This window comes from Phaenicophaeus curvirostris, chromosome 7 (assembly GCF_032191515.1).
Source record: "Phaenicophaeus curvirostris isolate KB17595 chromosome 7, BPBGC_Pcur_1.0, whole genome shotgun sequence".
Lineage (NCBI taxonomy): Eukaryota > Metazoa > Chordata > Aves > Cuculiformes > Cuculidae > Phaenicophaeus > Phaenicophaeus curvirostris.
Genome location: NC_091398.1, coordinates 14,424,012 through 14,556,347, shown reverse-complemented (window position 1 = coordinate 14,556,347; position 132,336 = coordinate 14,424,012). Strand labels below are relative to the sequence as shown.

At 48.6% G+C, this 132,336-nt stretch overlaps 1 protein-coding gene across 6 annotated transcripts; it reads left to right on the top strand.

Moving 5' to 3' along the window:
- Nucleotides 1-14,960: 14,960 nt before the first annotated feature.
- NRP2 (neuropilin 2) lies at nt 14,961-103,953 on the top strand. Of its 6 annotated transcripts, none has more exons than XM_069860953.1 (17): nt 14,961-15,252; nt 26,518-26,695; nt 43,237-43,418; nt 47,639-47,869; nt 48,438-48,593; nt 50,399-50,568; nt 51,609-51,764; nt 60,111-60,255; nt 60,521-60,870; nt 61,995-62,139; nt 65,875-65,991; nt 68,500-68,652; nt 78,333-78,595; nt 80,486-80,582; nt 83,044-83,085; nt 99,789-99,848; nt 100,464-103,953. In XM_069860953.1, exons 1-17 carry the CDS (start codon nt 15,177-15,179, stop codon nt 100,766-100,768), a joined length of 2,826 nt encoding a protein of 941 aa, XP_069717054.1. In that variant the 5' UTR covers nt 14,961-15,176; the 3' UTR covers nt 100,769-103,953. The 6 variants fall into 6 exon arrangements, with proteins under 6 accessions (XP_069717054.1, XP_069717051.1, XP_069717048.1 ...); XM_069860950.1 differs by having other exon boundaries at nt 14,964-15,252; nt 83,044-83,064; nt 100,515-103,953; XM_069860947.1 differs by having other exon boundaries at nt 14,964-15,252; nt 83,044-83,064.
- Nucleotides 103,954-132,336: the final 28,383 nt, after the last annotated feature.

The window sequence follows — 132,336 nt, the reverse complement described above, 5'->3', positions numbered from 1 at the left end:
GCCTCCTGCCGCATCTGAGCTGGTCCTTGCGCAGGGGAGGGCGGCAGGCACGGAGCATCGGGCCAGCGCTGGCTGATGATTAAGCAGGGTGTGGGCTCAGTTTACTTTCACCCCTGCTGCGAGCCTTCTCCAGCTAAGATGTTTTAAGTTGTCCTTATCCTCAGATTAATAAATGCTGCACTGTGGGAGTGTAAACACAGGAAAAGAACTGGACAAAAAAAAAAAAACCCTACCCAAAAAAATTCAGGCTGGTGTTGTACAGTCAGGACATTTCTTTTCCTAACAGGATATGGGATCAGAGTTAAAAAATATGCATTATATAATGTGTGTCCGGGGGGGCAGGAGGGTCAGTAGACAAATGAAGCACATTGTTGGCTGAGCTGGAGAGCCCGTGAAATTTAGCAGCAGGTCCCTTCGGCGATGTGTCCAAACAGCCGGGACTGCGGACGGGTGAGGAGGCGGCTCAGGGCCGAGCTGCTGAGCGTGGCTGGTCTCGGTTCGCCTGCAGGGAAGGGACAAGAAGCAGCAAAGGCGACCGTGCTGGGCAGAGACGCTACCCTGCAGGCACAGGGCCAGCACACCTTGCTGGCAGCTCCACCAAAGTTAGTGAGATGACGACAAGTGAGCAGAACTCCCGGCCACCTTCCTCAGGGGAAACCCAGGTGGGATAGGCTGGCATGTCATGCCCTACAGCCACTGTGACTGGACAAGGAGGGCCTCCAGGCTTCTCAGCCAGCTCCTGTGGAAGCGGGGGAAGCACAACGGTCGTGGTTATCCTCTCCCTCATTTGTATGTCACAGTGACAGGGTATCTTCTCCAAATGGGAACCCCCTCTTGGGACGTGGATGGTTTTCTCCCCTCACAAAGGTCGGGCACAAGAGAGAAGCTCTGGTGTGGGCGCATTTTCCCTCCTGTCAGGCAGGGTCCCCTCTGCACCCGTACGACACACGTGGGACCGATGCCCTGAGCTAGTGCCCCGGCGCAGCCCCCGGCCACACCAGAGGAGAGGTGGGATGCAGACAAAGCCAGGAAGCTGTTGCTGGTCAGGCATTTCAGGGGAGGGCATGATTTCCACAACAATAAACACATCTGATTATTTGATTAGAGGGAAGACAGTGTCCCCAGGAGGAGGGCCTCGTACACAAAAGAGGAATAACTCGTGCCCCCACTGTGACAGGGCAGGAGGATGAGGGCAATGTCCTATTGAGGCTTTGATCAGCCAGGGTCAAGCATGCGGGCTGCTAAGATGGCTGAAAACCAACTAAGAGAAGGAGGTTCCTGCTGCGGGATTGTGCCTGGGCCCCTCTCAGCCCTCCACTCCTCTTTTCCACAGCCCTTCACCCCCATCAAGAGACTGAGATGGGGGCCCCCCGGGCAGGTCCTTCCTCTCCAGCCTCCACTGGCTTCAGCAGGGCCCCATCCGCTCAGAGTCCTGCAGCGTGGGGCGTCGCAGCAAATCCAATCCCTATACTTCTGCCACTTGTTCCTCTGTATCACCTGTGACAAGCTGGGGCAAGAGGCTCCTTATGTCCCCTTGTCACCCTTCTTGCCATGGTGCAGGTGGAGAGATGCTGAAGTGCTGGCAACAGCCGGGAGGCAGGGGAAGGGTGGCAGCGCAGAGGGGATCATTTTTCACTTCCACCTCTCCTGGGCACTTGCACAGTCTGGTCATAGTCATGAGCACTTGGGGGTTTTCCTGTGCCCTGGAGGGTCGAGCTGTCCCCCTTCACCTCTGCAATGAGGGGCCTTGGGGACTTGGCTGCATTTCAAGGGACGGTTCTGTTCAGTGGTGCCAGCAACTGGTGATACTGTGATTAACTAATGGTCCTGGGTGAATGAAGCCTTTAGCTTAGCTGTCTTACAGCTGTTCTGTGCCTTCCCCAGACAGGCTGCCCCAAAGCCTCGGCACCCCAATAGCTTGACCTACATGAATCTGTCCTGCTGAGAGCCCCAGGGCACAAAGACACCATAAAAACAGCTTTGAGATCTGAGTAGCACCCTTACTCTCCCTTGGACTAAACTACAGTATGTGTTAAAGTAACTTGTATTTGGCCCACAGAATCATAATACTTGGAAGCAAGAAGGACATGACTTGGCATTTAGAGGCTGGAGGTCTCCAAGATCTTTACAAACACAATACAATTAACCCTTGCAAGAGGGAGAAACCCTTCTTGTCTCCTGTGTGGAAGGAAGCATTGGCTGCACACAGAAATTACTGTCGCTCTGAAAAACAGGGTAAGGTAAGCAAAAAAAAAAAAGAAAAAAGCAGATGTTATTTCAAATGCAGATCTCAATGCAGAGTTGCATTGCATAGGAGCAGTATACAGACCAATGTGTGGGCAAGCCCAGAGATTTTTGATCCCGTGTTACATCTAAGAGTTTATCTAATATAAAAAAGATAAAAATCTGCTTCTCCCTTTAAAATGTGTGTGCTCTGTGAGGATTTCCATGTGGACAAAGTGTGGAATAGGCTGGGGCAGTGAAAGTTTCTGCTGTGCATGCTTCATAGCCTCTCTCACTCCCCAGGCTCTTTACAACCTATGTGAGCAGCTAAGGCCACAAGGAAAGGTTTGCCACTGTCTGTTTGTCGTCTCACACCCTCAGTAAATCATCCCAGTATCATCTGACTTAGAGATCCTAGGAATGTGGGCAACCTTCACAGAAAGTATGGGTAATGGTCTGGGAAATCCAGTGGAAGAGTTTTGGGGAATATGAGATCGTAAGCCATGACTCTTCCCTGATCTGCCGTGAGACCTTAGGTCTCTGCCTAAGAGTGCAGCTAGAAAGCAGCCCTTTAAATGGACTCTACTTCAGAGATATTGACTTACCAGTGGCCTGAGTACAATTCCCCATGAAACTTCAACCTGGGGTATGCGTGTCGCTAAGAGACAAACTATACCATCTGCAGCCTGCCCCTTCGAGATGTCATCTCTGTTTATAGAAAAGAAGGGGGTGGTGAGCGTCTGTTAAAATGTATTACTTCCCAACATCATCTTGGAGGAGTCATACATTTTGGTGGGACTAGCCAGTCAAAACTGTCTAATGGCACAACGGTCAGTGTTCCTTAGCTGTTTCCTCAAAATGGCTGCTGCAGAGCAACAGGCATGCTAAAAATAACATTTCTTTTCCAAAATATCTTGACTCATTTGAGGGGGTATGTGTAAAGGGAACACTAATACTTCACATGGCTGTTGCCTTGAGACCTGTGCATCCTTGGGGAAGCAGAGCTCTCTGGAGACCTGTGGGGAGAGTAGAGGAGTGAAACCGTGTGCTCAGGGAGCCGGGAGAATTTTGTGGTGGAAAAACAGATGTTTCTATCACCTTCCCATAACTACAGTCTCTGAGGCGATCATCAACAGAATCAATAAGTTCAGCTTAAGCTAATGAAAAAAACTGCAACCTGCACCCACATTCTCATTTACCTTGGGCAAAAAGCAAAATAAAACATGTCTAGATATGAATTCTCCAACAGAAGCAGTATTTTATACCCACTCACAGAGGCTAAGTGACTTCATGTGGTATACAGCACTGGGAATTCAGGCATGTAATGTAATAACAAGAAAAGGATTTTTAGATTTGTCTCAGGAACCCTGCTAGCTCAGACATCATAAAAAAGAATTCCAAACCTTCATGTCCATCTAGGTCTTAAAAGAGTGAAATACATCCCCATTTTGAGCATGGTCCTTTACTTTGAAAAATTGCTGCAGGAAACGTGGGCAAACAGCACCTCACATCTGAAATGCACATTACCATCCTTCAGCTCTTTGCCAGCAGTGCAACTAAATCCCACAAAACAACCACTTAACCAACTCCTTCGCTTAGTAAACTTTTCACTAGTCATTTATATGGGATGTGGCAGCACAGAGTCCAAGCCTGGATCAGGGCTTCCAAGCAAAACTGCAAGGCGAGTAATAAGGAAAAATCTTCTAGTGCTGCCTCTGGGGGTGAAACAGCAGCACGACACAGCAGACCAGGACAGGACATGAAAAATACAGTATGCACTTAGAGCTGACAGCCATAATGTAATGTGACCCCAGTCACACTGGTATTTGATTAGCGAACGCGAAGGGATTGAGAAACAGCCCTGCTCTTAGGAGTAAGAAATCTTTCATAACCCCTATGGTCAAGCCCTCATCTTTGTTTTATCTGGGAGATGGTACCTGCTTTAGTAGAACAGGCTGATCTACCAGAGTGTGCTGGTCCCTGCGTGTCCCTGTGCACAAGACTTTCCCCTGGGGGTACCAGCTCAAGACATGGCTTGTGGCACTCCCAGAGGAGTTTTGCGGCAAACTACAGTGTTTTGTGAGCCTCCTGTGTTCCTGCTGTGCGCAGGGCTGTGATATCACATGGCAGATAGAGAGATCTTGTGAATTTGTGTGTGGTACTTTAAGGTTTGGTTATTGGGAACTGGCCGGAGGGTTAGGGGGCGACCAACATTGGATGCTGCAGCAGGGTCACAGGCTCAAGCCGCTAGGCTTGTGTGCTCTTTTTCTGTGTAGGATCTCACAGAAGAACAACCAACAAGTTGTCTCCTCCTCCACCTCCTCCTCCCATGGCTGCAGGTGGCTGGGTTCATCCTGCACACAAGCCTGGGCAACAGCCAGCCTCTCCAGACAGGAGCCAAGCATAGCCAGCCATCCGCAAAGAACCTTTTTAGGGGGCAAAATGAGATGCTCCAGCTTTCCTCTTCGCCCTCCTCACCTTCCCTCCCTCCCCCCTCAGCAATTCCCTTCCCCATCCCACATCTGTGATATTTTATTTCAGTCGGCTCAGTTTTGCTCCTGAAAACCGCCTCCCTCCCTCTGACCAGACATCTCATTTCCCTTGGAGTGAGGTAAATAAGTAAATAGCAGTAGTCAAAACCCTGTGTGTGTACTGAAGCCTGGAGTGCCAGGAAGCAACTGGTGTGCCTGATTTTCCAGTGAAAGTCCAGGTGCAATCTCAGCAGTGGGCTACTGTCTGCCTTTCAAGCAGATGTCTTCATCTAAAGCTCCCGCCGCCACCCCATCCCTTTGTGTGTCAGCGCAGGGAGGACAGGAGCGGGAGACAATATAAATTAATATCCATTGGAATGACAGCAGCTGGTGCCTTGCATAGCTGTGAACACGTGTCTCAGAAGGAGAGTGATTAGTCATAAAACTGTAGAACTGAATGTTTATGCTTGATCAATTACAGGAAAACAATAGATTTTTTTTTTTTCTGAGTGGGAGGAGTGAGGGGAGGGAGGCTTCAGCCATGAGATTATTTTCTTCTTTTTTTCTGGTAATGATAGCTGCAAAGAACATGGGGCCTCGTTGCTGAAGGGACTGGCACACAGTGGCTTCTGGGAAACCCATTGGTTGCTGGTTTGCAACTGCACTTTTGAAAAACAAGATCTGTGTGGGGTTTAGGCTGCAAACTTCATAACGTTTAGGAGGGACAGACTCAGCTGCCCAAAGCAAGGGGTATGTGGGAATGAATTGGGCAAAGCTTTCTAGTGCATGAACATACGTGCATTCTGCATAGAGGCCTTCAGTTGTAAGAAGTCATTTTGGTTTGTTTCATTACCTAGAGCCTCTCCTATTCCCCTGGTTAAGCAGAAGTGGTCCTGGCAGAGGAGTGTCCTGTTAGTGACTGCAGTGTGGCACAGAAGCATGCCTAGGGCTTCAGTTCCAATTCCTTAGCAGCTCTAATTGCAAACACAGCCTGTGTCCCTCCCCACATCCACCAAAGAAAAAGAGAAATTGAGTTACATTTTGCAATAATTCTAATGGAAATGCTAATGGGATGAACAGCAATACGAAGCCAGTGAATGACCCAGCAATTTCATCTGTGCTGGCAATGGATGACCATGTAAACCATGTTAGGGTAATTCTTCCTCTCATTAGCAGCACAATAACTCATATGCACAAATCCATAGGCATTTGCCATAATTTTTTAACATGGCTGGAAATAGAAGTAAGCACATGCAGTATGCAAGCATTACAGCATGTGTTGGCTATAAATCTGTCTGGAAGTGGCTTGATCCTGTTCTTGGTTAAACCAGTGGGAATTTTGCCATTTACTTCAGTGAAAGCAGGATGGGAATTTTTTGGACTTATTTTAAAGTGGGACTTCATTTCTTTGGAGCAAAACTTTCAGATTCAAGGCTACATTTCAGTATTTGGCTTGAATTCCCATCAATTCACCTTTCATGTGTTTAACATATGGGGCTTCTTTTCTGCTCACCTTCTGTTTGGCGTCAGTGCTGTAACCAGTCTCTCCTGGGTGACGGCCACCCAGAGCTGGCACACGTGGGACCATTGGCTGTGCTGTGGGGCTGAGCCGAAAGGAGGGAGCTCACGTTGCCTTCCTTGGGCACTTTCAGTGCAAATGTGTTAAAGCACTTTGAAGAGAAAGCCGCTGTCTCCATATTTTTTCAGCACAGGCAGGTGAAAGGCCAGAATGTTCCTTATAGCTCAGAGGAGAGAAATGAGTGGTGTGAGGGACATGGGAGTCTCTACTCTGCCTAGAATGGGTCTAGCAACTCTGTTGTGTCGTGTAAAATGGAGATAATTGCAACCACTATGGCTTTCCTAAACAACCTATAGCTCTTTGGGATAGCACCGTGTTGCAAATATTTGTGAGTGTGTGTGTGTGTGTGTGTGTGTATATCCACATACTTACAACTTAAGTTTGTAAGGGAAAGAAGAAGCTTATGTATGGTATATGGCCATATGTTTCTCTGCTGCCACCACAGCAACTTTTGAACCACTGGGCAATTTCACCAGAAATACAAATTTCCTGCAAGGTTTGTGAAAACAGCTAGGGAGATAAGGATGGAGAGACCACGTCAGTGCCATCACAACAGGGAACACCTGAGCTCAACCTTTACTATACACCTATGGATCCAACCACATGCTAAGCACCTCTAGGAAAGCAGAATTCATTTGTCCCTTTGCTCACAAAGCTAATTGTTTCATTGATATTCACTTTTGGCGGCCGCAGTATGATGAACCCAGATTTTTTTTTCCTTTTCAAAGAGTACACTTATGCTGCTCTTTTCTAGCATTGTCCCTGCTCCCATCTGATCTCCTTGGTGAGCACTTTCAGCTCCCCCTTCCCAGTTCTGCCTCTGCCCTACTCCCCCCAGAGAGGTGGGGCTCCTCTGCCAGTTGTCTTCTTACTTTCCAGTAAGACATTTCTTCTCCTTCGCAGTCTGCTAGTAGTGTGTCGTGTAAGCCCCCTCTCTCATAACTCATCCAGGGCACCCCCTGTCAGCTGCTGATGCTTTACAGCTCATCCCTCCACACCCACATCCAAATTTCCACCACAACAAAAAACTCAGGAATGAGGCAATTAATATGTATTATTCCAATAGGAGGCTTAAAAACAAAAAGCTTTTGCAACAACTTCCCAGTCAGAACCACGGAGACTATTGTAAGGCAGAAAACCTAAGAAACAGCAGCTGTAAAATATATTTAAAAGCCTTTATTCTTTCCTATCACAGTGTGGCAAAAGAGACTAAATACAGCTTTCCATTTGTTTAACTATAAGCTGCCATTCCTCAGTCTCTTTGATGATAATGATACCCACAGTTACAATCAAACTCCAGCACACACATGGAAAACTTTGAGCTCTGTACCAACTTTGCAACATGTATTATTAATAGCAGGATTCGTGAACCCAAAAGCTCTGAGGTGCTGACTGCTCAGAGGTGCTCTGAGGTGCTGAGGAAGTCTGACTGTGCTGGACTCGCAGTTGACGCTGATAAATGGAGCACACTGAGAAGGAAAAAGAAAAACCTGCAACTAAGGGTTGTTTGTATTTCCATAGCCACTGGACCCCTGTGCTGTGCATGGGGAAAGACCATTTAGGAGTCCAAAATCAAGCAAAGAAAACAGACAAGGGGTGGGAGAGAAGAGGTATTAGCAGTCCCATTATGCAAACGTAGAAACAAAACATGCATGGCAAAAGGTCCAGTACTGCCCACAGGCTATCACTGGGGGTCACTTGCCTAGCTCAGGAAGACCAAAAAGACCCTACTGATTCTGCTAACCTGTGGCTTCATGGCACACACCCACCTCTCATTTCAGAGTGCCTGATAGTCATTATTCTAGTACATTTCTATGCTTCAGCAAATTCACAGTGCCAAGCCCTGAGCTTGAACTTCTGAGAAGCACAGTCTGGTTTTGCGGAGGGCTGCATGCTCTTAATGTTCTGTGGAGGCAGCTGAACACAAAAGTGAAAACGCTGTGCTGACAACGGGCATCTTCCTGTGGTTACTGGTCCTGGTTCCCTGGAGGACCATCCAGTGTAGTTATTTGAGGCACAGGCCTCAGCGCCATCCTACTGAATGTGAGGCAGCCTTAGCACCACTGATATCCATGAGAAGTTACACTGAAAAATCAAGGGTCTGTGTGCAGGACCCTGAGAAGAGAAGAAAGACACCTCTTGGGAAAAAGAGCTACTCTGCAATGGTAAGGAAGCAGCCCCATCCCCAGAAAGAAAGGGTGATGATTGTCTTGAAACAGTCACAGAAAGGGTAAAGGAAGCAGGATAGAGCTCCTCTGAGATTATGGATTTCTTGTCTAGGAAGCCATAAATGCGAGGTCTGACTTGAGATGTGCACGTATGTCAAAGCGAGGATTATGAAGACAATCTTCAGCCCGATACATCCAGCAGAGTTGTCTCCAGCAAGATCATAGCATCTCTGTGAAATTTTGGGGAAGGTAAGCACGTACATAAGTTCTGTGCCAAACATTGTTTGAAATGTTCTCAGAACACAGGAGTGTTTGGCTGTGATGAAAACACAGCTCAGCCTTGCTTCCAGCTATCAGCTGGGATCCTCTAGATCCGTTCCCTTCCAGTCCTCATCTGTCTTTTATTAGCAGAATATGCAGGGCTTTTTCTGCTATGAGATTCCTTTTTGGGGTCACTGATATATGCTTGGTGATGTCAGGTGAAAAGCAGCGGGTCCTTTAGGAATCACTGACTTTCTAGGACATCCTCACTGAACTGCTTCATACTGAAAACCCATCTCCAAACAATTGGGTATCCATCAGACGAATGTTCCTACCTCTGATATTGCACAGGCATAGTCAAATAGCAATCTCTCCCTCAATGGTTTACAACTTAACTAAATGCGAAAATAATCCACAGGCTTGTCATCCACATTGTATCTGGCTCTTGGTTTTGTCTGTTTTGTCTCTTCAGATTGTAAACTGTTTGAGGCAAGAACTGTCTTTGACTCTGTGTTTGGACAGCAGAGGGGTTCCAGTCCTTGCAGAGCCAGGTACTGTAATACAAATAAGGCACAATAATTTATTTCAAAGTGAACATCAAAGAAAATAAAAGATTAAAAGGGAAAGAAAACCTTTCATAGTTCAAGGCTTCCCCCCATGACAGTGCTCCGGAAGAATGTGCTATCTGCTGGAGGGAGGGTCTAACCCCAGCTGCTGGGAGGGCTGTGCGACGTACCACCACGGGAGCCAACGCTGGAATGCGCCTGGGCACAAGGGGAGAGGAGAGGTCAAAAGCTAAAGCATGATAAGCACAGGAGTAAGCCCCTTAAAAGATACACATGCATTTTTCTTGCCAGGATCTATCAAGCCAAGAGCCAAAGGATGGTAATGGCATTTTGCTTATAAGGAAAACGAAATCACTTCTGGCCTAAGAATTTGTTTGCCAAGCTTCAGGCAAGGGGGAGGTCTAAATGACTTGTCCGTTTAAGAATCTGTGTATTTTTAAGGAGGTGTTTTAATAAGATTGCTGGCGTAGCCCTTTATAATACCGAGCACAAAACCCTGTAAGTGCTTACTACATGACACACTGGTGGAAGCCAGCCCGGCGGAAGTCGATGGCAGCACTTACAGTTAAAGACGTCATGCTGGCTTTGCAGGGCTCAGTCACTTGGGTCGCATCCAGACGTCAGTGAAAGTGATGGATGAACTCTCACTAGCTTCAGCAGACTCTAAATGAAGCCCTTCGTTTGTGACTGTAGTTGGGTAGGGGTCCACAAAAGTGCCCCTTTAATTCAGTCTGTGGAAAATTTACTATTAACCCTACCTGGAGTATGGTCCAACTTGAGATTTTTCACTGTGAAGTTGACCAGATGTTGCTTTGTGGGTGACGACCTGCAGAGACCACAGTCGGTGGGCAATGTAGGATGTTTTCAGCAGATGAACGCACAGAGCTTGGGTCACCTCACATTAGCAAGAGGTTATTTGATTTTTCAACTGCACCCCACTGTTACAGTGGGGTAAGAAACTCAAGCCCAGTTCAAAGCCCTCAGTAGCAAATCCAACAGAATTGCCATGGTCTGGTGGAGGGACAGGCAGCCTCTTCAGCTCTGTGGTCTCCTCTTTGCAGATGAGAAGAAGCTGTGGGGATCAGCGTCTTCCTCACAAGCTGGGGGCCAGCACTAGTGGTTGCGTGGAGAGGAGGATACCAAAGCAAAGAAGGGACCAAGCAGGTACATTTGCAGAAATCGTGTCAGGAGGGATGGCTCCCCACAGGCTTGGGGTTTTTGCTGCAGTGGTTTCTACTGCCGTTAGCTAAGGGCCAGGCCCTTTGGCAAGTTACAGTGGTTCAGGATCTGTCCTCTCCAGCCTGGGTCACTGTGTGACCCCCTCCCCTCCTCCATTTCCCCTCCCAGGTCTATTCACTGTGCCAAACAACAGCATGCAATCATCTTGTGGGGGGTTTCTGCCTAATGTACCCACCCAGTAGGATTTCAGTGAACATTAAAGCGGTAGATGGAGCCTTTAATGAAGTTAACCTGCTGAAACCAGGAGAGCGTTTGGTTGAAGTACACCTGAAAGCCCTGGATTGCACAGCAGCTGCTTCAAAAGAAACCTATTGCCTCCTTTCATACTGCTGCAGTATTGAGAAATAATGCAGCACCTTTATATTCAGCTTAATTTAGTCAGCCTGCTGAAGTCTGAAAGCTTTTTTTTTACTAAGTCTGAAGATGCAGGGGCTTTCCTCCCCTGAGCTGGCACCACTGACCCCCCTGCACAAGCTGCTGCTTGGAGCAGGCCCCCAGCACGCTTGCGCCTCTCCCGCAGCTGAGCATCTCCTGAGCTGCAAGGAATCAAGTCTCCCTCTGCCTGCAAATCCGGTGATGGGTTTTAACTCCATTAGTTTGCTTCATCTGTTTTCTGCCATTTATTCATTTTCCCCCATCCCCTTGTTCTGTGTCTTTGTTTCTTCCACCACATCCCTTCTCCACTCTTCTCTCCCTTTTCCTCCCTTTGCATTTCTCCTTTGAGGCAGCCTCAGCACTCCCCTGCTTTCCCTTGCAGTGATGTCGCTCCCAGCTTTCCCCACAGCTCTCCACCAGCTCCTGACACCACGGCAGAGTGGAACTGGTCTGGGACGCACGTCAACCACCCGAGCTTCGGGCCACACTGCTGGCAGCCAGCTTGAATGCTTGAGTAGCCTCTGCACGCCAGCAACGCTCCTCCTGTATGAAACTGCTGTGAGCAGGAGAGGTGAAGGGGGAAAGCAGCTCCCTGTGGGCCTGCGGTTGGGCTGGCAGCTTGGAAAAGTTAGGGGAACATAATAGGAGGGGGTCAGCAGGAACAGGGTGGGCAGGAGTGGGGTAGGTGGGCAAGCACTGACCTGCTGTAGCACCCACAGAGCCAGAGGGTCAGCTCCTGGGCTCAGCCCGCAGGCGCTGCTTTCAACCACAGGTTAGCAGCCACAGTACTCACCATGAAAAATTAACCAGGCAGCACGCTAATTAAGCCACCTCTACACTGGAAGTATATAGTCTTGAATGCAACATGCTGAACTGTTTTCTCCAGGTTGGGGGATTGGCCTGCTTTTTGAATACGGATGAATTCGCGAGCAAATAGCCTGGCTGACTAGGGCTAATGGGATGCTAAGGTAATTACTGGCTATTTGCGGCTATAAAACGAGATCTTGTAATCATGCACCTGATTGACTAATAAAAACATTTCATATGATGCACTTAGAGCCTTTTAGCTGAGGATCTCAAAGCACTGTCTGGAGGAGGAAAACTGCAGTGACAAGACAGGCTCCCGTGAGGAGTGGGGGAGACAATCCACACCGTCTGCCCCCGTGCTCCCGCTCGTTGGGTATGCTGCCAAAAATGTTTGAGTCCCTGCTCTCCTGCTGACTGACAATACTTACAGTTTTATCTCGGCTGCGTATCATCTTTCCCCACTCTCATTCCTACCCCTGTTCCAGTCCTGCAGTGTTGTTTTCTCTGGAAAGCTGTCAAGTTCTGTGTTGGAAATAGTGTGTTTTGACACAAAACTGAGGGAGAGACCCTGTTTGTCCAGCTACACTGGAGCCCAGAGAAGGTAACAGGAATATGTAGTGCCTTGGGTTTAGTTTTGTTTTCTTTTAAATCAGGATTGAGAAAGGTTCTAAGGAAAAGCTGGGGGGTTTCCTGCTTCACAGACACCTCCTGATGGTCAGTTCATAGGGTGAGAAGGACTCCTTTAGAAAAAGGAAGCCATGATTGGAAATAAAAGACGCTGTATGATCACTGTTGAAAAAGAGCAGCAATTAGAGGGAAGAGAAGAGCAGAGCTGAAGAGTGCCAGGGAAAGCTCTAGGCAGTGGGCCCTCGGGTCGGCAGCAGGGAACTGGGCAGCTTTTGAGGAGGCAAAGGCTTTCTGCTGGAAGGGAGGAGAGAGATGGGGGAAATTTCACTGCATCACAGCTCTTACTAACACTTGGGCTGCAAAATTCCTTAAACCAAATTTAATGCAGATGGTACGTTACATATTACAGTACCACTAAATTACATATTGTCTCGTTTTCAGTGAGGGTTTGTGAATGTTTCTGACATACAGATATGGAAAAATGCTGCTGTTCCCGATGGGGTTTGGCAAGTGCTTACTCATGGGTTTTAAATACCCACAGGAGAACTAAACCAGAAAGCAGAGCTCTGAGCCCTTTGGCAGAAATGGAACTTCCCCAGCACGGAGAGCTGATGAGGTCCAGCCTCGCTTGGGGCATGGAGAAATGCCCAGAGCAGCTGCCCCTGGAAACAGGCAGAGGCAAGTTCAAGATGTATAGCATCACCTTGAGCTCAGTTCCTTCAAACCTGAGAAGGGATCTGAGTTTTCAGCGCTCCCAAAAGATGCATTTTTGACTCTCTTGTACCCGAGCTGGACTAGCAGGTGTCACCAGCTTTATAGTCATCCTGTCCTGGATAGCTGTAGTGGTAGAAATGGCAGTAGCGCTGCCTGCTATTTTAGTTGTGCCTTTCCTTTCCTGATAGTGGCATGTTGTGGAGAGGAGATCCAACACTAAACACAGAGCCTCATTCGTGGAGACCTATTGGAAAGCAGCTGAGAGAAACCTCTGTGGAGCAGCAGGTAACTTCATTTCCCATCACCATTTTCTTTCCTAGGGTTATCTTCTCTCCACTTCACTCAGTAGCAGATCAGAGCTGATATCAGTTCGAGGTCCTGTTTGCACACTTCTATTGAGCTTAACTGGGAGAAACTCTGAATGTAAGGGGAGGAAAATTTCCCCTGTGCTGTATGGTGTGTGAGATGGGGTCGTCTCTGATCAGAGTTTGGTAACCTCTTTCTTTTCCATGCACATCTTAAGAGAGGAGTGATTCATACTGTGGGTTTATATTATGCTCCAATATCTGTGTTATGGTTTGCCAGGGCTATTTATACACCCACAAAAATCACACTTCGCTAGCTTGATAGTAGTCTAACTATAAGCAAGTAGTAAATAATAGTTGCATGATCCCACATCAAAATACAATAAATGAGGCAGTCGCCACTGGCTGTGCATTGACTTCAACAGGTGTTGGAACATATTTGAGCCACAGAAGATATAAAGTCAGGTACCAAAACTCACAGAAGGAAGGGAGATGCTATAGCCCTCAGGGTAATGGCTAAAATATCAGATCTATCCGTCGGGCCAAATCTGTTGCTGACAATGAACTTCCACAGGCCTAGGAGAGACTTGGTGTGTTTGTGTTGTGTGAACGCGCTCAACCAGGTTGGCATCGTGATTTCATTGACGTGAGCTGGTGCTGCTACCCGTAACTGATAGACAGCAGAGTACAAAATAATTAGTCTCATCACCCTAAATGAATACCAGTGAAACGTTTGTACTTTCCCTCTCACCCACACAGTGATGTATCTCACTCCTGCCACATGCCAGTATCTCTTCCCTAATTACCAACTTAAAAACTCTGAGGTAACGGTAGTTTTAATCCCTTTGTCTGCTGTAAATTTAGAAGTTGGAATGTGTAATCTGGGGACAGATCAACAACAGAAACAATTTGTTTTCAAGTAGCTTTTTGGTGCGGGGTTTTAGGGCTGATTTCACTCGCATACTTTGAAATTTCCCCTCCCAAACTGCAGCGAGGTGTGAGGAAGCCTCAGTTTGCCAGGTACCCGTTATGGTCTGTGAGTTTAAGCGATGAGTAAACACAAGGTCCCAGCGGTTCCCCCCCAGGCAGGGACTCCCCACCTTGTCAGGAGCAAACGCGAACAAACCTTCTGAGCGCTGAGAAGTGACTGCGTGATAAAGCCCATCTTGGAATCACAGAATCGCGGGATCGTGGTTTGGGTTGGAAGGCACCTCAAAGCCCATCAGTCCCAGCCCCCGTCACGGGCAGGGACACCTCCCAGCGCTCCAGGCGGCCCGGGGCTCCATCGGGCGCGGCCTCGGACACCTCCAGGGTCGGGGCAGCCGCGGGTTCCCCGGTCGGCGCCGGGGGCAGGCGGCGGGCGGCACGGAGGCGTTCGCTCTCCCCGCACGGCGGCTCCCGCTCCGGCCGAGGCGCGGCGCTCCCGGGTCTCGGCCGGCGGCTGCGGGCGCCCACGATCCAGGGACAATCCTTGTCCTGACGCTCCCCCATCCGACAGCACCCGGGCGCCTCCCTTGGCACGGCCCGGCTCCCTCGCCCCCCTCCCGGCCGGCTCTTCCCCCGGTGCCGGCGGGGCGGTGCGCGGGCGGGCGGGGGGCGGTGCCGCCGCTCGGCGCTGACAGCCACATGCCGCCCTGCCTGAAAAGGCTGCGAGGCGCCGCCGGGGACGGAGAGGAGGCGCAGACGGCGCCCCAGCCCGCAGCGCCCGAGCCGCCCCGGGGGATGCCCTAGGGGAGAGGCGCTCGCCCCGCACCGCAGCCCGGGGGACGCCGCCCGGGGGTGGGGGGGCAGGGAGGCGAACCGGGGCCTCGGCCGCGTCCGCTTCGGGTTTTTCGCGAAGGATGGATACGTTTCTTCTTCTCGCGGGGGGATTCCTAGCGCTGTGCTCGCCCGGCTCCGGAGGCGCGGCGGAGACAGGTAAAGCCCCCGGGGAGCCGCCCCGCAGAGGCTTTTGCGCTGCGGAGGGAACGAGCGAAGGGTCGGCAGCGCGGGGCGAGGAGGGAGCCGCCTCGGAAAGTTGCGGGCTCGTTCTCGGGGGTTCGCGGGGAGGCGGCCGGACGCGCGCGTCTGGGCGCCCGCGGGACTCGAGGCGTTGAAATCGCGTGGAAGGCGGCGGGCAGGCGGCGCCGGGAGCGGGGAGCCCCGGGAAAGCCTCTGCCCGCGGGTACCGGCGCCGCCGGGCGTCCCGGCACCTGGGCTCGGGGCGGGGTCCGTCCCCGCCTCGGGGCCGGCGCGGCGCTGTCCGGAGGCGCTGGGACGGGAGAGCGGGGAGCGCGGGGCGAGGCTGCTGCTGCCCGGGCACCGGCCGCGGGGCTGCGGGCTCCTCGCCCGGAGCTGGAGGGAGCGGGTGTCGGGGCTCCTGCGGCCGCCGAGCCGCGCGTTCCCGTTCTGCGGAGCCGCCGCGGGGTCCCGGGCAGCGCTCGGTGCGCCCGTCCCAGCCTCTCGCCCGCCCGCTCCCCTCGGACAGGGCAGAGAGAGGCTCCGCTGCCCGAGGAGCTCCCTCCCTCTTTTTTCGCAGCACCAGCGAAGCGCAGACGTTCCCGGCAGACACGCGCCGAGCACATTCGGTAGCTGGTTGGCATCGCCTCCTGCCTTATGGTTATAAAGGAAAGGAAGAAAAAAAAAAATCCCCTCTTTTGTTGAAATAGGGAAACAAATGGATAGGCGCTCGACGGAGCGAAGGGAAAGGGCAAAGCCCCGGGAGGCCCCTGCCGAGCGCGACAGCGTTTTCAGATGGTCCCTGTGGCGGAGGCGGCGGCCGCTCTCCGGGAGCGGGTATTGTGCTGCAGGGCTCGCCGAGCCCCAGCGTGCGGTGTGCGGGCGACTCCCGCCGTCCCTGAGCGGACCCGGGATCAGAACTTCTAACGGGCGAGGGACTGAGGAGCAGCCGCGCCTCGGAGGCCGTGCAGCCGCTGCGAGAAATGTTTATTGGAACGCGGGGTTTTCCCGGCTGAGCGGAGCATCCCACGGCGTGGGAGCCAGCGGGGAGGTTGTCCTCCTGCGGCTGACACCGGCCGAGACGCTGTCGTGGCGCTGCGAACCCGGCTAATTGACTTTATTGCCAGCCCAGTCAGCAGAGGTGCGGGCAGCAGGGCACGAAACTCGACGGCGCTGCGCTCAGCTCCGGTGAATTAGGCTGCCTAGTAAAGAAAAACATGCCAGAGGTAGACGGATTTATGTTTCAGTCTGGTGTATCTGAAAGCCTTCCCCCATTATCAAAGTCCCTCTTAAGGTTCCCTAAGGGAGGTTAGTAGAGGGGGAGATGTTTTTAATAGACAATGATATGATAATCCGCATGGAAAAAAAAAACCCTCGTGCAATATTTCTACAGCAAGAGATAAACAGTGCAGCTGCCAATTTGTATGTAGCCACGCAAACCCTGAGATAACCGTGGAGGGGAGTGGGTGGGAGACCCTGGAAGATAAATCTGAAGGCTGAATGGCTGTGTGTTTTCTATCTTCCTGTAATAAGCAATCAAGTAAGAAAGTAACAGATTTGAGTGACCCACGTACGGAGCCGTTCAGACGATGTTTATGCCGCTCTGAGCAAAGCTCACTCTTGAAGCTTTCCAATAGTTTGCTTAAAAGCTGGTATTTTTAGTAATGACTTAGGAGATGTAGCAAGAGGGGGGACGACACCAAAACAAATTGCTGCCAAGCAGGCACACGGCCGCACACATACAAACACACACACACACCCACGCGGGCGCTGACTGTAATGCCTTTTGCCCGTTGTGCTGTTAACTCGGCTCTTACTGGGAACAAAAGCTTTTTTAGCTTAGGAATCAGACAGTTGTCAGGGGCATCACTGAAAACGACTGATACGAGCTCAGTGGGGGGCTCTGACCCAGGTTAGGGTGCTGCATTTTGTTTTCCAAACTTTCCTGCCATGGAAAAATCATGGTGTGTGGTGTCTGGAGTGACAGGCAGGCGTACTGGTCCCAGGGGGACCTACAAAGGCACGTCCCATCTCCTTGCCCTGCTCCTTCTTCCCCCCAGACCCTTTCACAGTATTTACTCTGTTTGGTACCTCATGTGTGGCTTAGAAGGTTAAAACGAGAAAGCAGCGCGCTTGGCTGGGCTGGGGAAGGCAGTGCTCCCCATCGCTCTGGGCAGGATGGTGGGTCGGTTTTCTAGCAGAAACCTTCAGTGCCGCCAGGCTCCAGGACATGGTGGCCTTGTATCAGAGACAGCCTGAGAGGAGAAAGCATCCTTCGTGGGGTTTAGGAAGCTGTCAGGTTCAGATAAGGCTGGGATCCTATCCTGTGGGACCCTCAGTTGTATTAATAAGGAAAAATTAATTTTTAAACACTGGGATTGCTGCCAAATTATATGACCTCTGACAGACCAGCTGTACTAGGAAAATAAATTGTCTGTATCTGAGACCCATGATCCTATCTGAAATTGGAACAGAAGAAGTCGGCATTTAGCTGCGATGGTGGGGGCAGATTGCAGCAGCCTGAGACCAAACTGGAAGCTACTAAACTTGCTCTCCATTGTGTGGTGAAGTCACCGCCACCGTGTCCCCATGGGGTCTCAGGAATACAGTTGTCTAATCTGGGAAGTGTGGAGAGCTGATGTGCCTGCACACACCCAAGCTGGGACTGATGGTGTCGGCATGGAGGTGGGGGCAGAAGCGGGGTGTGAACGTTTCCAGCTCTACCCTCACTCTGAATCAGCCCTTTGACACATATCTAATTATACTACACACACAGACAAAGAGGTAGCTGGGCTATTTTCGAAATCCCTGTCTACACCCTGGTGGAAACCGCAATACTAGCAACAACATAAATCAGGGCTGTTGCTAGCAGTGTTGCACACGGCTTAGCGCTACAGTAGCGTGGTTTTAATCATACTCAGAATCAAAGGGTCAGCCTTCTCCCTGCCTGAGCCAAATCACAATCTCAGAAGGCCAGATCCTGAGCCAGGCTTGATGCCTGCACAGTCAAAAGACACAAGCACAGGGAGAGGTTTGTCAGCACGAGGTTGGCAGGCACAGGGCCAAACACTCGAAATCACAACTCTGATCTGTAAAACATGCAAGTGGTGTCCACGGATCGCAGTAGGAAGGACAGCTAGGGTAACACTGGGGGTCCAGGGTTCCAACTGCAGGCTTGACAAGGCAGCCACTTCCCAAACAGCTTGGGGAAAGGGGTATGAGCAGTGAGTCGGTGTGCAGAATAGCCTGGAGTATTACTTACAGGGATGGATGGCTGCAGAGCCTTTCTCTGAATGCTTCTCCCCCTCTCTTCATACTTGATGAGTCAAATAAAATGGGCTCCAGAGATGAAGTGCTGGGCTCCGGGGTCTTTGAAACTTGCCATGATTTCTTCCATGCATTTGAGACAAAGGCAAGACATCTGCCCCAGCTGTTCTAGTGGGTCACCCCTGGCTGTGAAGTGCATGCTGTGTGGGGCTTGAATGCCTGCCTTTTTCTACGTCCCTCCTAGGAACACGGTGAAGCCAAAAGGACACTGTCATTTCATTCTGCTTAACGTTTTATTGAAAGGCTCCTTTGGACCCTGTTTTTTTTAGGGGATTCTTGTGGGGAGAGGAGGGAGGAAAACCCAGCCCCTAGTGCATGTAGACGCATAACACACACTATCTTCCTGGTTCTTCTCTCTCCACAAGCACACAAATCTCTACTTTTTCTCTTACGCACAGTGCCCCTGTGGTCTTCCCCACCTTGCTGCCTGCCACACACACATTCCTGCAACTTTCCCTTCCCTGCAGTTTCCCCTGTGTGCCCAGAGCCCCTCGGCTTCCTTATGCACACCCCTAGGGTCGCTCCTGCTATCCTCTCTTTCTGTTTGACTGCTTAATATGTGCTCAGCAGGAAGCAATGTGCTTAAGACACTTGCCAGAATATGTAATAATGTGTAATAACTTCGGCACTAGTAGTGAGGCTCAGCAGTAGCTGGATTCGAGCAAGCCATCGTAAAGGCTGAAGCCGCCGCTGCTGCTGCTCGGCAGCGTGTGCGGAGGGATCTGCAGTGGGGCCTCTGCCTGGGTGGCTCCGGAGGGGCTGCTTCCCTTCCCATCCTGTCCCATTGCATCCCATCAACGTGTCTGCCCGCTAGAACTGGCACTGGGTTTTGTTCTGCGGCTCCTATAGGGCCCGTGGGAGGGAGGACTAAACCAGGGGTGATGCGGAATTCAGAGAGGCTCTGCCAGATGCCTTAGGAAGAGGCAAGAATAAACCAGAGTTGCCCAGTGGGGAAAGCCAGGATCTGGTTTTTGTGAAGAACGGGCCATGACAGATGGGCTCAAAAGGTGTGAAGAAGCTGGGAGCAAGCAGGAGGAGATGAGAGATGAGATAGGTTTTTTTTCTTCTTGGAATTGTTGTAATAACAATGCTAATTAGTATTTCAGAGGCATTGAACAGTTTTCATTGAGCCTGAAGCTCTTTAGAGCAGAATCCTCTTTCCATGGTTCTTTTCTTATATGTGTGGAACTAGAAATGTCTCTTGCTTTTCTTCCGTGGCCCTCAAAACAGCCTATTATTGATAGCATTCACAGGTTTCGCTCAACAAATTGTTTCATCCCTATATTATTTCCTAGTGTAGCATATAGGTAGGGTAACAGGAAGCCATGCAGGAAGCTTCTGCTTTATTTCTGCCTCTGCTCTGAGCCCTCAAGCTTCCCTGAGTCTCTGTTTCCCTGCCTGTGCTACCAGTGAGGTTTCCTCAGAAACTGCCCAATCTGCAGCTTGGAGTTCTGAAACTGCCATGTATTTCTGGGAGATGGCAGTGTGTTTCCACGAGACTTCAAACCCTTGGGAGCCCAGCATAAAGGCAGGAAAAACAGGTGTGATTCCTGCAGGTTCAATATGCAGTTATCCCCCTCCCTTGCACGTGCACACACACACTCACGTGCTTTCTCAAGTGGTTACTGGAATAGCCAGGAGTTGTAATTCCGGACCCACCAATTACACTCTTCGGCAAGCCAGAAGAATTGTGTGCACACATATTTTTATAAAGACTAGCACTATTAAGCCAGATGCCCTATTGGAATTGCATTTGCCTGTGATATAAAATGACAAATAACTAAGTTAGTGGAGGATGCACCATGTAAAACCAGGATATGAAATGTCATCGAAGATACAAGGGTTGGGGGGAGGGGGAGGACGACCACCAGCACCCTAAAGTGGCAAACTCTAAAGGGTCAAGGTTGCCACAGACTCAAGTGTTACAAAGCAATGCCAGTCCTTGGAAGACAGCTATCCAGAACTGCAGGTGAGGAAAACTGCTGAATTCCAGTGATTTCAGAGCAAATTACCTGGATTTGCATGCAGGATTTGGTCGTCTCATTTTCCACAGTGAAGCTTGAGTAGGTCTCTATTTCAGGTTTTCACTTAATTGTTCTGTGGATTAGCATGGCAAAGAAAGTGCAGATATGAGAAATCTTCAAATCTCCTTCTGTCTCTTCCTGCCTCTTACACTCCCTTCTTATTTAAAAATAATTTTAAACGATCTCTTTTTGCAAAGGCTCACAGCTAAAATGTTCCATTTGCTGAGCTTTCTGGCATTCCCCTTGCACTGCTGTCCAGCACTATAAAGTGAATATATTGCATCCCTCCCTGGTTGCCTTAGGAAGTGGTCAAACGGCTGCATTCCTCAACTGATGGATTGGCGCGTTCCTTTCTTGCTTAAGCCCAGACAGTGTTTTTATGAGCCTGTCTTGTGACAGGCTTGAGACACTTTGAATCAAACAAAATCCTAGTTCAGATCCCAAAAGCAGTCTTTGAATTCTACTTTGCCGTGCCTCTGTTTTTAAGTGAAATTTTAGTTAAACTGGTAAAAGCCTTTAATAAAATGTTCAGGGTTTTTTCCCTGGTTGTGTGAAATCCTAAGGCTTGGATACTGCTCTGAGGTGAAATGTGCGTGTAAGTGCTTTGTGTTGTTTGGGTGTGTTTGTCCATTAATTTGTTCAGGAAGCCTTTGAAGCTTTATCTCGCAATCCAAAGCAAACACACTCTGCTAAAATGATCTATGCTACTGGGGATAAAATATCTAATCTTATTAGCTTCCCCTGCAATATGTCTCTCTCCTTGGCCGGTGCCTAAGCTGTATCGTTACAATTCGAGAGTTTGCATTTGTGTTCCTGCCTGATGTAAAAGTTGTGCCATATGGTTTGGGGTCAGAGTCCCTGCCATGTTAGCCACAACCAAACTCTCTCCCTGGGCCACAGCCTGGGGAATGAAGCAGGAGGAATGTTAATGGTAATGAATCTTCAGCAGAAGAGATCTTTTTCTTCCCTCCATGCCAGGGTTTGGAAAAATGCTTGGATGCATGTGGACCTTGAAAAACTTTGCTTCTTGAAACGTTGTTTGAGTGTAATGGGACCGAAACATAGGGTTTGCTGCACAAGGGCTTGTGCCAAGTTCAGCAGCTCTGAGAGCAGTAGGTCACTTGTGCCAGGACCCATATTTTGCTGCAGTGTTTAAGAGTTGACAGGGGAAATCTCTTCTGCCCAGCACTGAATCTCAAGACACAGAAATTTTCTTTGGTGGTTGGAACTGGACTGTAAGGGCCTCATGTGAGGAACAGAAGTAAGTGGCCAGGCAGTGCATCCCTCTGCTGTGGGAGTCTGGGATTTCTCCCTTGCTCCTTTTGCTGCCCTTGAAGGCTGCTCCTTACAAGCAGCACAGACACCAATGCTGCTGCTTGCCTCTAACAGAACTCCTTAAATTTTGTGTGCAGCCCTGAATTGCATCCCCAAAGTAAACAACCCAGCAGATCAAAATACGTGATAGTTTACTACTGGATGCTACAAGCTCTGAGAGGCTGTAGTACGTGTTTGTTGTGAAATGAGCCTCTCTGGTGCTGATTATTTTTGTTACAGGCAGAGTTGGCTTTAGTTTCTGTGTTGAAGGTCCAACAATAACAGTGAGTCCTGCTCTCCTGGGGTGAGGGAAATCCAGAGGGGTTTAATAGACAGGAAATTCAAGTAGGAGAATGCTCTGCTTAGAGCCTAAGGTTTCATCCCGCGCTGATGAGCTGCAGAGCTGAAAAACCCCAAGTGTGGGTGGAAGTTCCCAGGGCCTGGCTGTTATTTGGGGGTCCTCTGAGTGATGATTTCTTGTTACAGCCTGGGGGAGGCAGGGGAAGACTTCATCAGCCTGGATGTCTCCAGCAGATCAGGGCAGAGAAAGAGGGGTCTGCCTGTTGCAAAGGATGAGGAGCTAAGCTGCTGATGCCCATGTCTGTGAGAGACTTTGGAGTTACCCGCCATATGCTGCAGCTTTTTCAGGAGTCTGCCCTCATGAGCATCTCCAGGTCTTCTTTTCTTATTCTATGGCTTTGTTGTCATCCTCTCATGTAGTTCCCCTGTTGGGGTGGTCCTGCAAGGAGACATTTGCTGGGATATTGTAAGTCATGTGTTGGGCCTTAACAAAGGAGAGCATCTAAGTATTTCCCATCTTGAACACAGCCTGCTCTGACACTGCCAGGGAGTGCTAACCCCTGAAGCCTCCACTGAGGAACCCCACTGCTCTACCGTGGTCTTGCCATCAGCACAGCTTTCCTCTGACCCCTCCACCACGCAACACAGGCTGGCGGATGCCCCAGCAGTTTGCTTTCAGCGCCTGCATTTTGCTTACAGAGCAATGGGATGTCCCACGCACCTGGCAGACTTGGCTTATACTTCAGAATTTAATTTTAATTTTATTAAGTGAATTCAGGGCAGGCAAAAGCTGCCAGAGCCCATTAGCTGTGGAGCACGTCTTGCTTCCAAAGCATACAGCCTGGGCAGTAGCCATGCCACTCACCTTTTTCCTTTTTTTTTTTTTGCCTTGTATTTTTGGATGGATTCAATGCATCAGTTTGAAACAACACATTCATGTAGAAGCTTAACCCTGTGTTGTGTACAAAACAGTCTAGTGGTTGACATGTCTGCTGAGGTAAACCTTTAGCCCTTCAGTGGGCACAGTGATAGATACTTTTTTTTTGTTGCAGGTGTTTAACCACTAGAGATCAGTGACTCAAAAGAGAAGAAGTCTAACAGAACAATTACAAATGCACTAAAATTATTTTGCCTCTTCAGATAGCCCTAAGAAGCCCTTGTTGCCCTGGTATACTGTTGCCCACCACGTGGCCTGGTGGTGCTGTGTGTGGACAAGGCAGCACTGTTTTCAAGTAGCCCCCCTTAATTTCTCTGGACCTTCTTAGGGAGGGATGAGTGAGAGGACAAAATCTGTTGCTCTGAGAGGCACAGATAAGCTTTCCTTGCTGCAGAAAGATGGTGACCTCTCAGTGGTTTCTCCCGCTTATCCTGTTTTTCTGCAGAGACCACAGTCACAGAGAGCTGAGCTCCTCTCACTCAGGCCGTTGTCACTAGCACCAGCAGTTTAACTTGGGCACAAAGCTGACTTGAAATAAGGGTCAAGCCCGGGGATTAGCTTAGCTTGATCCCACTGACCTGTGATGGACTTGCAGGGCAAGGGAGAGATTTTGATATCAGGATAAGCCTGGATTTCTGCTCTTGAGTTCATTTGTCAGGGAAGAGCCAGAGCAAGCTGGAGCCTGACACCCCTGTTCACATTGCAGTTCCCCTCCAACTGATTGAGTTGCAACGGCTCACAGAGTATTCATAGTATCCAGCGTGAGTAAGGGGCTAGCAACTTCTGAGTGGTGGGTGATGTTGGTGGTATCAGCCTAGCGGGTAGCATGTGTGTGAAAGCTGGAGAGGCAGGGAGGGGATGACGAGGTGTGGAAGGATTGACTGTATTTTCTTTGCTTCGAGACTTTGCCCTTTCCAAGAAAAATAATCTGCAGCTTGAATATTTCTCTTTGCTGGAGGGGGTGGACATGTGTGCAAACGAGGTGTGAATTTTTATGAGAAGGTGTGAAAGTGCGTACATGAGTGAAGTGTGAATTACACGTCTATTTGTACATTGATGTCAACAAGTCCGTGAATTTCTTCCTTCCACGTGAACATATCTCTCTCCCCGCCTCCCCCCAAACCCACGTAGACACGTGTGTGGGCAAATATGCTTTGCTGAGAGAAGAGATTTGTGCAAGAACGTAGGTTTGTAAATGTTTGTGTGTTGAACAAGCTCTCCTGTGGAACAAAACCAGATGTTTTTTGATATTCTCAGCTCTTCCACAGTGGTGCTGTGATATTCCCCTCATACTTTTCAGGATACTTACAGGATTATTTTAAGAAAAAAAGAGAAGGCTGCAGAGATGCCTTTGGGTGTGTGAGAAGAAAGTTATTTTGAAGAATGAATGTGTTAGAGGGCATGAATAATACCAGGGAAACTGAGACAGTGCTTTTCCATGGTGAAGGAAGCCTGGCTTCCCCATGAGGGGCCCGCTTGTTATCCTTGTTTCCACTAAGGGCACATGCATTTTCTGCAGGCAGCAAACAGGCAGTGTGCAGAGAGTGTGCAGGCAGCAGGTTGTTTATTCAGAGTGCTATTTTCTGGGAAGTGTTGCCACCAAGGGGTCCTGCATTGTTCCTGCTTGCTTGCATTGGCTCTGGCAAGAGGGCAGTTGGAAGGCAGAGTGGAATCTCCTCACTGAGAGCAGGCAGACTTGTGACACCTTGGCAGGAGACACCCCTGGGGGCTGCTGGACACCATGGCAGAGGGACAGAGCCAGACCCGTTGCGTGGAGTTGAGCCCACACGAGTCTGCACTGCTTTGCTTCTCCCAGGGGCTCCCACAGCTTTGCAGCAAGTGCTGCTGCCAGAAGAACAGACACAGCCACCAGGGCCAGGGTGGTGGAGAGTGCTGTGGAGATGTTCGGCCCACAGAGCCGGTGAGGTGTGAGATGTGGTTACTCTCCCACACTGAGGGTGATGCTCGTCTCATGCCTCGGCTCCCTTGGGGCATGGGATATGCCTCAGAACCCAACGCGAGGTGTGCACATCTAGGCTCTGGGAAAGCTGACCCACATCCTCCTGTGGAACCACAAAGCCTTCTGGGGCTGTGGGGACTGTCTCATGGTGGGGACTACCCATGAAGGGTCCTGTGTTGTACCCCATTGTTTATCATCAGGGAGGGGAAAGCCCTTCTGCAACATGGGCCCAGGGGTCACCCTCTGTTCCTGCTGGCCTGCCCTATGGAGGGGCTCAGGGGGTTGCTGGATTTTGCCCATTTAGCTGGGTGTGAGGAGGCAATGCTGTCTTCTGGAGGCAGCTAAGGCGGCTTGTGGGGCTGTGGCACTGGGATGGGGCGATGGTGGTGGGGACAGGCAGCAAGAGTCACGCAATAGGGACCCTGTGGAGAAAAGGACTTTGTTGGGATTTATAGTGCTTTATCAATTGACCCTGTGATGCAGATTTTCCTCCCAGCAAGTAATGCAATAATAAATTTGATTTGCAGCATTCATGAGATTAAATGTTTTTTTGAAGATGAAATCACCCTCCAGGGCCTGTTCTAACCCAAAGCTGAGAGTGCTTCTTCCGCTCACCACGCAGCCATTGCCAGCCATTTGTGGGCTACCCCCACAAAACCACCACTGCTGATTATCTGGTCTGCAGTGCCAGTGGCTGGGTTAGCTTGAAAGGTTTTGGGAAGCAGGAGGTCAGTCTGCCGATATGGGGTGGTGGGGGCAGGCAGGTTTGGGGAGGAAGACCACAGCAACTGGAGAAGGGCTGCTTGCTGTGGGTCTACAGGCCAGGAGGGTTGGATGCTGTCTTCAGCTCTGCCACTGGCCTCGTGGGTGGACCAGGACTCATCACCAGCCCCACTGTGCCTCAGTTTCTTTCCTTGGGAACAGCAAAGCTTGCTGCAGTCCTGAAGCTGTATCAAAGGTCATACATGTCCAAATACTGGTGTCTTCTGAGGCAGCTGTGGGAGACTGCCGCGGAGGAGCTTGCAAAAGAGGCAAAAGAAGAGATAAAACAAGGCGGCTCCAGATGATCTGATATCAATCTGTCTCTTACTTTATGGCTCTGTAATTGACTTGGCAAGAGCATTTATTTCACTTTTCTGGTCTGTGTGAAATGTGGTATGTAAATGTGGCAGGAGGTGGAGGGGAAAAGAAGTAGGTTTGTGCTGTAGAATAATTGCCTTTGCCCAGAGATTAATGTGAATATTAGAATATCAAATAGATGTCAACAGTCTGGAGAACATCCTTTATCAGACCACCCCTAGCAGTGGCCTGGAGGGATCAGCTGTGCACAGCCGATGCCCAGGACCCATTTCAATGTCTTGTTCCCTTCTGTGTCTCTGCAGCTCAGCCGTGCGGGGGCCGCCTGAACTCCAAGGATGCTGGGTACATCACCTCCCCCGGGTACCCCAATGACTACCCCTCCCACCAGAACTGTGAGTGGGTCATCTACGCCCCTGAATCCAACCAGAAGATTATCCTCAACTTCAACCCTCACTTTGAAATTGAAAAGCATGACTGCAAGTAAGAGCCTTCCTCTTCCTCTCTAGCACATGGTCACCTCTTTCTGCTTTTGCCTAGTGGTATGGGCCTTATGCTTCCTTGTGTATGAAAACAAGCATCATCCTGAGCCCCTGTAGAGTTCCCTCTTACTGCCTTTCTGGGCAAGTGTGCCTCTGCCAACTGGGTGGTTATGAGATGCTGCTCTGGACACGTAGGATGAGCCTGCTCTGCACTGAATTGGTTGGTGGTTCTTAACTCAGCCTGGTTGCACCTGGAAGCAAGAGCTAACTGGCTTTCAACCTGAGTTTGATTTTGTTTAAAAGGCAGCTTGTTTCTCTCAGTGTTGAAGTGGCCTCACTGTCCTTTTAAATTGTGCTGGAAAAGCAAGAGCAATTTTCTGGCATGTAACTAGGCAGAGGTGTGGCATAGAGAGCTCTGTGGAGACCCAGGCTCAGGCCACGGGGACTTGGGAGTTCTGAGCTGTTTGAGCTGCATCTGACTCTCCACAGTGTTCATTCTGCTGCATTTCTTAAAGCAGGAGTTTGATTTTAGCTGATTTTTTTTCTCTTTTTCTTCTAAGAAGGGACTCGGAAACTAGATGTCCAGGAAAAACAATTAACAGCTAGTAAAGAATAATTAACGGCATCAAAGGGCACCATAAAAGGCTGAGTTAATAACATGGTCTCCACAGACTTATAAACCTATGTGTTTAATCTAAAATCCACAGCCAGTTACAGGGATGCCTGAGCTGTGAAGGAGCTCGGGGTCTCCTAAAACAGGCCTGACACAGCAGTCTTGCCAGACATGCTGGTCCTGTTGATTAAAAGGGAATTATATATGGAGAGGGAAACTCTGTTTGCAAAAAGGACAGAGGGGCAGGGAAAGCATTTATGGGGCTGTAGAATCAGTCCTGTGGAGAACAAAGAATTCGGCGTGGGTTTGATGATGTACTGAAGGTTATGAAGTGTAGAGCTGGATCATCAGCTACCATAAATCAGTGTAGCTTCTCTGACTCTAATGAAGGTGTGCTGATTGATGTCTGATTGATGTCACTGGGGATCTCATCACCCCCTACAGATAAAAGGTGGGCTAATAAGGCTTTGAGCACCATGAACTCTCCCTAGAGTCACTGCATGTGCAAGGCGTTTAGCACTTTGCAGGATCAGTCCTGTGTTTAGAGCAGGGACAAGGTAGGGAAAGGCTTAATGTGGGCATGGATGAACACAAGGCCTCAGCAGCGCGCATAAGAATGATGGTTGCTATCAGATTTTATTATTGCTTGTACAGGCTGAATAGTATAGCCTTCTCACAGCTAATGCAGTTGCCCCAAATGCACAGTAATAAAAGCTTTATAGACCTGTGTCTGCAGTCAGCTCAGTATCCAATAAGTATCTGCATTGGACAGGGCAGCGTTGTGTGCAGGGCAGAGGTCGAGCTGAGCAGGAGACACTCCAGCTTCTGCCTCTCCGAGGTCTTGGGCAAGCAGAGCCGGGTTGGTCGGAGAGCCAAAAACTCGCATGGGCACCTGGATTTTCCTCCACATGTAGGAAGTTGTCAGTTTGAGCACTTTGGACAGCTTTTGCCAAGTTTTGCTCTCTGTGAGAGAGCAGGGTCTGGTTCTGAGCTGCAGGTGGTGTGTGCTGGAGGGTCTGACCAAACGCTGCAGATGATGTTCCTTTGCCTTTCTACTTTACCATGCAAATCTTCTGAGTGGCTGCCATGTGGTCTCACCCTTTCCTTTTCTGTGTGAATGTGCATGCAGAGAGCCTTTGGTTAAAGCAGAAAGGTTTGAGTTGGAGAGGTTTGGTCGCCCACGTGGGATATGAATGGTCATGTGTTTATCAATCTCTGATTCAGTTTAGCTCCTTCAGCAACATTGAACCCTAGACACCAGGTATTAATTTCAAACCTCTACAGAAAGCAAAGTTTGCCTGCACCTCTGTCCTCTCAGATGCCACCTGTGTGCACGTGAAACAGTGTTCATCCACAGTGCACTTGGGTTTCTGCTGGCCACAGATGGGAGCCAACCCGACTTTGGGTGCCTGCTTGCCGGAGCCGGCACTGCAAAGTAGTGGGTTTGAAAAGACTTAATGGACACTGGTTTCTAGGAGTGAAGAAATGAAAACAGAGCATGATAAACACTGCCTGAAAGAAATTGATAGGATGCAGAGTTTTTATTTTAAGTGAGCCACCAGAAGGAGACACGTATTAACACTGTGTAAAGCTTGGGCATTAAGCAGTACTAATAGGTGGCCATTTAGTAATAAATCTCCTCTGAGTGTCAGAGGGTGTTTTATGAAGAAACAAAGGCATCATTGCATCTGCAGGTAGGAACCTGCATAGGAACAGTTCAGCAGCAAAGAAACAGAGTCTCAGGGCAGAGCCCTTCTTTTGACATCTAATCATTAATATAGAGCACGTTCACACAAAGGTGACAGGCTGATGAACCCCATTGTGGCAGACAAGACTCCCCGTACTCTGGAATTGCTACCTGGCAGCCATCAGAGCAGGAGCAGGGCTAGTCAGTGATTCCAGCTGCCAGGAATAAACACTGTAACCCTTTCCTCTGCTGCTTATTCCTTTGACATTTCATTTTACCTTATTAGGCTAAAGCTTCTCCCTCATAAAGCATAACATTTACATTCCTAAAACCCATTCTAAGGCTCACAAAAATATCTGCAAAAGTCTTTTCAGTTTTACTGTGTCCTTTCTGGCCTCCCTTACATCTACTTTAGATTTCCCTTTGGGGTGGGATGCATTTCCTCCTGTATTTTGTACGGTGCCTGGCACCCTGGGGACCTCTGTGGAAAGGTCAGTGATTTCCCCTTGCTGGGCAGCTGGCCGGAAAGGGGCTGCGTACCTGGTGCTGCCCATATGCTCCGGAGCAAGAGCTGGCTGCGAAGAGTGGCTTCAGCAGCCGGCCCTCCCTGTCAGCTGGGGATGGACACCCGGAGGTGGCAGCCAGGGGCAGCCGCTCAGAGCTGATTGTTAGTATTGTTTTTCTGGAAGCACATCTGGGCTTTTATTTTTTGGCTCTGTCCAACTGAATTAAGAAGTAACTGCACACACAAACACCCCTTCATCATGAAAGGAGTAATTTGGTGTAATTGAAGCCCCAGAATGTATTTCTCTCTCTGTGCTTCTTCTGTGCGCCAAGGAAGTGCCTTACTTTGGGAAGGCACTTCAGGTTAAGAAAATTGGCCTCCTCCTGCTGTTGTGGCTCTTGTGGTTGATCTGCCAGCACATCAGGGATCCCTGTGGCAGGAGTGTGGACACACTGTAATAGGGAGGATGGCACCCAGGCTGTTGTTCACACTGTCCTGCAGTCGTGGGGCCACAGCAATAATGGCAGAGCCAAAAGGGAAGTTTGATGTTCCGATGCCAAACTATTTAGAAATAATTGTAATAGCCTTTCTGCTCTCCGTTTCTTCCTCTCTGTGCTGCGAGTGCAGCTGTTGCTCAGGTGCTACAGCCCCACGCCATCGATATCTGCTCTCTAACTTGCATCCAGTGGAAAAGAACATGCTGCTGCTGCTGTGGCGAAATGTTTCCATTTCCTGCATGGCTGTGGCAGTAGCTGGGTATCCTCATGGATGCCAGGGTTCGTTTGTGATCCCAGGAGCAATCTGAACCATGTGCAATAGGGGTGGCTGTCTTCTGGCTTGCACAGTCACGTAGCCAAGCTGTCTGCTCCTTCCTAATTGCCATTTCGTTGTTCTGTCTGCGGTGCTTGCTTGGAACATCCAAGTCAGAAACCTTGGCTTTGTGTGAATCACTGCATTTATAACTACCTTTTCCATTTGTGCCTCCCTCCCACTACTGGGCTTCTCTTTGGACCAGTAAAAGCTCCCTCCTGAGATTGGCTACCGACTCTGCCATCCCCAGCTGCACTCGGCTGACTCTGCCAAAGGGTTCGGCTGGGCAGAGCTGCCGTTGAGTGCCGGGATACTGCCGTACACACGCAGCAGAGGCACACTCCCTCCAGACTGCAGCGGATGGGCTCATGCTTCCTCTGCAAGAAGACCTTTCAGCTGAGTCATAACATCTGCATCAGAGAAACGGTATTTAAAAAAAAAAGAAAAAGCCTGATAATCAGACCACGGCAGCAGGTTTTTGCTATAGCCCTTCACAACCCGTACTGCAGCTGGGTTGTGATCCATGGGATCCCTACCTGGGGAGGATGTGGGGGGCTCTGTCGTGGTTCACAGCCCCCTCTGCTGGCACACGGCAAATCCTGGAAAAGGTTGCTGGAGGCAGGGACCCGAGGCTCCAAAACCAGGCAGGCACTGGGAAATCTAAGGCAGCCTGGAGCTGCACAGTCAGGTTGTTCCTCCTGACTGTGGCTCCGTATGTCAAGCTCTGGGGGATTCCACAAACAGGAACTGGGGCCAGCGTGATGAGGAAATTTATGCAGTTGTCACTGTGGCCTTGTAAGTGCCAGGGTTGGTGCCAAAAGAGTTGAACCAATTTCAACATTCTGGTGTGTGCTGGATACCAGGCAGGCATGTCAAGTGACACCCTTGTTCCCAGCCTGAAGGGCAGAGGGGGCCAAGACTGGCAAAGGAAGGATGCTCCCAGCACCCGTCATCCAGAGCTGGATGCCTGCCGAGGGGACACTGGCAGATATGTGCTCGTGTTCCCAGGCCACAGTACAAAGGGTGAGGTGCATGGGCTCACCTAGCCAGTGAAGACCTCTTACGGTAGCATGGCCATCTCCTGTGCTTCCAGGAAGCTGGGCACTGGAAAAAAGAAAACAACAGTTCTGCATCCTTCCTAGAGAGCAGCCGGGGGAGCTGCAGCCATTCCCAGTGCCCACAGACAGGCAGGCAGCTGGTGACTGCAGTAGTCATAGAATCATCTTAACACTCTTGACCACCTCCTTCAAACAAGAAGCAATTCATTGCAAGAAGCCATCCTTCCATCAGCGAAGGTTAAAAGCAGACTACGCAGCAATTATGGACAGCTGATTACTAAATACTTTAAAAAGTATGCATAATTAGCTTATTAGTAAACATTTTAGAAACGATGGAGTTCATCTTGAGATTGGGAAAATGCTTAGAAATAGAAATACTTTTGGAGAACTACAGAATGCCAGGGCTTGGGGAGTTTCTTTGCTGGAATGCAAGGGGAAGTGACTACATCTGCAACACTGGTGGAGTCAGGCTTTAACTTTGCAGAGAGGGGAAGTCAAAGATGAGATGTTAAGGAAGGCATTTGCTTGCTCATACACTTGTGGCATGGGTAGCCAGAAGCAACATTTCTAACTTACAGGAAATAATTCAGTCTGGGTAACATGACACGGCAGCTCAGCTTGTCTTCAAATGAGCTTCCACTGTTTTTAACTCTGTCCAGCGTCCGCTGTATGGTTCATAATTCCCGTCAAGCCCAGGTCATTTTCTGAAATGACCAATGAATGGATTAGCTGTGACAGCGTTAGACCAGTGCATGAGTTAACTGCTCAAGGTTGTTCACATCTCTCTTCTCTGCTGCCTGTTTGCCGAGCTATGAGAGCTCCTCTTGCTCCATGGCTGTGCTTCCCAGTGCCCCAGAGTCTCTCCCTGAAGGCACAAGCCAAGTTCAGGCTCTGCAGAAGGTGATCGCCCCAAAGGCACTCTCCCGACATCCCACTGGCTCACCAATATCCAGTGCATAGGAGTCAGATCTGGTTTTGCACCTTGTTTCCTGCTGGCATGATGACAAAGTGAGGGCCAGCTGGTGACACTGGGAACAATAGCATTAGAGAGAGAGACCTCTCCCCCTCCTTCCTGCTAGCTAGGAGCAGGAGGTTGTGGCGTAGTCAATTCTTACTCAGTCTTTCTGGCCATTGAAGGAGGGAGCAGGATCTGTGGATCCCCCACAGTGTCTGGGGATGGAGCAAGTACAAGGCTGGCTGCGGTGCCTCCCCCCAAAATGGGTTCAGGATCCAGATAAAAGTGTCAGAAACTTGTGTCTTTTGTGAGCGTGCAGTGCAAGTCCACACTCAGTCTCTAAGTCCCCTGCACCTTTGCTGACCCTGCTTAGTGCAGATCCACAGGATGGTAGTAGAGCAACCTCAGTGAAATGGCCTGATGATAATAACCACATTGTTGAGATGCTTGTGCTTTCAGCAGAGAACCTGGGACCTTTGTCTGTCTCTGCAACAGTGCTCCAGGTCACTGGGTGACACCAGATGACACCATTTGCAGAGGCTCATCCCAAACAGATGGGTCTCTGGAGCCTAAATATCTGTTGGGATATGAGTCTTGGTCACTTTTATTTTGCGACACATGGTGGGGTTGGCAGTGCTCTTTGATATCATGAAATTGCTGCCTGATGTAGGAGTTAAAAGGTTTAGTGAATGTAAGGAGAGTGCCAGAATAATATTTAAAAAATCATCCTTTTTATGTTAAGGACCAGATGCAAAGCCCAGTAAAGGCAGCAGGAGGTTTTACCTTGATTTCCATAGGAACTGGAGTAGGCTTTTAATGAACAACTGTTTGCCTTGGCTACATGCAGCCTTTTTAATGGATAGTATCCCTATTGTCAGGCTGTAACAGGGGAGTGGAAGACTCGCCAGCAGTATCAGGGCTGGGAGTTGTGAGATTTGGGTTCTTCGCTTATTCTGCTATTAATTTACTGTTCTGGCTTTGGCAAATCACTTTAAAATCCCAGCCTTATAAAGAAGAGTAGTCTTGGGCATCTGTAGGCATTAAACCCAATCTAGACGGCAACAGTGCATTGTACATTCCCCTCTAAAGGCTGCCACGTAGCAGTGGCAGAGTAGAGTGCTGCAGATGGGAATTGGTTTATTCCCAGCCTTTTCTGGCCAGGTGTGAATTCTGCAATTAAATATGAATGTAAAATAAAAATAACAGACTGCAAAGAGCAGACTGAAAACAGAATAGATTTCTGGTTGCTTTTGGCCAGCTCAACTCAGAGCTTATTTGAAAGAACTGGGGGGAGGTTAGTTTCCAGTCTGAGACTAGTTCTCAGTTTTCTTTAAATCAAGTGGCTGCACACCACCGATGAATGGTAATGTAATAATACGTTGCAAACCACAGTCTGGTGATCCTGGAATTCCTTATAAGTTAATAGCAGTCATGGTCCACTAATCACAGCTAGGATGTTTTAAGTGACTGTCTTTGATATATCAGTTCAAACACACCATAGAAAGTCCTTCTTACGCTGGCTTAGCAAGTAGATCAGTAGATCATTAGAGTGAATTGCCTGCTTTTATTTTTGTTGGGTATTTTCTCCCTCCCTGAATCCCAAGGAATTCTGGGGATCTACATACAGTGTAGCTGAGCAGTTGCAGTCCAGCAGCACTGGGTCAGACATGGAGATACTAGTGTTTAATATATTGATAGAAGCAGAGCCTGAAGTGGTGAGGTCTGACAGCAGAACTCCTGTGCCAAAACCTTAGTCCTGTTACACATGACGCAGAAGCTGGCAGGGCAGATGCACTGTGTGCCCCAGAAGTGACTTCTTGTAGAGGTACCGAAGATACCTGTGGTCAGTGTGAGGAAGGGTGCACCCCTGATTTTTGATGTGGGGTCTGTCTTTGCTGAGACAAGCAGCGTTTGCCTGCTGGCATTGAGAGAGCTCCTGCACTCAAACCCTTGTCTGCTGAGGCTGTGCCGCGTGCAGGGTGTCTGCATGGGAAGTGCTCAATGTATTAGAAACCTCCAGGGAACCCTCAGAACTGGGGTTGTTGACGGATGCCCAGCAAGGAGTAGGACCCCCCCCCCATCCTGCTGGCAGCATGAGAGTTTGAGGCATGTGCTCAGCTTCCTTCCTCTTTAGCTAATGGTGGTGTGAGGTTTCATTTCCATTGTTATTTTGCAGTGAAAAGGGAAGGTGTAATGCCTGGCTCTCTCTTGTTGTGCCTTTGGTAATGCTGATGTTTGGCTGATAATCATGGGCAGGAACAAGGTCTGGGATCTCCATCAGCAGAGGGGACTGACTCACCATTGATCTGTCTTCGCTACATCTTGTTGGAAGTTTTTTGACCCATTTGATTTCTTAGGTTTTCTTTTGTGAAAACCCTCTGATTTTGCTGCCGTTCAGGAGCACAACATCTCTCTGTGTCTTTAAATATGGCAGATGGGGATTTCTTTAGATGTCCAACAACTCAATTGAAGGAGACCTCGGGAGACCTCTCCCCTTCCCTGTCCCCCCTCTCAGCCTGTCTTTTCATCTGCAATCTGTAGATGTGAGGGCTATAGTAATAGAGTGTCAGAGGAAGTAATTGATTCATCACACGCGGAGAGAGGAGTCTGTTGCCTTCAGTGTCAATGGAGCTGAACCACAGCCTGGAAGGGTGAGGGAGGCTTGTAAACACTCTATGGCTGAGCTGGCAGGACAAAGCAGATGCAGCGCCGTGGCTGAGCAAGAGGGTGACACAAAGGGTTGCTTCAAAGAAAATCTTCCTGAACAAAGCAGTGGCGGGGCCCTTATTTGTGGGAGTAACAGGGATGCAGCCATCCCCCTGTTGCCAGAGTGCATTAAGGAGAAAAAGTAGCAACTAGCTTCATGCAGCAGCCCACTCCCTCATCTTTGTCTACATCTCCCGTCTTGGCATGGCTGCCTCTCCGACCTGCTGTCCCAGGCAAGGCTGAGCTCACCTCAGGGATACCAACCAGGCTAATACCTACCACACCCCCAAACAGAGACTGCTGCCTCCAAGACCCACATAGGAGGCCACTCCTGCTGCAAACACACAGGAAGGCATGGTGTGTGTATGGCACTGATTATGCTGAGACCTTTGATGAGGCTCGGTTCAGATGGTTCTTGAGCTGAAAGTGGGGGGAAAAGGATGTAGGAGATGCTGTGCTACCTATGTAGCAGGCAAGGAGGGAACAAGTAGTTTTAATGTGCTGTTTGCTCCAGAAACCACTTTTACTACAAGCTGGCATGGTCGTGTTGTTGTGGAAGTGCCCAAATGGCAGGGGCTGCAGGGCAGCCTTGGCAGCAAAGCTTTGCATCAGCTAAGGCAGGAGTTGGGCTGTGAACAGTCTGTGGCTGAGAAACTGTGGGGTCAAGAAGCCGTCCTGTGGTGGGCCAGTCCCAGAGTGACCATCCATCATTAGCAAGGGATGTAGGCAGCCAGGAGCACGACGGTGGGCTGGTCAGGGCTGTGTTCTTGCAACCTCCCTTACACAGTTAGTGCTTAATGAGGTGTTTGTTTAGGTTTTGTGCTGAAAAAAAAGCCAGTGCAAATGAGTGATATGGGGAAAGCCAAGCTGCAAAGCTCCCATCTGATCCCAGTTATTACCAGCTCTTTTGTTCAAGGCATGTTGTGAGGAAGGCCATGACGGATACTGTGCCAGCAAGGTGTGATGGGTCATCCCTTGCTACGGCTTCGTGGCGGGTGTTTTTCTCTGGGAACAGGGCTGACACAGTAGAGCAGGTGAGCATCAATTAATCCTCTTAAACACCTGCCACCCAGTCCTCAGACCTTCGGCCACCAGGGCCAGCCTGGCCCAAACTGGTCTCCATCTACTGCCTAGGCTGTTGGGCACTGGATCCCATCAGGGAGCCTGTTTGCCTGTTCCTCCCACTGCAAAGGAAGCAAAGTAAGCATTTGCCCCCGCCTTCTACCTGCTCTGCTGCTTTTCAGCAGCAAATTTTCCTCTTGTGGTTGTTATCTTTTATTATATACATTTTTTTCTTTCTCTTAGTGATCAAGTGCCTGTGAGTGGTGACAGTAAAATGACATAGAAACCAAAGTCTAATTTTTTCCACAGATGGATTGTAGCAGAAGGAGGAAAGTGCAAATGCAGTTTCTCAAGTGTCCTGCATTCTGAGGTATGAAAAGGTTGTGAGTTGCTTCAGTTCCCTTAGAGCAGCAACAGAAGGCAGAATGCCATGGAAAGGGGGGCTATTCTTAACATGCTTTATATATTTTATTCTGGGTTTCACTGTCATCTTTTCCCCCCAAAGAATACCAAAGTCATCTTGCAACAAAAGACCCCTGCAGTTAAAGATAGAAGGGTGAGGCATTTGTAGAGACCATTTCAAAGACGGAAATAAAATTAAACAGCTATGTGTAACTCCTGAACAACAGCCTGTAAAAAACCCCTAAAGTGCACATTAGCACATCTTGTTTTCTTATATAATGAACAGTTTTCCAGACATGCCCCAGATGAGAGCACTTCTCTACTCCAACGCGCCTTTCCCCAGCGATCTGGCAACACAGCTTGAAGGAAGGCAGCCTGAGGATGAAATGCAAAGCCGCGGGGGAGCCTTTGCTCTTCTCTCTCAGGGAGGGCAGCAGCATGCTAGGAGCTGAAATTCCCTCCTGAATCAGAACTTGCCACAGGAGCAGTTTGGAGCTATGTTTTATTCTTCCCTTCACAAGATGAATTTTGGCTACCTTTTTTTTTTTTTCCCCCAGATGAGTTGACAGTAACTGCTGAAAGACTTCCCATCATAGATGCTTCTGTAGGGGTGAAAACAACCCAGGGAGTATAAACAGAGGCTATTTGTAGTTTCCATTTTTTGTCTTCAGGGAATTTTAGAAGTTTTCCAATCTGATAGGGTTATTTTCTCTCCTTCTCTGTCTCTCTCTTTTTTTTCCTTTCTTTTGTCTTTTTTTTTTTTTCCCTTCGACTGGATGACTAGATTTTGCTCATTTCTCAGAAATTCTAGTCAGATTTTTGAGGAGTTAAGAAAATAATCCAAAGCACAGTGGAATGATTGCAAAACCCAATACTGTGATTACACAAGAAGTAATTGGATGCAACAGATTCAAAACAAACTTGCAAGAAATCCTAAGCAATTATGTCCCCATCCCTGGGCCTCAGCCTCCTTGTCTCCCCCTGCTGCCATCAGATTTTTGGTCACTGAAATCCAGTGAAATCCCTTCAGATTCAAAGTAGTGCTAGCCTATTTTTCTCTGCTGTTGCTAGGGTAATTTCTTTCCATCAGGGCAAGGCAAGGGCAAGCTCTGCCTGCTCTGTGAGCATCTTTTGCCCCAGCATGGGCAAAACCAGCCCCACAAGCTGTGAGTTGAGACCAGATTCATCTCTCCTGCGTTGAGCCATCTAAAATCCCAGTCCAGTCAGTAAGAGGGATTAAAACTACCTCTGTCTTCAATGGAGAAGAATGATTAATTACATCCTGAGATGAGTATGTGTTGTCTTCTTCCACTGAGAGCAGAGGAGGTTTAGGTGGCTAAAGCTGGATATGATACAAGCTTTCTAGGTCTGTGCACAAATTTATATCAGGATCTGTGTCTATGAGGACTGATTCTTTTCCCACTCCAGGATAAATTAGGAGTGATTACCCTTAAAATGATGAGTTACACATTTGTAAAACCAGTTCAAGTCAAAGGAGAATCCAATTCATCTGCTGTATTTATAATTAATTACTCTGATTAAGGGCTGGCAGCTAAGATCAAACTTCATTGCTCTTGTTTCATCAGACAGCAGAGGTGCTTGCTTCTGCTGTCATGGCTATAAAAAAATACCATTTAAAAGCCCCAGTAGCTTCTGCAGCAATTTAACCTTTGAAGGGTATGTCCTGCTTTTGCTCAAGATTCTATAAACATCACAGAAAAGTTTTCTTGTCTTTCACAACGTAACCACCCATGAAATAAGGATTTGGTGTGAAAGCAGTGTATGAAAGAGCATGAAGATGGGTGGTGACACAGAAAAATCAGCTAAGCCAGCTAGCATGTAATGGACATGAATTCTAGCCACCTCTTGATTGCAAAACAAGCACAGAGCTGCTGGTTCACCATTTCTTAACTATCTTCATACTGCACCTGCTATGTTATTTCTAAGAAACAGCCTTTCCTTAGAGCATGTTTTAAAAAGCAGATGCTTTTTATAACAATTTCTGAGAAACAAACCACGCGCCACCTTTTCAAAGGGAATAATTGCATTTACTAGCTGCCATTGTGGCCAAGTGGTTTTCCCCATCCCTTTCCCCAGCTACCTGCAGAGTATTAACGCCTGCTGAACTTCACTAGAATTGCAGTTTCACTTCGTATTCTCAGAAGATGCATTTGAGGCACCAAGACATATGGTTCAAGCAAACCAGAGGTCTCAAAGCCTCAAGTCAGCACTGGGCATTCCCAAATTTGGGGCTGCTGGCTTGCAGTCAGTACTTACTTGTCTCTCTCTGTCTGACTAGGCCAGGCTCCTCCAATATAATATAATCTGTCTAATCAAGGCTGGCTTCTACTCTTGGCTGCACTGCAAACTTCCTTTGTGACCTTGGGCCAGCCACTGCTCCTTTCAGTCTTCCCACCTCCCAGAATCTCGTGAGGATCCCATTATTACTGGTTGCCAGATGCAGTCATGAGCCCTGTGGAAATGCTTATAAATAACAGCTCCAAATTAAACATGGGGGAAGTTCAGGTTAGAGCCTTGTGACTCTCTCTGGCCCTGGCAAGCACTGGAAACCAAGCTAAGCTGTTTGTGAGCCCTCACCTACTCCAAATCACATCTCTGGAAAGAGACTGAGAAAGCTGCCAGCTAGGTCAGAGCTTTGTCTGGGGAGCCAGCCGTCCTCGGGCTTTGAAGCAAGGCTTGCACAAGTTTATGTATCAGGAGGACTTACATTATGATGGTGAACGTATCCATGATTTATTGTTTCTGTTTCTCTCCATCCTAAGCTAATGTCCCTGTAATGTCCTTGGAGCATGTTTCAGTGGGGGAGGACTCGGCATCTCTTAGGATTTGAGGCTGAGGGGTGATGGCTTTGTTGATTATGCGTGTTGCGGTATGAGACCCCAAACTGTGCTTTGTGCTGAATTGTGTGCCTCAGGAGAGGATCACCCAGAGGAACGGTGCAGGCTGTCTGATACTGCTCCCAGATGGGTTGCAGCATTTTTGGAGGTCACCAGTGCCAGGTGGGCATCTGGGAGGTGTGTGCTAGCCTGCGGGACAGTAGAGCGCATATCAGTGGCCAGGGAGCAGATTAGCTATTTCACAACAGAAAAAAGACTGAAAAGGTCTTCTCATCTTTACTGCAACTGGGGCTTGTTTGCTTTTATTGTGCCTTGCAGCCTTGTGTGCAGCGAAGTGACTTGGGGAAAATAGAAGGGAAAGCCTGTGAAGCAAAGAGGGTTGACTGGAGGAAAAAGCAAGCAAGCATGAGTAACATAGGCAATAGAAGTGCTTTATAATTAGTTTATAAAAGCTCTCTTAACATCAGCAAAGCACTTTCTACTAAAAATCTTTAATAAAAATGCAGCAATGTTTGTAAGCATTGTACGTTTTCCATTTAATTCTGTTAAACAGCTCCAAGAAGAGCATCTAAGCAGTGCATTTCCCTCTCTTCTCAACCCCCCATTGTTTGGGCAGTTAAAAACACTTCAGCTTTTCCTCTCTGCCTTGAAACTCCCTGGTGGAAACCTCTGTTTGAGGCAGTTTCAAACCAACTGGCTGGCCTTCTCTCTCAAGCAACAGCTGAAAATACCCTGCCACTGGAAGAGCAGCCAACTGCAGCCACCTTCTTTGCAAGGAGGTTGGTTAATACATTGACTACCCTTGTGTGTTATGGATGACGCACCATGCCCTCACATATTTATGATTGGCTTCTTGGAGCAATGCCTAAATGGGGAGAAGAGGCCATGAAATGTGCTTGGAGATGACAACTTGCCCAGCGGAGGTAATACCAGAGAGGTCAGCCCACAAAGATGTTGTTGCACATTCACTGAAATAATGGATTTGGTTATGTGAGTGAATTGCTGGGCACTGGTCAAGACAGTTTGGGTGCCATCGTTGCATAAGTGTGTCCCGTCCAGATGTGCCCTAGTCTGTAATTATGCAGAAATTAAATGGTCAGAGTAGAAAGCATCACCAGCGTTGGGTTTTCTTCCTTCCAATTTTTCTTATTGTTTTTCACATGGGAAGAAAAAAGTCTGGAACTATGCTTAAGCTTAAGAGAAGTGAAGATCTGGCCAAACTAGTGTTTTACATGGCCAGTGACCTAACGTGAGGAGAATGGGGTTTATCAGCTTGTTTGATTGTGAGCCAAGGCATGGACACAACTGAAGCATATGATGCCAAAAGAGTCTGTGGCAGGGATTAGCCAGCGTTCTTGCTGAAGTTTGAAAGTTTCACATTTTGTACTGGACGTCTTTGGTGTTTGACTTTGAAAGCCTAAAGCTTAATTGCTGTGTTGGAGAGGAAGTAGGTGCTCCTGCTCATCTGGGCAGGAGTTATCTCCTGAATGTAATACTCTCCCAGTTCATACTCTGTTTATATGACCTGAAGAGAGAGTTTTGACTTGTGAGGAGCAGAAGGCTTGGGCCAAGATTTTTTTAAGATGGGAAGAAGACTCTTAGACACTTATATTCATTTTACATTTGGCAAAAATGGTTTCCTGACCTTCTCCCAGGCTTTTTTAGTTGTTTGTAACATCTGATTTATTAAGGATTAGCTCTAGTAGGAGAAAGCTCAGTTAGATGCTTGGATGAAGCCAAGGAGGGCTTAATTCAGAGAGGCAAATATTTCCTGATGATTTACTTACTAGATTCATTGTTTTATTTTTCCATTTGCAGATTGCCCATGAGCAGATTGCAATATTCCCAAATTGTATGTATTATTGGAAGTTATTCACCCGTTCAATAAGCAAATATTTCTTGATCCAGAAGTCGCTTCTGAAATTGCCAGGGCTCCTGCAGCACTGGGTGGTTTGAGGAGTCATGTGGACAGCGCTAGGATGTTTGGTGTGTTGGCTACAGCAAATGCTGTGATCATTACAGTCAAGTAGTTGAACCTGTGTACTGTGTTGGTGAGTTGTAACCCCACAGATGTGATTGTGTGGGACGCAGCTAACTTCTGCCTGTGCCATGCAAATGGCAGCTTTTACAGTCCATGAATGTTTTCTCCAAATTAATTTTTTGCCACATACTCACGGTTTCAATAGTAGCCGATAGTCCTGCAGCACAGATGTGTACTTCCGATGTGGAAAGGCTGCAAGCACACTGAGACCAAGTAGTTATTTAGAGAACAAAATGTCCCTGCTGTTTGTTCAGTACTACTTTAAACAAATAGACAAACACGGAGGAAATAATTCTGCTTAAAAGAAGCACAAACACTGCCCTCTATGTTCCTCCTCCCTGGGGAGGCAGTGGGATCAAGCCAGACATGATGCATATTAGTGGGGTCATGCAGGGTGCTGCTGGACAGTGTCAGGGTAATAAGGGGTCATGAGGTGATAGGGAATCACACAGAGCAGAGGAGAGAGCAGAGGGAACAAATCTTCATTTACATTGCTGTGTGTCCACCCACCAGCTCAGCCAAATGATCTTCCTGTGCGAGTGCTCCTTCTCAAGATCGCCTGGATTTCACTTTGACCAAGCCAGTTGAGTCTATAATGAAGTTAAAGGCTGAGCGATTGCAACTAGTTGAGTATTTGGTCCGGCATAGACAGGATTTTATCTATAGGCATTTTGCTTCTGGCACTCAGCCTGATTTAGTCCCAGAAAGGAGTGAAACCAAAGCCATTCCAGCCATCTTTCTTTGTTGGAGGAACACGCTGAGTGCCTGTAAGTTTGTTTTGAGGTTGTTGCCTGCCGATGTGTGCTTTGCAGAACAGGAATGAGTCACATGAGGATCATTCTGTATCCAGCAAGCTACTTCTCCTTTCAACTCTCCATTCCCAAACAGGAGATCTTGTGACAAAGAAGAAAGGCAGATTCCTGGCAGCCTGGAAATGCTTTTTCTCTCACTGGCCCCGTGAGAAGAGCTGTAGCATGTTGTTCAAACAGGTTGATACAACGTGAATAAACAGTGGAAGAGAATTGGGCAGTTTCTGTAAATAGCAGCATGCCTGGCCAGAGAGGAGAAGAAGGGTGGAGGAGCGTGGGTGTTAGAAGGCAGCAGAAGAACAAGATGTTCACGTAAAAGCTGTTTGTTTCTTCACTGCAGGTTGTGGTTATGGGGTATACAAAGGTCAGGCAATAGTGAATGTGGTCACCCAGCTCTTATACAGCACTTTTCATAAACAGAAACCTTTGATAGAGCTTAATAGGAGAGAATCAGCACTATTATCCAAGTGCCAAGTACGTGTACCAGCCACACTTGTTAAAGGACCAATGTGGTGTCAGATAGTGCACAAACTAGCTGTGTGCTCATGTGGATTGAACACTGACTATTCGTTTAATGCTTGGTGCATGCTTGGCCAGATTCCTCTTCAATAGTGGAATAAACTGAGCTGTGCTAGGCAGCATGATGGCACTTAAAGAGGGAAGTAAAGGAAGGAGAGCAGCCCCGGAAGAGTTGTATCTGAGCTTCTCCCCATACTGAAGGATTCTTGTGGAAATGGAGGCAAACTGTGTCCTAAATTTTGCATACTGGCTCTGAAGTTGGAGTGGATGTGGCTGTGAAAAATTAATGATGCAAAGAGCTACAGGAGAAGGGGCTTAAACATAGCCAGACAGGCAAAAGGGAAAAAACTGCACTGGGAAGTGTGTGGTGTGGTATGAGTGACAGGGTCCCAGTAGTACCTGTCTAGAAGATGTTCTGTGAAATATACAGGTATAAAGAAGCGTTTTGTGTTTGTTCTGGAATCGTGAAGCAACTCCTTGACAGATGGTTTTACTGCCATTTCACCTGCCTCCGCAGGTACGACTACATTGAGATCCGAGATGGAGACAGTGAAGCAGCAGACCTGCTGGGCAAACACTGTGGGAACATAGCACCTCCCACCATCATCTCTTCTGGCCCCTCTCTCTATATCAAGTTCACCTCAGACTATGCACGGCAAGGTGCCGGCTTCTCCCTGCGCTACGAGATCTACAAGACAGGTGAGTGTCTGTGTCAGTACCTGTCTCCTATGCTGTTTGCCACAATGATCTTCACAAGATTTCTTAGGCCACCTTTTCAGTATGACTTTTAGTGTGTCCTCCAGAGGTAGAGGGCTGTTTTTTTTAAAAAAAAAAAAAATTTAAACTAGTCTTTTTGCATCACATGTCAGATAAAGATGTTAGTGGCGAATGATAGTGCATTTTTGGATAGTGTGGTATCGAAAGCAGGGCTTCTCCTTAAGTGCTGTCTTGTATTCAGGGGCCAGAAATGTGTATCTTTTTCTCCTTGGCATGTATGTTAGAGTATGTTAGGGCTAAGTTAGCCTGGGTTAGGAAGGCGTGGAGCTCCCCCTCCTGTGGAGTTGCAATTCAGGGCTGATCAATGATGCTGTGTTTTCACTCAGTGGAAGTGAGGTTTGTGAATGGGGAGCTCTGGTTTTCAAGGAACTGCTGTAAGCAGCGCTGTCAAGGGCTGAGACAGTGCCTTTCCAGGCAGATATAAGAGGAGCTATTCATAATTCTGTTTAATACCGAACTATTATTGAGGAAAGCAAAAGCTGCTCAAAGGCCTTTTAATAGTGTTTCTGTCTAAATATTTGCCAGAATTGTGTGTCTGGGAAGAAGGAGGCTTGAGAAAATAAAATCCACTCTGTGTGCAAAGGTGAGAGAGCTGTGCCAAGGGAACAAGAACGTGTTTTGCATAGGGGTGTGGGTGCCTGCTCTGTACCCACATTTCTTTGGTGGTGCATTGGAATCAAATGGCTTTTATGTTATCACATCCAGCATGAAAAAAATGCCTGCGCCTGGTGCAGAACCAAGAAGGAGCACAACAGGGTCACTTACCCAGCTTCTTCAAAGGGAAGGCAGGGAGAACAAGCACCAGTGCCCAAGGGGCCATGGCCCAACTGTGCAGCGGGCAGAGGTGCATAGGCAGCCTGCAACGCAATCGCAGGTAGATGTGAATGTGGACTCTCTGCTGCAAGAGGATGGGAATAAGACTCCCCAAATTTGTTGTGAAAGGGTAAGGACAGTAGGTGTCTGGAGCTTCAGGTGGATGAAGAAAGTGCTCATTGCTTGGGCTGTATAACCAGCCACTGAGCGGTTGTGATGCAGCCAGCTGACCACTGCTCTTTGTTAACGGTTGGGATGCAGACAAGTCCTGAGAGAGTTTTAAGTGGTTCACTCGGCTCTTGGAGTTTTCTGGCAAAGAATGCCTGTGTTCAGGTGGGAAGACTGCCAACCCATCTCATCTTCCAGTGCCTCTCCATTGCCTCTTCCATTGCCTCTCCCATTGCCTCTCCTGAACCTACTGTCCCTCTGAGCCCAGCAGACTGCGCTGGGTTGTGCTTGTCCTTACATCGGGTCCGTGCCCTGATTCAGGCACAGAGCAATATGGAGTGCTCTATATGGCTGAGCCAGGCTGAGAATGGGCTGTGGGCAGGGACTCCAAGCAGGAACCCTGTCTGCCTGGATGGGAACCAGCAAAGGGCCATATTCTTGGGAAAATAAGATTTTATTGCTGCTGGGAAGGAGGCAGAGGAAGATGGAGCTGCTCTGGAGAGAGTGGATGTTGGAGCCAGATTTGTGCCCTCTGTGTAGGTCCATGCAGAGCTACCCTCAGGTCTGAAGAATGCTTTAGCCACTCCATCCTCTCCTGATATACCCATGCTTTCTTCTAGCCACAGCCCATGAAATCCTGCCCAGTAGGGCAGTTTTGGGCACAGGAACAGGGATGAGCCTGTGATCTGGGAGCAGCCCCAGCCCACCCACCTGCGGGGCTCCCAGGGGAGGGCAGTGGGCAGTGCTGGCTGCGGGGCCAGCACCGCAGTACAAGCAAACAGTGCCTTTTGTTCGCAGGCAGGCACGGGCGATGTTTGCTTCTGAGCTGTCAGCATAGCCGGCAAGGGTGTCACCAGCTTTAAAGGTCATCGGATTGTCATTGTCCACATCAGTAAAGGCAGCGTGGCTGCAGCTTCTTACTTTCTTAAAGGTGACCTAAAAAAAACGACTCTTCTCAGCTGAGTATCTATTTCCACACCTTGTGCTAAATTTCCCTTATCACTGTGTGAGAGAGAAGCTATCTGCATACAAACAACTGCATACCAGTCTTTGAATCCCCTGATGGGTATCAGTTAGTGGTCTGTGGGCTGACAAAAGAGCCGCCTGCCCTGGCTGGTCCAGCCTCCCTGCTGCTCACTTTGTGAGTCAGTTTGGCAGAGCTGGGCTGAGCTCTTCGTCCTGGGCATCAAAGTCTCCTCTCAGGCTGGTCCACGCTGCCAGAGCCAGCATGACTCCCGTTGATTGTCTGCAGCTTCCATATAAAAAAACCTGATCATTGTGTTTGCTGGTATCAGCCAAACTGTAGACAAAGATGCCAAATGTGATAAGAGCCCCACAGGAGGAATCTGTTGTCTAATGCAGTGACATAGTTATGTCTCTCTCCATGTCTCTAGAGGACAACAGCCCCTGACTCTGGGTTTAGTCTTTGATTTTCTCCCTAGCTTGGAGCTTGTGTTATTTACCCTATTTATTTGGAACGAACTACACCCTTATCCCTTTTTGCGGCATTATGCAGTGATTTGTGTTTGGCCTTATTTTTTGCCTCTGTATTTTACCCCACAGGTTCACACTAGAAAAGCTGGCTGCTTCATTAGGTAGTCAATTAAGAGCTTCTCCTGAGTAGCTCTCCAGCTAGGCACTGCATAATGCGGTGCCCAGATCCTGCTATTACTGTGGGCTGCTGGCCTGACTCCTGTAGGTTAATGCTGAATTGAATAACAAGTCTCCCATTAGTCCCAGGAAGGCTTGTGCTGCCTGGAAGAGCTGGAGCAGAAGGGTTTGGAGAGGAGAAGGAGGGTGCCCCTGTGAAATGGAATCAGAAACCTTTGTGAATGCTAACACCGGGTTGCAGCAGTGGCTGGCAGCCTAACATCCCCTTTCACCTCTGAAAGCTTCAGGCTGCAGATTTCTGTTGCCTATTGTCCTGTCTCCACAGCACAGAGGTTTCAAAGTCACCGTGGTATGAATAAGACACAAATTCCCCTTTCCCCAGCCACCCTGAGGCACCTTGGCTGGTTGAGAGGGGCCACGGAGCTGGCCCAGCCACAGCAGAGGCCAGTACTGAGGTCAACAATAAATAAGAGGCAACATTGTCTGCCCTCTTCACCATGCAGAGGTCTTCCTTAAGGATAGAAATAACTTGCATTTCTGGTGCGGACAGCTCAGACTGTAAGAAAGAGGGCTCTGTTCCTCCTCCAAGCAGAGATACCCCCTATTATTCCCACTCTTGGCATGGCAATGGAGTGGGGACGTATGCTGGAGCTGCCTCTCATCCTTTGTGTGGGACTGAGGGGACCTGCAGGCTAGCCACAGGGTTCCTGAGGGTTTCCAAAGCTTTCCAGCTCGCAGTGGAGACATTAGCACCTTCCTCCAGGCCCTTTCACTGTGTAAATATTTGTGCTTCCAGATTTTCTCAAGAGGAAACTGAGGCACAGATGTCCATGCCAGAGAAAAGGTTTCAGGAGACCAGCCCCTTGGAGACAGCATTTTCCAAAGAGATGGCATCTCTATTAGTCCTCTCCGGCCTTTCCTAGGCAGTCCCTACACCGCACCCCCCCCAAAAAAAAAAAAACAAGGGCTTCTCCATCAGACCTGGAGCTGCTGTGGCCCTTTGCCAGCATGGCCGGCGGGTGACAGCCACAGCAGTGAGGACCATGTATAGTGGCTCCCTGTGTGCTGGCTGGTCCTTCCTCAGGCTTTGGGGCGGTACACACAGGTCTTCCAGCTTGGTGTGGCCTGTCTTCCCCACCAGGGCCACCACCACTGATGTGGGGAGCATGGTAGGGTGCTGGACTACCAAACCGTAGCCTTGGCTTTCAGTGGCTTGGGATAAGATCACTCTCCTAGTCCTGTTTTTGCAGTAATTGTCGGAGGTGGGGGTCAGCGGTGGTACAGGTTACATTTGCAGAGTTGTCTGAGGGATTTAGAACCATGCTCTCCACTCCAGTGAACACACAGTCTGTGTCTCTCCACCTGTGGGAGGCTTTGAAAATCATCATCATGGTCCTTTTAGGAATTCATACAGCTCTTGAGTTACAGGACATTTTCAGAAGTGAATATGCAGCCCCTCTGAGCTCAAAATGGGGTTTCCACGGTATGTCGAGCTGCTGGCATTAATCTGCATTGTTGCTAAGGCTTCAGGATTTTTCCTGCCACTACAGGCTCTGAGGACTGCTCCAGAAACTTCACTGCCTCCAATGGCACTATCGAGTCTCCAGGTTTCCCTGACAAGTATCCACACAACCTGGACTGTGTCTTCACCATCATAGCCAAGCCAAAGACAGAAATCCTCCTCCACTTCCTGCTCTTCGACCTTGAGCATGACCCGCTGCAGGCAGGAGAAGGAGACTGCAAGTATGACTGGCTGGACATCTGGGACGGCATCCCTCAGGGTAAGCCACAGGGTGCTGCGCTGCTGTCCTCAGCCTCTCGGTGTGTCGCAGAGCCCCAAAGCTGTACAGTCTGTGTCTAAGCACCAAAGGTGCCTAACCTCACACGTGGCTGCAGCATACAGCCTGCCACCAGGACACTCCATGGCCAGCTCTAGGGGTGGTGCACCTGCAGAAAGCTGCACGTATTAAACTCCAAACTACTGCTCTGTTGTAACTACTGATCTGAAAAAAACCCATGAGACACTCCAAGATACCACCACTCTGTTGGGGAAGGGCTGTGGGTTCATGCAGTGCTGGGAGAACCTCTCTAGTCTGTACTAACACAGAAAAAGGGTGGTTTGGAGATTTTCCCAGGAGTTGCAAAGCAATGCCTGCTGCAGTGTATATTTCTGCATGCCATACTGCATGGCAGCAGGCCAGCAGATGTAAAAAATAGCCCATCCCCAGATCTTATCTTTTATCCCAATTGGTCGTGCTAAGGCATTGCTGCAGAGTGATGCCGATCTGCAAGTGACCCAGGGGGCCACTGGAAAAGCGGGTGTTACCTTTGTTGCTCTTTCTTTTGCAGTTGGCCCCTTGATAGGCAGGTACTGTGGCACTAAGATGCCGTCGGACATCCGCTCAACCACCGGCGTCCTCTCGCTCACCTTCCACACGGACCTGGCAGTGGCTAAAGATGGTTTCTCTGCTCAGTACTACTTGATCCAGCAGGAAGTCCCAGAAAGTAAGTTGGAAACGTGTGCATATGACTTAGACGATCGTGTCACTAGTTTTTCCCAAGTTTTTCATTTGGCACATGAAAAAGTGAGATAGTTCAGGGAGCAGACCCCACCAGAAGTGCAGACAGCAGTTGCACTGTGTTTCTTACAGAAGCGAGATTTTAGTAAAAATCACACTTTCTGACCTTTCTTTGACTTTTCACTTGCTTAGCCCAAAGGATTTAGGGGAAGACTTCAGCCCAGCAGGTGCAGCAGATTCATTAAAGCACAGGGGAAAATACTCTCTCCATTTTCCAAAAATTCACAGCCCCAGACTACAAACTGGAGTTTCTTGGCTGTCTAATTAAAAAATGCCTAAAGCACTAAGAATTTCAAACCAAAATTTGTTTTAGATCCCTTATTAAGGGAGGTAAATTGATGTGGAATTGAGGAAGTAAGTTGTGTGTTTTGAGAACGAAGAGCATTTTGATTCTTTGTCATAATGCTTGCAGGCATAGAAAGATTCAGTCTGTTTTCCCATGGTATTTTTGCATCAGAGGTGCAGTTCTCAACCTCTGTTCGGAATGAACCTGTGATACAACAGAAGAAGCCTTCAGGACACCCCTCAGCTCCAGAGAAAGAGAGGGAGCGCTGACCCAACACTGAAAGCCCATGATGTAGAGCACAGTAGAATAGAGGTTATGTAGCACTAGGGCAGCTAGGTTACAGGCTCTTGCTCTGTGACTGCGTTAGAGATGTTCTGCTGGGGCTGTGAGAGTTACAGACAGACATGAGCTCTTCACTGTTACCCGTCTCCACACCCAGCTGATCTGTTCTTTAATCCTCTTTCTAGTCTACTCTTTAAAAATTGGGAAATAAAATGTTAATGGCTCACAAAGCTTTGAGAAATCAAGGTCAAAAGCAGCTAAAGGGCCAGGCCTGGTTTTATTTATGCTGGTGTAAATTGAAACTTTAATAATACTTCTGAGATCTTAACTTGGCCCATCATTTCAGCCTGGGGTTGACTTGGCCACATTAAAAACACAGGGAGTTTGGTGGAGCCCCATTGGTTTACAGCAGCAGCACGCTTGGGCCCGTGCGGTATTTCCTATCAATGTTTTCTTTGCTATTGTTTTTACAGGATGGCTGCCATAAATGTATGAGATGTGCAGTAAGATTGAGCTAATTGTGACTCTCAAAAGCCTTAGAAGTGAGGAAACCCAAATAAAAGCATAACAGAGCCTTTCATATTCTTGACTGGTTAATTCCTATGGGCCTAATACTACATATAGCACATGCATATATGCACAGACACATACACCCATGCATCCATACTCTCACATGCACACAATATCTTTAGACTTGCCCATTCCAGGCCTTGATGTTCCAGCCAGCAGCATGGCAGTAGACACACTCTCGCTGTGCCTGCTTGTACTCCTTGCCTTGTCAGTGCTTAGATTTCACCTCCAGCCTTCAAGAAGGTGAGGAACTTTATGGCAAGAGCATTTCGGACATCTTGGTGGAAATGGAGGGAGGGGAGGGACAGAATTGTGTCAGAACTGTGTAGAGGGGAAGGCGGTAGCAAAAGGGAGAAAGATGTGGACTGTTATTCGTTTTCAGAGGGCCATGCAAACTTAAAGCTGCCCCATCTATAATTTTTCAGTGCCATCTGTTAGCACACATAACCTGTAAGATGATGCAGATCTCTTCATCTTTCCAGCAGACAGCTGTGCTCAGGGTTAGGTGGGGAGGATAGTTCAGGGCTGCCTTCTGCTTGGGAGGGAAGCACAGAGACTGTAAGCTGATCTCCATGTATGTGTGTCCACTCCAGACTTCCAGTGCAACATGCCACTGGGTATGGAATCTGGCAGGATCTCCAACATGCAGATCAGTGCCTCCTCCACCTATTCAGATGGACGATGGACCCCTCAACAGAGCCGACTCAACAGTGATGACAATGGCTGGACCCCCAATGTGGACAGCAACAAAGAGTACCTCCAGGTATGCACACTTTCCAGCCCTCTCACCTGTTCCCCCACCAAATGGAGTGTCACGCTGTTAAACTGACCCTTGACCATAAGGCCTGTTGAATTTTTTTATTGCCTTTGTGGCTCATGGGGAGCGAACAGCAGGGGAACTGCAATGCCTCCGTAAAATGTGACAGGCTGGCTCTCCCATTAACGTGCCTGCATGAGGGCTGACTTGACCCGCTGTACCTCTCCTACCCTCTCCTTTCTTTCTAAAACCTTGATGGACTGCACAGTGTACTGACAGAGACTGAGGGACCTCTGCCACTTACAAGGACCACTGACTTTGTCACTGGCCTGAGGACCAAAGTCTCCAGGGGGTGCATTGAAAACCAACTGGAATAATATTTATCTCATCAGTGATGCAGGGAGCATGAGCGGCCCAGTAGCAGGTGTGGGGGCTGACAGAACAGAGGCTTTCCATGGGAGCTGGTTAAAGCCATAGCCTCTGTCCAAACAGGCCTTCTGCCTGTGTCACATTGCTGTGAGACACTATTTGCTAAAGGGCACTTGGAACAAGAAGTGGTGAATGTCATTGCCTCTACCAGACATCTCATTCTTCATTCATGGCAGTGCTACCAAGCCAGCTCTGCTGACCTTTCTCAACCTGTGTTGTAAAAAAAAAAAAAGGAAAACCAAGAACGGCAGCACTTGCTAATTGGACATTATGCTTTTATTGTACATGGAAAAAGTCAGCCTCTGTCCTGCTTTAATGGAGATGAGCTTCTGTGCAGATCTTGTTGCTTGGTCTGAAGGAGGAAGAAGGATTTGTTATGGTTCCATATGGACAGACATTAAGATCCTAAGTTACTCTTGTCCCATAGTCCTATTAGCAAGCATTCTGCTGAAGCCAGCGTGGGGTGTTTGTGCCCCTTGAAATGTGTGCTTGCAGATGGAGTGAGACAGACTAAGTTCACAGATTTTCATTTTTCAGAGACAGAGGGAGAATCTAACTAGCCAGCCTAGGCTCTCATGTGGTCACCACTCTCTCTTGTCCCTTTTGCCCCTGGAAAGGTGGACCTCCAATTCCTGACTGTGCTTACAGCCGTTGCCACACAAGGTGCCATCTCCAGAGAAACCCAGAATGGTTACTATGTCCGTACCTACAAGCTGGAGGTCAGCACCAATGGGGAGGACTGGATGATGTACCGACATGGGAAAAACCACAAGGTAAATGCCTTTTTGCCTCTTTGCATGCACCTTGGTGAGTCTTGCAGCTGACAGGAGGGAAGAGAACAGAAAGATTTTACAGGCCCAGAGGGTTTAATCTGTAAGGGACATTTTTTCTGATGAGGGTTAAAAGACTGATGATGCTCTGAGCAGAAATAGTCCTTTCTCCTCTGCACAGCAATGAGGAAACACTATTCCTTGGAAAACCTGGCTGCTCTTGCATCTTTCATGGTGGCGAGAGTATGTTCTTTGACTGCAAATGAAGGAGAAAATGCCTTCACAGCCTGTGTTTTGTCATATAAGATTCATTGAGCTTTTATGATGGTAGCACTGTCTGCATGCTGGGTTAACAATCACAAAACCACATGAAACTGTAGTTCAGGAGTTACTGAGGCCTGGAAATGAACGGGCACAAATCCTAAGAGGGGATCACACCATCCCAGAGAACAAAATAAACAATAAATAATGAGGAGCAATTCAGGCTGCCAGAGCTGTGGGATCTGTGCTAGCAGGCATGGTCAGCAATGGTGCATTGAGCCCTGGGAGCTGCTGTATGCTCTCCCCTTGTTTCTAGGAGGCTCTAGAGATGGAAGTGAGGAGAAGGGATGGTAAATATGGGTGTTCAGCCCTTCCAAGCCTTGCAGGGGGTGCTGCATGGCCAGGTGAGGCAAGCTTGAGGTGGTTCACATGGAAGCTTTGGCATATGGGGAGGGGGGTTAAGGCAGCCCTTGTGCCAGGCTGGTCCTGCTCTGTCGCTTGGCTTTGTCGTGTGGGTTACCCCAGTTAAGGTAATTTCAGGAAAGACATTACCTGCTCTTCTGTGGTGACCACCAGCAATGCTGCCACAGCTCAAGTCCTCCTTGTTGATGTGCCATAATCTGTTTGTGTGAACTCAGTGGCTGGGATCCCACATACCTCTTCCTCCCCCCACCCACGCATCCCAGCAATTTCTGCTTGCTCAGCGATTCTGTTACGTTAGCTGTCCCCTCTGTTTGCTGGCACAGGCACTGTTGGCATGAAATGCAGTAGCTTGCCTTGTCCAGGATGCATCTAGACATTTCCTTCCCTTCCGGACCATGTGATTTCCCCTTCCCCACAAGTGTGTCTCAGTTCAAATTCACTCTGCTTCCCAGAATGAGTTCTCTCTGTGCAGGGGCCTCTAACAGGGTCTCATACCTCCAGTATATGGTGTCTTTCAGCTCCTCACATGCCAGTGAGGTGACATAGTCCTGTTTTAGAGGTGGGGAAGTAGAGGCATGGGGTAGCCCAGCACCCCATAAGAGACTCTGTAGCTGGCTTCTCCACAGGTTGAGTGGGCTGGCTCTGGAGCCACAACTCATCGCAGAGCTCATTTATAACCCTAATGTGGTGGGCGTGCACTGGTGTGGAGGCTCTGTGCTCTACATGGGCCCACTGACCCTGTCAGACCTTTATGTAAACTAGGGCCATCTTTCTTCACCCCAAGCACCCTGCAGAAATGAGTGTGTTTGAAGTCTCACTGTGTCTGCAAGCAGAGGCAGGTGGAGGATTGGCAACACACCAGGCCAAGAGATGGGCTAAATACACAGTTCAGTGTTTCAAATAACCAATGGCAATAAATTTACCTTTCTGAGCCTAACTGGGGTGTAAATCTGGCCTGGAGAATGATTTTAGTCACAGGGGAAAGTAGATGTGATGCTGTTGTAGTCCCAGGCACTGGACAGTGACTCCTCAGTCAGTGTGGAGCAGGACAGCAGGGCAGATTGCGGTGCTGCTGGATCACTTTATATTGCTCTAGCAAGACCCTGAAGCCTGGCTGGTGTCAGCCCAAAGCAGTTACATAGCTACAAGAATTGCCACAATTTCAGGATTTGGCTTTGAGTCCTATCAGCTTTTATCTGCTTTGTTTTCTCTTTCATGAGAAAGAGTTAAAAACAAACCTCTCCCATTTTACTCCTTTATTGCAGTCTCACTTTGTTCTCATGTTGTGGCCTCAACTTAGCAGATACTTCCCAATGCTGGAAGATAAGTAATTGCTATTTGGTGGTTCCCCTATCTCTTGCATCCATGTGACTGCTTTTCCTCCCTGCTGAAAGACCAGCCACCAGCTGCCAAGCTGCAGTGGGGCCAGGGCTAAGCCTGTTGCTCACGGGCCTGGTGCTGGCAGTCTCTGGCCCTGAATTCCCCACTCACATTAATCCCTGCCATTCCTGTGTTAGGTAAACTCCCAGATGTCTGTATTCAAGGTGCAGATTCCTCCCTGCATCAGTGCGGTGTTCCACACGGTTCAGGCTGCAACAGTGGAGCGAACCATGCCAAATAGATTTGTCAAGTCTGCCGCAGCTTGATTTGGTGCCATGAGGAAAGAGGAGGGAGGGAAATGGGTGAACAGACAGGGACTCTCTATTCCTCTCTGTATATGCAGATATATACGTGTGTGTATATATATATACACACATGCACACACACATATATATATATATGCACATGCACACATATGCATATGGGGTGTATCAAACACTGCTCTGAATTTCTGCCAGCTGTGTGGGCCAAAAGCAAAGCTCTGCCATATTATAGGTGGGTCAGCTAACATTACATTCTTCATCAGGAACTGAAGCACAAGGAAAACAGCGAGTGCAGGAGGGGTTGGGAGGGTATCGTGCTCTCTGCAGACTGTGGGGAGTTCTGACCTCCTCTCTTTCACCCTCCTGCTTCCCTTCCCTCTGGCCTTCTGAAGGAGAGTGGGACCAGAGTGTTTCCCTGTGAAATGTGACAACTCACCTTTGAGTCCCCAGCCACTGGCACTCATGGCGAGGGAAACAGGAAAGGCAGGATGTAGCAGAGGAAAACAGGGTCCATATGAGCTCACAGCAGACAGGGCTGCCTGGGCTGTTTCCATGCCAAGTGCTGCTGCAGTGCTGCTGCATTTCTGGGATAGGGAGGCAGTGGGAAGACAGCAACAGGTCTGCAGCTGGCAGGAGAGAAGCCCCACACTCACACCTTCTGCTTCCTGACCCGTCCCTGCTGGGCTTTCCCCCGCCTGGCAGCCCACTCCTCTTAAAGCGCAGCCCAGCACACCTCAGACTTCCCAGGGGGTGATGCTCTGTCCTTGCCAGGGTGCGGGTGTGTGGGGTCAGGGGGAGAGGCCAACCCAATGACTTGAACGAAGGTGCAGAGCTGTCTTTCTGTCTGTCCTTCAAGAGAGGAGGCAGAAAGGAAAGTGCCACCACCATGTGTTGCCCCACACTCGCCCCTTACTACTGACCAGCATGTCCTCATGGGACATGGCCAAACAACCCCTGCCCCAGAAAGGCTGCTCTGACTTTCCGCCTCCCTGTTGCATCTTCCTCTGTCTCTGTGTCATCCAGGGTTGATGGCCCGAGAGGTTATCTTCCAGGCAGCAGCAGTGGTGTGCGTCCCTGATGTTCGCGCTGAGATCTTATCTATAGAAAACAAGAGCGCATTCTTGAACCTAAGGAAGGAAAAGAGCACCTGGCCGGATTTGACCTTTTGGTTTTGGACATTCTCTACAGACAGCTTCAACTTTGAGGATTTTACCAGAAAACAAAGTGTTCATCAATTCTGATCCACTTCCTTCATAAGGTCTCAGATTCCAGCTCCCATGTGGTCTGCGCCCCTCTCTGTTAGTAGCTGTGGAGATCAGTTCACGGGGGTTATATAGTGTGGCAAGGAACTCAGGAATGGGATGGATTTGAGGATCTAGGGTGTGTTTGGACTGTGATAATTATTGTCATTGCCTCCATTGCTCTGTGTGTAAAATGGGTGGATCCAACTGAAACATTTGCTTAGAGAACGTGTAGAAGTCAGTGGATAAGAAATGGCAGTGAGTGTCAGCTGATAAGCATTTTCCATTTCCTGCTTATTTGATGACTTTGTGCTTTTTGCCAGCCTGGTATTTCAGGTGGATGCAAGAAGGCAAGTTGAAATGCTCCAAAGAGCCAAATATCTCAGTTGTGCATGTAGCTGGGGGCGTTAGAGGTGTTTGGTGCTGGCAGGAAATATTGAGGATGACTCTTCAGAGATTCCTGTGCCTTCCCTTAGGAGCATTCTTCTGTCCTTTCAGTTCTTAATTAGTTCTCCTGTGTTCATTCACCTGGGAAGAGAGAGAAAAGCTTTCAGTCCTGTGGGTTCTTGGTCTGGAAAAAACAGGAAAAGCTTACATGATCATCTGGAAAGCCACAAGGGCTTCTGCACAGAGACATTATAGTACAGAGAGTTTGCTTAGAAGCATCCCCAGGTCCCAGCCTGCTTCTGCAGCTTTCGCAGGCAGGACATTCAGCCTTGGTGCAGTACCAGGGGAGAATTGCAGCTCTGGTTTTCCTAGCAAGGCTGCAGGTTTGTGCTTCTGGGCCTGATATCTCCTTTGCAGGCTAATATAGTGCCATTCCTCGTGTCCCTGGTGACTCCCAGATATGAGTGGAGCCTCTTAAAGACAAGGCACTGGCAAGCCCAGCCCAGCACACAGAGCCTGGCCCTGATAGCTGTGCTTTATTGAGTGTTGCCGAGTATCATTTTTATTTTACTGCCTTGTTCCTGGATTTAATAAATCCAGAACTATCCACCCTCCACTTGAGCCAGAATCCTCCCACTATCAAACATGCCCCATTTTATTTCCTTCCCTATCTGGAAGGAAAATAATCTCCGCTACTTTTCTCCTTCATGCTTCTCTGTCTAAATCCTGAAGGCCTAATCCTGTTAGCATGCACTGTTCCAGGGCTCTGTCTCCATGGGAGTAACATAATCCTGCAGTAAATCTAGTGAGTCCAGAGAGACACATACATATGGACGAAGGCAGGGCTGCTGCCATCCTTGGCCTTCTCCTCTGCCTCCCCCAGCTGCTTTCTTTAGGTCCTCAAGAAATTGCATAGTGGCCAAGCAACACAATAAATAAAGCTGGAGAGAGGTTACCTCCTGCCCTCTCCCTGACTCACTGCTTGTTCGACTTCATGGTGCTTTTTGCCTCCCTGTCCTTCACTCCCTTCACTCTGAACCGCCATTGGCATAATTCCCATACCCTCTGGAACTAATGCAGCTTCAGAAATCCCCCTGTCACCCTGAAGGGTTCCAACGTGTCAGAAATACCACTCATAAGTGTTGGTGTGGAGCCTACATGTTGTGCATCCATGGAAAACTTGCCCAGTTGTCCTCTGGCCTAGACACCATCTCCTGCCACTTGCTTTCTGCATCAAATTAATTGAGCAGTTTGTCTGTCATTGATTACCAATTTACTTTTATATGTAGACCTACCGACTGGACTAAAATGGAAGTAAACATCAAGTATATGGGGAGGGGATGGGCAGCTTTTTGATGCAGCAGTGAAAATGAGTTGCCTTGATTGATTCTCAGAAGGTGCTTTTAATTTGTTAATGTTTTTCCCGTTTGTCTTTTGGCTCTGTCATCCTTCAGCACGTGTACCTATGCATGCGCATGCGTGCTCTCTGCTGAGTGTGTATCTATCTCTCTCCCTAGATCACAGCCAGATTTTTTTTTTCTGCTGGTGTAAATTACTGTGACTTCTTATACTTCGATGGCGATATGTTGATTTACACCATTTGAAGACTTGGCTCAAAATATGTGCTGAGTGGGATGGGAAGCAGATAGGATGGGAGGAATAGCAATGTTCTATTTTGGTAAGGGGGAAGAAATCTTTGCTTTCTTGGCACTCCCGATTTCACACATCTTCCTGCTAGTTCTTCCCATGCCATGAGTGCTAATTTGAGGCAGGATGTAGAGCCTGTTCAAGTCAATGGGACTCTCTCCACGGAACGCTCAGACTCTGGGGTCAGCATTTTCAGTGCAGAGAAACTGTACACTCAGGGTCAGACCCTGGTCAACAGTGTTGGGACCTGCGGGCTTGCATGCATTTCCACTTGGCTGAAAGGCCAGGCACATGGGAGGACCCTTCTTCTCTAACAGCACTAAGCACCTGCCCTCTGAAAATGGCCTCTTTCTGTTACACTTGCAGGGTGCAAAGCAGTGACTTCCTAATGATCAGTTGAAGCTCTTCAGAAGCTGGGGCAGATCTTGCTCAAGCGACTGTTACTAGAGCTGGAAGTCAGGTGCCATTTCTGCCCTCATAAACTGGCAGACCAGAATGGCAAGGCCCCAGTTCAGAGTTACGTAGCTTGTTGAATGTGATCTAGTCTGAGGAAATTGCTGGGCCCCAAATCTGAAGCAGAGCTGAGGTTGCTCTCCTTGGAAGCAGGTGGTTGGGACTAAGGTCGTGTAAGAGATGTTTTCAGCAATGCATGTGGGTAGTGCTAAAGTTTTTGGGCTCAGTCCTGCTTCTGCTTTCTGTCAAGTTTGACTTTGCAGAAGTCAGCAGAAGTCAGCAACAAATTACGCTGGTGTAAATTTGGATTCTGGCCCCTGATGCTCGTATGTGTGAAGTGAGCTAAAAAAAGAACAGAACTGGAAATATGTTAAACCAAAAAGAGCAGCAAACCTCATCAGTGACTGTTAAACATGCTGGTCCATATGCAACCTTTGGCTCATGAAGTCTTCAAACTGCTAATTGTGGAAAGCGAAGAGAGTTTGCCAGGAAAAGACACCCCAGGCTTACTGCCCCTGGGCGTCTCCTGGGGCCACAATCAGGAGCTGCCCCCTGGGACAGAGGGACATTTAGGCTGACCTGATGTGCTGCTCCTTATGCTAAAATAGTTGCACCAGCTCAGATAAATATTTCCTGCCCTCCGGTGTTAGGTTCAGAGTTAAGGTGTTGTGTGTCAGCTTCTGTGTTGACATAAAGCTGGAGGCTTTGCCGTGGTGTGGAAATATATCCTTTCAGCCTCTGCGTGTGTGTGTGTATGTGTGTTCCCACAGGTTTACAAGACAAATGCGCACACACATGCCTGGAGAGTGTTTCACAGTAACCACTCTTCTTATAGCTCTCCTGCTGGAAAGAAGGGTATTTGGTGTCTGCTGAGCAAGGAAAAGGATGGGGTGTGGGGTCAGAAAGGATAAAATAGGATATTAAAAACACATAAACCATGCTGTGTTGCTAAACTGTAGCAGCATGATAGATATTCTCTGGATTAGCATTTCTGCTCAAGTTCACATCAACACCAAATCCCAATTACCAGCCAGATTTGCAGCCAAGACCCTCTGCAGGGTGGCTTGCTCCCTGCCCTGGCAGGAGTGCTGCTGTTCCAGGCTGGTGATGCACAAGGGCAGCTCAGAGCTAGTTCTGGTGCTGTGAACAGCTGCCATTCCTCTCTTGCATACTGGATCCTGGAGATGGGCTGGTCTGCCCACCTAGAGCGGTGGGAGGCTTATAAAATGCTTAACCAGTATTCAAGGTGAGAGGTCAGGATACAGCCCCACTCTTTTTTCCGTCCCAGGTCACAGGGATCTGCAGTCAAATGGTTTGACTCTTGCCTCTGACAGGAAGATATCTTGCCAGAGATTACACTGTCCTGCTTTGCTCTCAGCTTAGCGGGACCACCTGTGCTTAGCATGGCATATGAAGAATAGGAGGCTGCAGAAGAGCCCAGCCAGCATCTCATTGCAGGTGGAGGGAAAGTGGGCAACGCCTGCAGCCTCAGCCTGTCAACTTAGTGTTTTATGCTGGGAGCAGAAAAAGTGTTGAAAATTGCCCTCGGGTTGGGCATTTCCTATTCTTTCTCTTTTTTCCTCCACTATGGCTCTGCAGCCTGAAACAGGAACACAAGTATACAGTCCTGATCCAGCCTATTAAAATAATGGGAAGGAGAACTGGATCTAACATCCATCTGGTAGTTATTGATTATGACCATCTGGTAAGGCAGAAGCCTTTTCATATCATGTTGGATCATAAACTTGTCCAAAAAGCTGTCTCTGTGTGGCATGCTGCGGGTGTGCCACGAAGAGGCAGGAGCAAGAGGCTGGCTGAGACAGATGCTCGTCGCCCCAAGCAGAGGCAGCATTCTCCCTGCCCGTGCCGCTGCTTGCACATAATCGGTGTGAGGACATGTCAGGATGTCAGCCCGTTTACCTGTGGGAGAGAGGCAAGATCTCACACAGCATTCAGGGACATGTGGCCCTTTATGATGGAGCAGTTCTAGGTTCCGGGGGGAGTTCAAAGCAGCTGTGGCCTGATAGTCTGAGATGCCTCAGGGTGCTGTGAGCGGCAGTGGGACAGCAAACTCCTGGGTCTCTAGACTGATGGATAAGTCCATCCACCATGCTGTCCTAGTGGTGGCTCAGCTATCTCTGCCTGCCCCTGGATGCTTGCCCTGGCTGGAGGCTGGCCCTGCCCAGAAAACCCCTCCTTGGTTTTTCCTGTTGAGATTATTTTGACTGCTGATCTGGTTGTCTCTTTCTGCTTGAAGAGGCTGTAACTATATTTGTGCCTCGTCTCTCTTGCAGACATTTCAAGCTAATGAGGACGCCACAGAGGTGGTTCTCAACAAGATCCACAGTCCAGTGCTCACACGTTTTGTGCGTATCCGTCCCCAGAGCTGGCACAATGGCATTGCCCTGAGGCTGGAGCTGTATGGCTGCCGCATCACCGGTAAGGCTCCCCTCCTCTCCTCTGCTTTAGCCCTCCTCTCTGTCCCTTGGACAGCCTGTCATAGGGTGCTGTCCCCCACAGCTGCTTGGGATGGGAGTGGTGACACTGAGCGTCATGGAGGGGGAGCACCAAGGGATGTGCTAGGGGGACAGGCTCACAGGCCCCAGTGGCAAGGGCTAATTGCCCAGAGCTTAAATATGCAAGGAAAACCACAAATGCTCCCTTCAGCCTCCCTAGTTGGTCATACTCTTTCCTTTTCCTGCAGATTCACCCTGTTCCAACTTGCTGGGAATGCTTTCTGGCCTCATCCCTGACTCACAGATCTCGGCCTCTTCCATCAGAGGCTATGACTGGTCTCCCAGCATGGCTCGTCTGGTGAGCAGCCGCTCAGGCTGGTTTCCCCGCATCCCCCAAGCCCAGCCTGGGGAGGAGTGGCTGCAGGTGGACCTTGGTATCCCAAAGAATATCAAAGGCGTCATTATCCAGGGGGCTCGTGGAGGGGACAGTGTGACCACCACTGAGTCCCGCTCCTTTGTGAAGAAATTTAAGGTGGCTTACAGCATGAATGGAAAGGACTGGGACTTCATCCAGGACCCCAAAACAACGCAAGCCAAGGTAGGTGCTGCCTGAAGCAGCTGCAAAATGAGATATATTTTTGGCTGTCTTCAGTCTGCCTGATGGAATCTTGGGAAATTAGCTGTTTCTCCCCACAGAAACCTTGAGAGTTTGTGTTGTCACCATGAAATCCCAGGTTGTGTCCCCTGGTCCTGCTCCCTAGCTGTACTAGAAGGTATAGATTTCACCTTGTCCCAGGGATGGCAATTTCCTTTCCTTTTCTTATTGTGGACCAGACCTGGGGATGAGGACGTCAGCTTCTGCCCCTCCCAGCTCCTGCAGGTCAGAGCCCACAAGCTGGTGTGTTCAATTATGTTTGTCACAAACTAATTCCATATTTTTAAGCGAAAGGTTTTGCTGTTGCGGCTTGTGTCTCTGAAAGAGGAAAATGAATCACAACTTCTGTTTGGGAAATTCACTATATCTGATGTCCCTTTTGCCACACTGGTGTGACCCTGAAATTCCCTGTGTTTTTTCCATATTGTTGGAGTTCCCAATAATCATTCTGCTTAGCAGTATGGGAGTGGCAGGGGGCTTGAGGAACAAGTGAATTCTCTGTTACTGCCTCTTCTGGTTTTATGCAAACTCATCTGCTTACAAAAATTCATGTAACTTCATTTTTCTTGATCCTACAAATGTGTCTTAGAAGGCCTGATGCTATCTATAGCCCTCTGTTTATTCCTCACAGACTTGAGTTCGTGCACATAAGCTGAAAAGCAGCAATACTTAGACTGTGAGGAAAACTGAGCATTTGCACTATCCTAGAACATACAGTAGCTTCTTTATTTGCCAAAGGACAAATCTGATCTTCTTTGTATGTGAAGTTTGTGGAAGTTCCCCAGGCTTCCCCTGCGTGGCTTGAATCAGTATCTGACCCCTGGATATAAAGCGGAGGCCAAGAGAAATTGTGCAAGTTTCTTAGAAACAACCTGTCTGGTCCTCTTGCAACTAAGGAGGAACAGCCCAATTCCTGCTCAGCTGGACTTGATGACCTGAATTTGGACAGTTAAACTATTTCAAACTGCAGCTGTGTCTGACCAGACCCAAGTTATCAAGTCTGGTGGAGAACATGTGGGATACACATATCACTTGCCTTTTCTCTCTCTCTCTTTCTCTCTCTGTAGCTTTTTGAAGGCAACATCCACTATGATATCCCTGAAGTCCGGAGGTTTGACCCTATTCCTGCCCAGTATATCCGAGTGTACCCAGAGAGGTGGTCCCCAGCAGGAATAGGAATGCGCCTGGAAGTGCTGGGCTGTGACTGGACAGGTAGGAGACCCAGTGCCTCTGCTTACCAACTCCCATCAGGTCTGTGGCAAGTGCTAAACCAGCAAAATGCAAGTTTAAGGTTATTTTTCTCCTTGCTATACTACCTCGGGGCCATACTGTGGCAGGGACACTGCAGCGCTGAAGGCAGGACCTACAGTGTGGCCTGAGCCCATCTTTTTACTTCTAAACTTGAAAGGAACTGGCCTTGACACAACGTGTATCAGCAATGTTTGGACCCCAATCCAAGCTTTCACACAGAGCCCCATGTGGGATTTGTCCCCGACTCCCTTGTTCCTCCTTTCAGATCTTTTATCTATATATTGTGCAGACTTTCCCACTCTCCCTGTTAAATTACATTTGGGCTTTTTAATCCAAATGGATAAGACAAAAAGTAGAAAGAGAAGCAGGGATGCATAAAAGGGGATACTGTGACCAGTACAGGTGTCTTGAGATGTCACGATAAGGGTTTGCTGTAAAAACAACTGTTCATCTCATTAAAACCCATGTGGAAATCCTTTTGCAGACAAGGCTAGGGAGTTAACTCTGTGACACCTCTACAACATTTCTAAGACCAGTGAAGTTTGTTCGCTTTTGCCCACCTGTTTTTCACGACTGTTATGCCTTATAGCCACCATTACTTATAATTCAGAGGTGAAAACTATCTTAACACACTCACTGGGATCAGTAGAGTTTATGCCTTTCTGACCTTTCTGAAGCTCGGTGGTGATTGATTGCTCCATAGTTTCACCCCCAAAAGGCAAAAATGCACCCAACAGCTCATTGTGTCTGGTGCTAGCTTTTCAGTGCCAGGGGCTAGTTGTTCCTGGTTTATTTTTTAATAATCTGACTAAATCTGAATCTGGTGTCCAGATGTCGGTGATAAAGAGGTATGATTTCCATTTTGTAAACGCATCTGTAGAAAGGATTTTCTTGTAACGATTCCTGTTCTAGGGAGCTTAAAAGACACAGAGCTCTTTTCCACTCTTTTGTGGAGTCTTCGCTACCCTTTCTTCCTGTGATGTGCTGTGAGATGGATTACAAACAACAGCAAATCACAGAACACGTGCACACAATTAATAATGATAATTTGTCATCTTTGAAGTCAATGGCAGATCTCCCCCTAGACTGGGAATCCATTGTAAGTGATCTAAACTTTAAATCGAGATTAGATCTTAGTTTAAATCTTACAACATTTTGGGGATGTTGTAGGAGAAGCAGGCACAGTAGCTTTCGTGCAAGCAGCAGGAGTTGAGGCTCTGTGCAGAAGCGGTCAGGCAGCTCTCACATCTCTGCTTCTGGCAGCTCCCAGAAACCTCCAGCTGCCAGATACTCTGCAGACAAATGCTGGCTGGTGCATCACAGCATTGTGTCACTTCTGGAAAGGGAGGCAGTCACACAAGACCTCCAACCACGTACATGTAAGCCCCTTCATTGCTGCTCTCCAAATTAGAGGATGAGAGATTTGGCATCCTCAACTTCTTGTGCTATTTTTGGTCCAAGTTTTCTTTTACTGCTATGTCCACATTCAGTTTCAATATCAGCAGCAACAGCCCATGTTTTTTCCAGGCAGGGTGCTTTATGGTCATTTCCCAGAGTGGCCGTCTAATCATTTGCACATTGTAATGTTTAAAACTCAACTGCCAAGTCATAAATATTCGTAGCTTTATTGATCTACAGGCATTCCACTTTGTAATCAGAGCAGGGCTTGTAATCTGGTGGATTTGCTATGTAAAATGCTATAAAAAGCATTTATGTCCCTGATGCAACCTGGGGAGCAGAGATAGTCCATGGCATTATCTGCATGTTAAATCCATGCAGGCTACATGCAGCAGTCCTTGACAATGCCAAGATACAGTCCTCCCAGGCACATTACAGAACTGGTTGTGAAAACCCAGGCGATTGCTCTTGCTTGGGAACAAGATAAAGAGAGGGATTAAAACAAGCTGACTGAAAATATTTTCAAGTGAGGGCCAACCCACATGCAGCCTGCCCAGCTGTTTGTATTTCTTATCAGCAACAAACATCTTAATTACTGGGTCAAACAGGTAGCCTAACAGCAACTGGGCTCACAAACTAGTTGGCTAGTAGCTCAAAAATTGGGAAGCAGGCAGTCAGCAATTGAATTTTTTCAAAGACCTGCCAAAATTTTTCCTCTGAAGAGCGGAGATTGATGAATGTTCACTAGCAGCTGGTTTTCTCTCCTTTGAAGTTCCAAACATCTGGTTTCAATTGCTCAGTGACTTTGCATTTTGATCAGCAGTTACCACCAGTTGCACAGACACTTGCTAGACCAGGGAGAGAGAAAGTGAGCAAGCAAGACCTCTCTTTTTCACTTTCCATTTCACACATCACGCTGTTCTCTCTGCTATTTTCATTATCTCTTGTAACCATCATGTTGCGCCTCTGCCATGGTAACTGATTTTTCAAGATATATTTCTGTGGCTTGTCCAGGGCAGTGCAACACTGTTGATTTACATCCGCTCAGCATCTGTGTCCCGTATGGGACTTGGCTTTCAAGGTCCTTCCACACTGTCACATTTCAACTATAAATCTCAATATACAAGAATAACAACCTAAAAGGAAAAAAAAAGTACCAGTTCTAAATAACCTGCAGCTTTTGATATGTTGCCTTCACCTGCTGCTTTTTTATTCTTTTCTTTTTTTATGACATTTTTCTGTGCCTGGCTGCTTGCAATTTGCTTCTTGGTTGCGTTCGGAGTTTTTTAGGGTTGTAACAGATTTGAACTTAGAAATTAAAAGACTTTGAGGTTATTTGGTATTTTATCCTGAACAAAAGACAGCCACTGGAAAAAAAAATAAAAAGACCCTGAGAGTTTATGTGCAACACATTTAATAACAGGAAAATAAAAGGGCAGAAAGGAGCCTATGGAAAATATTCAATGTATTTAGCCATTTCCTCCTGCTTCTGGCTTTATTAAATGATATCCTGAAGGGTGCCGACAAAGAAATGCAATCACACATAACTGAGCAAAGCGGCCTTTTTTTAAAAGTGGAATGAATCAATCCTGCTGCACTCTAGTTAACACACCCGTGAAAGGAGAGACTGCTGGAACCTAATGTCGTTTACTGTTGATCTTAATATCCTTCCCTTTCTTGCTTAAATTTCCCCTGACACCTGCTTGGAGGTTGTTTCATGCAGGCTATGTTGGAGAGAGGGAAATTGGACAGACCCTTTGAAAGCATAGTCAGGAGCCTGGAGTGTGAAACCAGATGCTTTCTGCAGCAAGGCCGAGCGTGCTAGGGGATCCTCTGGGTCCGTTGCAGTTATGCCATTTGTGAGTTTGAGTGACTTGTTTTGTAAATTGGCACAATTGGTGGGAATGTTGTGTGTGTGGTTTTTTTAAGGTGTCATATGTCTGTATGAAAGAAAAAGTCATTCTGCCTATGATCTCTCTTATCCAGTAGTGACAGCAAAGTGGATTGCCAACACCAGTATAAATTAAAAATTAAGAGAAAAAGTAGCATATATGTCTAGAGGAGAGCCTTGCCCAATGGGAACTCTAAATCAAAGGAACTCCCATATGGAAACAGCCAGTTCACTTGAAGTTCAAACCACGCTGAGATTTTTAGCATGTGGAAATTTTATGATATTCTTGTTCTATGTCTTTCTGCCATTATAAGAACACGAGAAAAAGATTTTTTTTCTTTTTTTCCTCCTGCGTGGGCTTTTTGTGCTATCTGTTGCAAATAGCGGCTCTACTCCATTTTTTTCAGATGCGAAGCCCACTGCAGAGACGCTGGTGCCCACTTTGAAGAGTGAAGAGCCCACTACCCCATACCCAACTGATGAAGAGGCAACTGAGTGTGGTGATAGCTGTGGAGAGGAAGAGGGTATGTATCAGAGCAGCACATCTTTATCTCAATAAATGGTGGGTTAAGAGCTAAGGAAATACGCTTATCTTCCCATTAGCTCCTACACATGGGGCTGATTCCTGGAAAGCTTGGAGTAATATTATTAGTGATAGGCCAAGATAAAAAAATGAACAAAACCTGCCAAAATCTGGTAAGTTATATCAAGGGAGGATGCAAGAGCAAGAGAGAGCAGCTAATTCAGTCCTTAGGGTACAAGACTTGAAGAGCTGCTCTCCCAGCTTCCTTACGTGACCTGAAAAAACTCCCTTAGTGCACTGTTTAGTCGCCTCTGTTCCACATCTGCTTGGCTGGGTGTCATACATTCAGCAGGTGATTCAGGGACAAGATTCAGACTGCCTGGCACACAGGGCTCCTTTTGCAGAGATCACAACATGTAAAGAAGGCTGATGTCCTGAACACCTGTCTGTTACGGACCATCTTCCCTAATATGAGCTGCTTAAAGTATTGGAGGGAAGTCTGGGCTCCTTGTGCGGGCAGCAGAGAGAGGAGAACACTAACTCCAGGAAGGAGTTTGTCCCTTCAGTCTTAGATGACTATCAGAAGTACAGGGGATGGTTTGGTATCTGTGGTGTTTGCCTGCCTATTCGGACTGTAGAAGAAGCTGAGTGTTAGTTTAGACTACATGCTGTGCTTGTTAAGAGGCAGTGCTGTGGGGAACTAATCTTCTCTACTTCAGATCCCTACCTTTAAAAGTAGGTGTCATATTCTTCTGCTCTTTGCAAAGGGGTTTTGAGCATCTAAAGCTTGTGAAATGTCCAGGTTAAGGGGAGAGAGCCTGGCAGAGCTGTGCAGGGTTGGTTGTGCAGGAGATGCATGCCCCTGGGCATAACAGCAGAGCCTGGGCCTCAGCACTGAGGCTGAGGCATTTACACAAGAGCTTCAGTGAGAAATCTCATGAGGAAAAGCTATCCTTTGAGACAGCTCCTAGGACTACTGTCACTTCAGCTTCCAGTCCTAGATTAAAAATTAATGAGTTTTAAGATAAATAAATTTTAAACGGAACATTAATTAGCTTTTTCACACCACCCATCAGAATTCTACTGTAGTTCACTTCTGGAAATGCAAGTTGCAGAAGTAGCTCGAAGAGCCTGATTCTCATTTCTTTGCCTGTGCAACCCTGCTACCATTGAGGCACTTGGGAAGCTGCCGAGAGGAAATTTAGACCAGTAACAGTCTCTGCAAGAAAATAATTCCTGGGTGCAGTCCAGGGCAAGAGAGCAAGGGGAGTGTGCCATGGACCGTGGAACCAGCCTCCCTGTCAGCTTCCCTCAGATTTAGCAACAATTTTCATTCTCATGCTTCATAAACAATGAATGTGTTTCTCTGGACAATCAGATTTATGACAGCCAAACAGAAACAATGCTGCTCTCCAGGGTATGAGATTAGATTGGAATAAAAGGATTCATGATCTGCGTTGTTTTATTTCTAAGTAGGAGCATGTAAAGAAAGCCCTCTGCCTCTTGCAGAAAAGTTTCCCTGATGCCTATCACTTGAGTCACTCAACTCCTTCTGGCTATCGCTCACTTTGTGAGCACTGTGATTTAAAACTTCCTCTTTGCTTAGGAAAAACCCAGCCTATAATTGGGCTCTGACGTGAGTGTCCTCTGAGTGCTTGGGGTGGTCTCAGACCATTTCTGCAGCCTCCGTGCCTTCCGGCTGCTTCCCTGGCTGAAGGAGCCAGCAGCTGCCTTGTTGCTACATGCAGCCCCTGGCATGTGCCCTCCTACCCACGGAGCTGTCTCTGCAAGAAGGCTCTCCAGAGCTTTTAAAGGTGTTGACACAGGGGAATTAGCTCTGCTCCTGTTTCACAGTTGAAAAGTTAAATAACTTGCCCAAAGACCATGTGTTGGGTCCACAGCAGAGCTAGAAATAGAGGCTGGCTCCTTTCACTCAGAATCCAAAAGCTTGAGCTCATGGTGGCCCCACATTTACCCTGGTAGCATTTCCACGAGAAGGTAGGAAGCGGTGAGTGACAGCTCACCACGTTGACAGACAGCTCCCGTCTGGTGCAAGTGGCTAGATCTGTCACTCAGGAGCTGGGTTTCTGGAGCACTTGAGATTCTCCTTTTGGAGCCAGAGCAGGAACTGATGAGCACAGGGCACTCAGGAAGCGCTCTTCCCTGACATTTAAGAAGGCAGTTAATATTTGACCGCCTTAGGAGATGAAGAGAAGGTGCTGATTAGAGTCTGGAAGCATTTGGTACTTGCTTTTATATTTGCTTGGTTTGGTGGATTAGCTACAGGACGTGGTGTGAGCATTTTGATGATGCAGAACTTAAAGCTGATCCTGGGAGCTGACGAAATGTGAGATAGGTTAAAAGCATCAGTGTGAGTGAGATTTCATGCTTTCTTCAGTGTTTATGGCTTACTATCTATTTTTGTTTTGGGTTGGTTTTCAATAGCAACCCTTCATGAGTAGGTAATTTTTTAATCCAACTTTATTTTGCTTCTATTTCCTTTTATAAGATTTCCATCTCCCTGCGGACTTCAACTGCAACTTTGATCTCCCTGAAGACCTCTGTGGTTGGTCACATGATTTGGCAACGGGTTATACGTGGTCTTTTCAGCCTACAAACACGTGGATTGGCAACTCTGAACCAAGCCCTGATACTGTGCCTGGTAAGATGGTTAATACCATACCAAAGCAGATAAGAGGGAGCTGATGGGGCTTTCTCTGTGTGAACAGTATGACTGATTATTGCACAGCTATCAGAGTTGTGAAGGCTGTGCAGAGCTAAATGTTTTCTTTTGTGGAAGCTTTCAGATGCTTTGCTCTATGGTTCATGACTTATTTATAGGACCGTGACCGCTGACACTGAATTATACTATCCTCTTGAAATAGCCTTGAATTGGACGCTGGGCTTTGAATCCCCTGTGACCCTGTAGGTTATTCGTGGCTTTGTTCCTCATCCTGATCCAGACATCCTCTGTAGGACCCAAGGCTTTTTCCTCAGAATGCATTTCCTCTTTTGTTAGAGATGCATTTCTTTCTCCCATATGTTGCTCATATTGCCTATAGTCTTCAGCTATTCTGCACTCTGGGCTTGCATAGGCTGGATTTCAGCCTTCTCCAAGTGAAGGATGAGCTAAGCCCTAAGAATACAGAAACATGCCAGCTTCCTCCTGTTTGACTTTTGCTCTTCTCTTCTGTGCTTTGGAAGCAGAAGCTTTGCATGTGTGTGGCAGAGCCTAATTTATGGAGGACTTCACTGCGATGTGCTGGCATGGGTTGGAAGGGAGCCTGCCTCTGGCAGTGTGGTTGATAGATCAAATTCTTCAGCTTCACATGTTGGAAAGCACCCCAGGACTAGTGCCTTTTCCTTACCCTCATTGACTTGGTGGCACGAAGAACATTTGCCAGTTTCCTTGTAACAGTAGACTGCATCACCATTGTCTTCACTGTCAGTCATTGTATATGAGACTCAAGGCTCACCCAGGGAAAGCTGGCTGATCTTACCTGGCTTCAGCTCTCCTCTGATGCCTGGTGATGCCAGTGTCTGCATGCCATGTACCCAGCATACATGCTGCGGGCTCCTCCCCACCCTCTCCCCAGTAAGGTTGAGTCTCAAGATGAAAACATTCGGGCGAACCTGTTAGCCACCTGGCAGAAGCTCTGGCCAGATTGGCAGTGCCGCCAGCCAGTTGGAAAGCCGTGCAGCCAACACCTGGTAGGCAGTGCTAAAGAGGAAAATATGTATTCCAGAAACATATGGGGAGAGGAGAATCTGCTATATCTTCACACACAAATCACCCCCACACAAATGCACACATCATTTCTCTCTTCAGCTCCTGAGGTGCTTGGCATTTTTCTGAGAGACACAGTAATGTTGTAAGTGCAGCCTATATGGACATCTGACAAATTCTTTGGCGTGACATAGGGTCACGGTGTCTGCCATGGAGAAAAACATTTTCATATTTCAAGTGTTTATCTCTTCAGCATTTGAGTGCTCTAGAAGATTAATATCTGGAGCTCAGTGGAGCCTCAGGCAACAGGAGAGAACACTTAGTGCCAGCTCCAGCCTTAATAACCCTCCCCATCACATTCGCTGTAACAATGTTTAATTAATATAAGCCTCCTGCAAGTAGGATAAAAATTACTTATTTTTATAACTCAAACTCAATTTTTCATTTCATTTCCTCTCCCTCGAGTCTCCCAGCAATTAGTTGGCCATAGTTTCTTAGAAGACTGTTGTATGTGTGCACGTGTGTGTGTTTGTGTGTGTGTGCATTGCCTGGGAGAGCAATTGCTGGTGCTGCCTCAGACAGCTCAGCATGCAGTTCTGTTTTTTACCCTTCTTCTACCCTTTCTTCTCTTTCTTAGTTAGTTATGAATTGCAAAACCTCGTCATTTTGGCTGAGAGGATGTTTTCCTGCTGAGTTCAGTGATCTGGTTTTGTGCCAATGTGGAGAGCTCTCCCTTAGAGTGCTGTGCTGAACCAGGCACTAAGGCACCGATGGGGAGCAGGCAAGCGCTCAGGCCCCGGCCAGCAAGTTGTGGGCTGTGCAGGCAGAAGAAGGATAGGAGGTGGCAGCTCAAGGGGGCTGAAGTGACGTGCCCATGTCAGTGGAAGAAGTCAGCAGCAGACAGTGGGCTCAGGATGAGGAATGATTGCTGGTGTTGACAACATCAGGCTTCTGGCTGGGTCAGGCGGGGATGTGCCCTCCTGGCCGCCGTGCCGCTGCCTTGCCCACGGAGCACAGGGCTGTGGAGGGGTTGGCATGCACAGACATTGCTGCTGCAGCTCACTTTGGTCCTGCTCTTAGAAATTAAGAAGGCGTGACACAAAGGAAAACAACTATTTGCTTTTTTCCTCCCCACACAGTTCTTAAAAGCAACTCAAGAAACATGAAAAAGAGGCAATGCCAGCCCCTTGGCGGGGACAGAATTGAAGCATTGTTCGGTTCACACTCCTCCATTCTTCCTGGCCTTTCCTTCATGCTCCCTCCAGCACTTTCTTTCTACTTAGAAAATTCATCCTGAGACTCCAGGGAGCAAGGAATGAAAAGCCCTTGTTCGGGGTGGTCTTTTCTTGTGAATTCCCCACCCCAGGGTGAGCAGTTGTGTGAAGGAGAGCAGCTGTGCTTGGTTTAGGGGCAGGGCAAAAGCTAAGGGGAACTCAAAGCTGCTGGAGCCCAATTTACGCTGATTTAAAGGTACTGGCCCTGGCTAGAGGCCGTGGCTGCTCCACGGTAGCAAGGACATACTCTGTACCTTTAAGAGCCCTGTGAGATGTGTTTCTATTTCTTCTGAAAATGGCAAAACAAAGATTAAAAGTAAAAGGGAAAAAAGTAATAATGAAAGGAGGAGGCCTGGCTCAGTCTGCATGAGAGGAGGGGAAGAAATGGCCATGGTGAAATATCCTCTGTGAGGCGCTTGATTAGAAAAGTCTGCTGAGAGACAGGCCTGAATTCCTCAGATATCTCCCGATTTCGTTTTATGCGCTGCATGCAATTCCTCCTCATCTTTGGCGCGGAGAACTTCTTCTCAAGACTGACAAGACACCCACTGCTCTCATTCCACTATTTTTATTTCCATGATACTCTTTCAGGCAGCTCTGCATTTCTTTTTTTAGCCCCGTGTTCCTTGGGCTCTTCACACCATGGATTAGCTCCACGTCCTCTCCTGCAGGCTCCCGTTACATATCTGGGGACCCTGTTGGTGAATGTGGCCCCAAAGTGCCCAACTCAGCAGAAACCCAGCATGATTCCAGCTGTTACCCTGCCCTTTGCAAGCCTAAAAAATACTGTTGCTGCCTTTTCCATGCCCCTGTGAGAGATTGTCAGAACTTTTCCCTCTATGGATTTTCAGATGCTTCCCATCTTTAGAAAGATTCCCCTTAGCTGCACCTAGCAAGTTTCAAGGAGAAATAAGTTCAGGTTTCAATGAGGTTCATCCCCTGTCCTGCTGCACGCAATGGCAATGTGCCATTGGTGTCAAGACAGAGGTCTTAAGACCTGAAAATAAATCTGGGTTAGTTAGTTGGGCACCTCAACACTTCACCGTCTTCAAATTTCACTGGGGTCTTGATCCTGAAGACTGAATAATCCTGGATCGTATCCTTAGCAGTAGGTGTGGTATCAGTGTGGCTTGCCCATTCTTTTTCCCTTTCCCTTTTCTTGCAGTTATTAAGTAAATACTTCGTGGTACTAGAAGGGCACTGTGGGGTCTGCATCTCTACCGTGTGCTACTTCTCATTTGGGTGAGCATGTTGTTAGGCTCAGAGCCTTGGCAGCATTGTGAACCCTGTGTTGCTCAGATGTTGGCAGCTGTACACGCACACAGAAGAAGAAGCAATTTTAACCTTCCAGCTCTGCTGACCACATAGCTCTTGGTCTGGGCTGCAAAGGCTTCTGTTGTGGGCTGTGGCCTCACTGGCTTTGAGAAATGCTGCTCATTCGGGTTGCAGGCGCTACAGGGAAATGTTTATTTGTTTCAAAGCTTTTCCAGCAGAGGAATGTTTGTAGTGCTCTGAAGTTTCATAAGAGCTTATTTTTTAAGGAAAACAAATGTTGAGCTGTTTTTAAGCTGGTGGTGACCCTTAACCATTCCTGTGTTTTTCCCATGGGATCTTTAAAAGGGAAAGTTTCATATTTTTCCTGCAATCCATGAGAACTTCTTCCTGAAGGCCTTGATCCTACTCTGTCCAAACCAGCAGAAAAGTTTTCATGGTGTTAATGGAGCAGGGCTGGACTGAACTGGATCTGCACTTACTCTCATGAGACTTACTCTTAGGACTTGTGCCTTGGGGACATATTTTGACCTCTAGGGTCAATCCTGTCCCCTTTGAAGTAGGAAAAAGTTTTGCATGTGGGGTGGTGTGAAAGTTAAGCACTTCTGTGCAATGAGCGAGCAGCTGGACTCTGTTGAAAGGAGACCACATACTCAGCTTTGTTTTTCCCTGCTCCCCCCGGTGTGTTGTGTAGACTGCCTCTCAGCAAAGCTGTACATGGCTCTCTTAACCCTAATTTGCACAGTGAGGACAGCAAACCTTAAAAAGTCATTCATGCTTTGGCTGACTGCAGCATGGTGGAGTTGGGTTGCCCCAGCACCCAGGTCACAGATTTGCTGAGCATTGGCTGGGCTGTGTGAGTGCACTGGCCACGTGCTAGGGCTGGCCAGTAGTTGTCCTTGTGCCTATACTGTCTTCCATGAGAGAAGGGGCATAGCCACAGTCTGTCCCTGCACTGCCAGCAAAGCTCCCACTCATTTAGGCTGGACTGGAAGCAGAGGAGAAGAAACCATTCCTCTGGCTTCACCCATTTCTTCGCTACTCACCTGTCTGAGTCCTTAGTCACTTTTTGGACCCAAACACTGGAGGCACACACTGCCTATACAACTAGGCTGGGCTGCTCTCTAGAAAGCAAGACATTGTCTCTCAAATCTTAGCACGTGCATCACTCCATCAGTTCGCAGCAGTGACTGAGCAGCCTGTGAGTCACAGAGCCTGATTTGAGAAAGCGTGTGCATGTGCAAGCAAGCTGCCGTGCACAGCGTGTACAGCGGAATTGCCAGCTCGGCAAGGTTAATGCCTTTAATTGTGCACGCACAAACTCGGGACGTGGGAGGGTCTGCACACACCCTTTCATGTGGGGGCTTGCGATGTGCCTGCCAGGCTGGCAGTGGGCACGGCGCAGTGACAAGCAGCTCACTTAGCATAAATGTCAGGCTCTAATTGGCATTTGGTTTGTCAGGGACACTGTGCCCTCCCTGCATTCCCAGGGGGAGGCAGTGGGACTCACAATTGCACTCTGCTGTTGAGGATGTGAGGCTTAATTAAGAGAGGATGCAATTGCCCATCCATTAGAAAGGCTCTGGAGAGCAGGCGGAGAGCTTGGTTCTGGGCAGGTGTGGGGTTTTATGTCTTTCACAGACTGATTTAGAGACTGAAATGGCAAGGACTTGGCAGGCTAATTAACACATAATCAAAATTGAGGGGATTTTCCAGCAGATGTAGTGATCTAGATAATATAAATATTAGTTTTACGGAGAATTGATTTCCCTTCGTAAATGAAAGTCTGTCACTGACGAGAGGCCTGTCATTGAAATTATGGCAGCAGCCTTTTGAGGTGAATTTGCATGATTTGCAAAAAAAATTTAAAAATATAACAACTATCCAATTTCAATCTGCATATTCATACAGCTGCCATCCCCCTGCTACAAGAGTGCCCTGCAATCGTGAGAGGATCTGAGCTGATCCTTCTCCTGGGAAAGGCAAGGGCTGGTGCAGCCTCCAGCTCACTCACCCCAGAAGGATGGCAGGATCTGTCCCCTCTGCGATGTCTCCCCAGCCATGACACAACACGGTCAGGAGTCACATTTGAGGCTGTGCAGGCAGCAATCAGGTCCCAGAGCAGAGGTGTCACCTATGAGATTTGGCAGACGAGCGGTGTCTGCCCGTTGGGCTGTGGTGCTGCCACTAAAACACACTGTGAAACAAGCTCTGTAACAAAGAAGAGTGCGGTGACCTTTGGAGGGACGTTAGTGAAGGTGATTCAGTGTGCGATCTCCATAGGAGCAGCAGCTGTAAGTCAACAATACCCAGCAAGGGAGAAATGCAGAGGGAATCTGAAATCTCAGTAATTACTTGTGTATATCCTGCCCAACATGTTTTGCCTCCAGATGTGCTGCTGAGACTGATGTGGGAAGGTGCTTTTCTTGGAAGAGGTGGTGAGATGTGCAGAACCCAAGCACAGGCAGGCTGACCTTGCGGAGGGAGCGGCTGCAGTGGCTTGTGAATGCAGCCTGACCCAAACCACGAGGTTTCATCCCCTGCTGCCCCTAATGTCCTCTCAGATGGCTCACTAGCAGGAGGGGACGGGTGTGCCAAGAGGAAACCGCGTTGGCCAGATGGTTTGTTTGCAAGGCCTGGCAGTTGTCTGGGGCTCACTGCCATGCACATACAAGCAACTCTGCCATCGTCTGGCTGGGGATTGTTGCGTGTTCACGCCTCTCTGGCTCCCCTACATCCAAATGATTCCATAAATCTTCCGTGAGATTTATGCTGTAGCATCAGTTGCAAAAACAGCAGTAGGTTAAAATGCCTGAGCAGGTTTGTCCTGCCTTCTTTGAGCTGGTGCTTTGAACTACTAGTGCCAGTTCGGTAGGGGATGTAGCTGCTGTGTTAGCTGGAATAGAGGCTGCAAAGCAAAGTTCTGGGAAGGAGATTAAAATGCATTTCTGATCCTGGAAGAATTGATCGGCTCATCGTTGCAAGGCTCCCTTCAAGTGTTTTAGCTGGGGAAATCAGCCTTTCAGGTGCTTTCTGTGCCAAAGGCTTCCATTTACTGTATCAAACAGAGCAACTACTGGAACCACCAGGCTCCCACATGCTGTGGCAACAATTAGCTCCACAGTGCACTTATTCAGTCACTCTCAGCAAATTCATTGGGCTTTTCAGAAGGTCCAGCTAGCCATTAGAATGATCCAGCCATTTCATCTTCAAACGACACAGAAAATCGTGTCTTCTTGCACTCTGCTCTCCGTTCCAGCAGCTCCTCTTACTAGGAGGAGAAGTGCATGGTACCCAAATCCACTGCCACTTGCCGGGGAGTGCTGGGTTCATAACCCAAAGCTGAGCCTCTCCGCAGCCCTTGGGATTGCCAGCAGGTCCTGGAAAGCTTTGTGGGCCCTAGGAAGTGATGGGCAGGGTTTGGGAGGGCTCCCACAGCTCTGAAAGCCGTGGTTACGGGGGGCATTGGTTTTGGCTGTGGTTCAGGGGTTTCTTTGATTTCACAATCTGATAGGAATGGGAACAAATTAGAGGTCAGTGTCATCTCTAGCAGGAGGAATGTGAGTCAGAGGCACACAGGCTTTTTTGCTGAAGCAGCGGAGGCAGCAGCGCTGGGACCACTGGCTCCCAGAGAGGGGTGTGGATCGTGGAGCGTGTCCAGCTGCACAATTAACATGGTCCCCTGTGGTCAGCTGTGAGCTTTGGATGGATTCAAGGGTGGCTTGCATCCCTGCACTCAATCAGAATGCCTAGATACCAGTACCAAAGATTAGTCTTGAACTTTGAGGATCTGTATTTGATCATTCTTGAGCCTGACTGGTGTTTTTGTGAGGATTTGCCTTTGAGACCATTTCAGCTGTGAGATAATTGTATGATTGCAGTCTGATTTGCTCTTCCACCTTGTTTGTTGTAGCTGCTTTTTTCTTGTTGTTGTTTTTTTCCTTGAAGAGGCTTGTAGTGAATTACAAAAAGAGGATTTTTAATTCAGGAGACCTCGATGACTTATTATGCCTTATCGCTCCTTAGGCATGGAGTACAGCTTGTTCTTTTTCTTTTTTTTCTTCCCCTACTTGTTTATCTCCCACATCTCCTCCTCCACCACTAGCACTCTGAGGTAAATCACAAGAACACTCCTCCATTAGAGAACGGCATGGTACTTTTTCAAGTGATTCACTCAAGCAGGAGTGGGCAAACATGCTTTCATCTTTTTTTCTGCTACTGTTTGCTGGTATAAAGTACCAAGAGGCCCAAGTACATTTCATAGGTGCTGGAAAATATAGCTGGAAAATGATGCTCTTTCTTTATGTGGCTGGCCAGGGACAGATTTGTCCTTCATACAGCAAAATCAGTGAAATTTCATACGGAGTGGATACGCTTTTGAAATATTTTGATCGTACATCCCAGTGGAGTGATGGCAAATCTTTCTACTGTCTTGTCCTAAATTTATTTTTAGAAAGCTGTGTAGCTCACGGTGGTTAGTTTCAGCCCAGCTCTCTGGCAGTGACAAACTTACGACAGGGCCAGTGGCTGTGAAACCACTGATACATCTCCCTTGGGCTGGGATGTTACTGAATTGCTAAGTGGCAATGAGATCAGATGCTGTTTTCTGGATGGGACCTGTCTTTTGGTGCTTGGGAACCAGGCTCTAAGTTCAGGTCTCTGGTTAAAGTTTGGGAAGTGTTTTGTTTGCACTTTGCAAACATTCTCAGTGCAGAAGCTGCTCTTCTGCCAATGCCACGGGCATTGAAGCCACAGAGGGAGTAAGGCAAGCAGGAGACAAGCTGCTGCTCAGAGCTTTGCCCATTAAGCACAGCAGGCTAAGACATGAGGAAAGGAAGCAACAGACCCTTAGGTGTGGTCCTGGGGCAGAGGTAATCTCGCTGGGCTGCAAGAGGACTTGCATGTGCTGGTGTGAAGCACCAGTGACACTTGCCCATTGTGTAGTAAGAGCAAGCATGTTCATCCTTCTGTAGCATGAAACAAAAAATACAGCAGTATCTGTCATTGGCCTGTCTGTATCACTTCGTAGGTCAGGCACTGCACTTGAAGCAACCCAAGGGGCTCTGTCCCTGTCTGGGAGAGGGCAGGTAAGAATCACATCAGCTACACACTTGGCTTTCAGTCTGTACTATGGGACTTCAAGCATCCAAGCTGAAAATGGGGAACTCCTTGAGGAGGCTTCTCATCAGAAGGGGCTGGAAGCCACTGATTCCAGACCAAATCAGCCATGCCCAGGGTTTTGTATCTAGTGGGCTTTTGCTGCTATTGGTATTCAGATCAAGTATCTCCAATGCCAGTCTCAGCCTTGAACTTCTCCTGGGATATCAAACATAACAAATCTCCTCCCTGAGGATTGACAAAAAGCGTGACGCAATTTAAAATGTAGTGTTAAAGCAAGTGGATCCCCTGCTGTCTGTATTTCAGCTACCTTCAAGTTTGCAGCTACCTGGTAGTCACCTGTTCATTCACTGGGACCACGTTCTTCCCCTGTGCTGTGCTTTAGGGGCTGTTTTGCTGCATTACAGAAAAAATGAGAGCCAGGCTTTCATTTTGTTGTGCGTATCCTTGAAACAAAATTGTCAGCTAGACCCTGATTGTGGAGTATTTACCACTGGGGATGAAAAGAAGCAGGATGAGCACAGCTTGAGATCCCCACCTGGAGATGAATTTTCAGCACTGAGGTTAGAAAAACACATCTCAGGCTTGTTCACCGAGCAAGCTCCCAGCAGCATAAACACAGGCCCTGCGAATGTCATTATTGGGACATCATTTTTTCTGACAATGACTGCTCTTTAACTTCTGATTGTATTGATCTTTGGCGTACTGCTTTCTGGTTTTGCTGTTGGTCTCCTACCAGACCGTGGTGGCTGGTGAGGGAAGTGTGCTTGCACCACAACAGCCTGCTCAGCTTGCTGCATACATGGAGGATGCTACTGTGAGAGCCTCACCAGTCTGAGAGCGTGGCTGTAGGAGCCCAGCCAGCACTGCCAAAGCCACCTGACAGAAGGCAAGACACTTGTTGCAAGTGGACGCAGAAAATAATTTAATGGTGTTTTCCTCTTTGAACAGATGGGAAGAATTACCTGCAGCTGCAGAGCAACGGGAGGAGAGAAGGCCAGCGAGCCCGGCTCATCAGTCCCACCATCTATCTGCCCCGGAGTGCTGTCTGCATGGTCTTCCAGTACCAGGCATGGGGCAGCAATGGGGTGATGCTGCGGGTCTGGCGGGAAGCCAGACAGGAGCACAAGGCGCTGTGGGTCATCATGGAGGACCAGGGGCAGGAGTGGAGGGAAGGCCGCATCATTTTGCCGAGCTACGACATGGAGTACAGGGTAAGATGCCCAGGGAAGGTGTGCTGGGCCAGGCAGGCATCTCCAGCATCTTTATTTCAGTGTTTCAGAGCCAGAGCCCATTCATCATAAGGGAATGTGGCTGTTTTCACTATGTTTCTTGAGTTACTATAGTAACTAAACGACACTGTTTGTTATTCAGAGAGTGCCTGTCTTCTGCACAGACTTGGGTCTTTGTTCAGCCTGTTGCCTTTTATAGTCCTCAAATCTCCCACTTTGCAAATATTTGCCCTTCTTTTTTTTTCTCCCATTTTGTTTGGTGCCTTTCCCCCACCAGCTTATGTTCCTCACAGTCTGACCAGAGGCAGGTGGGGAGTCTCAGGAAGCAACTCAAACTCTGTTGCCAGAAGTGGGAAATTGGGAGCAGGCCCAGCTAGCTCTCAAGGGCAGTCAGCAAACAGCAGTTCTTCAGACTCGTCTGCAATCTCTGGCATGGGAGAAGGAAGGAGGAATGTGGGTTCATTTGTGAATCCTCTTCTTGGATACCTTAGACCAGATCAGAGGTCTGGATGTAGTGCTGTGGGACCACAGCCCAATCCCACTGTCAGGAGATCAGTGGAAGAGCTGCTCGCTGCAGCTGCCTGAGCCCTCTGTGTCATGGCTGTGCCAGCACCCTGCAGAGAGGCTGCTGCTAGGAGTGCCTTTGGCGTGGTTAGCCCTTCCAGGCAGCCCACTCTTTGCCAGGGAGCTAAGGCTGCTGTTGTCACTTGTTAATGAGTGTCAGCACAGCGTCTGGCACCCTCCAAAGCAGAAGGAAACACTCAACTTGCAGGCCTGAGGCAGAGCTTTGACGACCACCCCAGCATGCAGCCTTGCTCTGGCTGGCTCCTACCTCAACCCTGACCAGGGGAGCTGCTGCTCTCAGACCACTGGCCCCTCTGAACTGCTGCCTCCTATGTGGGACGATGGCTGGTGCTTGGGACCAGCAGTTCTGACACTCCATGCTGTGCACAAACACTTAGCCCTTCAGGAAGGGCTGCTTGCAGGCAGGCATAGGAATGGGCTGTGCAGCCACCCCAGGGCAAAGGGGCACCTTCTGGAGAAGAGATCTATGAAACACATTGCCCTAGGAAATTATTTGGACCCTTGAAAAGAGTAGTCAGGGAGATAGAAAGCAAAAGCTTTGTACTGGAGCTGCACGACTAGTTTGCAAGTGTGTGTTTGGCTTTCTAATAAAATACCAGTAAACACAGTATGCCTACAGATAAGAATGATGGGCACTAGCTGGCTACTTTGTGCATTAAATGTGAATATACCAGCATTAGCTAAATAACAGCATCATTATGTAAATAATGCAAGTCTCTCCACTCAGCAGTTCTCAGAGCTAACGACTCTATTTATTTTTGTAAATATATTTTGCCTGTGATTAAGTAGGAATAAATTGACCCTTCTCCTCTAACATTTCAATACTTCTTATGTAATGCTGATGGGAACAGCACTATACAGTTAATGTAGCTGTGCTTTCTATGTCCTTCTTTTCCTTTTTCTGATCATAGCCCAGTTAATACTGAGGGCCAAATCTGCTGCTGCTCTAAGTCAGTCTTATGCCACTTGCATCATTTGTGCAAGGGCTGAGGTGTGACCATCAATGCTGAACATTGATTTACTGAATCTTTATTCCATGCAAGAAGCATTTGATTGAACAAATTGCAAGCCAAGTGCTGCCAGGCCAAGTAATGATCTTTCTGCCAAACCTGTCCCTTATTTGGGGAAAGAGTGGCAGAGACAGGGCAAGGAAGCAGGACTAGTTTCAGGTCATCAGTGGATGTGTAGGGAAAGCCATGAGCAGCTCTCCTGCCCTTTCCCTTGGGAGCAGCAGCTGCTCTCTGCCTCTCAGCTTAGCATTGACATTTCTGTCCTGATTTCTCTTAGATTGTGTTTGAGGGATTTATACGCAACGGCCACTCAGGAGAGCTCGCCCTCGATGACATTCGTCTAGGCACTGACATCCCACTGGAGAACTGCATGGGTATGTGCTGTGTCCAGCCGTGGGGTCAGGGGTAGTGGTGGGAGCAGCTGGGGCTGGAGCACCTTCACTTGTAGGCTGCCAGCAGGTCAACTTCCCAGTTTGAGTTACTGGGATTTTCTGGATCTCAGCTGGGACTTTAATTGCCCGTGAAAGAAATGAGGGGAACTTTGTTTCTGGGGGGTGGGAGCTCTGCATTGGTGTGAGAGGCAGGAAACACGTCTCTGCTGCGCAAAGCTGAACAAGCAGCTGAGGGTTACCAAGGGCTATTCTATGTGATAAGGACATACACCAAATTTAAAAAGAAAGTGCTGGACAAAAGAAACCAGCTGTCAGTCAGTCTTACATGCTTAGAGGGGCCAATGAGTTCAAAAAGAGTCTTTAATAAGAAATAAAATACCAGAGGGGTTTTACAGTGATGTTAACGGAATAACAAAAGACATTTTTGTCCTAGAATTCACCGTTCCCCCAAAGCAGGCCACAAGCCAGGTGGATTCATTCAATATGAAAGACAGAGAGGACTTTTTTTTTTTTTCAATAAAAAGAGAAAAAAGTGTGTTTTAGCAGTTTGGTGGCAGAGCTGTTGCCCTGCTCTGTTCCTCTAGCTAGCACATTCATGTATGCGCTCTGATGGCTCTGGTCACCATCTAGCTTAGATGTGGATTAAGATCCATCCCAGTTGAGGAGGGGACCAGCAGTATGCAATTAGTGGGATCTGTGCTGAGACCTGCCCCCAGTAGTGGGGCCCTGCTGTTCTGCATGAGCCAGGGCAGGCATGTTTCACAGTTAAACACCCGCAAAGTGTCTGACCCATCTTGAAGTCTGTGAAAAAAGTCAGGTGGAGCAGAGCCTTTTCTCCCTTTTGGGCTTTGAAAGGCCCCATTCAGCTGCTCTCCTCTCCCCAGCCAAGGAATACCAATCCTATGCACTCACCAGTCCCAGTGCTTCCTAACCAAGGCAGGACACACACTCTCTTCTGAGGGGTGTATCTCATCAGGGAGGCACAAGACAATTTGTGTCTGGGAAGGGTTGGTCACGTTGCTTGCTGCCCTGTATAGGCAGATGATGGTGAAGATGGTGCAGGAACCAGCGTTAATAATAGAACAGAAGACCGGTACTGCCCCAGAGATGCTCTTGAGTGCTATCTTTGATGCTTTGAACTCAGCTGGTCTCCCATCTACCAAAGGAGCTAATACTCCATACGTCAAATTCCCTGTATTTAAGGCTCTGACAGTGGCATTTTAATCCCTTGCCTTTTATGGCATTAAAGAGGAGCAAGACTGATGATTAACACTAGCAGTATTTCCTATCTAACTTCTGAACTCAGCAATTCACCTAGCTCCAGTGTTACTGTGTCTTAGGCCTCATGAACTTAAAGCTTAATATTTCAAAACAAAAGCATTAATAAAATATAGCATTTCAAGCATTGCCAGCTCTAAAAATAACGCCAAACTGCTATGCAAAATTATTTTTCCTGTTCTCGAAGATTGAATGGGAATCTTAAAACTGAGAAGGATAGTTTGTTCCAGACCATTTCTAGCAAAGGACTACCAACTTTAACATAACTCATGGGTCATTTCTGATGTCACCAAAATAATAATGAAAAGTTAGAGATACAGTGCTGCTTTCTCTCTGTCAGGGCCATAAGAATAGCTGACTCCAGAACAGGCTGCCGTTTTTTCAAATTTAATCCTGGGAAGTAATCTGATTCATTTTTAGCATGAAAGAATGCTAATAAGTCACAATAATTTTTTCCTTTGACAAATGTGTCATACACATTTTGAACTTGAGTGATGATTTCATAGCACTCACTAGAGCCAGAGCCTGCTTCTGTGACTCACAGGCGTAATGCAGAAGTAATCTAAAAATAATCAGAAGTCTATTACTTCTGCAAGAAAGTAATCAGTAATAAGTACTGATTATTGCTTTTCAGATCCAGTAATTTGTAATAGATTACTTCTTCAAAGTATCTTGAAAGGAGAAAAAAAATCACTCGTCTTTGTTTCTTGGCACTGTAACATGAAGAGGAGCGTGGCATCAATGCCCAGAAGTAATGCAGTTCCCGTGTGAATAATGATGCCAGAGTTGAGCCAGAAACCAAAACTGCTCTTGGAAACTTTAGGGGGTTTCAGGGTTTCATCACTGGGCCATGTGGGGCTTTGTCTTTAGATGACTCAGGCTGTTCAGCTGAATCCAAATGACCCTAAATCTCAAATGTGTTTTTCTCTGAAGTCAGTGTCTGAGTTGAAGCTTATTGCATCTGGTTGGTATTTAGTTAAGGCAGGGTTTCTCCCTCTTCAGTTGAGTTTAGCTAGCACCCTGTGCTGTTCCTAGCAAGTGGTTTCTGTGAGGCATAGCTACACACCTGCTCCACTTGGCCACTGCAGATCGACAGAGGCATGAACTATAGCCATGTGTGTAATGTTCCCCTCTCTAATACTACCTTTTTTTTTTCCCTTTGCAGAACCCATCACAGCTTTCCCAGGTGAGAACTTCTACTTCCCAGGTAAAACTGCACTTCTATCAGTGGTTTCTTTTCTGCTGGCATGGGCTTTTATGTTGAAGGAAAGTTTTCTGTGTGCTTGTCCAAACAGCAAATGTTCTGAGCAGTGAAATGGCAAGCGTATGCTAAAGCTTCCTCTGATGCCTGCTAGGTGACAAGGAGCAGGCAAATAGGCAAGTCTCACTCTTTTGGGGCTGAATAGCATTAGGAAACCTGCTGTCACAGGCACCCGGCCTCCTGAAAAGCAGCAGAGCCCAAAATGAGAAGGCTGAGGAGTAAAGCATAGTTACCAACTGACTTAAATTAAAAAAAACAGTAGCCAGTTGAAACTGAAATGAGGTGACAATGACTTATGTTAGTGTGCGGGAAGGTTGTTCTCTGTGGATGCTCTGGCAGTTGTGGTGTTTGAGCTGCTGGCAAAGGGTCTGCTTGGAAGGGGAAGATAGTTGGGAAGTAGAAGTGGGAGAACAAACTACCATGAGGAGCTCTGAAGGTGGCAGTCAATAAAAGGAAAACAAGGTGAAATGGTGCATTTAATAGCTTAATACTAGCCTGGAGACAGAAACCGGTATTTCTCTGATCAAACCTACAGAGTCAGTGAAAAGGTGAGGAGCTCAGAAAAACTGCCTTCCTCTTTGAGCAGTCAGTGAAGGTGCTGTTTGTATTGCTCCAGGGTGGGAAAAAAACATCTGTTTTTGCAGGGAAGATGGATTTAATCTTTTGGAGTTTTTTTCCCGTGTTTCAATTTTCGATTTTGTTTTCCTGCCTGCCTCTTCAGGAATGCATCTGGGGGTTGTGTTGCAATGAATAGCAAACTTGGGACTCCCCTTAACTTTGAAAGTTGTTTTACCAGTTCAGCCAACATGCCCTTTAGTTTCACTCAGATATGATGTCCTTACTCTTCCCATCCCCTGCTCTGCTGGTGGGCTCTAAGATATGGTTGGGCTCTACCCCAGAAGCAGCTGCGCTTCTGTGTGGAGCAAAGTTGTCTGTGGTAGGTACGTGTGCTGGGAGCTGTGGTGGTAAGGGAAAAGTTGACTTGAAGACTGAAGTCACACGTGTGACTCCTTCCCTGGGATGTGAGGCAGGCTGCAGAGTGTTGCCAACAGGAGGCACACACACAGGGCTTAACGCCGTATTTTACTTCCATACCCATACTGTTACAGCTAGGAATTTGAGTTTGCTTGTTCGTAGGCTGCTTATTTATCTGCCACTCAGGCTTGTGGTGTTTTTGAAAACCTGCTGCAATATTCCTAGCTGACAGTTAAAGCCTCACAACCCTTCCTTACTTACACCATCACTCTATGTTCTTCTGGGCCTGGTCTGGTATCTATTTTGCTGACTCTGTCCTTGTCTTTTAGGGCTTGTAACATGCATGTCATCTTCAGTTCGAACCTCCAGCTCCCTCTGGGTCCTCACATTGAGTCTATCACAATGTCCTGCTAACTTGTATTGTTTCTTTTCTTCTTCACCATGTGACCTCCTGCCTGCATACCTTCATTTCCTCATCCTATTCCCCAGGGTGTGCTGGCAGGCTAGGGACAGTATTTGCTGTGCCCAACACAGTGATGTCTCTGAGCACCACAGGCAGGTGCTGTTGCAAGCACACGGCTCCTTCACACAGAAGCTCACCAGGTCATGCCAGTGAGTTCCTGCCAATCGCTAGCTCCCTGGAGAACACCTTAGCACTGCTCACAGCAGGGGAGCAATTGCAGCAAAAGGTTGAAAAGGTTTCCCTGGCTGATGGGTGGGAATAGATAGGACAGAAGGGTGGAGTAACTAGGGAAAGAGCAAAATGCAGAGAGAAAAGATGAAGAAGCAAAGATGAAGACTGGAGACAGAAAGATAGTAATTAAAATGAAGGAAAGACAGAAATGCCCAACAGAAGGAGAGGGCAAGAGGAGGGGAAGAAGTCCCTGGCTGGAGACGAAAAGGGGAGCTGGAGAGGAAAGGCTGTGCAAGAAGTATTGAGATGTTCTGTAGCCCCTACTCCTGCAATTACATGATGAACTGATAAAGTCAGATGCCATTAAAAATAAATCCCTCCTTTCCTGGCTTGGGAGCAAAGCTGAAAATATGCACCTTCAAGCTCCAGGATCACAAGGCAGATACTAAGGAGAGAATTGCGTGGGTGGAATATCTTTCAGTTATTGGGTCAGGATCTTACAAGACCAGTCAAGTGTGCTTAAACTGTGCTGCATTTGAGAGCTGATGCATCTCACCCTTAAAGGATAGGTGTAACAAGGGGCTGGAAGCAAGGAGTTAGATAAATACCAGGCTAAAAATAAGATACACACTCCAAATAGTGTGGAGACAAACTGCAGGGAGAATTTGCCTCTGGGACCGGTGTATTCTCCCACACTGGGTATCCTGAAATTGAGACAGAGATAGCTTCCTGGAGAAATGGCAGGTAGCAATTAAAGGGTTGAGGCTGACACCGTTTTGTGGCATTCAGATTAAATGAGTGTAATACTCACTTTCATCTGTGCTATTATGAAAAGTCCAGCTGTGTTGCTTGTCCACAGCAGTTATGTCAGTGATTTTGGAGAGGAATACGAGCTGTGACACAGCAGTGGTAGCGCAAGGCAGGCAGATGTCTAGGAAGCTCTCTGGAAAGGTTTTTCCCCAGATTACTTTCGCTCTTGCTTCTTTTGCATTTTGATTTCTGCTGCACAGCTCTAAAACTGATCTCTGTAGCATCTTCCCAGTTGGGAAGAGGAGGGGGCTGTACCTGGCTAGGTGGGAGATGTGAGCACAGCAGTACACTCACATGAAATATTCCACCCTGTAGGGTTTAAATCAGGTTTATGCTGACCAATGTCCAAAGGTGTACATAAACACAGCACCCACAAATTTGACAGCAACAGCAGAAGGCATTTCTTTATTAAGATGAGAGCCCTACTGAATAAATGAGGAAGGGCAAGTGAGTGTGTGTGCGTGTGTGGTGGAAGGCAAAGTATTCAGTTAAGAAGATGGATTATTTTTTTCTATCTCTCTGAGCAGAGAACTTTTCCACTGATGTAAGAGAAAACTTCCAGCGAGTAGCAGAGCCAGTAAAAACAGAGCAGATAACATCAGTGCTGTGTGCTGAGTGGATGGGCAGCTATATTTAGTGGCTGACAGTGTAAGGAAGAACAATCATTAATGTTGGGAATTGGCTTCGTTAGGGCTTAGAGACAACTAAGTGTGATTCCTTAATGACTTCAGTTGCTAAATGAACTCTCCAGACTTCTGCTATCTCCTCAGCAGGACTGCAAGTTGTGGAAGTGGGGGCTGAGGAGGGGCTCTGCACCACCCCTCACACTTGCAGCCCCCACTGCTGCACGGGGACATCTGGAGTGGGTCAGAGCCAAGTAGAAATTGTCCTGACCTCACAGCCACCTTTGAAATCCCCCAGGGATCCTTCCCACGAATGGGATCATCTGAGACACATCACACTGCCTCTCTCCATCCTCAGGGAAGCTGAGGACAGAGGTGTGTGAGGAAGGGGGAAAGGGTGCAGGTACGTGTTCCTCTATGGCCAGATCCACCCTCTGTACTCCCAACCTTGCACTGGCAGTGTACAGCCATCAGGAGGCCATGGAAGCTTTCTTCTTCCCCTCTGTTTTTCAGAGAAGAGTGCTGTTTCCCCACAGACTTGGGAGCTATCAGCATCCCTGGGACCTGCCCCCCTTTCCCCACCCTGGTTTTCATCGGTGGGGACCAGTGCATATCGGTGGTGTGAGAGGCGGCTGTTTGCCTGTACATCTCTTACATAGCAAGGTGCTATGTAAGCAGAGACTGTCAGCAAGTGTAAACACAAGTGACCTTTGCACGGTGAGGAGCCCTGTGGTCTTCCTGGGGGTCATCCCTGCACCCCAGTGCAATCAGGCACAGGCAAGGTGTTGCTGATGCATCAGGAATGGCAGTGGGACACATGGGTCTGGGGTGGCTCGACCAGCTGCATCTGCAGTGGGAGACAGCAGTGGATCATTAGGGAAACGCAGAGTGGTGTTGAACCTGCTCATCCCAGCGGGGGGCTGGTGGTGGTCCCCACGGGGTGTGCCACGTAGCAACCCTTGTGCAGCTGGTTGATGGACAGCAGCTCTTCAGGGAGGCATAAGAATGTGCTGTTTCTGTTTCCCTGTGCCAGGATGGCCAGTGGAGGTACAGAAGTAGGTCAGAGGGCTGCCTGCTCCCTGCCTTCACCACCCTCAATACAAGGCCCAGCCTGGATCTCCCTTCCCCAGGCAGAAAGGACAGGACCACCTCTTTTGTTGGCAGCAAGGGGCAGCTGGGGTGAGACAGAGTGAGGTTAGCATATCTGGCAGGTGGTTTTCTCCTAAGATATCGGAATTTCTTGTCTACAACAACAAACATGTGGGTGGTTCCCAACCTCCTGCTCTGTAAAAGCAGGATTTGTCTGGCCTGCATGGATTTTTTCTTGGGTTTTGAGGGTTTTTAGTTGTAGCTATGCATCTGGGTGCAGGATTCATTCTTATTTTACTCCCTGTGCCCCAGTTTTGGGGGGATGGATAGGTGGAAAGCCTTGTGACTGGCGGAGGAACTGTTATTTTGCCTCATCTCCTGTGCCAGCAATAGCAAAAAAAGCCATTGCCATCCCAAATTTGCCAGCCAATGGTTCTGCTGGTAGGACAGTGTTTGGAGCAGAGGGCAGAGGCCATGCTGCAAGACACCCTTGCTGCTGGCAAAGCCAAGTGCATCCTGCGCTGTTTTGTTCTGCCCCCCACCCCCCGCATTCTCTAACTCTGCTCAGGAAACCAAGCTGGAGTTTGGTTAGTGTAGAGCTCACCCATATGCTGACACCAACTGAGAAGCCCACAAAATTCTGTTTGCCAGCACCCAGCCAGGGGCTGCCCCCCACCAGCAGTCTGGAGGTGAGAGGAGAGGTCGAGCGGAGTGAAGGGGTCCATGTGTCCAGCAGCAGAGCTATCACTTCAGAGAGTTCCCTTGAGGACTTTGTCCCCGTTGAAGTAGCTAGTAAATAAATGTGTTGCAAAGGCACATCTCTCCGGAGTTATTTACCGCTTGCCCCATGAGCAGGCTTGGGAGGTGTGAGCAGTGTGTGCAGGAGGAATAGTGCAGAGCTGCTCTTGGGCCATGGGCATAGACACTGGCATTCCTTGGTGCCTGCCAAGGAATGCACCCCCGTGCATGTGTCTGCAGACTGGTAGTAAGGTCCTGCGTGCATCTGATCACCAGATGTGTGCTGAGCTGTCCTGGAATGACCTAGAAAGCAGAAGCAGCACCTTGCAGCCATGCCCTGCCTCCCAACACACTGCACCTACAGGAGTAGGAAGGCTTAATCATCTCTGGGCTGAGTCTTGGCACTGCCTGCCCTTGAATTCAAGGGAAGCAGGTGCTTTTCCATCCTTCTCTAGGTGTGTTTGCTTTATTGGCATGAATTCATAGTGTTGGCTTGCTTAAGCTACAGAGAGCATGAGTTCCTTATGTGAGTGTTGGGTTGAATTTCACAGCCTGTGTCATATAAATAATTGTAACCATCCTTTCTCACTTTAAAAAATAATAAGGAAACCTGTAAATCTGTGAATGGGGCACCTAGTAAGACCAGATTTGTGTGCAGAGCACTTTCAGACAGAGATCTTCTCTGTCTTTTCTGTAAGAACAACAAATGTTTTTTCCCCTGTAATTTCTTTCCCGGTCTCCTGTGGTAACTTCCTTGGCCATCTGAGATTACGCTCTTCCTCCAATTAGGGACATGATGTGTTTTGTCACTGCTTGACAACATCTGCCATGTGGAGACAAAAACAGGCGGCTGATCTGGAGAAGACCAAAAAAAAGAGGGGGAAAAAAACATTTGTTGATGCCAGAAATAACAGTAATAATAGTGTGCATATGGAATTTGTATTGCGATCCAGGCAGTCTTATTAATTAAAAGGGAAGAAAAAGGCACTTGAATATGTGGGCTCAGCAAACACCAGGCTCTGCTCCCCTCCAGGAGCACACCACACATCCAGAGGCAGCCCCAGGACCTGGTGTTACTCCGTGCTCTACTCTTGAAAGCATGTGTGTTTCTTTTTGTGCATCTGCATGCCTCCCACCTAGCAACCCTGTTCTGTGTCTCCTCCCCAGGGGCAACCCTCCTGCCAGGGACCGAGCCCACAGTGGACACGGTGTCAGTGCAGCCCATCCCAGCCTACTGGTATTACGTTATTGCCGCCGGAGGTGCTGTTGTGGTGCTGGTCTCCGTCGCGCTGGCCCTTGTGCTCCACTACCACCGGTTCCGCTATGCGGCCAAGAAGAGCGATCACTCCATCACCTACAAAACCTCTCACTATGCCAACGGGGCCCCTGTGGCCGTGGAGCCCACCCTAACCATAAAACTAGAGCAAGATCCCAGCTCACGCTGCTGAGAGCCGAACAGGAATGAGAGCAAACAAAACACAAAACAGACAGACAGACAGAAACTAAGACTTCAAATACGTTGCCTCAGTTTTGCACTTTTTTCCTTACCTAGCATACGTGTGAACTCTTAGACATCTCCGTCCCCCCAGCCCTCCCTGAATCTTTTACAAACTCTAAACTAATGCTGCATCTTGGATCACCAGAAGAGACACACCGCCCCTTCACTTCAGAAGTGAATGCTCCCTTTTGGTTGCTTTTCGAGGACAATTGGGGTGTCAATTGGGGTGTCGGGTGGGTTTTTTTGTTTTGTTGTGTTTGTTTGTTTGGGGAGTATATTTTTGTTGGTAGGCTTGTTTGGTTTGGTTTTTTCTCCTCCCGGTAGGCAACCTACAAGGAAACTTGATGGCAAGCCTGGAAGCTTATGCGTGGAGCTCGTGCGTATGTGTCCTGAATCAGTGTATGTGAGTGTGCATGGGAGCATGTGTGTCTGACTGACTGAATGTATATTTAGAAAAAGCCCCTTTTTAATTTGCTTGTTACTTGCACAGGGAATGCCTTTTTTTCCCCCCTCTTCCCACCTTCCCTCTGCAAAGGTTTGGGATACATTTGTTGTAAAGTCCCTGATTTGTTTACTTGGGAAGGAGAGCAATGCTTTTTTGTTGCCTTATCTAGCTTTGGCTGGGTTTCTTGTTTGATAGTATTAATGTCTTGGGTGCAAAGTGAGAAGAAGCCAGGCTGGACAGTAGGAATGTCCACCTCAGATGGCTAGAAGAATCCAGAGAGGTTTATAGACATGCAAAAAGTAAGATCTCTCCATCTTATTCTTTCTGCAGCCAACATGATAACACAGCCATTGTTTGGAAGGGGAGGGAATCCCTCCTCTTCTCTCACCTGCAAGTGAATCTATTTAAAGTTGCCTTATATCAGAGAAGCTCATAATGAATGTTCTGTTTGTATCTGTTAAAGCCAGCCTTAGGGTAACACATAGACTTCAGCAGGTCTAAGGTGGATGCTAAATACTGTAGTTTCTTGAGGACTGAAGGTTTATTTATTTTCTAAGTATCCTCACTCTGGGTGCTGATGGTTTTGCTTTTACACAGGGAGAGAGGAGAGGGCTCCTCCTTGTCTTTTTGCTAGAAACGTTCAAGGGACAAGTAAAATTCCCCTTTCTGGATTCTGGGTTTGTTTTTTTTTCCTCTGCCCAATTCATAGCTGCTGAATCATAAAAATTGCCAGTTGACTTTCTAGAATGTCAATTAGTTTTGCGTTTGCTAATGTTCTGCTTCTTAAAGCACCAGTAACATCTAGCAAGCAAAGCCTAGCCGGTGTGCCTGGGGGCCCCAGCTAGTGCTGCTGCTTTAACCAGGGAGGCGAGATGGAGCCTCCAACATGCCTCTGACTGTTGAATGGCCCAGCATATTGTAGTGGAAATGCCTTATATAAATTACTGAATGATGACATGCAAAAGTGGTTTGAATCATTATAATCTGTTTGCAGGAAAAAAATGTACCTCCAGTGAGCAAGGTTCTCCATCTTGTTTGTGTTCATTTGTGATGAGTGATCAGATTCCCTCCCCCCTCCTAAACTTGCTTGTGCTCCCCACCCCTCCTTTGCCCATGAATATTGCATAAAATGAATCAAGACGAGCAGCTCTGTTAAATTCCCTGCAGTCTTGAGCTTCCTTTTGGTCTGAGGAAAAAGTGGAAACACAAATGGTGCTGTGCATAGGTGGCATTTGCCCCTGTTACAGCAGACCCTTCTCCCCAGGGGATCTCTGTCGATGGGAGTGCCATCCTCCTCTCTCTCCCTGCCTTTATTCTTGCAGTCTGTTTCAGCTCCTCACGTTGTTTACACAACAGATTTCAGTGGGACCCCTCAGCTGCATCAGCAGGTGTCTAAAACATACAGGGTGATTTGGCATGGTGAGCTCATTAGGGGTGATGGGTTAGCTTTTCCCCAGCACCTGGCTCCCTGAGTGTGGCAGGGATGTACCTGTCCCAGCAGAGCTGTGAAGGACCTGGGGGAGCCCCTGTTACCATGCAGATGGTGCCCCAGAGAGGGGCTTCCAGGGCTGGGGTGCCTTCTCCCTGAGCCTTGTCATTACGCAGCACTGGTGTTGCAATGTGCGTGGTTTGTGATTTGAAATCCCACTCTTCTTCAGCCAGCTGCAAATTAAAACAGATGTAAAAGATTGGCGTGCCCTTGCTGCCTTTTCAGGTCAGCCCAGGCCATGTCAGCAGATGTCACGTTTCCGAAGTCAATTCAATCGCCCTAGGTGAGACAATCCCCTCACTTTAACCAGGTTCACCCCCATGAACTTTAGCAAGTGTACATTGGTGTGTCAGAGAAGAGAACGTGCCACCCTGTCCTTCAAACCAAAATCACCAAAGACAAAACAGAAGGTCACTCTGAGATTTTTATTCCCATTTCTCCCCAACTCCTCAAGCCCTGACATCCCCAACGTTGCCCAGTTGCCTGTGTGTGAAAAATATCTTGTGGAAATTTGAAACTCTTTGAAGATGTATTGTGTGGAATGTAATAAAATGATGATATTTTTATACAAAATACCTGGGGTTTTTCTTCCTTCTTCTCTCTTTGCTAACAAGAACACTGTTGGTTGAAGCAACGTGGTGTTCCAGAACTCTCTGTTTCTTTTTGGAGTATCAAAGCTATATCCTTTAGGAAAGGGAAGCTCCTGTTCCATTCCTGCTGCATGCAGACCCCCAGCTAACCCCCAGCTCCTGGTAGCACAGCTGGTGTGTGCACCCTGCCTCAGTGCACTCAGGATCGGGCCATTAATAATGGCTTTTAGATCCATTACATTTGTACCAGTCCTTAGTGGGAGTTTTGGGTGGCTGGACCAACACTTAGGATTGTTTGGGGATTTCACTAACTTGCTTAAGTGCTAAATTGCTCAATGTGATTATGCAGAATTTCTCCAGCCAGGGCCTCTGGAGACAGGACATCTAACTTCCCGGGTCCCAGGGGCTGGTTCGGCTGCCAGCTCAGCTGAGCTGCACACTCCATCCCCAAGCACTTCGAAAACGGTGTAAGCTGTTACCAAAATTGATAGTGAAAATGGCAATGCATTCCTCTTCCATAAAATCCTTGCTGAGCCTCTGCACGTCTTGACTGCAGAGAGGAGCTGTGCATGAGTGGTCCAGCACTAAGGGTTTGGCAAGGGGTGCATCCCCTGCCTTCCCTCCACCTGAGTCCTCCCAGCTTGCTACAGGGACCTTTACTGCAGTATTTGTCCTTCCCGTCTTCTTAGGTGCACCTTTCACCCATTTAGAGGAGTCAGCAGCATCACATTTCATGTGAAATATATTTTGCTGCCAGTTTAAGAGGTTTTTCTTTCCCTCCTGTATTTATTTTGCTTCTATCATATTCTTTATCCTGGCATGCAGTTCAGCTTTGCAATGAAGCTTCCTGGCTTTACTAGGAATTCAGGCCATCCACACAAAAAATAATTCAAATGTGATCCCTTGCTTTGGCTGTTCAAACACAAGCAAAGCAGAGGACCCATGCCACATTTTGGGTTTGGTTTTTTTGCTCTAATTTTACAGCAAATCTCATACACTTGTAATTTGTATTTCATACACTTCAGTGACTGTCCAAGCAAAATTCAAAACAAATATGCACATGTGAAAAACAGGGAGGGAGAGACTAGCTGATGGCTTCCCAACGAGGAAGAAAAAAATTCTGTTAAGTAAACAGACAGAAAGGGAGGAATCGTTCAGGGTTTAATTATTCCGTATGTGCATTGCAGCCGGATTGACTGTAGAGTTTGGTGCTCAGACTGCAGTCCATCACAGGGAAGAAAGCATCTAAAATTAGCACACTTTGTTTAAAAAAATAAATACAACTTAGTGTGGTTTTGATGCAATCTCCTCTGCAGGTAACTTCAGGCGTTTAAGAGTCTCCTTCAATAAATGGCTATACTTTTTTTGAGGTAGTAGTAGGTGCTCTGTATTTCAGTGAGTGGCATTAGAGGGGGAAGCCTGCTGTCTCCTGCACACACGGGGAGGATTCCAGGCACGGTTTCCCCAGCTGTATGTGGGATGATGGTGTCAGTCTTTTTATCTCTGCAGTTGCTGCCGTGTTGTAGGGAAAGCGGCTCCATATGGCTGGTGGTAGAAGACCCACAGGCACTCTCTGTAAGGACGTGTGCAAGGCCACCGGCAAACAGGGTTGTGCAAGGGGTAGCAATGGCCGGGCAAAGCAGAGAGTGCAGTGGAAGGGGGCTGCTGCGCCTTGCCCAGGCAATGTCAGCGTGCCCGAGACGGATGATTGCTCAGCAGGCTGCAAAGCACAGTGCTTGGTCACCAAGCCTGGAGACTGGATGCAAGGCCGGGCCAGCCTCCTGCCCAGACTCCTACCAGGGGAAGGGCCTGCAAGATGACACTTGGCACAGGGAACCAAGAGCAGTTTCCCTCAGGCTGTGAGGGCAAGGTTGGATTTATCCTGGGCAGTGCTGAAATCAATCTGCTAGTGAATGGAAGGGAATGAGGTAGAAACTGGATTGTGCATGGGGCTGTGTTGGCATTTTTGCCCTGTGAAACCCTGCTGACTTTTATCGGGACCAGCCCCAGCTTAGCCCAAGTCAGGGCAGCAGAGTTTGGCGCACAGACACAAGGCAAGGGCCCCAAGGGAGATCGGACAGCCTCTTGGCTTTCCGCCACAGCTCCTCCATCAGTGGCTTTGGCAGCTCTTAGCAGCGATTGCAGGCATGACTGCCAGTTTGAGGGATAGTGTCGTTAGCCATTGCCGCTGTAAAAACAAACAACAACAACGGGGAGGGTGATAAACATATCGGGATGCTGCAGAGCTGCCAGCTTCTTCCCCAGCTCTGAGCCCTTGCGTGACGGCGATGGGCTGGCAACGCTGCCCTTGCACTGAGGAGCTGCTTGGTTCGGGACTGGTGAGCCCTGGCATGGAGCATCAAACCCAACCAGTGGCTTCTTACCTGGGTAATCCAGCGTTAAGGGAGAGGAAATCCGTATAAAGCCACTGTAATGTCATCCACATGCATAATGACACCACCATTTCTCTGGCCTTGGGCTGGTGAGAACGAGAGGTGCAAAAGCAGTACATGCTGGGGAGGTGCCATGCATGTAGCGAGGGCAGGGTGCCACGTGTTGAGGGCAGTGCCGGGGCTGGAAATAGATGCCTGTTCGCACTGGCCTCCACACCAAGCACCCAGCCTGGCTTTATTTTGCGTGAGTACTTTTGGTGGGGAACTTCACGTCCTCAGCTGTGCTTCCCCTTCATATGGGAAGCCTGAGAGTCTCCTCGGTGCCCCCCAGTTTGAAGATGGCACCGCGGTGTGTGCTGCGCATCCCCAGAGCACTCTGAGGATAAGGTCCAAGTGTTCTTGCACTATGGAGGGCAGCTGGGCTAGGGGAAAGGCTGCTTATTTGCTTTCTTTAATGCTCAGTTGTAGCCAAAGCACTGTTTTAATTTGAAATTTGGCAGGGATTTAGCCCTTTTGCTAACTGAAACTGTTCTCTCTTTCTGGAGGAGTGAGGAAGAGGTGAATTTTCTGCTGGAAACAGAGCAATGGGGGATTCAGAGGGAGTGTTTCTGGCTGGTGCCTGTGCTGCTGCTTTGAGAAGCGCTTCCTCGTTCACGGAGGGTGGGAAGTGTCGCCCCCCGGGTCCCCAGGGCTCCCAGCCAGGGGAGCAGCGCTGCGTCACCGCCAAGCAGAGCGGTGTCAAGGCGAGGCCACAGCGGCTGCTTTGCTATGTCAAAACAAAATGATGTGTGTTGGAGCCACGCTATTACTGTGGGGAGGAAAGGGCTGGGAATGAGCAAAGGGAGAATAGCGAGAATCAGAGCAGAGCCGCAGCTCTGCCTCTCTCTGCCAAGGCTGAGAGAGTGGTGATTTCTGACCCTGTTTCCTGGTCTTTTCTTTTTAATATTTATTTATTTAATATTTCAGGCCCTTGTGGGCATTGTTTGGCCATGGAGCTGCTGTGTAGCTCTGACGCTCCCCTTGCTGGGCAGGATAGTGCCAGCCAAGGTGGATGTTGTGACCGCAGGAACAAGGGTTGAGCATGTAGGAGGGTACTTGACGTTCTGGGGGAAGTGAGCAGCAGCACATGGCTGTTTCCCTGCTGTGGAAAGGGCCATAGGGCAGTCAGCTACCGCTCTTCTGTAGCAGGCAGTAGAGCAGCAGATGTTACTGGGGAGCAAAAGACTTCAGGCAGCAGAGCCCACAAGCCACCATGCCCACAGACCCCTTGTGGGAAGCAGGGAGTGGGAGCATGGGGAATGGCAGGAAAGCACCCTGGGTGCTCTCTAGGCCAGGCTCCCCTGCTCCAAAAAGGGCTAGAAATTGCTACAAGTTTGATCTGTCCTCTGGGAAAGGCATCTCCTGCTGGGAGGTTCATTTAGTTCATCTAGAATGAGCCCGAGAGGCACCATGGCCACCATCTCCAAATGCCTGTGTGCAGAATCATAGAATAACCAGGTTGGAAGAGACCCACCGGATCATCGAGTCCAACCATTCCTATCAAACACTAACCCATGCCCCTTAGCACCTCGTCCACCCGTCCCTTAAACACCTCCAGGGAAGGTGACTCAACCACCTCCCTGGGCAGCCTCTGCCAGTGCCCAATGACCCTTTCTGTGAAGAATTTTTTCCTAATGTCCAGCCTAAACCTCCCCTGGAGGAGCTTGAGGCCATTCCCTCTTGTCCTGTCCCCTGTCACTTGGGAGAAGAGGCCAGCACCCTCCTCTCTACAACCTCCTTTCAGGTAGTTGTAGAGAGCAATGAGGTCTCCCCTCAGCCTCCTCTTCTCCAGGCTAAACACCCCCAGCTCTCTCAGCCGCTCCTCATAAGACCTGCTCTCCAGCCCCCTCACCAGCTTTGTTGCAGAAAGACACATGGTGATAGAGCTCTGCCCTAGGATGGAGAGACCAGGCAGGAGGCAGTGGAGTTCAACCAGCTGTTTCTTTTTTTCTTGATAGTGGAGAAATGTGTCCAGGCTTCAGTAATGGGGACTGAGTGTCTTCTCCAACTCAAGAGCTCTTGGCTTGGTGCAAAGGTCTTTGCCTGAGGCGATGGGCACTGCTGGGAAGCCTGTGCGGGCCGGCTGGCATTGAGTGCATGTGGTGCCAGGAAATCTATGCCAGTCTATATGAAGCAGAGGTGAGCTGCCTTGGGCAGCTTTGGAGCACACCAGAGACATGTATGTCTGTGGTGGGACACCAGAGAACCTCCTCTGCTCTTGTGCCTCCCCAAAGCGCCCCAGCAAGGCGTATCAAGCACATGTTGTCCCCACTTCCAGTAACTCCCTCCCTGCCCCAACCCCTCCCGGCACTGCTACTCTTTTAAAACAGATGTACATTAAAGCTCTTTAATATCTGCAAATACTAAGTCTCTCCTGCTCTCCCTCAATGTGAGTTCATAAGAACATGGTACTTAAGTTGCTCCTTGTCTTAGATTAGAATCTCATCTCTCTTTTTTTCAGGTCCCATAAATTAGCCTTTTAGCTGGCAGTGCTCTTAGATCTCACAGATAACAGCCTTTTCTCGGCATCCAGCCGTTTCCAACAGCATTGCTAACATCATCTTTTTGGCATGACCAGCTAGGTGCTTGTAGCCATCATCCAGCACATACATGTTTAAAAAGGCCTTTCACGCAGGGGAAATCACTCCTGTTTAAATACAGTTGCCCCTAGCTTTCCTGCCTACCCTTCCAGTATATTGTTTTTCCATTTAAAATACAGACTATGCCTGAAAGCTGCTCTTCAAGGAAGCAGGTCTCCACAGCACAGGACAATACCTGTTTCTCCCATTCTGTAGCTTGCAGGGCTTTTCTGAAGATTGCTTTCCAAAGGAGTCACTTTCCATGGCCTGCTCCACTTGTGACAACATTGCAGAGATTTGTCACAAAGGAGCCTAATTGATGACAAATAGCAGGCTAGTTTCTGTGACGGGAAATCATCTCCACTAGGAGCTGAACTGAGACCACCAGCTTCAATTCCCACAGACAGCCACACAGCCAGAACTTATTTTGTTAATGACTTGAGAAGCCCTAGTATGGAAAAGAAATGTCAATCTGTATTTTTTCAAAGCCAGTGTAGAGCCCTGCATGACAACATACCATCTGATAGCATGAATTGGCATGCAGGGAACAGAAGAATGAGGGCTTACCACAGGCCTGAGGAGGAAGGAGAATGGGTGAGGAAGAAGGTACCATTTAAGCAGGACTTGGAGTCATATTATCACGGGGAATTGAGAAAATTGTTGGAAGAGTAAATAGATTTGGGGCTGGTCTTTTTGTATAAACATTCTCTATTTTCAAGTTTTCCCAGCGCTCCTTCCTTTCAGGCTGTAAGAACTGGTGTTCTTTTGAAAGAGTTGATTAACCAATATTTTGTTTTTTCTGGCTTTTCACTCACAACTACCCTGGGAAATAAAAAAACCCACCAAATTGCTAGCTTGTTCTCACACGAAATTGAGAGGAGCTAAAATATGGAAAGGCAAAAGACTTCCAACAGCCTTCCCCATGAATAGGCTCCCTGGGCAGACCATGGTCCAGTTTCCACCTTTGCTGGTGTTCAAACAACCTACAGTTTCCTTAGGGTGACAGGGATGGCAAATTTCACTGCTTGTCTTCTGATGGAGGACTAGCAAAGCAGATGTCTCTGCGTGTGAACTGCTTTGCAATTTATTTTTCCACATGTTCGGCTCTAAATGTTTGCAAGAGGCCCTCAGGCAGTTCTCCCAGCCCTAAGATGTTGCCATCTGGGCCTGTCAGTTCTGGAAGTGCTGAGAAGTCATGTGAACTCACTGCTAAACTGAGGATTTGCAGAAGATGGTGTGCACCTATGTTTCTTCAACAAGCTACCTGCAGCCTGAAGTCAGCCTAATTACCTGGCTCACTAGACACAGAGCTTCTTGTCAGGAGGGGCAAGTGTTGAGTTTTCTATGTTCCTATCACCAGGTTCTCTTGAAAATTCAAAGAAATCCCTTAATCCTTTGAATGCAGAGGGCAAAAGACAATTCTGCCCAAAGAATGAATATTTGGGAAGGTATCTTTAGTACCAGCATGGAGGATCACTGCAGTCAGGTGTAAGGTGGCACTCAGGAGAGCCCTCTGCTCTGGAAGTGAACCTTGAAATGTTGCTGATGGGGATTTCCTGATACCATTGTCTGTGGTATCAAACAAGTGGGTTTGACAATACAGGAGGTCTTTTCAAGTCCTAAATCTCTGTGCAGATATGGACAGATATTCTTTTATAAGGTTTTTGGATAGTTTCTTTGCACATGGCTTTTTAGGCACAAATTACATTCTTTGGTTTTGATTGTTTATAGGTACCTTCTTTAAAATCTCCCTGGTTTTGCACAAGATGCAAAGTAGCCTTGGTTTTCAACTATAGCTATTTCAAGGGTGTGACTTCTCCCAGTTTCTTGTAGTCCTCGATTTTCTGCATTCCTGATCATTTTGAGGTGCCTTCTTAGTTGAGCACCCCGAGTTACAGTCAGCTTTGAAAATTCTAAGCAGACTGAAATGAAAGGGCATTTTCCTTTGGAAAACTGAAAAAGACCTGTGGCAACTATACAAGATAATGCTAGGAAGACAGCACCAGAAAATAACTTCTGCTCAGATTACAGGATGTGATTTGGTTACTAGTGCTTGATCTGTGCTGAACAATAAAAAGAAATGTCACCACTAAAAGGAATTTGGATCAGAGGAATGTTAACATAAATGCCTAGATATGGACATCCATTTGCAGCTCTCTCCATTTCAACCATCTTTTGCATTAAAACATGTAATGATGATACATGACTTCCTCAAATTACTATGAATTTATCTGAAACCCAGAGAGAAACTGGCTCATTGAAGCTCTGTGTCCAGTAAGATGTATGGGGAAAGATGAAAAGTAGAGTGTGCTAAATGGATCTAGCATTAGTGGCGAGTAATGATAGGCACTAAGATCCTATTCAAAGTCGTAAGGATAATACCCATGGGCGTGTTAATAGTGAATTATGGTCATTATGCAGGCACCAATGACAATATTTTAGTGCTATTCAAGTTATCTGGTTTCTTTGCTTTTCACTCATTCTCTTTTCTTCTTAAAAGCTGATCATTTGGTGGTTATGAAATGCAATGTAGTGGGCAGATCCTGCTCTCTTGAGTGTGCAAGAGTCTTTATTGACTTTGGCCAAAGGAAGAAGAGGAAGAGCTCTTCCTCCTTCCATGAGGAAGAGCCTTGCAGTAGTTCAACTACAGCTTTCTTCTGTGTGGTCTCACAACCCAGTGACTACTGGCAGTGATGCCCCCAAAAGGCCTCTTTACACCAACAGCGTTTTCCATTTTTTTGTTCTAGTGAACTTCCCAAGAATGGAGGATGACTTTGAGCAAGACTTTGAAGACAACGATGATCCAGGTTGGTACGCAAGTGCCACGTGGGCAATTTATCTGGGGTAGCTTGCGTTTCAGTGTCAGATGCTACAATTACTCACAAACTTCTGCTTTAGTTGGGGTTAGAATCTAGAACACGCCTGAGAACACACACTCTCAAGTAGTGACTAAGTTCCTGGACCAAGCCGTTCGTTTTCTTTTCGTGTTTTCCTTTTCCAACAGCCAGCAACCTTGCAAAGTCAATATATTGTATTTGTGTTAGGACAAGTGGAACTGATCTTTCAAGCATTAATTGCTGCTTGCATGGCATTTTGACTTGTAAATGGAGAAAATTAAGTCTGGGAGCTGGACAGATTTTTCCATAGTTTTGAACCCAATGGCACTTGGAGGGCTAGAGTTTCAGTGGGTGTAAAATATTAGCATGCTATTTATGTAGCCTGAGATACAGAAGTAAATTAGGGAACCTAACTTTTTTGGGTTTTTTGGTACTTTGCATTACTGCGCTAGCGAATCCTGCTGAGATAAACTCATAGGGGAGCTTATACTCTTGTAAGACCATCACAACTCTAAGTAAGAAATGCATAGAGGTGGGAGGTAAAAGAAAGCGATTCCTGGATAATAAGTGCCCATTTCACTGCAGATTACTTTGGATCGGATAGGAACGACACACTGTTCTCTACTAACTCTCCAGGGACCCCGAAGCTGGACAAAGAAAAAAGCTGGCTCTACACTCTGGATCCCATCTTGGTAACCATCATAGCAATGAGCTCCCTTGGCGTCCTCCTTGGGGCCATCTGTGCTGGTCTGCTTCTCTACTGCACATGCTCGTACGCTGGGCTATCTTCACGGAGCTCCACCACACTGGAAAACTACAATTTCGAGCTGTACGATGGCATCAAGCACAAAGTTAAGATGAATCACCAGAAGTGCTGCTCAGAGGCCTGACAGGTGCCCTGGGGTTCACCCTCGGCATTGCACCCAGTGAGGTGGGCTGACGGGGGGGTTACTATTTTTGCTGTTTTCTATGGGAACTGAATGCCATAATGGGGAAGGAGGGGTGCAGGAGGAGCAATGGGAGGTGCTGCTCCTGCCATCAGGTCCCACCAGCAGGTCACATTCTGCTAGGACCAAGCAGGCGTTCCCACAAATCAGACTCTGATGGGCAAGGGGGGAGCCGAGGCCCTTGTTTGTTGGTTCATCTTCATTTTCTGCTGATGTGAGTGGCTGGGACATGGCAAGAGAGACTGATTTACCTTTCAGATGTGAGAAACTAAATGTTGATCCTTATTTCCCACGTCTTTTCTCTAGTGCGTTGCTGAGAAGGCTGAGGGAATTCTTCAGCCACCCTCTCTTTAGAAATGACACAAACACACACTTGGAAACCCTGTCCATTTTAGACCCTGCTCAGACACCGTTTTGGTGTAGGGATTTGTGCACCTCACACTAAGTCCTTGAAGGTGCAGTTACCAGTCCTGAAAATAGAAGGGTGTTGTTATCTGCAACTTTCCTTCTCCTGGTAGGAGAGGAAAGGTAGGATGCTGGGTTTAGTGTCAGTGGTAACAACAGAGCTTTCTGAAGTTTTTACGAAATGGAATAGAAAGGAAACTCTATGTCTAGAAGCACCTCTTTGAGAGAAGCTGAAGAGCCTTAAAGTGATTTGTGAATAAGAGCCATTTATTAAATCCAGATCTTGGATTGTGACAGCTGAGGCCTTCATCAGGAAGGCCTTTCTTTGAAACTCCCACCCCTCTTGATCCTGCCCTTTATTTTTTTTTTTCTATAATGAGAAAATTGCAGCAAACAAAAGACAGAGCCTGTCGGGCTCCCAGTGCTCAGGCGACAGCTTTGGGAAGGGAGCTTCACTTGGGCTTTGCCTTGAGATACAGCACTGAGGCCTCTTCAAAGTGCCAGGGAGGGAAAATGGACAGGGAAGGAGGTGGGAGCCGTGGTGGGAGCCATGCCCAAGGTCCCAGCCATGACACCTGCTGCCCCCCTCACCTTTGCAGCACTCTCCTTCTTCCTGGAGCTGGTGGGCGCAAGCTGGCGCTGTCAGCACCAATGGACCAAACAGCTGCCAGCGTATCCTCTTCAGAGCAAAGCTGCACTTCTCCTGACCAGCAGCAAACCCCTGAAGTTTTATTTATGAGCTGTGTTTTGTTTTACTTTGAACAAGTGCCTTAGAAGAAGTATTTTTCCTCCATCTGATGATCAGTGCTGTATCAAACAAGAAGTGAGGCCTTCATCCTTCCCCAGCAAAACGCTCTTCTTCACTGCTCTCTACCAGGTAGAGCCTGGCTGAAGAAGTCTGGTCCTTCTGCTTTCAAGTGGTCTGGCTACATTGTCTGGCAGCTGATACTTCTCCACTTAGCACTCTGCTGTGAGAGAGAAGTGTTACGAAAAACAATTTAATGGAGAAGAAGAGTTCAGATGCTGGGCCCCAAACCAATGCCTTCATTTCCAATTCAGTAGACAGATCGCCCCTATCAGCTTGCACATATATAAGCAAGAAACTTCTCCAGCACATTGGGTTTCCTTTTCCAGGGGCTCTTTGGAAGTACCTGACATGTCCTGAATTTACATTTTTGCCTAGTAAATAGTTTGGGTTGGGGGATGGATTTTTCCCTCATTAACTGCAGAGCACTGAAGGTGTGATGTGCTGTGAAGCTCAGTTTGCAGAGCCCCTGCAAACACATCCTGCAGGAGGCCAGGTGTTTGGGGAGATGAGCAACATCTGGAAAGGAGATGAGCACGGACAGTGCCACAGCTGCTCCTTGGTGCAGTGGGAATAGGAACATTTGTCTAGTGATTCATGAAAAGCTCCATCAGACAGTAAGTTTTTATGGGAAAAAAAGACTTCTCCACTGTAAGACACACGTGTTACTGGGGAAGCAGATACCAGCAGCTGTGTCATCAAAACATCCACGGTTCATACACACGCACGCAGAGATGTGCACACAAAAAAGGCCTTCATTTTTTTAATTCACACTGTGCACCCAACAGAAATGGCAGTAAACATCTCTCAGATTCTCCTTTCAAATCACCTTATTTCTTTTGGCATTCTTTGTGGACAAGTTCCACAGGGGTGTTATTTTACTGCACAAAAGAAACAGAAGCAGTAAGAGGAAATGTACCAGACCGTTAGACCGTTTCAAAGCTGGATTGCTGCTGCTGCTCGATGATTTTTATCCCCTTCAAATCACAGGTGAGGGGAAGGATGAATAGAAAAGGACCATACAGTAGAAAAGTCGACTTAGGCAAACAATAGGTGAAAATATATAATTAAAAAGGTGACGTTATGGTGTCTAGTAGGCGTACAGAGAGAAGAGTTCGTATATACATATATTCAGAAATAGTGTGTTTGCACACGCACGTGAATTCTCTGTATGTATCGTGTATGTGACTTATTCCGTGGGACTGACTCGTGTTAATATATCTCTTGATCTGGGGCAGGAGAGTACTGCCGATCTTGGCACTAAGTTGGCATGGGCCCAGCAAAGCATCCGCCCTGCGTGTCCCACTTGCCCCTTCCAGACAGGGCAGGGCCCACGCGTGTGTGCTTGCTGGGCAGGAGCGGGCCAATAATGCTGCAAAGCCGATACCTCACTTACCTCTGCTGGGTGCTTTACTGTTCTACAGAAAACTGTGTTTGATTGTAACTTCAACAGGGAAAAAAAGAAAAAAAGTCGTCTGTGCATTCAATTCATTGCATCCTTCTCAGCAAATAGATTTGGTTTGCTGATTGCAACTCCCTCTGTGAAATCCAGAAAATAAAACAAAAAAAAAGAAATTGGTATTAATGCCATTGCTGAAATAGGCTGTTGTGTCCACACCTTTCCATGTGTGGATGTGTTGCTAATGGGCAACTTCATTTTGTGAGAAGGTGCTGGGGTGCCCATGGGATGTAAACCATTAAGAAATTATATGCAGAAATGGAACTTCTCCAAGGTTTGCAGTTCAAGGTATTTGACCATTCACTGGCTGAGCCAGGACTTATGGACTTAAAGAGCTTTTACTGTGATTCTTCAGTGTAAAAAAACAAAACAAAAACAAAAAAAAATCAAACTGTGTTTATATGATTTGTATAAAAACCTTTTAAAATTACTATTTAATAAACATGATGGTAGAGATTATGTTTCAGTGGCTTTTTTATTTATGGCAGAGCAAAACCAAGGAAACTCAACTGAGAGGTTTATGACCAACCAGAAACCCCTAGGGAAACCAGGGCACAGCTGGAGGCACACAGGGGCCATGCCCAGCACTCTCCTTTGCTGCATGCTGCCCATCCCCTTGGGGAGGTCACCCCAGGCCAACTGTCACCCCAAGACGAGTTAGGGCTGTCATGTAGACCCTGTGCACACATGTCCTCTCGTTCAAACGTGACCTCCCCTCCTGAAGCCAGGGGTGGCTGGAAGCTGCTCAGGTCTAACAGCACCACCTGTACGCAAAGCCAGAAGCTGACACGGGCTCTGTGCCAGTGCTGCTGCCGATCCCCAGTGCGGTTTTAGGCTAAGAAAAACATCATTTAGGACTAAGACAGCTTGGTGTTGACCAGAAAGGTCCAATCAAGGCTTTGCAGTGCAACCATATGACATGGTAACATCCGGCCGGGGCGATGTGGGTTGACTCGGGCACTGCAGGGACGCGCTGGCTGCACACAGGGCTGAGGGTGGCTCAGATGTGGTGGAACCATGGCAGGGAGCAGCCTGCGCCCTCTCTGCCTCCTTCAAGCCAGCCTAGGGGATGTGCAGGGGACCAGACTGTCCCAGCTCAGCCACCTTGCCAGGGTTCGGGAGCTGGGTGCCAGCATATCCCTGTCCTGGTCCCACAGCCCTGTGGTGGTGGAAAGTGACTCGGATGACCTAGTCCTCTGCAGTTCAGCATCAGCCCCACCTTTGGGTGTCACAAGAGGGATCTGGGAGCAGGGACTCCCAGCAAACCCCAGAGCCAAGCCTAGCCCCACGCGCTTGTCTTTTCCACCCTCTGTCCATTCTGTCCCACTGCCCTGATGGTGGCCTTGGCCTGGGGGAGACTTGTATCTCTCCGGGGTTCCAGGCAGCTGAGAGCCAGCACAGGGCTGTGGGGAGCCAGCTGGAGAAACAGTGGGGCTGAATCTACACCATGGAAACTCTTGTTTATTTATGGGCACCCTGACAAACAAGAGCAAATCCATCAAGCCCTGGACATCTCCAAAGCAAATGAAATTTTGCTGCCGTCTCCTTACCTCCAACATAGTGCACCCCTCCCAAAGTGTGTGTGTGTTAAAGAGGGTCTTTAAGTGATGAAGAGCAGCTGGCAGCTTAGATGAAGATGACAGTGTAGCTGCAACCTTGACAACTCTTCCTTCACCCAGGAATAAATAACTGATGTGCAGATTGATACTTGGGGGAGAGGCTGTCAGTGAGCAGGACAGAGACGGCAGATAAGCGACTCAATCAGTGTTAGACCTGTCCTGCCATAACACCGCCTGTAAATCATTGCGGTTAAAGAGGCGCCTCCACTAAAGTGAGGAGCAGAAAGCAGGTAATAGAAAAATGGGTGGTGAAGCAGACATGTGCACTGTCTGGGTTAAAGGCCTGATCGCTGGGCTGCCACTGCCACCCGGGTGTGAAGGGGGAGCAGGCACCCATTTTGTGATACTAAAATCTTTAGGGGTTGTTTTGTGTAGCACAAGCTGAGATTGCATCTGTGTGGGCTGCTCTGCAGCTGGCAGGGTGGGGTGGCACCTGGGCAGTGCCTGTTTCCCTGCTGCATTTGCCACACACACTCAGGTACCTGCTGCCGCTGGAGGCTTGAGTGTGCAGGGCAGCGGCAGCATCTCATGTGGCACAAGAGTAATCGGCATCTGAGCGGGCCAATTAAAAGTATTTCACCATTCTCAGGATGCTCCAAGGTAGGGATCCAGCCGCTCCAACATGTCCTCGAGAACTGATTGCAATTGTGCGTGCACGTTTGCTGTCTCTCACCCTTTCTTCTTTAAAATATTCCTTTGCTTTCTGGTTTAATGGGAAAAATCTTTTCCAATAATGACTTTCTCTCTGGACAGCTGGGAGCTTGGCAGTGAAGGGGAGCCATGGGGCTGAGCTAATGAGTGGATTCGTAATTAATTAATCGGAGGCAGGTGCAAGTGGAGCCTCCCGTTGCCTCACTCTCCTCCATCTCTCTCTGAAGAGCATCTCAGTCTCCTGGAGCCTGGCGCTATCACCAACTGTTCAAGGGGACTGAGTGAAACCTGGTGCTGGCTTTGCCATGGACAGTGACTTTGGCAGGCAGGAATGAGGCTGGTGCTTGCATTCCATCACCACGGGCACCATGAGGAAACTGCCCATTGCAGCACCTTGCCCTTACATCTCCATACCTGCCAGGCTCCATGCACTCGGACCATGATGACTGCCATCCATAAGGGCAACCTTCTCTCTGCAGGGCAGCTCCCCACTGCCCCTCCCTGGAGAAATTTGATTGCTTTGTTTACCGGAGCAGCACTGAATTAGTTCACACTTTCCAACTTTATATCCCGGGTGACCCCAAAACCCACTTGGACATGAGAGGTGATGGTGAACCCCGAAGTGTAGATTCCTGTTCAGCTGAGCACTAGAGAACCCGCTGCAGCCAGTGCCACCGCTGCTCAGTCCACAGCACATCCATTTAGCCTTACGTTGGCTGCTCTGCTGGGCACTCAGCAGAGCCCTGTTGCTGTGAATACAGAGAAGACCCTGAGTTTTGGTCCATACATGTCCACAGCAAGACTTGTATTGCATTCCATGGGTCCATATCGTCGCTTGCACTGATCAGGCAGGACAAGGTTTTCCTATCATTGCCTTTTACACTCAGCGACCTATTGAAGGCAACAAGCTTGCCATGACTGAAGCAGCTTAATAGGAAAATAACTAATCCATAATGTGTTGAGAGGGAATGACTCCTCTCTAGGCTCCTGCATCATAACTCAGTTACACCTGAATTAAGCACTGAATTAAACACTCAGCGTCTGTACCCCCGCCTTGGCTCGGGTGCCAAAAGTCAAGGGGAGAAATATAGCTCTGCTGCAGCAGTGGGTGGAGGGCTGTGGGATGAGCCAGCGTGGGCTGGTGGCTCAGGACTGTTTGCTGCAAAAGACTTTGCTAATATTTCTTCAGTTAAATGTTTATAAACCCAGAGGAAATAGCTGTGCCAGATGTCGCTGATAATTTCCTATCAGGTCCCTCCTGGTGTAGTGCAGGGCTGCTTTGTCACCCTTTGGATCAGCTGCCAATCTCATGCTTAATAACAGAGTTGACCGACTTCTTTACAAATGCCATCAAAGTTTCTAGCACTACTTTTGCCATTCTGGTCTCTTGGGTTTATTTAGAAAGTAACAGGCTGCCCAGGAAGGTGGTTGAGTCACCTTCCCTGGAGGTGTTTAAGGGACGGGTGGATGAGGTGCTGAGGGGCATGGTTCAGTGATTGATGGGAATGGTTGGACTCAATGATCCAGTGGGTCCTTTCCAACCTAGTGATTCTATGATTCTATGATTCTAACTCTGACTTGGTCTCAAGCCCAGCCTGCTTCATAGCTCTTGAACCACATTCCCAAGCGGAGTGGCCTTCACTAGAGGCACAAGGCAGCTCTTCCCTCATGCCACTATGTCCCCGATAAGCTGTGTCAGACAATGCAGAGCCTGCCCCTCGGGAAGCGCTTCCCAGAAGTATCCTGCACCAGCAAAGGGGGGCAGCTCTTCCAACAGCCTTCAGAGAGAGCTGTTTCCAAATGAATGCCAGCTTCATATTTTAAGAAGACAGTCAATGTGTTTACCAGAGCTAGGGAGCCCTTTACACTGCAGCAATAATCCAGCGCTCGGCCATGAAATCCTTAGCACAGTGTCACATCCATCCCTTTCAGCAGAGGAGTTTTATTAACTTTGGGTGTGAAAAGTTTTGGAGAGCAAAAAGTCTGTCTCCCTCTGAGAGAAATAAGGATGATTTAAGCAGTCTGGGTCTATTTGAGATGGAGAGCGAGTCCCCCAGCTGACACATCAGAGGGAAGAACTGTAAGCCGAGGCTGCATTTATTAAAGAAGGAAGCCGGAGCTGTGTAAAGCCAACCTTTCTAAGCACTCCATGAGAGCATTTTAATAAAAAGCACAACAAGCCCGCAACAAATCATGGCTTGGAAGCAAAAAAAAAGAAATGTCAATTCCTATCAAGTTTTGAAAAATCGTCTGAGCTTAAGGAAAAGTGAATTCCTACGCTACGCTCCCCTCCTCTGCCCTTCACTCCCGTGCAGGAGCAAAGCCACCCCAAACACCACCTGTGACAAGCTGCAAATCATGCTGGGGAGGAGGGGATATAGCCACCAACCCAGCCCCAGGAAGCCCCCACAGAAGGATTGAAGCTTAAAGAAAATGAAATTTATAGTCAGAGCATTAAAATATTAAAGGGCCTTAAAGAACAGCCATTAATCTGATTTGGGGGGGGGACACACCCGCAAGTCTGTCACCAGGCAGAGACAAACGGCTGTGGGACTTGACAACTCATATAAATCTGGCAGAGGAGAAGAAATAAAGCCCAATCAGAACAAAAAAGAAAAAAGAGAAAAAAAAAAAAGCAATGAAAAGATTTTAGGGCATAAAGAGTGAAAAGGATAGGCAAAGCTAAAGAAGATAAGGAGTTGAAAGTAGAGAAATGATTCTAAAAATAGCAGCAGAAGTACGACGGGAGGTAGAGGAGAGAAATTATTTAAAATGGCCAAAAGTGCCTCAGTGGCACAGGTATTTTGACATTCTTGCCCAAGACAGTTTGCTTTTCTTGCACAGCAAGAATTCGTGGGATGAACTCCAATCCCTTAGACCCTGCGTGGACAGGTAAGGAGGAGCAGTCCCTACCACGCAGAGCACAAGCATTAAATTGCAGGCACAGGGAGCCCCACATAACCCCAGTGTCCTCAGGTATGCCGGAGACAAACCTCCCCATTTCCAGAGGCAAACCAGCACTTGCTGGGCAAATCCACACACGCAGCTCCCTGTCAGCAGCCCAACCCACTCCTGAACTGGGGGTCAACCCCTGTGACACACGACTCTGGGCTGACCCCAGAGCTTTCCCAAGAGCCGTGGCAGGTTACACAATGTGTCTGGGCTACAGATGCTCTGTGGTGCAAAAGGTCAGTGGGATGGACCTGCCCAGCCCACACCTTTCACCCCACATCAGTGGGGACCTCCACCATGGGGTGTCTCCCAGCAGTGGTCGTGACCCACTGAGACCGGAACAGCTGGCACGCGGTCAGGGATCAGCCCTGCGATGCCTTGGGGGCTGCTGCCCCACTATGCCAAGGGCAGAGGCAAATCCAGCTTGGAGCCACAAATAGGATCCACTCTATGGTGGGGAAAAGGGTGCGACAAGGGCCAGATTTTCGAAACGCTCTCTGCAAGCCAGCCCTTCCTCCAAAACGCTAAACAAAAAACAACATGCAGATACATTTCAGAGGAAAACATAAAGCATCTGGTTCCCTTCGCTGGTGTACGTAGCAAGAGAAAAGTTGGCAGTACATTTGATTACCATAAAAGAGAGAGCTATGCAGAAAAAAGCCACATTAAAGTAACACTGCCCAAAAATAAAGTTAAGTGTTTGCCTTGTTTTGAACACGATCATGGTGGAAATGTGAGCAAAGGTCCTCTCAAATTAATGAGAACTGCAAATGAATTGGCTGGGCTGGGACTGGCACGCTGCCACCATGTCTCGCCCTGCAATTCTTATTTATCAATTTATTTATTTTGCTGGATTAGGAGTCATCCTGCAAACATGTAGAAAAGCAAGCCTGGTGCTTCCTATGCTGACATGCACCATTTCAGCTGGGGCTTGCACTGGATGAGGATGGGGACAGCCAGGGGAACCACGCTGCCTCCTGCCACAGGCTGACACGTCACCACTACTTGTTGCTGTCACTGCAAGAAAATCTCGGTGCCTGGAAGGCACTTCCCTACCAACACGCACCAGGACAGCTGTGTTGAAGAGGATGATGGATGTGTCTGCTTGGTTCTATTGAGCAAAGGGGTTTTTCCATGTCTCTTCCTGACACACAGGCAGAGCTTAACTGCTGATGCAGCTGAAATCATGGGTTTGTTTTGGTTTAGGGGGGTGGAGGAGAAAGTAAAGCTCAGTCCCAGCTCTGACATTCCTCCTGGAAAAGAAAAGCCACCTTGGCAACTCTTCCATTTCTGAAAACACACAAACACCCCAGTGCCATCCAAGCAGCTCCTTCCAGCTTCAGCAGCAACACATGGCAAAGAGCTGGGGGAAATATGAGGGAAACACACACTGAAGCAGCCAAAGGCAAAGGTGGCAGAGCCCTTAACCCTTCCCACAGACAACCCTGGGGGCTGTGTGCTTTCGGAGTTCAGAATGGGGAGGGGTACAAGGTACATTAGCCCGTCTCCATGGGATGGGAAGCCCCAGCCCTGACAGCTCTGCAGAGGCCAGATGCAGGCACTGGCACCAGTGAGTAGCGTCCTCCCCTGGTCCCAGTGCTGTTATGGAGCACAGAGTCCCATTTTGACGCTGTTTCAAAAATAGTCTTTTTTTTTTTTTCAAAGGAACAAGTTAGACTTTGAGATTAGAAATCATGTTAGCCTCAATTTAAGGGAGAGAGCTGCGTAAGAACAGGCCCCTTTAAGCACACTTCCTAAGGCAGTTTCGTGCCCCAGCCCAGCCATGCTATCGGCATTGCCCCAGCTGGGGCCGCGGGCAGGCACAGGACTCTGGGTGCACACCAGATTAATTAGCCCCGCTGACCGTCATCAAACAACCAGGTCCATGCTGCTGATGCAATCTCCAAAGCTCATTAAAACAGAGCAGTGCCGCACTTGGGGATGAGCCAGTGTAATGCTTTGGGTGTAGTGATAAAATCATTAAAATAGCTACCTGCAGCCCCTGACAGGCCCTGCCACACATCAGTGCCAGACTGTGCCGCATGGGGGGGGGGTGGTATGTGACTTGCAGCAGAGCTGCTCCAAACTAGGATCTATTTCAAGGGCTAAGCAGGAGGGTGAGGCTGGGTCAAATGGTGGAAGTTTTGGCAGGTGATTTGGGAGGATGGAAAGGGCCGCCGTATCGTGTATTTCTGGATATCCACAGTGTCACAAACAGGACATTGCTCAATGACTTAAAAAATGAACACCTCTGCCTGAGATTATCAGCTGTGGGATAATGACAAGGTTGTAAACACAGCGATGTTGCTGGAAGTGAAGAGATTCAGCATCCTGACTTGCGAATAAGTGATGATTCCTCCAGATATTGGAGCTGAAGGGGAGATAATGCTGATGAAGCGCAGGGACGGAGCGACGGCACAGCCACAGTGACTCATTGCAGCTGCCACAGTGACTTGGCAGGCTAGGAAAATATTTGCACAAGCTTTAACAAGCCCCATCCGTGTTCCTTCTGATGCCCGAGGGATGCCCTGACAAATCTGGATGGCGGTGGTAGGGTGTCAACCTCCTCCAACCTGGAAAGCAGGGCGCAGAGATCTCCTCTGGGAATAAGGGCATTTTCACATCCTAAAACCTTCTGGTCAGGCAACCCAAGCTGCATCATTCTTCTGTCCCTGGCAAAACAAGCACTTCTTTTTCAAATGAGGAGACCAATTATGAAACACTGTCTCTTGATGCCCCCATTTATCCTGGGTGGTACACACATGGGGTCAATCTGCACACACAGACAGCGTTGCCAGCCCTGCACCTGCACCTCCTCCCTGCGCACAGGTAACCATGAGATTTGGTCCCACTGCAGGACAAAAGCTGGGAGACCCACTCTCCCTGGCTGCCCCCCTGCAGTCCCTGTGTCGAGGGACCCTACACAAGTGCAGGGGTTTCAGAGGCGCAGCCCCATGACACACACCTGCATCCACATGAGGAAGTTACAACATCCTCCTTACGAGCATCCCCGCATGGAGAAGGAGGCTCCTGCTACTTGGTGCATCACTTGCTGTGAATGGCTGTTGGGGATGGAGCTGACGTCTGCTGGAGCTGCTGCTTAATGTGGTGTAAGAAATATTAGCCAAAGTTTTAAAAGTAAACTCCTGTTTGCGCTTCCAGAGGAAAAACACGCACACAGAAACCATATTTAAAAAAAAAAAAAGAAGGAAAATATGGAGATAAATACAATTAATAAATAAAATAAATTCAATGAAGTCAAGGCTGGGATTGTGTTTTGGTGGCACTGAGTGGCAAAGTCTGTGCCGGGGATGTGCAGCAAGGGCCGGAGCCTTGTAAGGACTCTCCCTCCCTCATGCAGGGATGGGTGTGATTAGCTGTCACAGTGCCAGCTGCAGGCTAAATGAAAAATATTCCTGTGAGAAAAAGAAAGGGAAGAACCGGAGTCCTGGCCTCTTCCCAGGTGCCCCATGTGACGTGGCTACAGGCTGCCTGCAGTGCTGTAAAGCCCAGGTGCATCACTGTGATGGACTGTATGTGTGGCAAACATGGCACACAGGTTTGCCCCATGGGGACACGTGGCAGCAGGAATGTCACGGTCCCCCTGTGCAGGTTTTTTACATGCTGCTGGCACTCCTGCACACCTGGCTCAATGCGGGGTAAGCTCGCTGGAACGCAGAGGTGGGATTCTGGAGCAGAGAAGGCTGCTCGCCCAGAGGCATCCTGCGTGCCATGCCGTGCTGCCAAAACAGCTGCGCAGAGTGAGTGTGACAAACCACCACATAGGGGCAGGGGCTGTTGTTAGCTATGCAACGCTTGCACACACATGCCTAACCTTCAGCCTGGCCTTTCCCCTTCCTGCGTCACCACTGCAGCCCCGTAGCCCTACCTTTAACTCACATCCACAGCAGCTGATCCCTGTGCCAGGTGTAATCCCACTTAACCTCGGTGTGCAGAGGGCCCTTGGCCCCGCTGAGGTAGGCTGCTGGGCTGCTCTCCAGGATGCCGCCCCATTCCCCTACCAGTCTGTGCCCAATTTTCCTGACAGGCTCTTGCAAGAGCCTCATGCTCCACCCTTGGAGGGCACTGAGGAGGCAGGATGCTGTCTTTATACTGCCTCTTTGTTGCCCTGTTTTACAACGGAGATTAATTTACAAAAAAAGAAAAAAAGCATTCTTTAAAAAAAATCTCACCCCTCTCCTCCTCCACCCTCCCCAAGCAGTGATGGGGGATAATGAACTGCTGGGACTGTCATCCAAAGAGCACTTCATGACAATATTCGCTCTGTGTGTGTGTGTGTGTGTGTGTGTATGTGTAGCACTGGCTGCTCTCAGCACTCTCATTATGAATAGTTTTCAAGCTGTTTTGGCTATTATGTGTTACAAAGAGGAACTTGCTGTTAGCTGCCTTTTTCCATTGCTGAAGCTGGCCAATGTCATCCACGTGGAGCTGTAACACCACAGCTAATGCTCATACTCGTGCTCCCACTTTCTCACCTCCATCTTCATGGCTCTGGAGAAGCGCCAGGCTCTTCTTCCCTGTTCCTTCCCTTCTCTCACTGCCAGGATCCTTTTCTGGGCTTTGTAGACAATGCTTCTCCAGACTAGCTGGCTGCAGTGACACAAGTTGCATCCCCCTGTAGCACAGGACCCACAGGTGCTCATGGCATTGCACCTCCAAATCCAGCCTGCGCCTCCAAATCCAGCCTGCACCTCCGACTGTCCACTTTTAGGGGCTGGGAATCCTCACTGCAGCCTTGGTAAGGGGAAGGGGACACAGTCTGAGCTTCATCTGAGCCACAGATATACTGCAAAGATGAGCTAAAACAATCTGTTCTCCCATCTTTTCCTGGACCCTTTGCTGTGAGACACCGTATTTTGGAGGGGCAGCTGAAATCTTGCTGGTGTTAATTTAGTTTTGGTCTGCTTACTGTTAACTTTGGGCTTGCTGTGCTTTTTGTGGTTCGTTTTCCTTAAAGAAAGCTTATTTTTTCTTAAAACAGGGCGAGAAGCAGCTTGGCACTGCAGACACTTTAAAGATGTTTGAACATTTGCAAGAGGGAGAAAACACATTTTTTAAAAAATATTATGAAAAGCACCTTGAACAACAACTCCGCAAGAACCCTCCACAGGCTCCATCTTTTGCTGAAGGAGCTCTTCACTCAGCCTCAGGGGTGTCTGAGCCTTAGCACATCCTACCACGCTTTTGTGCTGCACCTCAAAATTCTGTCCCCCACGCACTGTCCCACAGCACCAGGGCAACGACTGTGGGAGTTGCCAAAACACAAAGTTATTAAAAACAACAAGGGGCAACCCAAGGCAGCTCCTCTCTCCAGCCATACTCACCTGCCAGCCCTCAGGAGTGGCTCATAAAAATAGAGGAAAATAAGTTCACAATGTACTTCAGCATTGCCAAGGGAGCAGTCATTCCTGAGCTGCTCCTGGGTCTCATTGCAGTTTTCAGGCATCCTTTCACCATATCTTTCTTACTTGAAATTGGGATATGGATTGTCTTTTCTCAAAAGAGGTTTTCCTATTGAAACCTTGATTTTTCTGGATTATATAAAAGTTGAGAACTGGTTTTATTTTTAAGGAGTTGTGAGAAAAATTAGGCAAGGCTATGCACAAAATAATTTACATGTCTGCTAATGTCCATGGAGTTAATCTGTTTTATTTTTATAAAAGCCATTTTCTGGCTAAAAGCCCTTCCTTTCTAATATTTTTACTCTCCCCACACATCTGTCAGTTTTTGCCTGTCTTCTTCTTGTCACTGCTGACACAGAGCCACGTTCTTTGTGTTTCCCTACTGATTTTTCTTGGTAGAGCTGCGTTCTTGTCAGCCAGCCGGCCGCAGGCACACAAATCACAGCCACCAGGCGCGGGAGGACCAGTGGCCGGCAGAGACCATTAGATCATCTTGCCTGACCTCTTCCTGACACAGAGCTGAGTCTGGAATCCAATTACTCCTGTACCAGCCCTGGTAACTCCTGCTTGGCTAAAATGTATGGCAAAGAAATGCATCCTGTCTGCGTCTAAATATATCAAAGGCAAGGGAATGCACTGCTCTCCTGGGTAGTTTAATCATTATTAACACTCACTTTTTAAAAGGTCTGTTTGATTCCCAATTTGAATTTGTCCGGCTTTAGCTTCCAGGCACAGCCTCGTGCAATGCCTTTCTCCTCTAGATTAAACAGCCCTTTAATACCTACCCTTCTCTCCCCATGAAGGTATCTCACACAGCACAATTAAGTCACCTCTTGATCTTCTTTTTAATAAGCTAAACAGGCTGAGCTCCTCCGGTTTCACACCGTAAGACATTTCCCCAGCACCTCCCAAGGATCGAGTCTCTAATACCGCCTGATCCTGTGCAGGGGGTGTGCATGGTAAAGCAGCCCTGTGCAGCCAACGGAATTAAGCAGCTTGCTGGGAGTCAGCAGCCTTTCACTACTACAAGCTCCCTCAGCCAGCTTGCATTTTGGGGGAGGCTGCTTAGGGCTCCAGGCACCTCTGTGCCCCCCGTCTCTGAGCCACTGAGTGATGAGGAAGCAGTATCACAGCTGTCCCCACCTCTGCATATGAGATGCCAGATGTGTGACAAAATTTAGGACTATTTCTTAGAACAGGGAACTTGGGTGTGCCCAGAGCCACCCCATGCTTTACAGCCAGGGTGAGAGAGGAAACACTAGGCTACCCCCCATCAACTTTAGCCACTCCTAATACTCACAACTCCCTGTGGTTTTAAGTAGCATCAGTTCCATCACTCACCCCATCTCCAGGTGGGTGGATGAGGGCACGTGGTTCTCGGGTGGCAGGCAGCTGTGCCTCCCACCCAGGGTACTCGCTGCATTTACCAGTTAAAAAAAACCAAACAACTGGACAAAGCATTTCCTCATTCAGCATTTACCCGGATGAATAATAAATCTCAGCATTGACCAAAAAATGGAAGTCAATGCACATGCAATGCTGCACACACACTACTGGCAAGAGTCATCGCTTTTGATCCAGTTTTTAATGTGTTCATTTTTGAACTGGAGCCCAGGTGACACAGCCAACACATGCAGGGACAGGCATCTTTTGGGCAGTGCAGTTTTACAGCCAGTCAGTCCACAAGCTGGACTTGAGCCACGAGCTTCAGCAATACTATTTCACACACCATTATATTGGTTTAGCTGGGAGAGTACACAGAGCCCCTTGCACTCTCCACCAGGCATTTGTCCTGCCTGTGAATCAATTACAGCAGAGCCACTGCATGCATTAGGATTGCTGCTTGGTGCGTATTTCAGCCGTGATAGATGTTGCTCTGCTCTGCAACAAGCAGCTTAGATAAACCTCCAGGAGGTCGTGTCTGTCAGCAGGGTTTTTATTAGGTGAGCTGTGCCCATTCTCACAACGGTAAGGGCTACCTGGCAGAAAATTGTAAGCCATTTCCCTTGGAGGGGGTGAGCCTGAAATGACTTTCCTGGTCTCACTTTGGGAACACACTCGGATATTAAAGGGACCGGAGAGTATCATTACTGCCAGGTGATAAAAACAACCACCATTTGGGAAGACTGATGGCCTTTGTAAAAGCTCCCAACAGAAGCTTCATTCTACACAGTGGATAATAACAGCCGCCTTGGGCTGAAATCCCAAAGCAGCTGCATTTTCCAAGGCTACAAATGTGACTTCAGGATTCCTGGCGCCACGTTGCTCAAGCATCACTTTTTGGCAATCACAAAGCCTGAGATCAGTTAATATTCTTCAATGATCACAGCTTAAAGATGTCATCTGCTCTCTCTTTGCTTGCCGCTCCGCTTTCTGGATTGCCTCCTGGCTCAGCAAGGGTGAGGCGTCAGCAAGAGCAGAGGCTACTTTGGGCAGGAAAGCAAGCAAGCAAACCGCCTCCTCTTATCTTCCACCTCGCAATGGGGAGAGAAAGGTTTAAGCCTCACTTCCTAACACCAAAATAACTGCCAGCTTGCATTATTTCATCATAAAGACTTCATTGCATCACTCTGCAAATGTGACCTTCCACCACAGGTTGTCGTACTCCAGGAGCAGACTGCACTTTCCAGCTCTATTTCCAGCCCATTGTCACCACATCTGGCAATTGCAGCTCCCTGATCACACTGGGACTGGCCCCATGGCAAGGCAGGGGCTGGGGCATATTCATTTACCTGCTGCATTGTTGGCCATAGCCACATTGAGCTGTTCCACCTGTTCCAAATAAGAAAAGGCCACTCTGATCAGGAGTCAATGGGATCTTTCCAGGGTTTTTCCAGTCCCTGGGCCAGGGCTCCATACCAAGCACAGGGGCTGCAACCAGCTCACCTGGGAGCTAAGTCAGGTCCCCACTCATCTACAGACCAGCTTAAAAAGTAGTTTTCTATGCCTACTATTTCTCTCCCCATTCTAGTGTGATGCACCTACTGGTGACCTTGTGGGAGCCCAGAGGAGAGGTGGGGGCAGCCTGGGAATGTGGTGAGGTGGTAATGTGCCATCACCCCATCCATGGAGCTGTTTACCGTGGTGGATCCAGCAACCCTGCCCAGGGTCTGAGCCCTGGGTTGTCTCTTTCCAATTTCCCAGTCCCAAGGAAAATGAAATGGTGGTACATTCACCAGAGGGGAAATAAAAAAAAACAGCAATGCATATGAGCTTTACTTTCTGCTTTAAAACTGCCACTGTGCCACCACTCGTGACCCCTCAACCCCCAGCCAGCACAGGCGCTTCAGACGTGCAAGGGCAGGGGTGCCAGACAGCCCCTTGTATGCCTGGTGCTGGGGGTGAGAGCTGTGCAGGGCAGCCACTGGCTGGCTGGCTCTTGCACCAGAGCTACCCATGCAGGGGACTGGCTTCAGCTCGATTTCACAGCAAGGTGCCCTGCAGCCAGTGTCACTTGCATTCAGCCCCGTCACCTATTCATCCAGCTCAAGTGCTTTTTTCTATGTGGGTTTTCTTGGCTGTTTTCTCTAGATGAAGATTTTCAGAAGACTGCTGGTTCCCTTTGTAAACTTTCAAGAGTCCTCTCTGTATGAAGTTCACTTCACATCATCTCCAGCAGATGCAGGTAATAAAGTCACAGCAGATTTACGACTTTGAGAATCTCATTGTATCTATCTATTCATCAGGAAAAAGAGCTGTATTTAAAAGTGGAAGGAGATGGATTTTGCCGTTGTTTATTGTTTAAAAAAAAGGAAGAAACAGAAAAACTCTTCAGTCCTTCCCAGACCCAATTGTATGAAAACATCTTCTGAACTCACAGAGCACAGTGCTGGCTCATGCCAACATCAAAACATGGCACCGTGGCTCCCTGGAGAGAGAACATCCAGATCCACCTCCGTGCACCTTGGGCAAAGCAGCTCAGCTGGAACCAACTTCAGGCCCAGCCATGGTGTTGCTGTAGATGACAGACAGCCCAGGAGGGCTGTGCTCTTAGAGAGCTGTTGGAGGTAAGGAGGCTCATGAAGGACTATGGCTGTTCACTGCTACTGCCTGCCTGTGAAGATGAACCATCTTCAGCAAGGAGCAGGGTGGGACAGAGAGTCCCCATGTCACACTCATGCCTTTGAGGGTCCCAAAAGCCATACTGTCATGCCCAGAAAGCACAGGCTTTGGCTGTGGAGTCCAAGCAGGACTTCCAGCCTACCTCCATCCAAGCCGACACAGATGCCACACCACGCTGGCAGGAGTTTGCCACAAAGGACATAGGCTGCAAGCAAAGGATCAGGCAGCAGAAAAAAGAGCCAGGGGACTGATAGCCTTCTGAAGCAGTCACATGTCAGAAAACAGATGAAAATCCCCCACCCCAGCAGCATTGGTGCAACTGCCCTCGTTGAGTCTTTGCACCAAACAGTTGCTCTTGGCCTCTCCATGGGAGCGACACAGCCAGGTCCTCACCCGTTCCCATGCATCCACTCTCCAACACGACATTCCCAGCAGTCAAGCCAGGTCTTCTCCAGGGAGCTTTCATCTGTCTGTTTCTGTGGGGATGGGAGGTTCTGTACCAGGAAGGGCAGCACTCAGAGGCAGAAGCTTCTAGGTGGTGTCAGAGACGGTTAAACAAGCACATAAACAGGACCCAGCCTGGCAGATCATGGTAACAGGTCATGTGTTTGCCATGTCCTTCAACCACATTAGTCAGGGACTCGTAACTGATGAAGTTCCCCCTGGGGAAATACATTTTCCAGGCGTGGTTCCAGCCAAAAGGCAGCTTTGCAGTCCTATTGTCAGCATGATTTTGCAGCTTGTGTGCAAATGGTCAGAGACCTGTCTAGTATCTCTCCCAGCACAGCTCATTTCCATACCACCCAGCAGCCCTGCTTCACCCAGCAGGAGAGGCCCTTGGGCTCATCCCACAGGAGAAGGGCCCAGAGCAGTGCTGAGTTACGTTGTCCAGTGCAGGTCAGAGACTGGGACGAAGAGTAGGCACCAGGATACGATTGACACCTGGTATGAAATCATGGCTTTTGTGAGGTCAGCAGAACTTTGGTCACCAGCTTATGGCCAAAATTTCAGCTCAAAAATGCTGGTGTCTGGGGTCTTTAGTCACTCCCTGCTCTGTTTTGTGGATTTGGAGCTTCTTTCTCTGCAAATGTAACAAATCAGTTTTGATCTTTGCTGTCAGACTCTTTTGCAAACACACATCCCGCACGACATCTCTGCTCATACATCAAAACACTTGGCGAAACAAAGCAGAAACCTGCTCTCCCTGTCAACTAAAAAATTAATTAGGAAAGAACCCTGATTCTGAACAAATAAACAAAACCTTCCCCTCCCTCCAGCTCTTTAAGCAAAAGCCTCTATGCAAAGAATAACTGCCAGTGGGCAGCCACAGCCATTTCATTTGGAAGGCGACTGGTCTGTAGATGAAATATCAGAGTTTACTTTGCAAACACTTTCTGTATTTTACAAAAGAGCAGGGAAGAGAACACCCTCAGCCATGACGGTTACAAATCATCGCTGTTGCATGAAGCAAAATGTCGAGGCCCATCTGAAAACACGTGTTCGTGATGATAAGTATTCATCTCACACTGATCTAGTTTGTGAGCCGCGGTGAGGTATGGCCTGTGTTCAAAATGTTTAATAAGTCACTGTAGGTGTAGCATGAATTAAAGCCTTGATGAGATGGGACCCCCCTGCCGGCAGCATCCCTGGCCTCAGTTTGCTGGACCCTGCGCTGGGCTGGGAGTTCAGCTTGTTTTTCCACCACCTGGACTCAGCAGCCCAGTGCACCTGCCTGGCATTCAGGCCATGTACAGCAGCTGAGGGGCTGGTCCTTTGCAGGGACTTTTACCTGGACGCCCTGGTGGACGCCCGGCTGAGTGGCAGCTGAACAGCAAAAGTGTTGGTGCACTGCATGAGCAAGTGTTGTCCAAACCCAAGTGCATCACAGCTCAGGTGCTCCTGCACCATCATGCCAGCAAAGGGCCCAATGCCAGGGTGTGCGGCTCCACAATGTCCCCTTGGTCTGGGTGGGATGGGGCAGCAGTGATATATATCAATGCAGCATCTCATTGACTCTGAGCTGGAAGAAGACAAGGAGCTCCAGCTTCACTGCAGCGGTGATGACCACCAGTGCACTGGCTCCTGCTTTCTTCCCTAATGCAGTATAACATACAGCTGATTGAGGAGGTTTGGTGCAATCTATACAGATATATTTCAGTGCAAGAGTCAGCAAAAATATTTTCTGCCTGAAAAAAAAGAAAAAAAGCCAGTCAGGAGTAGAGACAAAGTCTGATTTAGAAGGGAGGGGGGAACCAATCTACAGAGAAAAGACACAGCGGTTTTGGCCAACACACCATGGTCTCCATTAAATAAAACAACTTGTCATTTGCATTCACTTGGCAAGTGACTAGATCTGAACTTGGCTGCACACTTGATGATCCACCATTACTTTCCAGGGAGGAGGTTGAAATATTCTTATTCCTATTCATTAGGCCAAAGTAATTCCCTTAATGCCACCGAACCAGCCACGGATAAGATCCTGCACATTATGTCATTGGCAGTGTTGCTAAATGAAATCCCTCTGCAAGCAGCCAGGGAATCAATACTTACGGTAATTTGTCCTTCCAAGTTTTCCTCCCACGCCATCTTATTTGTGGCGCCGGTCTACACCAGCTTCATCTACCTCCGCTGTGCACAGGGCAAGAGGGGCCAAGCAGGTGCCCCAGTGCAGTGTTCTACCTTTGCTGCCCTTCTGCGTTTGGGAGCTGGTTCCCAGCCCCATGGGCAGCACCTGTACAGCCCCGGCACGTAGCTGCTGGCCAGGCAGGATTTGCTGCAGGACTGATGAGCTCTAATAGGTGGATGAGGTGCTCTCCCTTGGCTCCATGGAGTATGAAGGGCTGGTTTTATAACACATAGCAAAAAAGAATCATGGCTTTTTCCAGTAACTGGAAATACAGTGAAGGCTTCATTAAATTATTAGCCAGAAATTCAGCTTCTGTTTGGTGAGGCTGCCACACTACAGCAAACATGTCAGGCCACGGGCTAGCACAGGGCCCAGGGACAACCAGGCCCTGACATATTAGCCGGGGTAAATCTTTATTGCTTCCTGAGCCTTTGCTTTGGACCACATTAAACATCAATATTGCAGCACTCAGCATTGCCCAATATTATATCAAATCGTTAGTGGAGGGTTAATCATTACAAAAAGAGGAGGTCTCAGCTGACAATTCACTCATTTCCTGGGTGAAAGCACTATTATTACCACAGCAGCAAAAGATTCAGGCTCGGCTGCACCATTCGCTACCCGAATGCATCACCCTGACTAGTGGGTTTGTTACAGCAGTGAGGTGGAGGGAGAAGGTGACCCCATCTGTCCACAGCCAGAAGAAGGGACAAGCCCAGAGGCTGGGCAGGCTCAGTCCAAATCTCCATCCCTCCCAGCCAGTGCAGGAGCCAACTCAGTGGCAGGACTGAGCCATCAAAACCCAGAGCCACGCTTGTCACCTCCCCTGGGATTAACCCTGAAACAAGGTCCTGGTTGCAGCCGCTGCCATCCCATAGCGCAGCAAGCCAGGCATCCTGTGGACTTGGGAAGGTCTGTGTGGTGGTGGGGAAGAGGGATCTTTTAGTTTTCTGGCCTGTCTTAAAAAATATATATATTACCAAGTTCAAATCCCTGTGTTTCTTTTCTACTGGCATAATAACTTTGAAATGTATTATTGCTAAGAGACTAGCCTCTCTGCCAACAACTCCCCAGAGAGAAGCACTAGCAGCAGAAAAGAAGTTTTTACAGCTCCTTCATAAAAGAAGTCAGCAATCCACTGGACCTAATCAACTTTTCCTAGCAGTGACAGGGACAGAGCCTCAGCTGCAGTAAACCAGTAACCTCATTAGTATGCCACTGAGGTGTGTTTTTTAACACCGATTTGGCCCGCTAATTCACGAGCAATGCACGGGAGACAGCTCCAGATGCACTCTGTACTTTTGCCATTCTCTTCCACTAAGGCAAAAATTTGTGTTTCTCCCTCCTCTGCCAGCTGTGCTAGGAAAGAGTGGAGGACTGACACTGCAGCCTAGGAAGAAGTAATAGAAAAAGAGAAGCATTTAAGTAATACCACTCACTAACCCTACAGATACCCTTACCGGGTCAGCCTGCCAATGTATCAGCACTGCTGGGTGGTGCGCATAAAGAGAACCCACAGCTGATTTAGGATTACGGTCTAAATCAGGTGGCTTTTAGGCTGCTCTTTCACTCAGCCATGGAACACCAGTGCCAGAAATTTCAGTGAGAGCCACATTAGCTGCTGGTCTTTCCACTGCCAGGAGCTGTGCCGTCTGCAGGAGAAGACTTCCATTTCAGAAAGCACCTCACAGCCTCTGAGCTAATTTTTCCTGCTCCTAGAGATTAAGGCAGCCACAGATGTGGTTACAACTTTGATTATTTTTTTCAAATCATTTGAGAAAGCATCTTGCCAGAGAACAGTTGGAAATGATAGTTCTAAGCAGAGGCAGCTCAGCTGGCAGTCTTCAAAATAAGGCCATTGTATTAAGCTTTTAAACCAGAAAAGTTAATGGTTTGGCAATAAGGCAAAAACTGATGCTGTCCTGGGGTTTTGGAAGTAGGCAAGCACCAAGGGTATGAGGTGGGGCTGAGCTGGCCCAGCATGCTGCTCAGCTCTGCGGGACAAGGGCTGAGCCAGGGTGGTGCCCCCACCATGGGCAGCTCTGACCTTGGTGAGTGGCACCCCTGTGTCATGTTGCCTTGCTGCATTCCAGTTCCCTTCACCCATAAGAAGGGACACCAGCACCTTTCTCACCCAGCAGTATGATCAGATGTGGAGTAGGAGAGCATCCTGCTCAGCAGGTCAGGGATCTCGAACAACACTGCAAAAACTGGGTCCCGATGCTGTGAATCAAGTCATGTGGAGCAGTGGTTTGAGGCAGGCCACAGGGGACTACTCCTTGCCTTTCCTCAAGTCCCAACAGAAATAGAAAAGGAAGTGCAATCAATTTCGCATGTATCTATTTACTATGAGCACACACAAAAAACTCACAACAGATCTCATCCCCCACCTTTGGCAGCCAGCCTACATGTTGGCAAGCAAAAGATGTTATCTTAAGGATATACTGCAATACCCTGAGTCATGCTGGAAGTCTGAATCCACTAGGAAGCCTGCTGAAGTCAAGGACCCAGCACAGGGATGCTGCATTCTCACGTACTGCCAGTGATGACGTTCACTGGAGCGAATCTTCCCCATCGCCAGCACTGAGGGGGCTGTCAGACAGCAACATGTCACCTGCCTGTTCCAAAGGGTGGGAGATACAGGAGCCCAGTCCTAGCCTCAGGACTGGGATGACAAGAGCACCGCTTCACCACAGCTCTGCCCTAGCCAACTGGGCTTAATTGGCATCTCCAGCCAAACCTTACCGTCCTATGCAGGGTCCGTGGGGGCAAGTGAGGTGGTTGTGGTGGCTGCCTCGGGGTGCTGGGCTGCAAGGAAACGGGGTGAGCCAGGGTATGTGACAGAAGAGCGAAGGCAGCGGAGCTAAACTGATTTACATCAGCTGAGGAACTACCGCACGGTTGGGCAACAGAGCATAGCGATTCAAGGGAGGAATAGCAAATTCAAAGTGTTAATACAACGCTCAGCTGAGCAACTCAAGGACTCCAAGGAGAAGACATTCAAACAATGCAGCAGCCTTAAATCAGGAGTATTTGGCAGCTGAGAGCTTTAGGTTCATGCCCCCATCAGGCAAATTTGGACTTGGCCAACAGGAACCTGAATATTTCTTGGGGGTAAGACAGGACTCATTTTCCAAAACTGTAGTTTTCTGTAAAAGCAGGTATTAGTTCCCAGTAGTGGCTGCTTTTCAGAGCAGGCAGAGCTCAGCAGAATTAAAGCTGTGTGCCTCTGCAGATGATGCCATATCCCTAGGTAGTCCTTGGCAAGCAGCAGAGACCAGACCACAAAACCTGCTTCCATCAAATTGTGCAGAAGCAGGTCTTCAGCCACCCCTGGACAGAAAACTATTACAGGGAAAATGCTGTACTAGTGAAACCCATCTGAGGGAAAAGGAAAGGGGTTCCCAAGGGGCGCCCTGCCATCTGCAATGGCACAGTGGTCCCACAGCTGTACATCAGGACCGTGTTTTGGGGTGAGGCAGACACCAACTGTATCACGTCCCAGTGACCTAAAAACGACCAGATGAGCTTAGCAGGTTTGTGGCAGCTGTTAGTTATTGCAAAGGGATGTATAGATCTTAAGGCCAAAGGATCAGGTAAAATAATTTAATATGAACTCCTACAAGACACAGGCCACAGAATCACAAGTCCATAATTTCTGTCTGACCCTAGGCATGTCTTTTAGAAATCTGGATTTAAAGATATTGAAAGATGGACACTCTACCATCCTCATGTGCAGTAGCAGAGAACCTTAAACATTAACACTGGAGATGCTGGGGGTTTTTTGCCTATCTTCATCTTTCAGGCATTGTATGTCGTTTTGCCTTTGTCCTCCAAATCAAACAGCCCTTTACTCCCAGAAGTCTTCTTCCTAAATAAGTACGTAAGAGATGATGATGCAGTCACCTCTTAACCTTTCCTTTGTTATGCTAAATTAGTTTAAACTTCCTTCCCGGCTCCCTCCAGGGAAAGTTTTCCAGCCTGTGAACTTTCTTCTTTCCCTGAGGAAGCCCCTCTCAGCCCCTCCAACCTCTCCAAGCCTCTAGAGGAGCCTGATTGAGCAGGAAGTCAAGGCTGATTAAGCTAATCACTCCAGAGGGCAAGGAAACACGCTCCTGCTGTCCAAAGGCCTCCACAAAACCTCCTTGTCCCAACCTAAACACCCTGCCACACCCCTGCAGGAGTGTCCTGCCAGGTCCCTCTGCCCCTGCCTCTGCCTTTACCCCAGCCCCATTGCCCTGGCTTTCCAGGCACCGAGGGCACCAGTCAGCGCCGTGTGCAACTGAGCCTGCAAAGCAAGTAATTAACAGTGATAATTAACCTCTTTGATTACTTTTGTGCAGTCCCATCAAAACTCTGGGGTGTTTTTGTTTACTTGCTGCATGACAATCACTTGATGGATTTATATGAAGTAAATTAACAAATAGGCAGGACCCATGGCAAAAAAATAATTGGGAAGACTTAATGTCACTGATAAAATTATCAATTCAAAAAAAGAGTTCTAGCAAAGCTTTCCCTCTGTCCTCATACATCCACACACCAGGAGCTCAGTGTCTCAAGGCCACCCCTCTAAGTGCCTTCACTCCCCAAAACCCAGCTCTGTCCCAAACCCCAGCTCTGTCCCAAACTCAGCTCCTCCCAAAACCCAGCTCTGCCCCAAACCCAGCTCTGCCCCCGAAAACCCAGCTCTGCCCCCCAAAACCCAGCTCTGCCCCAAAACCCAGCTCTGTCCCCAAACCCAGCTCTGCCCAGCGCTTCCAGCACTGGGGAAATGGCAGCAGGTGAGGGGCAGGCCTGGTGCCCGGCTGGGGAGATGCTGAGGAGGGAAGGCTGTGCCAAGCCGTGTTGCGCTGCATCAGGCCGAGCTGGGCAGAGCTGAGCTGAGCTGAGCTGAGCGGAGCCAAGCCGAGCTGAGCCGAGCAAAGCCGAGCCGGGCAGAGCTGGGACAGACAGAGCCGGGCAGAGTTGAGACGGGCGGAATTGGGAAGAGCCGAGCCGAGCTGAGCAAAGCCAGGCAGAGCCCAACAGAGCTGAGCCGAGCTGGGCAGAGGTGAGCTAAGCTGAGCCAAGCCAAGCCGAGCCGGGCAAAGCCGAGCAGGGCAGAGCTGGGCCGGGCAGAGCCAAACCGAGCCGAGCCGGGCAGAGCCGAGCTGAGCCGAGCCGGGCAGAAGCGGGCAGAGCCAAGGCAGGCAGAACCGGTTCGAGCCGAGCCGAGATGAGCCGAGCCGGTCACAGCCGAGATGAGCCGAGCCGGTCCGAGCCTTGGTGCGGTGCGTGGTCTCCGAGCGCCCCCTGGCGGGCGGGCGGCCGTGCCGGGTCCGTCCGCCCCTTACCCGGGTCTCTCCCGCATCGCTGTAAACCCCGAGCCGCCCGGCTGAGGAGGGGAAACTGGAGTTCAGTCTCCGAGACGGTCTTGCAGATACAGGCGTGAGCGCCCACGCTGGCCAGAAGGGAGAAGCTCGGCCCGCCGGTTCACTCGGGCTGTTAATGGACCGAGCAGGGTCAGCCTGGAGGGGACCATCCGCAGCCCCAGGGCAGGGCTGGCAGGGCACGGGGAGACCAACCCGGGCGGCTCCCGTGCCTTGGGCAGAGCGAGCTCCAGGGTCAGAGTCTGGCCAAGGAATTCAGCCGGGTGAGGAATGAGAATCACAGAATCACTAGGTTGGAAAGGACCCACCAGACCATCGAGTCCAACCATTCCCATCAATCACTAAACCATGTCCCTCAGCACCTCATCCACCCGTCCTTTTAACACCTCCAGGGAAGGTGACTCAACCACCTCCCTGGGCAGCCTCTGCCAGTGCCCAGTGACCCTTTCCATGAAAAATGTTTCCTGATGTCAAGCCTGAACCTCCACTCACAGAGCTTGAGGCCATTCCCTCTTGTCCTGTCCCCTGTCACTTGGGAGAAGAGGCCAACACCCTCCTCTCCACAACCTCCTTTCAGGTAGTTGTAGAGAGCAATGAGGTCTTTCCTCAGCCTCCTCTTCTCCAGGCTGAACAACCCCAACTCTCTCAGCTGCTCCTTTTTCTCCAGCCCCCTCACCAGCTTCGTTGCTCTTCTCTGGACTCGTTCCAGAGCCTCAACATCCTTCTTGTGGTGAGGGGCCCAGAACTGAACACAGGATTCGAGGAGCGGTCTCACCAGTGCCGAGTACAGAGGGAGAATAACCTCCCTGGACCTGCTGGCCAGGCCATTTCTGATACAAGCCAAGATGCCATTGGCCTTCTTGGCCACCTGGGCCACTGCTGGCTCACGTTCAGTCACTGTCAACCAACATCCCCAGGTCCCTCTCCTCCAGGCAGCTTTCTAGACAGACTTCTCCTAGTCTGTAGCACTGCATAGGGTTGTTGTGCCCCAAGTGCAGGACCCGGCATTTGGCCTTGTTAAACCTCATGCCATTGGACTCAGCCCAGCGGTCCAGCCTGTTCAGATCCCTTTGCAGAGCCTCCCTACCCTCCAGCAGATCCACGCTTCCACCCAGCTTAGTGTCATCTGCAAACTTGCTAAGGGTGCACTCAATGCCTTCATCCAGGTCATTGATAAAGACATTGAACAGGGCTGGACCCAGCACTGAGCCCTGGGGACACCACTTGTCACTGGCCTCCAGCTGGAGTTAACTCCATCTACCACCACTCTCTGGGCCTGGACATCCATCCAGTTTTCAACCCAGGAGAGCGTTCACCTGTCCAGTCCAGAGGCTGACAGTTTCTGAAGCAGAATGCTGTCAGAAACTGTGTCAAAGGCTTTACTGAAGTCCAAGAAGACCACATCCACAGCCTTTCCTGGAAGGTGATGGAAAGGGGTTTAGCAAGCACATCTGCCAGCTCCTTTAATACTCTTGGGTGGATCCCATCCGGCCCCATAGGCTTGTGGGTGTCTAGCTGGGCAAGCAAGCTTCTAACCACCTCCTCTTGGATCATGGGAGCCTCATTCTTCTCCTCTGACTCCTGGGTTTGTACACAGAGGGAACAACTTTCCTTACTATTAAAGACTGAGGCAAAGGCGCGCATCTTCCCTCTTTCCTAAACCCTAGCTCTTTCGTGACACAAAGCCAGCACTGATGCCAGCTGCAGCCTTTGCAAATTGCTCTTGGCCTCTCCTCACTCTGGTGGCTATCATTCCTTCAAAGATTTCTCACGAAAACACAGATGGAAATGATCATAGGTTGTTTTCATGAGTTCACATGTTACTTGTGATCTGCTGGCTATGCAGGTTTAGTTCCCTGGTCTGCTTTACGTTCCACTTTCTCTCCAAACTTGGATAAGTGACGCGGACAAATTCAAGGCCCAGGTGACCTTTTCAGAGAGTGTTCTGCTCTGGAATTTACAAGGTTTTAGCTTTGCACCCCATTCCCTGTGGAGAATTAGCATGTTCCTCCTGCTAGAGCTAGAAAGTGAGCTAGTTACTTCTGGCACTACGTCTTGCCCAAGGGCTGCTGTATTTGGCATTCCTGTGGGGTCCTGTGTGCAGGGTAGGAGGAGCTGCTGCCCAAACCTGGTGCCCGGGTGATGCTCCAAGCCCATGTTCCAGGTAACCAATGGAGGAGGTGGGTCATCTCTCCTTCTAGCTGGGTCTCCTTCCTCCATCACCTAGCAGAACTTCAAGAAAACAAGGTCCCAAACTAGACTTTGTGAGATTTGCCTTAAAAAGCTAAAGAAAGCAGCAGAAGTTGGGTTTACTTACCCTCTTTTTTTTTGAATTTGTTGGGCAAGACTTTCATTTTTTCTCTGCAGACACTGAGATCAGCCACTTCTTGTTTAGAGAGAGCAGAGTTTCTCGCTGAGACTTTAGGAAAAGTCCAGCTGCTGGAAGGACTGGCAGCAGAGGGGCCCCGCTTCCTGCAAGATGGAGAAGAGATGCAACCAGCCTCTGTTTCTCCAGTTTTGTGTTGACATTTTTATTCTGCGTTGCTCCTATCAGCTCAGGGCCAGCCTGGCCCACAGGCAGCTGATGACATTTCCCGTCATCGGCATTTTTCCAGTTGAGCTGAGATTAAGCCAGCGTCTTCTCATAAGGACTTGTACATTAAGATGACTGAAAGAGCGCTAACAGCCTCATCAGCAACCCAGACTTTCCTGTGGTCTCGCAGTGCTCCTGTTGCTGTGTGCCTGTGCCACACGCCGTGCCTGCACCTGGAAAGGGCCCAGGGAGGGCTGGTGGCCGAGCTCGCAGAGTGCTGCACCAGCAAACAGACCTCAGGCGCTGTGGAGACCTTGACTGGCTGCTTCCGCCCTGCGATTTGGCTGAATCCATACATCACTCACCGCCTCCATGCACCTTTGTGCCAGAATAGACAGCAGCAAGTGTAAATCAGGGTCTGCAAAGGCTTTGCCAGCGGTGCTCCTGCCTGTGTCCTGGCTGCCCGCCCACCACAGCAGTGTCGGCTCTGGCCTTGTTTTATGGAGGCTGCATCATGGATCGCTCCACCTACACATCTCTCCTGGCCTGAGGCTTGACACTAGGCCAGCAAGTCACTGAAATGTCTTGCCTTGCTTTTAAGAAAGCCTGAACCCAGTCAGCCTTGCCTGTGTGGTCTAGGGGATGGATGTAAAAAAAACTTCATTGACCCTCCCTGTGAAGAGCATTGGATTCCTGATTCCCAGATTTCCTTTCTAGCTCCAGGAGGTTAGGAGCCCCATGCAGAGGATGCCAAATGGTCTTAGTCAGCTTTTCTGCACCTGAAAACATCACCACTTAAAAATATTTTCTCTCTGACTTTTCACAGATGTATCAGGACTTTGACATAATTATACCCAGCCCACAGCCCTTTGAGACACCGAGGCTCAGGCATCCAAAAGGATATGGAGAAACACATTTCTCCATGTACCAAACCAGGATTTTGCCTGCTCTGGACGGGGCAATGTAGAGGAAAGAGCAAGAAGGTTAAGATGTAACAGTCTGTCTTAGGGATGTGCGCACAGACCCGGTACACCTGGCCCTGAACTGAGGCTGGGGAGCTGCCTGTGAATGCCCCCACATCTGCACGCAAGGCTTGGTAAGGCTGTGGCTTGCCTAGATACGTGCCCACAGATTCATGGCTAACAAAACAGGTGCTGGCATTTAGGAAGGCAGAAAAAGTGGCATGGGTGCCTTGACAGGTATCTGTAGTATCAAATAATAGCAACAACAATAATAACAACAATTGCAATAATAATGAGAAACGGTAATAAAGGACCTTGTGTGCTGCTGGCTGGACTGGAGTGCCTGTGCAGAACAGCTCACCAGCTCTCGCTGCTCCAGTGGCAGAGGTGCCACAGCATCAAACAGCTCCTTATCTGGAGAGAGCCTACGAGAGTGGGCTTCTCCCCCTGGTCTCCTCACCCCAACAAAATCTTTCACCAGCAGTCAACAAATTGCTCACATCGTAGGCAGTCACCAGAAATCAAAGCCCCAGCAAGTTATTATTGCCCTGATGCTCTTCCCAAGAGGAGGCTGATGCTGAGCTCTTTATCCCGTCTGTGTTCCCTCTTTCCATCAGATGCTTTGATTTTTTCTGCATGTGCAGGTAATTCTGCTCTGTTTTATCACAGCTTGCTCTCCTGTTTAATGATTTGACATCATCCATCTGTCCTGCAGGGCAGCCACCTCCATAGCAGCTCACTCTGCCTGTCCCACCTGCATGCCCAGCCCAGCATCTTCTCAGCAGTCCAGCTTTGGAAACTCATTTCCCCCTTACTCAGTGCAAGGATCAGGCAGTCAGGCTGTGAACACAGGCTTTCTACAGCCCCGTCCATGGCCAGACCACAGAGGAGAGGTAAGAAAGACCCTTCCTGAGAGGTAAGAAAGACCCTTCCTGAGAGGTAAGAAAGCCATAGCAGGAGAAGGAGGGCAGCTGGCAGGCCAAGCACAGGGCTGCTCTGCACACCACTGAGCATCAAATCTGGTCCATGGGGACCAGGAAACATCACCAGCCTCAGCCGCTGGATGATGCGCCGGCAGCCATACCCCTATGATATAGAGGGTGGAGAGCTGCTACAGCAAATCAAATATTAGAATTAAAATTAGTATTTGCCATGTGTTGTTTTCCACGTGTTCATAATGCTGAAGAGGCAATGTTGGTCCTGCGCCCTGCTGGCCCCTGCACTGAGTCCTGGGGGTCTTCTGGCTCTTGGCGAGACAGCAGAGAGCAGACAGTGCAATGAGCCCCCAAATTGCCAGCCACATGCAAAGCAACCTAGCAGACAAAGCGCCTGATGACTCCTTTTGGATTCAAAGAACAGTGTTTCCCTTTCCCCAGAGAATCCCTGTGCGCCTCTTCCAGCAGCCCTACGGGCAAGGGTTAGAGGCTGCCACAGGCACAGCTGCACCAAGCTGCCACCTTGGCTGGTGATGCAAACCCCAACTTGTCCCACTAGTCCCCTCTCCCCAGTTTTTGAGGCAGCGGCTGTTTTGTTGCTTGTCTACGAGGGGCTCATGGGGCCAGGGAGCAACTTCCACCCAAATTCCCTGGTGTGAGATACCACAGGATGGGCTGTTAGGGCACTGGAGCTGCCTGAGTCCCCACCAGTGTGGGAGCATCACAGGAGGGCTCTGCCCAATGCCCCAAGCCCCAGGACATGATAGAAAGCCGTGTGTGCTAATGGTGAGTGCAGCAGTGCCGTTCCCATGTGCTGCCAGAATGAGGGTTTGGAGCTGTTATGTTTTCTGTATACAGTGAGATCAAAATATGAGCTTTGAAAATGAGTTGAGCTTAGCTGGAGGGAAACAACAGAGAAAGGAAAAGTGGTGCAACTCTGCTCAATTTAACCACTTGCACACCATGCACGTGATGCCCTTCTGCAAAACTGAGGCAAAGAGGGACTGGCAGGCTCCAGAAAACTGCATCCTTTCGTGAGGGCTTGTGGGTTGTCTTCGTAAGCGGCCAAGACTGCGTCAGGCTCAGCCAGAGCCAGTCAGATATCCTAGACCTAAATCTCACCTTGTGGCTGTGGTGCAGCATCTAAACTGGGCCAGAGTACCCTGGTATGAGGCCCAAGGTGAGTCTCAGGTTCCCAGCAACAATCAGGTGTGCTGAAGGGAAACACAGAGAGCTGTTCCCAAAGCCACTGGAGGACAAGGGAAGAGCAAGAGCTGCTTTTTGGCAGGGATCACCAACATCACATGTTCAATGCTGGACACACAGAGGAATCACCTCCGCGGTGCTGTACACAGCCTCACCAGCATGCCTGCCTACCAAGGTCTGCAGAACAAATTCCAGCTGTTTATGTGCTTGAGATATGCAGATACATGAGGCACAGGCCTCAGACACCAAAATACCCAATTCTACTTGCAAATGAAGCTGCTCAGTATTTAAGTGCACGTAATTTGCAGGTGTCATTAATTTTCCCTGCAGTTTGGTGTCTGTTTTTAACTGCAAGCAGAAGAGTTGTCAACAGGAGAGCACATCTGTGGGTTTGAGACTGCCTTAAAAGCAGTGACAAAACAGCTACAAACCCCAGGGCCAAACTGAGGCATGCTGGTAAAGTCTGCAGAAGAGCCAGCAGCAGCACAGAGCAACTTGTGGCAC

Coding starts and splice junctions, on each gene's coding strand:
- NRP2 (XM_069860953.1), top strand. CDS start 15,177: ATGGATACGTTTCTTCTTCTCGCGGGGGGATTCCTAGCGCTGTGCTCG. Junction 50,569..51,608: donor GCAACAAAGAGTACCTCCAG/GTATGCACACTT, acceptor GCCCCTGGAAAG/GTGGACCTCCAATTCCTGAC. Junction 99,849..100,463: donor TGAAGACAACGATGATCCAG/GTTGGTACGCAA, acceptor ATTTCACTGCAG/ATTACTTTGGATCGGATAGG.